At 41.7% G+C, this 144,179-nt stretch overlaps 1 protein-coding gene, 1 non-coding gene and 1 pseudogene across 2 annotated transcripts; 2 read left to right on the top strand and 1 right to left on the bottom strand.

The window, feature by feature from the left end:
* The first annotated feature begins 35,838 nt into the window (after positions 1 to 35,838).
* On the top strand, positions 35,839 to 114,580 carry NCEH1 (neutral cholesterol ester hydrolase 1). Its single transcript, XM_054482628.2, has 5 exons — positions 35,839 to 36,169; positions 97,344 to 97,572; positions 99,771 to 99,840; positions 109,134 to 109,305; positions 111,135 to 114,580. The coding sequence occupies exons 1-5, from the start codon at positions 36,032 to 36,034 to the stop codon at positions 111,750 to 111,752; spliced, it is 1,227 nt and encodes a 408-aa protein (XP_054338603.1). The 5' UTR covers positions 35,839 to 36,031; the 3' UTR covers positions 111,753 to 114,580.
* Positions 43,887 to 43,988, bottom strand: LOC129034377 (U6 spliceosomal RNA). The gene has a single exon (XR_008501867.1). It is a non-coding gene; the product is annotated as a U6 spliceosomal RNA (small nuclear RNA).
* Positions 114,581 to 140,860: 26,280 nt separating the features above from the next.
* Positions 140,861 to 141,439, top strand: LOC129033651 (high affinity copper uptake protein 1-like; annotated as a pseudogene).
* Positions 141,440 to 144,179: the final 2,740 nt, after the last annotated feature.

The following is a 144,179-nucleotide window of genomic DNA, read 5'->3' as shown; positions in this document are numbered from 1 at the left end:
AAAAATTAGCCGGGCGTGGTGGTGCGCACCTGTAGGCCCAGCTACTCCAGAGGCTGAGGCAGGAGAATCACTTGAACCCAGGAGGCGGAGCTTGCAGTGAGCTGAGATCAGGCCACTGCACTCCAGCCTGAGCAACAGAGTGAGACTCCATCTCAAAAAAAAAAAGGTAGCAATCCGGGAACACAACACAACTTCACTTGAAATAGAAGAATGAAATAGAAGAAAGACCAGTGAGAATACGGTTGAATTCAAACTCATAGGAAATGATAGTCTGAACTAAGATAGAAAAGACGGGTTGGAGAGATAAGGAATAGGAAAAATTACTGGGACTTTGATTAAATATAGAGGATGAGAGTGGAATCAAAATATGTAAAAATTACTACATCCATATAAATTTCTGATAAATAGCAGTATCATTAAATAAATAGAACAGTTTCCAAATTCAGAAGACTAGTTCTCTGTCTTTCTTCCTTTGATGAACCAGCCAATTAGATTCACAGTTCCTTGAATTTTTGAATCCCAAAACCTCAATTCAACACTTATTTTGATGGACAATATCCTAAATGTTTTACACTCAATTGCTTTAGCTCTGAAATGTTAACTTCAAACATTCCATTCTGATTACAAAATTTTCTTCCCATCTCAATCCCTTTCACACATGAATCAAGGATGTTTAGCCTTCAGTTCCCCCTAATGATAGCACCCCTTTCTAACCCATGGTCATTAATTCAGCTGCTGAAAGACCACCACTTTCACTGTCTTACTTCTCTTCCTGCCTCTCTGATGTTTTCTTCTCGGTTTCCTTTGCTTAGATATCATTGTTCCCCAAAGTATTATTCTCAGGCAACCCCCTTTCCCTAGGTGAACTCATTCATTCCCAGGGATTTAAGTTATATGCATATGCTTCCAAGTCTCACTTTCTTGCCAGACCTTGTTGAAACCCACTCTATAAAGCCAGTTGTTTACCAATTTTTTCTGCTTCTGTGACCCACAATCATGTCAAACTCTTCATGTGCTAAAGTGAATTCTTCTTTTCCCCAGCTCTCCATCCTTTATCTCCTCTGCCTCTTGTATTTCTCTCTTGATTAGTAGAATCCCCATTCACTCTGACTCCCAAGTTGGATCTCTCAAAGTCATCTTCCTGTTCCCGTCCTCCTCTCGGTCTGCACCACCACCCCCAACATCATTCTCCCAATTTGACCTGAAAAACATTTCTAGAATCTGAATCTTCCCTTTTCAGTCCACTGCCCAAGTTTAGGCCTTCATTATCTCTCATCCAAACTATGACAAGGACAGCCTTCTAGTTGGTCTTTTGGGAACTAATCACTCGCTCTACTTCCAGTCATCAGTCACAGAATTATCTTCATTTAGAAAACTAAATATGACTATGTATCCCCCTCCTTAAAAACAAAACTAAACTAAAAGACATGGTTTCTTCACTGCTCACAGAATAAAGTCCAGTATAAGATGGACTTCCCAAGATGACTGTAACCTAATTTTCTATCACCCTCATCCCTACCACATATGCACCCTGTGTTCAGCCATACTGAACTTTTCATCAGTCCAAAAACATTCCAGGCGACTTCATAAATCCCTACCTTTGAATATTCTTTTCCACCTGCCCTGCCTCCTTTTGTCTGCATGAAAATTCCTATTCATTCAGGACCCCACTCAAGCATCACCTCAATGAAGCCTTCTTTGACTACCCCATGGAGAGTAAACTGCTTCTTCTGTTTTGTATGAGCTTAATACTGTTTATACCTCAGTATGGCTCCTGTCACCTTGTATTATAAATATTGGTTAACATGGCTGTCTCCTCTATTAAAATGTGAGCTACTCAAGAATAGGGAAAAGAACCATATCCTTTCCACCTTTGTACCCTGGCACTTGTGCTCTCAAAAAATATCTATGGAGGCTGGGCACAGTGGCTCATCCTTGTAATCCCAGTACTTTGGGGGCTGAGGTGGGCGGATCATTTGAGCTCAGGAGTTTGAGACCAGCCTGCGGCAACATGGAGAAACCCCATCACTACCAAAACTACAAAAAATTAGCTGGGCATAGTGATGCACTTCTGTGGTCCCAGCTGCTCAGAGTGGGGGGATGGGGTGGGAAGATCTCTTGAGCCCAGGAGGCGGAGGTTGCAGTGAGTTGAGATCAAGCCACTACACTCTACCCTGCGCGGCAGAGCAAGACCCCATCTCAAAAAAAAAAAAAAAATTATGGAAAAGAGGAAAGAAGGGAAAATAACCAGATTTTTTAGTAGTTTGATTTCTGTCCATATCTTATTTCATGTCAGAGGCTGGCTGGGGTTTCTGCATCTTTTTTTTCCATCGGTAAATTAGCAGCCATGAATACTCCTTCTCTACTTGTTACTGTTGCTTTATCAATTGTTCATGATGTCAAAATAGGTCAGTAAGTTCATGTTGACTTATTACTGCCTATTTCTACTTATTAACTTTGTTACGGTTTTGTATATAAATTGGAATAAGTTACCTGCATACTAAATATGAGAACGTGCTTTCTAACCCTATGTGTTTCTCTCGCTCTCTTTTTTTTTTTTTTTTTTTTTGAGGTGAGATGGAGTTTGCTTTGTCACTCAAGCTAGAGGGCAGTAGCACCATTATAGCTCACTGCAGTCTTGAACTCTTGGGAACTCCCGGGCTTAAGCAATCCTCCCACCTCAGACTCCCGAGTAGCTGGGACTATAGGTGTGTGCCACCACACCCACCTAATTTTTTTTTTTTTTTTTTAATTTCAAGAGATGGTGTCTCGCTGTTTGGTCCACACTAGTCTCAAACTTCTGGGCTCAAGCAATCCTCCCATCTCAGCCTCCTGAGTCACTGGAATTACAAGGCATAAGCCATCACACCTGGCTAAACCTATGTTTCCTAAAAATATATGATAACTCTTTCCCCATGATTATGGGGTATCTTAGCCCATTTCATTGCTATAAAGGGATACCTAGCTGGCCATACTGGCATGTGCCTGTAATCTCAGCTACTCAGGAGGCTGAAGTGGGAGGATTACTTGAACCCAGGAGTTCAAGGCTGCAGTGAGCCATGATTGCACCACTGCACTCCAGCCTAGGTGACAGAGTGAGATCCCACTCTAAAACAATTTTTTTTTTTTTAAGATGGAGTCTTGCTCTGTCATCCAGGCTGGAGTGCAGTGGTGTGATTTTGACTCACTGCAACCTCCATTTGCCAGGTTTAAGTGATTCTCCTGTCTCAGCCTTCCTAGTAGCTAAGATTACAGGCACATGCCACCACTCCTAGCTAATGTTTGTATTTTTAGTAGAGACGGGGTTTCACCATGTTGCCCAGGCTGGTCTCGAACTCCTGACCTCAAGTGATCTCACCGCCTCAGCCTCCCAAGGTGCTGGGATTACAGGCGTGAGCCACCGTTCCCGGCCTCATGGCTCATGGTTCTGCAGGCTGTACACAGTGCCAGCCTCTGCTTCTAGTGAGGCCTTTGGAAGCCTCCACGCATGGTGGAAATGGAAGGGGAGCTGTTTTGTGCAGAGGCATCACATGGTGACAGAGGAGGCAAGAGTGAGAGGGTGGAGGTGCCAGAGGCCATACTCTTATTTTTAGGAACAGGTCTCACTCTGTTCAGACTGGAGTGCTAGTCATAGCTCACTGTAACCTCAAACTCCGGGCTCACCTGCCTCAGAGTCCTGAGTAGCTGGGACTACAGGCATGAGCCACCACACCTGGCTCAGACTCTTATAAACAACCAATTCTTGCAGGAACTAATAGAGCTAGAACTCATTCATTACTCCCAGAACAGCACCAAGCCATTCATGGGAGATCTCCCCCATAACTCAAACAGCTCCCATTAGTGCCACCTCTAACACTGGAGATTAATTCAACATGAGGTTTGGCGTGTCAAATATCCAAAGTATAACACGGGGTAATATTCAAGGAATGTGGCTTAAAATAATGCAAGCTAATGTTTCTCTCTTAAATCCCCATAGCTTAATTGCTGAAACCTGATTTCTTCCAAGTCAGTTTTCCAAGATTGCTTATGCAAATTGCCTGGAAGTAGCTACCAACACTGTTTACTTCTCTCTGTGCAAACATGAACTGAAGAGCTTCCCACTCCTAGTCTCTTGGCCTGAACGGCTCCCCACTACTTCTTCGTTTCCCTGGTTTTTTGTCTTAGCCACCCCCTTCTGCAGTGCAACTACCAGATAGAGACACTTTGACTCACACACTGTCGTTCCCAAGTGGGCCTCTTCTCCTTGGGCCACCATCACTTTGCAGAGATTTCACACCTTGGGGTCCCCGAACACTTCTCTACAATAGGCTTCCCCTGTCTGCTTGAGAGGCTCTATAGCTTTAGAATAGGGAGCCTGATTCCCTGGGTTTCAGACCTGGCTTTTCCATTTCCTAGCCATGTGACCTTAAGCAAGTTATTTTACATCCCTATGCCTCAGTTTGTTCTTCTGTAAAAGGATATGATAGTACTTATCTCAAAGTATTGTTATGAGAATTGAAGGAATATGGATAATTGAAACATTTTAGCACATAGTAGATATTCAATAGATGTTAGCTGTTAATATTACCATTATTTCCGCTACTATTATGGTTGCTGCTACTCTTACTACTATGTTCTCTCAGCTGACCTGTAATTGCCTGATGGAAATGGTGGCTCTCTACGCTGCCTTCCCACCCCTGACCACAGGAGCAATGGCACCTGTGCTGCTGTTCCTCTTTCCACACCCTACCCTATCCACAACACCTGCCCCCACCACACCAAGGCTGCCACAGGAAAGACCACCATTGAATTCTTTTTTTTTTTTTTTTTTTTTTGAGATGGAGTCTCACTCTATCACCCAGGCTGGAGTGCAGTGGCAAGATCTTGGCTCACTGCAACCTCTGCCTCCCAGGTTCAAGTGATTCTCCTGCCTCAGCCTCCTGAGTAGCTGGGACTACAGGCACCTGCCACCACGCCCGGCTAATTTTTTTTTTTTTTTTTTTGTATTTTTAGTAGAAACGGGATTTCACCATGTTGGCAAGGCTGGTTTCCAACAGCTGACCTTGTGATCTGCCCGCCTCGGCCTCCCATGCTGGGATAACGGGCGTGAGCCACCGCACCTGACCCACCATTGAATTCTTTTCTCATCAAGAGGCACAGTTCCTTCTTCTATACCAAATCTAATAGTCCTCTTTTTTTTTTTTTTTTTTTTTTCAATTCAGACATTCTTACTAAACCCTCTTCTCTTGTCAGGGAAACCTTGCTGCACCTAAGCTGTCTCCTCCTGTTTGGAAGATGTGGACTGCTTGCTGCGGCCCTTGGCCAGTCTTCTGTGCCCTTCCAACACAGATCCTAGCCAAGATTCCTTATGTTAAATGTTAGCCTCTCCTCCAGGTCCCTTCACTGGAAGTATTATAATTATTGAATTCATATGTCAAAGGGACAAAACCTGTTTAAAGCTTGTATAGGATATATACAATTAACTTGTCATTGTGATCACATTATAAATATATATATATCAACTATAGGCTGGGCGCGGTGGCTCACGCCTGTAATCCCAGCACTTTGGGAGGCCGAGGCGGGCGGGTCATGAGGTCAGGAGATCAAGACCATCCTGGCTAACACAGTGAAACCCCGTCTCTACTAAAAATACAAAAAAAAAATAGTCGGGCTTGGTGGCACGCGCCTGTAGTCCCAGCTACTCAGGAGGCTGAGGCAGGAGAATGGCGTGAACCTGGGAGGCGGAGCTTGCAGTGAGCTGAGATCGCGCCACTGCACTCCAGCCTGGGTGACAAAGCGAGACTCTGTCTCAAAAATATATATATATATATATATCAACTATAAAAAATATGTAATCTACAATACCTAAGATGCTGAATGAACATGTTTTAGCCACAAAATAGTAAAGGAATTGAAGTACTTAGTATATTGAAGAATATGACATATTTTCCCGCATGCAACACGATAATTTTTGATGTGGAGGATGGAACTTCCTGTGGAGGAGCAGCTTCCCCATCTGCATCTCCAGCTGGATTCACTGACACTCTGGACCATCCTTCGGGATCCCCATCTCACCCTTGTTCCTCTTCCAGTTTACTCTTTCCTCTGTATTCATATTTCCTTTCCTCTCTCCCCTCTCCCCTCCATATCCATCTTTCTTTTTTTCATCTATACTCCCTCAAGGAAGCAGAGAATGGCGAGTTTAGGAAAGTTAGTATTTGGTATGGTGTATCTACCCCCCCCCACCCACCTCGTTCACAAATGTGAACACTGCCACTACAATCATTCATCAAATCAGAGTAAAGCTTTCTCACACCCTTGTAGTTTGTTCTAGTCTACTAATGAGAACTGGTATATTTGAAAAATTATTAACTTTCTTACCAAGATGATCTAGGCAACAATTATTGTGGTGGGCTTTGTTTTTATTACCTAAAGTTACAACAAAATATAATTTATAGATTTTACTTCCAAATATGAAATGTTATATAATCAAGCAGTAACACTGTTTTATGGTAAATTTAAATCTTTCACCATAGGATTAAATGTTTTACTTTACCTAAATATTAACATTGTAATGTCACCTAGATCTCATGTAATTGTTTTTCTCCTTGTATATTGCCATCCCTACCCTGCAACACATTCATTAAGTACATAGCTGTACATAATGCCACACTAGGTACCACTACAAAGATTCAGTCCCCCCCAAGAATTTATTATTTAAGATTATTATTTCAAAAGTTTTAGTGAATAATCATGGAGTTCTGTCCTTTTTTGGAATTATTAACATTTTCCAATTAAAATGTCATATTTCCAAGTTGGTTATAATATGGCATCTTCTAACCTGTCATCTGTGCCTATAAAATAAACTTTAGAAATTATAATCACAGTGAGCCAGAAGAAGCTATTTTGCACACTTCAATAGTCCGTAAATTAGTATAGGAATTGTTGCTTTATTCATATGAACCATTAGGCTATAAATCACTTGACACAGATTTGCAAGACTCTACAAATTTAGCACTTAAAGTTTCATTTGGAAGAACAGAATTAGCTTTCTATGAAGGAGCAAGAGGTTTCCAAATATGACAAAGCTATTATTTCAAATTATGTAATTGAATTAGTAAAATTTCAGATATGGGAGGAAAAAAAATCTCAGCTCCTTAGCTTCATTCTTTATTTAACAGATGAATTTTACCAAGGCCAGCAACATAGAGGTTACACTCCTTTGCCAAGGTCGGGTAACTAGTTACTGACAAAACCAAGATCAAAAGTTTTATTTCCATTAGTCTAGTCTTCTTGTTATAGATATTTATATTTTACATAGTACATATAAAAGTACCGATATCTTTATTCATAATACATACATGTTTTGCCTTTGAAATAATTAAGATGCTTTCAGTTCTATAAGAACATTTTTGGTCTTATTCACCAATGTATCTCCATATCTCCAGCACTTAGCAACATGGCACATTCCTGACAGATAGTAGTCTCAAAATTTGTTCCAAGAATAGCATTGTAACTGATGTCCAAGAATTAATATTGCCTTCATCTGATCCATTTTCTAGCCTGCATTCAGAGTAACATTATGCAAGTCTAAACAGATTATGTCATCACCTCCTTAAAACACTTCAGTCCTACTAGGCCTGCATGGTCTGACCTCTATCTGCTTCTCCAGCGTCATCTTATACCATGTTTACTTCCTTTCTCTTAGGTCTAACTATACCTGCCTTCCTTCTAAGCAGTTTTTGCACTTGCTCTTCTTTCTACCTATCCTTCTAATCCCCATTCCTTTAACCTGGAGTAGGCAACTGCTACTGATCTTTTAGTGCATGCTCACTTCCAACTCCTTGAAAGGTCTTTTCTAACTACCCACCTTACCACAACCCTCACTCACACCCCCCAGCACCATGAGTATCTCTTTTGTGGTACTTGATGTAATTACTAGATTAATGTTTGTCTCTTTCACTATCTAAGCCACATGAAAGTAGGGACAATGTCTTTTTGTTAACTATGTTGTCCACAGTGCTGGACAGATATAAGGCACTCAGATATTGCTGAAATAATAAGGGAATGAATTAATATATAAATAATTTTATTCTCCTTATAATATCAGTGGTGCTTTTTCCAAAGATAATAAAGTTTCAATTATTTTTACTTTTATCTAATCCATTATTTATGACAAATTTTCCTGTTGTTTCTTACTAGGTATGATGGATGAAGTGGCATATTTCCAAATTAATAAATTTACATCTTTAATTGACATTTGAGTATATTATCTAAGAATGACATGATTTTTGTACCATAGCCAGCCCAGCTATGAGTGGAAGAGGGTTAATGCTAATGCTACTAAACTAATTCAATTAAGACTTGCCAGTGTTTATGAACATAGGCAATTATACATATCAAAAATTCCATTTTCTTACAACCTATGCTTTCATAAATTATACATAAGTCTACATCTGTAAATGGCCTTTTCCACACTATCAAGTAACTTTAAAACATGTGAGGTATCCCAAAGTGATAATGTCAGCCAGTTTAATTATGACAATAACTCCATCTTTGTAGAATAGTATTTTCTATGACAATAATTTGAATACCTTGATTTACTTAGCAATAAAATTGTTACAGTTCAAATGAATTGAAAAATGGAGTCGCTAATGCAATTGAAATAAAAATAGAACCTAGGCCATCAAAAAACGGTGGATATTTGACCTGGATTGTATGCCCATTTCAAAGTACATGAAAGCCAAATTGATAGAATTAAATGGAGAAATAGATAATTTCACAATCATACCTGGAGATTTTGAGACCTTTTTTCTTTTCTTTCTTTTTTTTGAGACGGAGTCTTGCTCTGTTGCCCAGGCTGGAGTGCAATGGCATGAGCTTGGCTCACTGCAACTTCTGCCTCCCAGGTTCCAGCGATTCTCCTCCCTCAGCCTCCCGAGTAGCTGGGATTACAGGCATGCACCACCAAACCTGGCTAATTTTTGTATTTTTAGTAGAGACAGGGTTTCACCATGTTGGCCAGGCTGGTCTCGAACTCCTGACCTCGTGATCTACCCACCTCAGCCTCCCAAAGTGCTAGGATTACAGGAGTGAGCTGCCACGCCCGGCAGACCTGTTTTTCATTACCTGATAGAAAAGCTAAATAAAAATCAGTAATGAGAAAGAGAACCTGAACAACCTATTAACCACCCACCTAGCAATTGCAGAATATGTATTTTTTTCAGGGACATATAGTATGTGTTTTAAGGGTAAACCATACTCTGGACCATGAAAGATGTCTCAAATTTTAAAAACTGAAATCATACAGAATATGTTCTCTAACCACATTGAAACTAAATTAGCAATGAATAATAGATATCTAAGAAACCTCCAAATATTGAGAAATTGAACAACCCATTTATAAAAGCCATGGGTAAAAGAAGAAATCCACTAGAAAACATTTCTAGGTGAATAATAAAAAATAAAACATTAAAATTGAGGGGTACAGCTAAAGCAGTACTTAGAGGAACATTTTTTAGCTTCAAATGTTTATATGAAAATTTAAAAAGAAAAAAATCTAGAATAAATAACCTAAGGTTCTACCTTAAGGAGATACGAAAACAATAGCAAAGAACCTAAAATAAATAACAGCAAGAAAAGGGCAGAAACGATTGGGACAGAAAAGAGACAAACAATGAGAAAATTAAGAAAACCAAAAGTTAGTCTTTGAAAAGATCAACAAAATTTATAATCCTGAAGTTAACTTGGTCAAGGAGCTCCGGCACGGTGACTCACACCTGTAGTACCAGGTCCTTGGGAGGCTGAGGTGGGAGAATTGCTCAAATCCAGGAGGTTGAAGCTACAGTGAGCCATGTTCATGCCACTGCACTCCATCCTGAGTGACAAAAGAGAGACCATGATTCTTAAAAAAAAAAAAAAAAAAAAAAAAAAATTGGTCAAGGAAAAAGAAGGAACAGGAACAGAAATGAATAACATTAGCTGAAAAGTGGGGTTATCACAACAGATTCTACAGAATTTTTTTTAAGAGACTAGGTCTCCCTCTGTTGCCCAGGCTAAAGTGTTACGGTGTACTTATAGCTCACTGTAGCCATGAACTCTGGGGCTCAAACAATCCTCCTGCCTCAGCCTCCTGAGTAGCTGGGACTACAGGGGCAACAATCTCTGTGTGTTTTTTTGTTTGTTTTTTGTTTTTTTTCGAGAATCTCCCTATGTTGCCCAGGCTGGAGTGCAGTGGCGTGATCTCAGCTCACTACAACCTCCGCCTCCCAGGCTCAAGTGATTCTCCTGCCTCAGCCTCCCAAGTAGCTGGGATTACATGTGCCCGCCACCATGCCCGGCTAATGTTTGTGTTTTTAGTAAAGACGGAGTTTCACTATGTTGGCCAGGTTGGTCTCAAACTCCTAACCTCAGGTGACACGCCCACCTCAGCCTCCCAGTGTGCTGGGATTAGAAGCGTGAGCCACCGCACCCAGCCTAATTGTTCTACTTTTGAAGAGATGGCGTCTCCTTTTTTTTTTTTTTTGAGACGCAGTCTCGCTCTGTCTCCCAGGCTAGAGTGCAGTGGCGCGATCTCGGCTCACTGCAAGCTCCGCCTCCCGGATTCAAGCGATTCTCCCTTCTCAGCCTCCCCAGTAGCTGGGACTACAGGCGCCCACCACCATGCCTGGCTAATTTTTTGTATTTTTAGTAGAGACAGGGTTTCACCGTGTTAGCCAGGATGGTGTTAGCCAGGATGGTCTGGATCTCCTGATCTCGTGATCTGCCCGCCTTGGCCTCCCGAAGTGCTGGTATTACAGGCGTGAGCCACTGCGCCGAGGGCATATGGCTTTCTTGCCCAGGCTAGTCTCAAATCCCTGGGCCCAATAGATCCTCTCACTGCAGCCTCTCAAAGTGCTGGGAATACAGGTGTGAGCCACTGTGCGCGGCCCAGATTCCACAGATATTAAAAAGATAATAATAGTGTTATGTCAACAAATTGGCAACTTAGATAAAGTGAACACTGTTTGAAAGATATACCCAAAAGTTTCACAAAAATAAACAGAAAAACCGAATAGCTCTATACCTGTTTTTAAAATGGAGTTAATTAACCTCACACACACAAAAAAACATATTTAATAGGGAACTCTATCAAATATTTAAGAAATATTTAACACTATCTTTATATGAACTAATTCAGAAAATAAAAGAGAAGCGACCGTTTGTTTTATGAGCTTTGTAATACCCCAGTACAAAATCCTGAGAAAAGAACACTACAGAGAAAGAGATAAACACCACACCAATATCCCTTTTGAAGGTAGATGAAACATAAAAGTTAACAAGGCTGGGCGGAGTGGCTCACGCCTGTAATCCCAGCACTTTCAGAGGCCAAGGCGGGTGGATCACCTGAGGTCGGGAGTTCGAGACCAGCCTGACCAACATGGAGAAAACCCCGTCTCTACTAAAAATACAAAATTAGCCAGGCATGGTGGCATATGCCTGTAATCCCAGCTACTCGGGAGGTTGAGGCAGGAGAATTGCTTGAACCCGGGAGGTGGAGGTTGCGGTGAGCTGAGATTGTGCCATTGCACTCCAGCGTGGGCAACAAGAGTGAAACTCCGTCTCAAAAATAAATAAATACATAAATAAAATAAAAATAAATAACTAAATAAAAAAGTTAACAAAATACTTGTGGATCAAATTCAGCAATATATAAAAAAGATCGTCCATTATGATCAAATAGGGTTTATTCCATTCAAAATATAATCAATGTAACACACTGTACTAACAGAGTAAGAAGAAAAAGACCTTGTGATCATTTCAATAGATGTATAAAAATGATGTAATAAAAATAAACACCCTATGGAGACTAAAAAGATCAGTTGCCTGGGGTTAGGACACAGGAAGGGAAGAATAGGCGGAACACAGAGGATTTTTAGGGCAGTGAAACTATTCTGCATGATACTGTAATGGTGCATGCCCTTATAAGTTTGTCCAAACCAATAGACTGTGTAATACCAACAATGAACCCTAATGTAAATTATGGATTTTAGGTAATAATCATGTGTCAATGTTGTATTTCATTGTAATAAATGTACCACTCTTGTAGGGGATGTTGATAATGGTGAACTTATGCACGTGGCGGGCAGGCATGAGGTATATGGGAAATCTCTGTACTTTCTGCCCAATATTGCTGTGAACCTGAAATTGCTCTAAAAAATCATCTATTTGACCGGGCACAGTGGCTCAAGCCTGTAATCCCAGCACTTTGGGAGGCCAAGGCAGGTGGATCATGAGGTCAGGAGAGTGAGACCATCCTGGCTAACACTGTGAAATCCCGTCTCTACTAAAACTACAAAAAATTAGCCGGGCATGGTGGCAGGCGCCTGTAGTCCCAGCTACTCAGGAGGCTCAAGCAGGAGAATGGCGTGAACCCGGGAGGCAGATGTTGCAGTGAGCCGAGATCGCGCCACTGCCCTCCAGCCTGGGCGACAGAGTGAGACTCCATCTCAAAAAAAAAAAAAAAAAAAAAATCATCTATTCAAAAACAAGTAAACATTCATGATAAAAATTCTCAACAAGCTAGAAATATAAGAGAATTTTCTCAATATGTCTTCTATGAAAAAACACTGCCAAGATCACATTTAATAGTAAAATATTTAATGAACAAGTCAAAAATGCCCATTATCATTACCTCCATTCAACATCTTATTGAAGGTCCTATTCATTGCAATAAAGAATGAAAAACAAAGAAAAGGCCTAAAGATCAGAAGGAAAGAAGGAAAACTGCTTTAATTTGCAGATGATCTAACCAATTCATAGAAAATTCTAAGGAATCTACAAAACTACCCATAGAAATATTTAATTGAGTTTAATAAGGTTGCAGAATGCAAAATTAATATACAAAAATCAATGATTTTTTAAATATAGCAATCATCAATTGAAAAATGAAATTAGGTAACAACTTCATTTATAATTCATCAAAAATTATAATATGGCCGGGCACTGTGGCTCATGCCTGTAATCCCAGCATTTTGGGAGGCCAAGGTGGGAATTGGGAGTATCACTTGAGCCCAGGAGTTCGAGACTAGCCTGGGCAACATGGTGAAATCTTGTCTCAACAACAACAACAACAACAAAAACAAACATTAGTGGGAGTGGTGGCTCACTCTTGTAATCCCAGCTACTAGAGAGGCTGAGGTGGGAGGATCACTTCAACCCAGGAAGTTGAGGCTTCAGTGAGCCGTGATCACACCACTGCACTCCAGCCTGAATGACAGAGCGAGACCCTATCTCAAAAATGAAAAACAAAACCATAATATACTTAGTAATTAATTTAACAAATGACATGCTAACCCTCTACACTGAAAACTAGAAAACATTACTGAGATAAATTAAAGACCTGAAAAATTGGAGAGATATACCATGTTCAAGGATTGTAAAGCTCAATATTGTTAAAATATCAAACACAAATTGGAAGATAGAATAAATCCCAATCAGGATCCCAACAGACTTTTTGTAGAAATTGACAAGATGACTTTAAAATTTGTTGAAAAGCAAAGGACCTAGAATAACCAAAGTAACCTTGAAATAGAATAAAGAGGACTTCCACTACCTGACTTCAAGGCTTAACATAAAGCTACACTAGTCAAGATAGTGTTGTACTAGCATAAGGATCAACAAATCGATAAATAAAACAAATAGAATGTCTGAAGAGTCCTACCCTTATACATCCTTCTGACTTCTTATAAAGGCACCGAAGCAATCCAGTGGGGAAAGGAGAGTCTTTTTGACAAATGGCATGGAAAGAAATAAATATTCACAAAGAATGAATCTCAACTCTTATCTCACACCATACATACAGATGACTTTGAGATAGATTATAGACCTAAACATGAAAGCTAAATTGTAAAGGTTTTGGAAGAAAAATAGGAAAATATCTCCATGACTTGAGTCTGGGCAAAGATTTCTTAGACAAGTCACAGAAAGCAATAACCATGAAAGAAAAAACTGATAAATTAGGCCTCATCATAATTTCAAACAAAGAAACCACTAAGAAAATAAATTATGCAGTCCACAGACTGTAAAAAAAAATTTACAAAACATATAGGTATGCACATGTTTTACATACACACATATATATCTTCAATATATATCTAGGAGATATAAATCTAGATACATAGTTATAGATATTTATGGGATATAGATCATATAGAAAATGATGTATATAGATATACATATATATCTCTGCCTAGATTTCTTATACCCCAATAACAAAAAGCTAACAATGGATAAAAGTTTTGAATAGATGCTTCGTGACAGAATATAAACTATGGCCAATAAGCACCTGAAAACATGTTCAAAGTCATTAGTCATCAGCAATATGCAAATTAACACTAAAATGAGATAGCACTATACACACTCTAGAATGGATAAAATTAAAGAGACTATTGTTTTTGATTTATAAAAATTAAAAAATATTTGGTGAGGATGTGGAAAAATCAGAACCTTCATACATTGTGGGCAGATAGAAAATGCTACAACCTCTTGGGGAACAGATCTGGCATACACCTGTCCTACAACCTTGACACTTACCCTAGAGAAACCAATATATGTATCTATGAAAAGACATATGAGAGTATTTACAGCAGTTTTAAAACTGCAAAAAACAAGCAAACAAGGTGTGATTTGCCAAGCACCAGAGGGGCACAGAAAGGCAGATAAATTCCATATTTTGGACAATAGGAGTGAGTTAGTGGAAACCTAAAATTATCATGATTCTAAAAGTTTTTAACCTTTACTCTAGAGAGAATGAACAAATGGGTACCTTATGAAATAATTCGTAGGGTTATGTGAGGATTGTATGAAATAGTGTTGATTAGAACAGTGCTTAGAACAGTGCCTGACGCCTAGAAAGCACTCAATAAATGCTCTTGCTATGATCACTTACTTGGCAAATATTTATTAGCTACTTCTAAGCCAGGCACTATATTAATCACTGGGGATAAAATGACAAAACAAACTGATGTAGCCTGATCTAGACAATTTAAATCCAATCATGCTCCTTTCTTTTCTGTACAACTGGAGTGCACAGGCAATACCATAGAGCATGATACCATTCATGACAGAGAGGCAATTCTGTGTTAATATGTATGACAAAGAAAATGTTCCCCTAATGCATACTAATATGAAGGTTGTGATGCTTGATATAGTCACAGATGTGATCAGGAAAAAAAAAACTAATGCTTTATCTCTCATTATTTTTACCTTCTCTTTCACACACAATTGAACTTATTTTTTGGAGGCTATTAAAATATTAATCTATTTTCTCCTTCATTAAGTGTAATTTCCTTTAATTTTTTATCAACATTTTGCATGCTTCCTTTCTTTTGAAGATCAAATGAAGCTGTTATGTATGAGTTAAGATGTTATCAATATTTTCAAATTACATTGTTTCATTTTTCCTAAAATCCTTTTTGTGGTTGTCATATTTTTTTTTATGAATGTGACTGATCAAGGAATTGGTATATATTAAATCACTGCTCCTCACCAGGTGCAGTGGGTCACACTGATAATCCCAGTACTTCAGGAGGCCAAGACAGGAGGATGGCTTAAAGCCAAGAGTTTGAGACCAGCTAGGCAACACAAGACCCTCTCCCTACAAAAAAAAAAACAAACAAAAACAAAAACAAAAAAATCACCACACTGAGAACACCAAAGTGAAATTAAAAGCCAAGAATGTGTTATCATACACCCAACTGTTAGTAGTAAATACCTCTGAACACCATTTATATATTGCTTCATTTTTTAAAATTGTGAACGTGGATTACTTTTATAATATAAAACTTGGAAAAGCAAAACAGCCCAAATCATGCCATTTTCTTTATTAAGCCTTTGACTTCCTCTTGGAGACCAGTGACATATGTCCAAGAACCTTTCCATGAATTTTGAAGGTCTTTTACTAACCCTTCCCCAAGCAGAATGAACAAATATATTTTAACGCTGTGAAAATAAGGAACATAAGTTGAAAGAACCATTTCCTTTAAAAAGTCTTGGAATACTTTAAGGTAGAGACCACAATGCTTATCTGAAATTTCAAAATAATACTAATCATCATCTACACATAAACTTTACAAATAATTGTGAAAATCTCAAAGAAAAAGCTTTGAGTGTACAGTTTATTAGTCTATTCCATTATCTCGTTAGGATTGTAATGAAAATACTATTTTATTAATACTATCTTAGGTCTCTAGAGAAAAATCAAATTTATATGTAATAAGATTATCACAGGGAAAATAATTTTATGTAAAACAGACTTTGAACTATCCTTGAACAAGCTCTGGCTTGATTTCTTGAGTGCACTTTAAAATTTCTCAAGACAGAAAAAATTACATATCACTGTGGCACAATTCCTCTTATTGAATCAGGAAAAGGTGACTTAGGCTTCGGCTTTGTTTCCTAGGCCATAGAAATGAAGGGCTAGGTTCCAGTTGGCCATCTTTGACTTAAGACACATTACTGGACTTTGCCTCCACCTGCTTCACCTGGTGATCTTTTTTATACTTCCTCTCATGGGGACAGGTACTGCCAGGTATGAGACATCCCATGGTGCTTGCCCTCCCTTCCTTCCTTCCTTCTTTCCTTCCTTCCTTCCTTTCTTTTTTTTGAGACTGAGTTTAACCCTTGTCACCTAGGCTGGAGTGCAACGTGTGATCTCGGCTCACTGCAACCTCTGCCTCCCAGGTTCAAATGATTCTCCTGCCTCAGCCTCCTGAGTAGCCTGGATTACAGGCGCCCACCACCATGCCCAGCTAATTATTGTATTTTTAGCAGAGACAGGGTTTCATCATGTTGGCCAGGCTGGTCTCCTGACCTCAGGCGATCCACCTGCCTTGGCCTCCCAAAGTCTGGGATTACAGGCATGAGCCACCGTGCCCAGCCAGCTCTCCCTTTCTCATAGGCCCTGAATAGCTCAGGCTGAGTCAAAGTGTGCAGGACTCCACCACATCTATAAAGGATGAAAATCTGCTCCACAATACTGGGTCCAATAAGACCTCATTTTCTGTAGTTTTCTAATGTTTACCTATATGGGCTACTCATCAGGATCAGTGGGAAATTTAACCCATCTCAGCTGATTTCTCAAGGAGTGAAGATAGTACAGGCAGGTCCCACCTTTTTTCTAGGATCATAAAAAATCTGTGGCATGATGTACAATCCAAAAAATTTAGGGGAAAGGACTCTGGTCTTCAGTCCATTTTGACGACCTCTGAAGTGTTGTAAGTGCTTGCACAAATTATTAGCAGGCAGCCACCTCTACTGCTTTCACTTGGAGCTCAAGTAAGAGTATCTTATTTCCCGAAACCATGACACTTGTTCAGTTCCCAAGCATCACCACGCTACCCTCACTGAGAATTTATTCCTTCTCCTGGAGTGCTGTGTGGGAGTGGATCAGGGATTCCCATCACTCTCACATCTGCCTTCAACATGTTTCAGGAAAAATACACTGGAAGTCAGATCAGAATCTATCTTCACCTCAGAATCTGTGTTCGCCCTCTCCTCCTTCTTCCCTCCAATGCTTCCAAAGCACAAAATGGTTTACTTCCTTGAGGGCAAACAAGGGAAATGGGGATGTTTATAGGGTCTTCAATATCCTGGAGCTTTTCAAAGAAAGGAACTCTCATTCCTAGATGTACTTTGGGTAATGATAATTCATTCCATTAAGTATCTAAACATGAGTTATTACGTGATACTAAAAACAAATTAAATGTAAACATTATTGATTAATGTAAACATTGAAGCACATAATAAAAGTTTCATAATTATTAAAATCACAAGTCTAATTGATTATCTTAAATATTATATACACATCTAACCAGCTAAAAAACACAAACATATGATTATAAAACTTATTGTATTTTTATACCTAAAGCAGTTAAAAAGTATTAATAACACAGATTTAAATTTGTGATGTTTTTATTTTTGCTTTTGAGACAGAGTCTCACTCTGTCACCCAGGCTGGAGTGCAGTGGCACATTCTTGGCTCACTTCAGCCTCCGCCTCCTGGGTTCAAGTGACTCTCCTGTCTCAGCCTCCTGAATAGCTGAAATTACAGGCACCCGCCACCACACCCAGCTAATTTTTGTATTTTTAGTGGAGACGGGGTTTCACCATGTCAGCCAGGCTGGTCTCAAACTCCTGATCTCAAGTGATCTGCCAACCTCAGCCTCCCAAAGTGCTGGGATTACAGGTGTGAGCCACTGTACCTGGCCTAAATTTGTGATTTTTGTTATTTCTACACTATTCTCATTATTTCTCTTTCAGTTTAGGATTGAGAACTATTAATCCTAATTAATATTTAGGATTAATATCTTAAATATTAGGATTACAGAAATATTAATTATATTAATTAATATATTCATATGATTACAGAAATATTAGTTACCTGTAGGGTTATAATTCTAAATGGAATAAACAGTAAATGTCAATGCAGATTAGCCAAGATTACAGATTCTGGATTGTCAGCATATTGGACTTGCTTGTACCTTTCAAATCTGAGCTGCTGACCTCCAGGCTGTATTGCCTTTTCTATGAATTTTTTTGTGGCATAGACTCTGATGTGGCACTTAGGCCCTTGGGCAGATCAAAACAGAATCAATAAGCACAGTGGGGATAAATGATGGAATGTTAGAGCTAGAGAATGCATTAAAATCAGTCTCTTCTCACTTCACCTTCTAAATGAAAAAAAGAAAAGGAAGAAGGCCAGGTGCCGTGGCTCACACCTGTAATCCCAGCACTTTGGGAGGTCCAGGCAAGCGGATCACGAGGTCAGGAAATCAAGACCATCCTGGCTAACATGGTGAAACCCATTCTCTACTAAAAATACAGAAAATTAGCCGGGCGTGGTGGCACATGCCTGTAGCCCCAGCTACTCGGAGGCTGAGGCAGGAGAATCACTTGAACCGTGGAGGCAGAGGTTGCAGTGAGCCAAGATTGTGCCATTGCACTCCAGCCTGGGCAACACAGTGAGACTCTATCTCAAAAAAAAAAAAAGAAAAGAAAAAAGAAAGAAAAGGAAGCAGACACTCATGACAAAGACTATCACAATGATCTTTGTAATAGTATAGGACTCATAAGCCTATGAACGTGAACAAGGGTGATGGCAATAAAAAAGAAGGTAGCTGGGCATGGTGGCTCATGCCTGTAATCTCAACACTTTGGGAAGCTGAGGCAGAAGGGTTGCTTGAGTTCAGGAGTTTGAAACCAGCCTGGGCAACATAGCAAGATCTTGTCTCTATTAAAATTTTTTTAAAGGCCAGGCACGGTGACTCATGCCTGTAATCCCAGCACTTTGGGAGGCTGTTGCGGGTGGATCACAAGGTCAGGAGATTGAGACCATCCTGGCTAACACGGTGAAACCCCGTCTCTACTAAAAATACAAAAACAAAACTAGCCGGGCGTGGTGGCGGGCACCTGTAGTCCCAGCTATTTCGGAGGCTGAGGCAGGAGAATGGCGTGAACCTGGGAGGCGGAGCTTGCAGTGAGCTGAGATCTTACCACTGCACTCCAGCCTGGGCGACAGAGCGAGACTCCGTCTAAAAAAAAAAAAAAAAGAAAAGAAATTAAAATACGGTTATAAAAAATTTTTAAAAAGAAAAAAGAAGGTATGTATGTGAGATGCAGGGTGAACAAAAATTGAAGACTTTCTGATGACTGATTAGATGCCAGAGAATAAGATAAAGTTTGGTTCTACAATTGTAACAGTTCTATAATCAGTAACATGGTATGAGGAGCTGATTTTATAACAAAGTATAGTATACTTACAGTAGAACTTGCCTTGTTTCTCAAGGCAGTAAGAGTAGTACAGCCACTGAATGGAGAGTAGGCTGCCCTTGAACAGAGCTGTCTTATATCCCCAACAGAACTGTTAACCAATTAGCTTTTCTTCATACTATGCAATAACTTTAAATATTTTAATAACAGTACCATTCAAAGTATGATCTATAGACCAGAACCAGTATGCAAATTGTTACCAGTTCACAAGTACAGAAATTGACAAGTATTTAGAAACCTTAATAGGAATTTAACATTGCTGTGGCATCCAAGGGCACAATCAGAGTAATTGCACATAAGTATCTGTCTGCAAGGATTTTAAAAATCCTAGTTGTTGTTGATTTCAGTACTATGCACAATAGCAAAGATATGGAATCACCCTAAATATTCAGGAATAAAGCTTTGGTAGCAGTATGTTTGGGTCCATAGTCCAGCTCTGCCACTGTCTAGCAGTGACTTTGGGCAAGTTTCTTCACCTCTCATACCTCCTCTCTTAGCCTGGGATAATAACATTACTTATCTCTCTTTTAGCTTGCCTGGCAAAGCACATGCTGATAAATAATAGCTATTATTATTAGCCCAACCCTACCATTTACATATGAGGAAACTGAGGTCCAGGAGGCCCAAGATCACATGATTGGTCCATAATTGAACTAGGACTAGATGCCAGTGATCTTTCCTGTTCCCTTAGCTGCCTTTCACAACCCTGTTTTGCAATTCTGTAAGTTCCTAGCAATGCCTCAACATTGTGTTTATTTTGTCTTCTTAGAAAATATGAACAAAAATATGCATCACGTTCCGTATATATTTTTATTTTGTGCATATGTAGCACTTTGTATTTTATGTTAGGGCTATGCATTCATTAATTATGGAAATACAATGATGTAGACCTGTAGATGAACAGAAAGGAGAAAGAACAAATGTATCTATGTTGTAATTCCTGTGTATCCAATGATGTGCCAGCACTGGCTAGCCTCTGCCTTGAGGAATCCACATATATTAAATGGGCTGGATTTACAAAACATTAAAAATCATCAGTGTGAATTTATACTGTGAATGGTTATCTCAGTTAGGGCTTTTGGTTACAAACAACAGAACCAAACAACTGTAGCAAGTTTTTATTTTATTTTTTTGAGATGGAGTCTGGCTCTGTTGCCCAGGCTGGAGTGTAACAGCAGGATCTCGGCTCACTGCAACCTCCACCTCCTGGGTTCAAGTGATTCTCTTGCCTCAGCCTCCCGAGTAGCTAGGATTACAGGCACATACTGCTATGCCTGGCTAATTTTTGTGTTTTTAGTAGAGATGGGGTTTTGCCATGTTGGCCAGGCTGGTCTCGAACTCTTGACCTCAGGTGATCCAACCTTCTCGGCCTCCCAAAGTGCTGGGATTACAGGCATTAGCCACCGTGCCTGGCAACTTTAGCAAGTTTTAACAAAAAAATCATAGGGACAATCATGCACTCCTTAAAGCCACCATGAGACTGTACACAGAGCCTCTGGGAACAGTGAACACAGACTGTACCACCAGGACCTTTTGCTTCTAATGCTGCTGAGAGTTTTGTACCTCTTGATCAGACTCTGCACCCTTGACAGACTCTGTGAAATCTTTTTTCACAGTGTTTTCCTTTGGGGTCAAATCTTACTTGAATTCTGCTAAGTCAAGATCCAGTGGTTCTGAGATGAGAGAGACTGGGAAGGTAAGATTTATAGCATCCCGCTTGCAGAGCTAGCATTTGCAGTATAGGAAGTTACCAACATTTAGAAAGAGTGTTCAAAAGATGAGAGGCCGCAGGTAGGCCAATGCCCACTATTATGTATATGCAAAAAATGTCTCATTCATATGTCCCAAACATTTTCACTGCAAGGCATATGCAGAGTAAGATGGTTCACCTATTAAACAATAAGCAATAAAATCAATATTTCTGGGGGAGTTAATAGTTTAAAATTTTTCCCTTTTATTCTCTTTTCCAGTTTATCCATTGCTTTTCTTCTAATTCTTTTTCTTCACTTGTCTTTTTCTCTAAAGTTATTTCTCTGAATATATTGTTCAGAAATCTGAATAAAGACAATTTTCATTAAATTTGAAGATATTTAATTCGTTCATTAAAATTGAGTGAATTTACCAATGCTTCGTAGTATTAATTTATTCAAAATATTATTTAAGCACCTACCATGTGCAGGCAATATTCTAGAAACCTATGGCATAGCAGTGAATAAAAAGGACAAGAGTCTCTGTCTCTCTGAAGGAGAGACGTGGAATTTTAAATTACCTCAAGACCTTACAAAAAATAATCAACAAAGTAGGATGATTTTTCAATAAGAGAAAAGCAAAAGTACAGTATATAATTCAATTTTCAACAACAAAGCTCTGTCAGAAGCATTCAAACCAGAGCAACTCCATCTTGAATAAGGACTGAGAAAAATAAGGCTGAGACCTATTGGGCTGCCTTCCCAGGAGGTTAGCCTTTCTTAGTCACAGAATGAGATAAGAGGGTAGCACAAAATATAGGTTGTTGGGGTGATCAGACCCAACACCAGGTCGTGGGGGTGACGAAGTCTGACAGAGTCAAAGGATTGAGAAAAAGACAGCTTGAGAAGTAAAGTGGGACCAGGGGGCCATCGCTATTGTGGAGGCTGCAAAGGCCCCAAGCTCTGGGAGCCCACACTATTTACTGGTAATCCAACAAAGAAACAGGTGGTGAGAATGTGGCGTTCAAAAGGGCAGCTGCATGATCTAGAGCTGTGATGGTTTAGCATTTATGAGGAACATGTTCTGGTACTTGAGATAATGGGAATAAAATCTATCTAGGAGCCTAGGAGGGCTAGAAGCAAAGAGCCAGCAAATCTAGACATATTCCAGAGGACATTATGTCAGACATGCAAGCCCTGCCTCAGCTTTCTTCCCAATACTCAGCTTTTTCCCAACATGTCCCCCTTCTCTTTTTTGTAAAAGAGAAGGTATCACTATTACTATCATTATTACTAGCATAAAAGGTGGCCTCTTTTAACTGAGCAAGGCAATTGTAGGCTGTGCAGCCCTTAATTACTGGTTGGTGATCCAGCTTCATTTTTCTTAGCCCTTTTTCAAACTGAAGTCACTCTGGTTTGAATGCTTCCCATATACCTCCCCTTTCCCTTTTACAAGAGGACCCTTAATCCTAGGGGTTGCAGAAGGATGAAGGCCCGTCTTCTGTAACTTCTTCATGCTGAATAGGGGTGATGATATTCCTGCCTAACTATTAGGGTCTCTTTATTCAGGGTAGAGAGGAGCTGAGTCAGAAAGCATTGGTCTGTTAAGCATTCTGACTCTGGTCAGTCCTCGTTCATCGCATTCAGATTCAACTGGCTCGTGGCTCGTACTGGGGGAACCCGGTCCGTGGTTGGGATCCATGGGTCCCTCCCACCTCCCATTCTATGATCGTACACATCTTGAGGGCATCCACATGGTTTGTTCATCTCCTGCAAAAACACAAGCATACCTTCACCCCCACATTAGTAAATCTACTGAAACAGAAGCAAAAACTTTTGTGGCTGTAGCCAAGAGGCCACTGATAATGAGAAACAGGCCCCTTCTAACAAAAGGCACATGGAAAGCAAATCGAGGCTTTTCAAACCTTCAATTCACACTGTACAGGTGGGTCCACTAGGTGCCACAGTTCATGATAGATCTTCAGATGTCTGGTGGGCACCCACAAAGTCACCTGAGTGTCACCTGAGAGACACAAGCAAATCCTCTTCCCATAAAATTATCTTTAGGCAGGGATCAGAGGAAGTAGATTCAGAGGAAGGAGAATTTTGGGGCCTAATGGCTTCCTGATGTTTGATAGGTGTTCCCTCAGAAGTTAGGAATTCCCTTTCTCTCCGTAATGCTATGTGGACATGGAGGACTAGGTAAGTATACTTGGAGTCTGTATATATATTTACCCTTTTTCCTTCTCCTAATTCTAGTGTATAATGGCCCCTGCTTTTGCTAGGATGTCTCTCCCTAACAAAGGAGTGGGGCTTTCAGGCAGAATTAGAAAGGTATGTGAAAAAAGTAAAGTTTCCCAGTCACAACTTAGTGGTTGGGAGAGGTATCTAGTGACTGCCTGTCCTAGGACCCCTCGGATAGTGACAGATCTGGAGGACAGTTGTCCAAGACAGGAGAGTAAGACTGAGAAGGCTGTGCCAGTGTCCAGGAGACAGTTAACCTCCTGGCCCTCAATGGTCAAGCATACCCGGGGCTCTGGCAGGGTGATGGCATGGGCTGGTGCTTGCCTTGGGCACCCGCAGTCCTGCTGCTGGATCATCTGGTTAGTGGCTTCTGACTCAGAGGACCTTTGTACCCTGGGGCAGTGGGACTTCCAGTGATTCCCTTGACATAAGGGGCATGGACAAGGGGGCGGCTTATTTCTATTCAGACAATCTTTTTTAAAGTGTCCTTGTACACCACACTGGAAGCAAGCCCTATTAGGCATTCGATTTGCCCAGCCTTTCCCTTTTCCAGAGCCTCCAAAGTCTGCTTGCCTGAGGGCCATGATTAAGTGGTGGCCCCCCTTTTTTTTTTTAATCCTGTTTGTCCTGTTCCACCTGCTCCTCCTGATCTCTGATATAAAAAACCGAGGTTGCCAAGTTCAATAGGGTTTCTAAGTTTTGCTCCAGGCCTAAGGTGGACTTTTGAAGTTTTTTCTAATGTCTGCAGCTGACTGAGTGATAAACTTATCCTTTAAGATTAGTTGGCCTTCAATAGAGTCATGTGACAGAGAGATATGTTTCCTCAACGCCTCCCTTAGTCTCTCCAGAAAGGCAGTAGGATTTTCTTCCTTTCCCTGTGTTATAGTGGACATCATTGAATAATTTATAGGCTTCTGCCTAGTTTTCCTTAGTCCTTCTAGCATGCAAGTTAGCAAATGTCTGTGGCACCAATCTCCATGTTCTGATTCTGTGTCCCAATGAGGGTCTACCCTGGGAACTGCCTGCTGGCCTGTGGGGAATTGTTCTTTCCTCTGTTGTCATCCTATCATTGACCTGACTGAGATATCAGAGATCGCCAAACTCTCAGGCTGCAGTTATGGTGGCACTTCTCTCATTTGGGGTTAGTGTCTGATCTAGCAGTAGCATTATATCTCTCCATGTCAGATCAAAGGATTGTCCTAACCCTTGTAAAACATCAATATAGCCATCAGGGTTATCTGAGAACTTACCTAGGTCTATTTCAATTTGTTTCAAATCTGAGAGGGAAAAAGGTACATATACTCTGACTGGGCCGAATTCTCCAGAATATATCTTAGGGGCGTTTTTGCCTTGTGGGGAACGTTTCCCATCTGAAAAAAGAAGATAGGGATGCCAGAACCCCTAGTCATTTTCCGATAAGCATTAGTCCTAAAGTGTCGTCTATGGTCCTAATGCTTATTCCTTTCCAGGGTACGTAACCACCCATGGACCTCTGTTTATTGGACTCGTTACGCTCACCAATGTAGCAGTCCTGCACCTGTTTTCCCGTCTTTCTTGACCACAAAGAAAGGGGTCCATGCTGCTGGATTCTAGTGGTCCTTTACCAGCGTGCCCAACATTGCCTTTGTGCTCCGGGCCGAGTTCTAGAGCTGGGCTGGGTTCCTGAGTATTTCATAACAACCCAGCTGCCGCTTCAAGATGCACTCCCTTAAACAACAATTCTTATGAAAATTTGTTTCAGACAGGGTGTAGGTAACCTTTTGTGTCAGGATTAAGATAGAGTTTTTTTATTCTGTAAGTACTTTAAGGCTTGGCTGAGTGCAAACAGCTCACACATTTGAGCAGTCCAACTATTAGGCAATTTTTCTAACTCTGTTTCTACAAGAGTCTCCCTATCAATTACTGAATACCTGCTGTGGTTTTATCCCCTCAATCACCCAGGAGGAGCCATCTATCCTGTCCTGAAGGGAGTTCCTCCTAGGTCTGGTCGGACCTTTGTATGGTAATTAAGATTTAAATCCCTCATTAGGAAACCTGCTGGGTTAAGGGAATTTTCAGTGGTTAATATTAAATCACCTTTTTTTTTTAACAGAATAGCCCCATACTTTAAAATTTTTGAGTTAGTAAGCTACCTTTTTGCTTTTTTTTCTTAGGATAGCTCTGAACTGGTGAGGTGTGCTCACAATGAGGTTTCCTCTAAAGGTTATTTTTCTACTTTCTTCTGTTAGCGAAGCAGCTGCCGCTACCGATGGAATGCATTTGGGCCATCCACAGGTTACTGGGTTAGGGATTTTTTGATAGGAAGGCTAGTGGTTCTCAGTGGTCTCAGTTCTTTCGGGCTACACCCTTGTTTACACTGACAACAAGGTAGTATTGGAGATTATAGAGTCACAGAGAAGACCCTCAACTATCAATTATAGGTTTTAAACTTACCCTGGCTTTTAAAGGAATAGTGTACACTGTTTTTTCTTTAACTACTTGTATATCGCTTTCTTTCTCCTTTGTAGATGGATTTTGGAAACACAGCAGAAGGACATTTGCTCATTGCCCCCATTTGCCACTATAGGAATATGCGCCACCCTTTAATTTACTGAATTCCCTTTCATCTTGATCTATTATGTTGTTGTAGACCCAGTTCCAGTTATTAAAGTACTGGGTTATCAGTTCTAAGGCCCTGGCCAAGGAGCCAAGGCTTGAAGATAGTATTGCAGTGGGGTAAGCTGGGTAGAAATTGGGGAGGAGAGCATCTTAAAAGGAAAGGTGGTCCAATTAGCTATATTCTGTTCTCCCTGCTGGATTATAGTTACGGGAAATTACCATGCTTCAAGGTCTCCCTCGGCTCTAGCCTTTTGAATAGAATTTTGTATAGCACCACCAATTGCTCCAGGTTTTAATGTTGCAACTACAGGAGCAGTAAGTTTCGTAGCTAATTCATCTTCTCACCCATTAAGGGGAGAGAGAGGAGGTGGCCTTTCACTTAATTCAGCAGAGGGAGCCGTTGGGCTAGTAAAACATACTTTTTTTCAGTTTCCCTTTCCTTTTTTTTTTTTTTTTTTTTGAGGCAGAGTCTTGCTCTGTCGCCCAGGCTGGAGTGCAGTGGCACAATCTCGGCTCACTTCAAGCTCCACTTCCCGGGTTCATGCCATCCTCCTGCCTCAGCCTCCCGAGTAGCTGGGACTACAGATGCCTGCCACCATGACCAGCTAATTTTTTGTATTTTTAGTAGAGACGGGGTTTCACCGTGTCAGCCAGGATGGTCTCGATCTCCTGACCTTGTGATCTGCCCACCTCGGCCTCTCAAAATGCTGGGATTACAGACATGAGCCACTGCGCCTGGCCTCTGAGTTTCTCTTTGTTTCCTTTAATTTCCTCCATTTCCTGTTCCTCACATTCAGAATCTGAAGTTAGTTTTTTACACTTGTCCTCCTCTTCCTCATCTGAATCTGCCTCATCATCTGTTTGAAATGGCTCAAGAGCTACTTTTATTAGTGCCCACATTGACCAAACCGAGACTGGAATTTTTGCTCCATCTTTATACACTTTTTAAAAAATCTCTGCCAGTTCTCTCCCATTCATCCAACTCCATAGTCCCTTGTTTCGGGAACCATGGGCAAAACTGCTTTACTCCACTAAAGAGTGATAACAAATTACTATCATTCCCCCTCTTCATAATCAATGCCTTAAGAAATTTAAATAAGCAGAATGTCTACTTTCACTTTGTCCCATTATTACCCTCATTCTTCCGAGCGCTCAACTTTCCCACCGAGCTTCTTTTAGACATCCTCGGGCGTCCTTTGATGCTGCGTCCTCTGCTTTCACACGCTTTAGCATTCCTTCACTGGGGTCTTTGTCACCTCACGTTGGGCGCCAGGAATGTTGGGGTGATCAGACCCAACACCAGGTCGTGGGGTCGACAAAGTCCGGTGGAGTCAAAGGATTGAGAAAAAGTTTGAGAAGTAAAGTGGGACCAGGGGGCCATCGAGATTGTGGAGGCTGTGAAGTCCCCAAGCTCTGTGAACCCATGCTATTTATTGGTAATCCAACCAAAAAAAAAACAGGTGGTGAGAATGTGGAGGTCAAAAGGGCAGGCACATGATCTACAGCTGTGACGGTTTAGCATTTATATGCAACATGTTCTGCTACTTGAGATAATGGGAATACAATCGATCTAGGAGACCAGGAGGGCTAGAAGCAAGGAGTCAGCAAGTCTAGACACATTCCAGAGGACATTATGTCAGACATGCAAGCCCTGCTTCAGCTGTCTTCCCAACACTCAGCTTTTTCCCAATAATAAGTCACAAAGACCTTGCTGATAAAACACGATGCAGTAAAGAAGCTGGCCAAAACCCACCAAAAACAAGGTGGCAAGGAAAGTGACCTCTGGTCATCTTCACTGCTCATTATATGCTAATTATAAGACATTAGCGTGCTAAAAGACACTCCCACCAGTGCCATGACAGTTTACAGATGCCATGGCAATGTCAAGAAGTTACCCTCTTTGGTCTAAAAGGAGGAGGAACCCTCAGTTCTAGGAATTGCCCACTGCCTTCCCAGAAAACTCATGAATGATCCACCCCTTGTTTAGCATATAATCAAGAAATAACTCTAAGTGTACTTGGTCAAGCAGCCCACGCCATTGCTCTGCCTATGGAGTAGCCATTCTTTTATTTCTTTGCTTTTCTTTTTTTTTTTTTGAGACAAAGTCTCGCTCTTGTCACCCAGGCTAGAGTACAATGGCACAATCTCAGCTGACTGCAACCTCTGCCTTCCGGGTTCAAGTGATTCTCCTGCCTCTGCCTCCCGAGTAGCTGGAATTACAGGTGTCTGCCACCATGCCTGGCTAATTTGTGTATTTTTAGTAGAGATGGGGTTTCACCATGTTGGGTAGGCTGGTCACAAACTCCTGACCTCAAGTGATCCGCCTATATGAGTGATGTCTTTCTAAGAGGAGAACAGATAGAAAGACCAACACACAGAGAAGACAGCCATGGGAAGACCGAGGCAGAGACTGGGGGCATTCACAAGCCCAGGAACACCAAGGATTGCCTGCAACCTCCGAAGCTAGGATGAGGCAAGGAAGAATCCTCCCTTAGAGCCCTCAGAGAGAGCATGTCCCTGTCAACACCTTGGCCCTGCCAACACCTAAAATCAAAGCCTTGATTTTAGCCTCCAGAACTTTAAGATAAATACCTGTCTGTTGTTTTAAGCCACCAAGTCTGTGGTACTTTGTTACAGCAGTCATAGGAAACTAAACTAATCACTGAGGGCAAGATACAGGAAACTGGGAGATGAGGCAACAGGAGTGGTCCCTGCAATGCGTGTTTATGGTGGTAGGAGGAGGCAATATGATGCTCCAGTTCAGGAAGCAACACTGTGGTTTTCCTGGAGTCGCCATGAGCCAACTCCAGGAAAAATTCAGCCTGGTCCAGGCTGGTCCAGGATGAATTTTTTATAAACTCATAAATCTTTGGGGTGATGATATAACAGGGTGGTTTCAAAAAAGAGACAGAATATTCCTTTTATTCTTTGAACACAACCCTAGATTTTCTCTGTTAAGTGAGTATAATACCGTTTTGGTTGGCAAGAAGTATGAGCTTTGAACCATAACCAGTAGAGGGCATTATGGAAAACAGGCAGACACATAAAGGAAGTCATTGACAAGCCATTTTTTGAAACATATCGTGTAGTGATTTAGACCTTAATTAAATGTTAACATTGCATTTAGACCAGAGAATGTTGCTGAATACAATGCTGAGTAAACTGAAAACAGTTTAAAGACCTTTATTACTTTGTATCAGTCTTTGTATTTTATACTTACATAGTTTGTATTAATGGCTTGATGCTTTGTTTCAGGGTTTGATATATCATGTGTCTCTGGTAATATACTTATATCATATACTTTGTATTATATAGTTTGTATAAGTGGTTTAACATGTTATGATGCTTGGGTTACCCATCTTGGCTGTTCCCAAGTACAGCCCTGACACCTCTTGTAAGGGTCCAACCTCTAAATCCAATGGCCTGCTAGACATCTCCATCAGTGTGTTTTACCTAGAGCACATCATATGACTGAACTTTTTTTTTTTTTTGGTTTTTGAAGTGGAGTCTTGCTCTGTCGCCAGGCTGGACAAACTCCACCTCACCAGTTCAAGCGATTCTCCTGCCTCAGCCTCCTGAACAGCTGAGATTACAGGCATGCACCACCACACCCAGCTAATTTTTGTATTTTTAGGAGACAGGGTTTCACCATGTTGGCCAGGCTGGTCTTGATCTCCTGACCTCGTGATCCACCTGCCTTGGCTTCCCAAAGTGCTGGGATTACAGGCGTTGAGCCACCGTGCCCGGCCTAAACTCATTATTTTATCCCCAGACCTGCTTTGCCTCCGATATTTCTTATGCCAGTTAATGACATTGCCCAAACCAGAAACTTTGAAGTCATTGCTGGCTCCATCCTCTCCCTCTCCCTTTCAAGAATCCAATTAGGAAATTCCACCAATTTAGCTTCTCAATGATTTCCCTGCGTTTCAGTATTCACCACTATTCCGTGCCTCTAGTTCAGACAGACCCCTCTCTGACCACTTCCTCTTGGCCTTTTGTCAACTTCTCCTTCTCCTAAACAGTAAATGCCAACACCCTCTGGCCTGCTTTTCTTCTGCCCAACCCCAGACCCTTCCCCAGCACACACACGTGCGCGCGCGCGCGCACACACACACACACACACACACACACACACACACACAGAGCTTCTGTCTCATTCATTGTCATGGCTTCAGTTACAGGATGAAGATTCACATTTACATCTCCTGCTTGTGTCTGGGAGCCTATGTACTGTCTCTACTTAAATGTTTTATAGATACCTCAAACCTAACTCTTCCAAACTGAATTTATCATTTCCCCTTAAATCTTTTACCCTTTACCATTCTTTATCTCTGAAAAGGCAACACCATTCTCCCATCTGCTTCAGCAAGTGACCTGGAAATTCATCTTGACTCCTTTATTCTCCCTTTACAAGTCATCTTGATTCTACCTCTCAGGTATCTTTTGACTCTTCGTTCTCATTTTCATCACCTGATACAAGTTTATGCTAATACCATCTCTATCTTGGACACCTTAAAAGCAACATCCTTGACCGGGCGCAGTGGCTCATGCCTGTAATCCTAGCACTTTGGGAGGCCGAGGTGGGTGGATTGCCTGAGCTCAGGAGTTTGAGACCAGCCTGGGCAACACAGTAAAATCCCATCTCTACTAAAATACAACAACGACAAATTTAGCCAGGCATGGCAGTGTGCACCTGTAGTCCTAGCTACTCGGGAGGCTGAGGCAGGAGAATTGCTTGAACCTGGGAGGCAGAGGTTGCAGTGAGCCGAGATCACGGCACTGCACTCCAATCTGGGCTACAGAGTGAGACTCCATCTCCAAAAAAAATACCAAAAGGCAAAACAAGAACAAACAAAAAAAGCAACATCCTCCCAACTACTTTCTCTGTTCTCTCCCCACAAACATACCCTCTACATCGCTACCAGAGTGATCTCATGCAAACCCTTCAATGTCTCTCCACTGCCTAAAGGATAATGTTCAAACTCTTCAGTGACATACACTTGTAGCAGGCCCTGCGTTGTGTGATCCCTAACTCTTCAGGTTATACTCTCATTACGCCACCTCCCTGCATCTGATGCTCCAGAAATGTTGAACTACGTGTAGTTCTCTGCTCCCATCACACTTCAGAACTCCCATATAATCTCTTCTTTCTGCTTGGGATGGTCTCACTTATTGTCTGCCTGTACGCACACTCCTTTTCAGCCTGCAGAACTTGCTCAGTCATCGCCATTTTTGAGTATTTCTTATTCCTCATTTTTCTGGAACAGAAGTAATTTTGACTTCTTCTGTGTTACATTTCTGAACTTTGTACACACTTGAAATGATCTACTTATCTGACTTTCTAACTAGAACACTTTTTCACAGGGAAAGGAACTATATTTTCATCATGACAGCATCTGCCACAGTGCCTTACAGATAGCAAAACTCAATAAATGTTGAACTAAAGTTCTGCTTGTCTTGGATGAAGAAAACCACTTCATAGGGTGTAATATATGGAATTTTGGGAAAATTATTTCAAGTGATAAAAATAAAGATTTTGTTAAGCCATGATATTGCTATGTCATATATTTAGATGTTAACAAAAATTAATCCAAGACAATTCCATAAAAACGGAAAAGTCAATTGCTGCACTTGAACTACACCTTATTGCCTTAGAAGCAGAGTATTTTGACTCTTTCTATCATCGTTCATAATTTATCAGTATGTCTTATGTCCCCTATCTCTAAAATATACCCAGAATCTGTCCCCTTGATTTCATTGCTAAACTAAACTGCAGCTCCGGGCCACCATCGTATCTCATCTGGACTACTGCAAAAGCCACCTGACAGGTCTTCTCCACATGGCAGCTGTAGTGCTCCTTTTTGTAGTGCTCCTTTTTAAATATATGAATAGATCAGATCATGTCACTTTCCTGTTACAAAACCTCCAATTGCTTCCCATTTTACCAGAATATTCAAACTCCTTAACACGGCCTACATGGTCCTGAATGACCTGCTCTTCTGCAGCCACACTATCTCTGTGGCTGAGCCTGTCCCACCCCCCTTTTCTACACTACTCCTGCCTCACTAGCTCTTAGTGTTCCTTGATGGGGTTAGCATCTTAGAGCCTCTGAGCCTATTCCCTCCACCTCCACAACCCTGCATGGCAGTCTTCTCCTGTCATGCAGATCTCAGCTCAAACGGCATCTCCTTAAAGAGGTCGCCTTTCCCACCCAATTTAAACCAGCTCCCAGACACCCTGTTCTGTTTTCTCTTCTTTTTTTTTTTTTTTTTCTGAGATGGAGTTTCACTCTTGTTGCCCAGGCTAGAGTGCAATGGTGGAATCTCGGCTCACTGCAACATCCACCTCCCCGGTTCAAGCAATTCTCCTGCCTCAGCCTCCTGAGTAGCTGGGATTAGAGTCACGTGCCACCATGCCCAGCTAATTTTTGTATTTTTCGTAGAGATGGGGTTTCCCCATGTTGGCCAGGCTGGTCTCGAACTCCCAACCTCAGGTGATCCGCCCACCTTAGCCTCCCAAAGTGCTAGTGCTGGGATTACAGGCATGAGCCGCCGTGCCTGGCTGTTTTCTCTTCATTTTTAACCACTTAGCAGCAGAGCTGAGTGGTAAAGCACATGAGCACTAGGCTCAGACTCTGGGCTCATATACCAGCTGGATGGCTTGGGCAAAGCACTTCATCTTTCAGTGCCTGTTTTTAGAGTAACAATAGTACCTACTTCGTAGAATCATTATGAAGCTAAATTAGTTAATATATTCAAAGTGCTTACCACAGAATTACCTCATAGCAAGGCAAATTAATGCATGTTGCTTATTAATTTTTGTTTCTTTATTGTTTGGCTCTTCCTTCTGTATCTTGCTTACATCCTCCCCTGAACCCGTCCCCCCAACCCTCCAAGCATGTAAAATCAAAGACCTCTCAGCTTGCCTGCCACAACTTCTTTATTTCCCAGTGTAGGCCAGGTATGTTTGTTGAATGAATGAAGTATTGAAAACAAGTGATGAAGGTGTTTATGTTTATCTTAAATTAGCCTCATTTTAAAAAACTCTCAGATCTACAGAGGCTCTCAGATTTCTGATCTGAGAATTACTGCAGTTTCTTTGTTCTTTCTCAGTTTCTCTTAGTGTACTGCTTAACAGAAGCCACACTTCACTAAGAGGCAGAAATAAATATTGCTACTATCACTTACAAAATAGAGGAATATGAATAAGCCATTTGGCTGCGCTAATCCTCAAGAGGCTCGTCTATAACACGCAGCGTGTTACCGCCGGTGGAAGAGGGAAGGCTGAGTTAGGTGTGGGGATTTTTGGATTTGTTTGCTTGTTTGTTTTTGGTTCAGTTTGGTTTTGTCATTAGCTCTAAGATCTATGTTTTTATGAACATATAGTCAAAATCTAGGAGAAAAATATTGTCGACAAGGTAAAACTTGGATTTATTTTGCAGATTTCCTGAAAGCACATAATGTAACTAAATCCAGTAGTCAGCTTGGTTTATATCTCCAGGATTATTTCTAATCACCCATAAAGATTAGCTTCTGGCTGGGCGTGGTAGTTCACACCTGTAATCCCAGCACTTTGGGAGGCTGAGGCAGGAGGATCACCTGAAGTCAGGAGTTCAAGACCAGCCTGGCCAACATGGTGAAACCCTGTCTCTACTAAAAATACAAAATTAGCCGAGCTTGGTGGCAGGCACCTGAAATCCCAGCTACTCGGGAGGCTGAGGCAGGAGAATGGCTTGAACCCGGGAGGCAGAGGTTGCAGTGAGCCAAGGTTGTGCCATTGCACTCCAGCCTGGGTGACAAGAGCAATACTCCATCTCAAAAAAAACAAAAAACAAAAAAAAAAAGCTTCTAATTTTCTACCCATATACTCACACACAAACATAAACATAAACATTCCTATCTGTTTAGAGTTATGAGCTTAACCAGTAACTTCAAAGACAGAGAGACAGAGATAGAGAGAGAGAGGCCAGGCACCGTGGCTCATGCCTGTAATCCCAGCACTCTGGGAGGCTGAGGCAGGCGGATCACAAGGTTAGGAGTTGGAGACCAGCCTGGCCAGCACAGTGAAACCCCATCTCTACTAAAAATACAAAAATTAGCCAGGTGTGGTGATGGGCAGCTGAATCTCACCTATTTGGGAGGCTGAGGCAAGAGAATTGCTTGAACCTGGGAGGTGGAGGTTGCAGTGAGCTGAGATCATGCCATTGCACTCCAGCCTGGGTGAAAAGAGCAAGACTCCATTTCAAAAAATACAAAAAACAAACGAACACCAAAAACAAACAAACAAAACAAAACAAAAAAAAAGAGAACTTGCTTGAAATACCATGAAAGTGTGCCCTTATCAGTTTTCCTTCAACTTTGAAGAGGAAGCCAACTGTTTCCTAAAAATCTCATTATCAGAACCAAATTTATGGTTATTTCACTTCTATTGATTCGATTAAATTAAAATTACTATCTTAAGATGCATAATTATATATACTAGGTGTTTTAAGACCGTCATCAATAAGTTTGGAGTTGTCATCCTACCACGTTCTTGAAACAGGTTTTCTAAATGTTTTCCTTCTGGATTTCTGGTTGAAATTTTGCTAGTGAAGTTTTCTCTCTCCCATTCAGTACTCACCCACCCCTCCTCACCCCCAATCATTAACAAGAAATCTGGGTTTAAATGTATTTCTGCTACCATTGACTCACTGAAAGAATTTTTCAGGTGATATCCACACGTTTCTCCAATAAAAAGTTATTATTTTTTCCCTTTGTAGTAATTTGTGGAGAGATCTTCCGATGAAGAACCAAAATTCTGTGTCAAATTTTTACCCTCTAGTTTTAGCATTCATTTATGATTTTCTATAGTTACTAGCTGGCATTCTATTGTAAGAAAAGCCTTTGTTCTTTCCTCATTTATTTATCTTAATATAGATTGCTGAGTTTTACTTTAATCAATGGGTTATAATCCATTATGATGATTTATATTGATGGTAAAATTATCCCAGATTTAGCCACTGGGAGACCCTTCAAGCTGGCAGCTGTGGACCTTTGACCAGTTCCTATCATTTTTTGAGCACTTCCGCATCTCTGGCACAACAGGCTCATCTTGTACTTTACAGCCCCAGCCCTGGTATCAGCCTTTTCTCCAGAGGTGATGACAAAAAGCCGTGGTTCCTCTTATTGGAGCATGGGATTTAGAAATCAAGACTTGGGAGGTAGATGTACTACTGGCCTTTCATTGCTTGAGCCAGAAGAATTTAATATCTTCTTTTGCCATATATCAGCTAGAACTTACAAACCACTCCAAGTCTGGCTCCAGAAAACAGAATTTTTATTTCCTTTCTCAGTACTCTGAGCCAGAGTGACCCACTTGCTTTGTCCAGAGACTTGTCACATTGAAACTATTTTCCGTTTGAGACCTTCCAGGAGGAAAGCCATCCTCACACGCATGCAGTACAAACCAGTGTCCTCCAGAGTCCGCTGTGCTACGGCCAGCGCAGCGACAGAGCCTTCCTAAAACCTGTAGTGACTGCCACACTTTGCAAGGACACCGTAGAGGGGGCACGTCCGCGCTCCAACTTCCTCCCGACGCAGCCTCTGATTGGCTCCTGGGCTTATAAGAAACGCGTGAATGAGCAGCTGCCGCGGGCAGAAACTTGCCGGAGGTCTCCGGGTGGCATCGCCCTTTTTCCTCTTTGCCAGCCCGCTGGCTAGCCGAGCCGGGGCAAGATGAGGTCGTCCTGTGTCCTGCTCACCGCCCTGGTGGCGCTGGCCGCCTATTACGTCTACATCCCGCTGCCTGGCTCCGTGTCCGACCCCTGGAAGCTGATGCTGCTGGACGCCACTTTCCGGGGTGCACAGCAAGTGGTGAGGTGCAGCCCAGCGCTGCTTCTCTCTTCCTTCTCTTACGCAATATTTGAAGGGGATACAAAATTCCTCTGCCGGGTTCCACGAAAACGCAGGTTTTTCCTAATGCATTGAGGCTGTCGCTTTTTAAGGTGGTCCAGTCGGGAATTTTCAGGGTATCGCATTCGCCTCCTTGCTAGCAGCGGGCTAGATCTGCATTTCCCCGTCTGCGTTTGTGACAGGGAAGAAGTGCTTGAATAGAATTTGACAACTGTTTAAACCTTCGTCTGTCCTAAATATCTTCCTCTTCCTTGGTTTGCAACGTCAAAAGGCAAATCCTTAAGCATTTTATAAACCACCCTTCTTCACACTGTCGTTCTGCCATAGGGACCGGCAGAGGATAAATATTTTTAGGAGAGCTCGGGAAAAGCAGGCTCTGGTTCCTGGGAATGCAGCCACCTTAGAAGCAGAAGCAGGCAAGGGCAGTCTCCCAATGTCCCCAGGCTGTGGAGCGCTCCGTTCCCGGAGACAGCAGGCAGGGCTCTCCATCCAAGCACTTGAGGAACCATAGGGATCTCTCGTTTCACCCGAGGCAGATCTCAGCTCAGCCCAAGAAAGAGGACTGGGAGGCTGGGCTGGCTGAAAGGAGGTGAGAAGGCGGCAGCCCTGGTTTGCATGATGCATGTTTTCTGCTTGCCCTGCAGCATTTATTTTATGTCCTTGGCGGTCAGATAACCTTTTTTCTGAGCGAGGTTACCTGCCTTAACCTGGGAGGGTAACATTTCTCTCCACTGTATCATGGGCGTGTGTTCATTCCTTCCATAGACAGGAAAATATAACTGTCTCTGGTTTATTCCACGGTAAGAGGCGTTATTTTTAGTGTCAGAGAATCTAAAATCTAAACTACAGTCTGCAGCCACGGCTGAGCCCTCTGATTGGACAGTATTTCTGAGCAGCCTGCTCTATCTAAACTCTAACCTTCTCCAAAACCAAGCCTCCTCCCTCCCCACAACCTTGGGCTTTAATCTCAGAATATTTTTATAAACTCCTTCTTTCAGAAATGACAACTAGAGAAAGAGAAAAAAAAATCATTTCAACCTGAGAAAGCTGATTTTAAAAAAATCATGATTTTCCCAGATGGTTTATGTTCCTGTTCCCTGTCCACTCATCATGTGTAGGATTACATAATCTGTGGGGCTTTATCCTATGAAAAGTCCCCTTACTAGGGTATTGTAGCACATTCCTAGCGTGGATTTGCTTTTCCCGAATTCAGCCACATTCTCACCTCCAAAGCTCCTTTTGTCTCTTAGGAAAGGTCTATGAAGCTATAGATCCCTGCCTCCCTTCCTTTCCTCCTGCTTCCTATAATGTTGACATGGTGAAAATGATCATCCCCTTCTTTAGCACTGGTGTCAAGAAAGTCAGTCTTCTTGTAGGAAGCCTTGCATTCCCTCTCCTCCCCCATGAAATTATGTAATTTGAAAGTAATACCCTTCAAAGATTGAGGAACAGTGATGTTTACCTGGTGTTTACCTGGGTAGGTTAATGGTCTTCTACAATAACTTAAACATAGGAAAACATAGGAAAACAGGAAAAAGATCAAACCGCTATGTTGGCTGCAGAGATTATTCTTAGTTTTCAGGTCACCAAAGAAGTCTTCTCCATCATAAGTAATCTCGGACAAGCTAGGTTTGGAGAAAAGCTTTTCTTTCCCAGCTAGGCTTGCCAGCCCATTAAGGACAAGGCTGTGTAGGGTCCTCCACAGAGTATACCCTCAGGTGGCGCTTGGGAATGATAGTGGGTGTAACCTGAAGTCAGCAATAGATGAGGTAACCAGTGTTCTCACCTGACACTGTGGCTCAGGAGTGGATTTGCAGAAAAATGGTTCTTATCACTTCTCCTCTAAATTGTGAAATATCAGAAAGATCATTATGATCAGATGGAAACATATTCTACCCAATAAAGCAATTTTCCAGTGTCACCTCAAATCTTACTTAGTTTTCCCTGTAAAATAGGGCAAATAACTACCTTGCAGGTTTGCTATAAGGTTTAGTAATGTATTTAAGTGCCTGGTACTTGTAGTGAGTCTTCTAGTTGTCCCCAAGGGTCCATTGTAGATTGTGGGAACATCTATAAGAATGCTCACCTTTTTTGAAGCAATAAAATAAATATAAACTGGAAGTAATTTATATAATTGAAACCTGGAGTGCTACTACTAAATTACTTGGGCGTCATGGCCTGGGGCGGTGGCTCATGCCTGTAATCCCAGCACTTTGGGAGGCCGAGGCGGGTGGATCACGAGGTCAGGGGTTCGAGACCAGCAGCCTGGCCAACATAGTGAAACCTCTCTCTACTAAAAATACAAAAAATTAGCCAGGGCTGGTGGCAGGTGCCTGTAGTCCTAGCTACTTGGGAGGCTGAAGCAGGAGAATCGCTTGAACCCGTGAGGCGGAGGTTGCGTTGAGTCGAGATCGTGCCACTGCACTCCAGCCTGGGCAACAAGAGTGAAACTCTGTCTCAAAAATAAATAAATAAATAAATAAATAAATAAATAAATAAATTGCATGGTGTCAACCTCATTACTCAGATAATTTTAGTTTGAGTTGACTGGCTCAACTACAAAAGCAATTGAAGCTGTTTGAGAGATTAAGCTCAGCCTAGTTCCTAAGACAGCATCAGCTGCCTACCATTAAGAAATGTGAATGTTAGTTTATTCTGTTGTCATTGGCAAATACTTCATGCTTTACTATTTTTTATGTCCTTTATCTTTTGCAGTGAGTCAGACTATTGAGATTAAGTTCATTGCGCTTTTTTTCCTTGGGGTTCCCCATATTCCCTAAGAAACAGCTACTTAGGATCTCTGTGACTCCTCTCAAACACAGATGCTATGTCAGAATCGCCTAAGAACTGTTCAAAACAAACCAAACCAAACCAAAACAAAACACTTGATGCCCAGGTTACACCACATACCAAACTTACTTAGAATCTCTGGGAGATGAACGTTCTTAGCAGTGTTTAAGAAAAGTTCCGGCCGGGCGCGGTGGCTCACGCCTGTAATCCCTGTACTTTAGGAGGCCGAGACGGGCAGATCACGAGGTCAGGAGATCGAGACCATCCTGGCTAATACCGTGAAACCCCGTCTCTACTAAAAATACAAAAAAATTAGCTGGGCGTGGTGGCGGGCACCTGTAGTCCCGGCTGCTCGGGAGGCTGAGGCAGGAGAATGGCGTGAACCTGGGAGGCGGAGCTTGCAGTGAGTCGAGATCGCGCCACTGCACTCCAGCCTGGGCAACAGTGCGAGACTCCATCTCAAAAAATAATAATAATAATAATAAAAATAAAAAACGAAAAGTTCCCCAGATGATCTTAATTGCAGCAAAACTTGAGAACCACTGCTCTGTAAGATAAAAGGCATTGCTGTTGTAGACAATATATTTTCCTTAAACTGCATGTTATATTGCATACGGGTTGCTGGAAATGAGCCCCTTTACATTAGCATGGATTAGTTTATCAGATTAGTTGATACTTTGGCCCTAAGGGGATAAAATACTAGCTAGGCAAATTTCAGTGTTATAGCAAAGCCATCATAAGACTTGAGCAGTGGAAAAGCACAAACAAAAGTAGGTCTGGGAAGGGCAGAGGTGTAATTTAGATGACCAGGCAGCAGGAGACTAGAGGAACAAAAGAAGAGAGTTTGGGGAAGTCCTGAAGGCTGATTTCCAAATGCTATGCAGACAAAGATTTTTTTTTTAAAATGGTAATCTCAGCGCGGGTTAAAATACTGAGAAGTGTACACTGCTGGAGAAAATGTATGTTAGAACCACGTTTTTGGAGAACAGTTTGGCAATATCCATCAGAAGCCTTAGAAGTGTGTTTATTTTTTGACCCCCTAATCCCTCTAGATGGAATTTATGGTAAGTAGTGATGGATATAGGCAAACCTCTAGCTATAAAGATGGAAACATTTTACAGGATTAAAAAACTTGTTCATCAGCACCATAAGACAAAGAAAAAAAACAAACTTGTTGAACTTGTCTAAAAGCACTGCCACTTATAATGAACGTGAAGGAAAATTCAGCAATCTTTTTTTCTTTTATTTGCAGCACCATTTAAACGAATGAAGGTCGGGCGTGGTGGCTCATGCCTGTAATCCTAGCACTGTGGGAGGTCGAGGTGGGCGGATTACCTGAGGTCAGGAGTTCAAGACCAGCCTGGCCAACATGGTGAAACCCCGTCTCTACTAAAAAATATAAAAAATTAGCCAGGTGCAGTGGCATGCGCCTGTAATTCCAGCTACTTGGGAGGCTGAGGCAGAAGAATCGCTTGAACCAGGGAGGTGGAGGTTGCAGTGAGCCAAGATGGTGCCACTGCACTCTAGCCTGGGCTACAGTGCATCTCAAAAAAAAAAAAAAAAAAAAAAAGGAAAAAGAAAAAAAGAAAAATGTAAGAACAGTAAAAGATTAAATAATGGTAAATTCATATTTGGGAATACTAGGCAGTTAAAAAAATTTAGGTTCTAAAATGTTTAATGACTTGCAAAAGATTTGTACTATGTGTTAAGAAGGAAAAGGCTACAAAATAGCGCATACACTATTTATATATCAAAACATGTATCTATGTTTATATAGAAAAAGCAGAAAGATACAATTTAAAGCATGATTTTTTCTTCTGGGCCATAAAGTTATATCTTCAGTTTTCGTATTGACATATTCTAGATTTTCTACAATGAACATGTAGTAATAAATTATTTTAAAGCTTTTTTTTATCCAGGCATGGTAGCTAATGCCTGTAACCCCAGCACTTTGGGAGGCTGTTTTGCCAAACCCCCATTAACCTCAGTAGTGAAGGCACCAGGTTGAAGAGGCTGAAGAAGATTCCCAGAGCCTGCAAACAAGACATGGGGTTTTTGTTTTTTTTTTTTGGTTGTTGTTGTTGAGATGGAGTCTCACTCTGTCACCCAGGCTGGAGTGCAGTGGCATGATCTCAGCTCACTGCAACTCCACTTCTGGTTTCAAGTGATTCTTGTGCCTCAGCCTCCTGAGTAGCTGGGATTACAGGTGCCCGCCACCATGCCTGGCTAATTGTTGTATTTTTTAGTAAGGACAGGGTTTCACTATGTTCGTCAGGCTGGTTTTGAACTCCTGACCTCAGGTGATCCACCAGCCTTGGCCTCTTAAAATGTTGGGATTACAGGCGTGAGCCACCATGCCCAGCCAAAAACAGGGTTTTATTAGGGGCTTGCATACAAGGGAAAGAGTCCAGTGATAGTGGGCTGGACAGAAGAACCACTTTATATATAGAAAAGGGGCATTGGCAGCAGGCTGGACAACATATTTGTCTTTCTACAGTCCAGTGGTGGCAGGCAGGGCAGGAAAATCACAACTGCCTGCAAACATGCAGTTTATATAGCATCGTCACTTGACGTCCTCCCCCTAATGACTTCCACCTGGCAACCTTCATTTAACCCAAAACTCAGGGCCTCAATCCCCTGTACATCCCATGTTACATGGTGGGGGGTTCTCACATGTTTATCATAGATAAAGAACAAATCACTGGGTTGGGCACTTGGGGACTCCTTAGCTCAGAACACACATTTAGGTGTGTCTGCCATACAGGGTCATTCTCAGAATGTGCTTAGGTTATTGCTGTCAGCTGAGTTTACAGAGGCTGAGGTGCAAGGATCACTTGAGGTCGGGAGTTCGAGAGCAGCCTGGGCAACATAGTGAAACTGTGCCACCCTCCCCGTCTCTACAAAAAATATCTTTCAAAACAAAAAATAACTTCCCCCCGCCCCGGGATAATTTTTCTATTTCTAAAGTGGTATTGATGTGTATAAGCATATCAATGTATATTTTAGTATTTGCTTTATGAGAAAAATCGAATTTTTTTTAAGAAGACTTTCTGGATCCCCTGATATAGCTATCATAGTGCCATGCTTTGTGCTCAGTTACCTAGACTTAACATGGATTGAAATCCTGTGTGAAGCTTTGGAGAGACACTAAAGTGACCTAGAAGAAACCACAGTCTAGTAGGATGGAGAAGTCATGTTAATATATAGCTATTAAAAAGCTAGAAGCTGATAGGTGTAGAACAGGTGTAGTTACAAAGTCTCATAGGAGGGAGAGTCTATGTATAGTTTAGAAGAGTGATAAACTCTTCTAAAGAGTGATCCTCCCGCTTTGGCTTCCCAAAGTGCTGAGATCACAGGCATGAGCCACCGTGCCTACCTGTAATTGAATTTTCAAGTGAAAAACCTGACTATATTGCCTGCCTAATCTAAGGTATGTCATATTATGAAATTTTAACAAGCTCTCTTTCAGTGTTTAATAAAATTAAAATCCTGGAAGTCGTCACTTATTAAATGAACACCAAGGCAAGGAGCTGGTCTGGCAAAACAGAAATGTGTAAGGCAGATACCTAAACTTGAGAAGCTTACAGTCCAGTGAGGGATGATAAACCAACAGCCAGTGGTAAGGTAGGCACTTGAATGATGGAAGGAAAATGTGATTAAAGGTAATAATGGTGTCCCAAGGGAGCTTGGAGCATGTCTTGTCTTGATTATTTTCTAACTTACTACTGCTTATACTATGAATGTTTTCAGTGACACAATGTAAAAGAAATGCTGAAATTGGTATTTATGCTGAGTGTTCCTCCTGTTTCTTATGGGTGACATTGCTTTTGGACTAGCTGATCAAGGATTTTTATCTTACCAAATGTCTCCAAACTTGTTGAGACTTAATGTCACCTCACCTGAATTCTCTGTGCATGATGTGCTTTTGGGCTGTGTGGGTGTGGTTTAAATGACAGCTCAGCTGGAAACTGTGCAGAACTTCAACGTGCTAACCTCTTTCATAACAGTTTTGAACTGGAATATTTACTACTGTCAGGTAAATTTAACTTTAAAACATCAGTAAATAATGATTGTCCAGAAATTGTGATGATGCGTATTTCTTCATGCACATTGGTAACTTTACTAACCACAATTTTTAGCTGATTTGCTAGGATTTTTCTTTAAACATATGGCAGCAAAAGGTTTTAAGAATAGTGTCAGGGGCATTATTTAATCAGTATTAGTTCTGACAGGTGAACAACCTGAGTTGGTCTCTGCAGATAGTACCTATGAAACATTAAGGTCAGATTGATTCAGCTACCAGGTGTGTAAGATAATGCCCAAGTTATAGTTTCCTTTTTATTTTTTCTGGTACTTCTACAAATATAGCCCTGAGCATAGAAATACCCTCATTATTTTAATGGGACATTCTATTTCTACCATGCAATTTGAGCTTGATCTGAGACATTTCTGTGAAGTGTGAAAGTATAGTTAATCATTCTTAAATGTTCTTTTTATGCACAATTGCTTCTTTTAAAATAGCATTTTAAAATAGCATATATTTACTTTTTTTTTTTTTTTTTTTTTTTTTGAGACAGAGTCTCGCTCTGTCACCCAGGCAGGAGTGCAATGATGCGATCTCGGCTCACTGCAACCTCCGCCTCCCAGGTTCAAGCATTTCTCCCACCTCAGCCTCCCGAGTAGCTGGGATTACTGGCCCCCGCCATCATGCCCGGCTAATTTTTTTTTTTTCTTTTTTCTTTTTTTTTTTTTTTAGGGATGGGGTTTCACCATGTTGGCCAGGCTGGTCTTGAACTCCTGACCTCAGGTGATCCACCCACCTTGGCCTTCTAAAGTGCTGGGATTACAGGGGTGAGCCACTGCGCCCAGCCATACTTACTTTTTTAAAGAAAATATGTAACACCGCAAATGTGTGTCATCCTTCTGCAGGGGCATACTAGTCCTCTCTGAACTGTTATGGTTTTAGTGTATGTGCTGCTGAAGTGAGCACCATATATTTACTTTTGCTGCCAAATGAAATTATGTGGGAACTGTCTACCACTTCTCTTTCATTTTATGTTTATATAGAATGAAGAAATGTAATTGAATTTATTTTTGTTTTTTACTTTTTATTTTTTTCTTAGAGACAAGGTCTTGCTCTGTCACCCAGGCAGAGATGCAGTGGTGTGATCACAGCTCACTGCAACCTTGAACTTCTGGGCTCAAGGGATCCTCCTGCCTCAGCCTTTTGAGTACCTGGGACTACAGGCGCATGCCACCATGCCTGGCTATTTTTTTCTTTTTTTCTTTTTTAGGAGAGACAAAGTCTTGCTATGTTGCCCAGGCTGGTCTCAAACTCTTGGGCTCAAGTGATCCTCTTGCTTTGGCTTCCCAAAGTGCTGGGGTCACAGGCATAAGCCACCGTGTCTACCTGTAATTGAATTTTCAAGTGAAAAATCTGACTATATTGCCTGCCTAATCTAAGGTGTGTCATATTGTGAAATTTTAACAAGCTCTCTTTCAGTGTTTAATAAAATTAAAACCCTGGAAGTCATCATGTATTAAATAAATATTAAGGAGCTGGTCTGGCAAAACAGAAATGTGTAAGGCAGATACCTAATCTTGAGAAGCTTACAGTCAAGTGAGGGATGATAAACCAACTGCCAGCGATAAGGTGGGCACTTGAGTGATGGAAGGAGAATTATGATAGAGGCATCTGTACATTGCTGCAAGAGCCTTGGAAAGAACATCTAAAGTGGACCTGGGCACTGGGGAAACGTATCTAATCTGAGATGTCAAGGTTGAGTGCCTACAGTAAAAATAACATCTAATGAGCATATAGTGAGCATTTACTCTGTGGCAGATACTGTGCTATGCGCTTTGTGTGCAATTAGTTTAGCCCATGGTAATACAATCAGGCAGGTGTTCTTTATGTGACAAAGCAGGAGACTGAAATGCAAAGAAAAGTGACTTGCTTAAGATGACACCGTTTATACGAGGTGGAGCCTGAATTCAATTCCAGCCTGTGTTACTCCTGAACTCAAGAGTTTAGATTTGTGCTAGATTTCCTTATAACAGAAACCAGAGAAGAGAAGAGAAGGGTGAAAGAGGCATTCCAGCCAGAAGCAGCAGTATGTGAAAGTTCTAGTGGGAGAGGATGGTATAGCTGAGGAACTACAAGTGGTTTAGACTGGCTGGAGCTTAAAGTTCAAATGTCAGAGAGGGAGGCAGAAGGGAAGCACCAGTCAGGTGAGGAAGAGCTCTGTGGACGAGAAAGGAGCAACTGAAAGTCTTCTAGCAGAGAAGTCACATGCTCAAAACTGTGTTTTAGAATAGTCCTTCTCAGTGGCAGTGTGGACAGTGGAATGTAAGAAAGCAAAAGTAGGCTGGGCGTGGTCGCTCACAACTGTAATCCCAGCACTTTGGGAGGCTGAGGCTCAGGTGGATCACAAGGTCACGAGTTTGAGACCAGCCTGGCCAGTATGGTGAAACCCCATCTCTACTAAAAATACAAAAAAAAAAAAACAAAACAAAACTAGCTGGGCGTGGTGGCATGTGTCTGTAGTCCCAGCTACTCAGGAGGCTGAGGCAGGAGAATCCCTTGAACCCGGGAGGCGGAGGTTGCAATCAGCCAAGATTGCGCCACTGCACTCCAGCCTGGGCAATAGAGGGAGACTCCTTTAAAAAAGAAAAAAAAAAAAGGCAAAAGACCATCTAGGAAGCACTAATCCAGGTGAGAGCATAAACTAATGAAGTGGGACTGATTTGGAAGAAAGCTGATCAGAGTTGCTGTTGGAGGGGAGAGTATGGAGCATCGGAGAGGAAGGAGTCAAAGATGACTCCTGGGACAGATTCTGGAATAGCTGGGTGAATGGGGACCATGACCCTGATTTGGGAGCAAAAGCAGATCTAAGGGTGAAGATACAGAGTTTGGGACCCTGTTTTGAAGTGTCAGTGGACTAGTCCAAAGACGGCTGATCATAAACAGCTACATATACAGATCCAGAGCTCAGGAGACAGAGCTGGGCTGGTGATATGGATTTGGGAGTGGTCGGCAAATGGATAGTGGCAGAAGTAGTTGAAATGAATGTGTTTGGAGTGACAGTAAGATCTGGAGGATTCCACCAAAGGTGCCCCTGAGGGACACCAGTGGCAAGTGGAAAAAGAGGCTATCCTTGAGAGAAAAGAGACCTTAAAGAACATAACTTTTTAGTATACCTCATATTTATAAAGTACTCTAGATTTTATGAAGGTTTTTACTAATATCACCGCATTTCATTTTTTTTCAATAAATAACTGGTTGCCATTGTTATTTCCATTTGTCAGCTAAGGGAACTTGAGGTTCAGAAAGGGTCAAGGACACCATTAAGATCGTATGATCAGGGCCAGGCACAGTGGCTCACACCTGTAATCCCAAGGCAGGAGGCCCCTTGAGGCCAGGAGTTCAAGACCAGCCTTGGCAACAAAGTAAGACTGTCTCTACAAAACATAATTAGCCAGATGTGGTGGCACATGATCTCAGCTACTGGGGAGACTGAGGATCTCTTGAGCCTAGGAGGTGAAGGCTGTATGATCACACCACTACACTCTAGCCTGGGTGACAGAGCAAGACCCTGTCTCTTAAAAATTTTTTTTAAATTTAAACATGTGATCAGTTATGCTGGCGAAATGGAACTGCAATAGAAATTCATGGGCTCTTAGTTTCATGCCCTCCCTGCTGGGCTATGCTGTGAGGACACTGATGATAACTTAGTCACTAGTGAATTTTTGGTCCTGATTTTTTTTTTTTTTTGAGCTCCCACAATTAATCTACATCAGTGCTTATTATTTTTTTGTGTCATAGAAACAAAATTACATTTGTGTAGTATACTGGGGATTCTGGAAGCAATTTTGGGGGAATCTGTATGAGCTTGAATAATAGAATTCACAAGATTTATAAAGAGTTACACAAATGGTTCTCAAATAGAATGCCAACTCTGATGCCAATTATTCAACTCTGTATAGTTATACAAAATGGCTTTAAGTTTTTACCTCTATAAAATATTTAAACATTGATAGCTAGTGCCCCACCTGTAATCCATTTGTAGAATACCTGTTGGGAAGCTCACCTTTCTCCAGTTTGTAGCTTTTAAAATGTATGTCTATTATCATTGTTATTAAACACAGATAGTCCCCAGGTTACATGTATTTAGGTAGCCATATAATTTATTGTCCAAACCAGGACATTTTTGAGAGTAGCAGGGACTGCTATTAATAATCATGCTAGGTCAACAGTGTTTTTTTCTTTGTTTTGAGACAGGGTCTCTGTGGCGCAGGCTGGAGTGCAGTGGTATGATCGTGGTTTACTGCAACCTCTGCCTCCCCAGGTTCGAGCAATCTTCCCACCTCAGCCTCCCAAGTAGCTGGGGCCACAGGCATGCACCACCATGCCCAGCTGATTTTTGTATTTTTTGTAGAGACAAGGTCTCCCTATATTGCCAGGGTGGGTCTTAAACTCCTGGGCTCAGGTGATTCTCTTGCCTCAGCCTCCCAAAGTGCTTGGATTACAGGTATGAGGCACCATGCCTAGCTCAGTACAATGGTTTTAAACCGGAATGATTCTCAGTCAAACCTGGACGGATGCTCAGGCTGCATTTATTTGACTTGCACACATTTGGCCTAATCAAGTCAAGGCTGTGAAATGATCCCTTGTTCCCAGTCCTGAGTGCTCCAATCTGACTGTTAATCCTCCAGTTACCACTCTTCCACCCCACCCACACTTCCTATCCCCTGTAGGATAAAAGTGCTAAGTTCCTTGGCTGGCACTTGGTGCTTGCTACAACCTGCACCATTTTGCTGACTGCAGCCTCACTGTGTCATGGATGACAGTTCAGCTCGTGAATCTGCTTACGCATCTCCTGTTGTCCCCTCTGTCCCAGATGCCCTCCCACCCTTTAACTTTGGCCAATATCCCACACATCGTTCAATACCAACTCAGAAATCATCTCTTTTGAGAACTTCCCCATCTCTTTCCCTCTCACTGCCCTTCCTCAGCCTTAATTTCTTTCTCAACACTCTGCTAGCGTTTTGTTTTTCTTTTATGGCCCTTAGATGTTGCTTAGGTTGCTACTTACATACAGGCTCCCCACCAAATCATAAATTTTCTGTCCTATCATAGACATAATTTTCCTGTTACTGCTTTAGGACTTTTGTTTTTGTTTGAAGACCATTCACAGTAGAGAGACTAAAGAGAAATTAGGAATTCATGGTTCTGCTTCCATTATCACTGTGTTACTGCATCTGTCTCAAGGGGCAGGCCCTGTGCTTCCACGTGCTTCTGACTCTGAATGTAGCCAAAAATGGTTTTGTGTTGTCCTTCACAACTGTGTTTTGCAAGCCTCGCTGTTTTCTGGGTTTCTGACTTCCTCATGTTTTAATAGATTTATGCTTGTTTTCAAATTTGTCATGAATTATGTGTCTGTTTCTGACTAAATGTTAATTATAGGCCATCTCCTTAAAAGAACACTGGTGATTTTCCACATTTGATAGTCATCTGCCTTTTCTTTTTCCCCTTGAATAGGATAGTTGATAAATACCCCAAGAGAGATTGAGAGACCCTTTTCTGAGCTGCCTGTCCCATAATGTTGTCCCTGCCCTGAGACTCAAACTATCTTTCTTTGAACACTTTGAAATCTACTTTTTAAAAAGTGGAAGATGTTTATCTCACTGTTTCTGGTATATGCATCATTTACAAGGTAAAGTCACTTTGTCCCAAGGTTTCAGTCACTTCCATTTCACTGTACACAGTTCTTCCTTGTTTGTGAGAGGCAAGGCCAGACAGCAATTATCTGGGCTTCCTTAACTTTCTTAGCAAAGCAAGTCAATTCTGCTTTTAGAGGCTGGGTGCAGTGGCTCACGCCTGTAATCCCAGCACTTTGGGAGGCTGAGGCAGGCATATCACCTGAGATCAGGAGTTTGAGACCAGCCTGGCCAACATGGTGAAACCCCATCTCTACTAAAAATACAAAAATTAGCCAGGCGTGGTGGCGGGTGCCTGTAATCCCAGCTACTTGGAAGGCTGAGGCAGGAGAATCGCTTGAACCCAGGAGGCAGAGCTTGCAGTGAGCCAAGATCACGCCACTGTACTCCAGCCTGGGTGACAAAGTGAGACTCCGTCTCAAAAAAAAAAAAAAAAAAAAAAAAAATCTGCTTTTAGAAAATGATCAGCTTTTAACAATAAGATTGCTGGCAGATATCTGCATAATAATGGATGCATTTGCAGAATTGCAAACACAACCACTTTATAAAATAGTGGTTAATGTTCTCATTTTGTAGGAAAGGAAATAGAGGCTCAACAAAGTTAAGTAACTTCTTCACAGACATGGGCCTGCTTAGTGAAGTTGGCTGTGAACGAGGTCTGCTGGACCCCATTGCCCTTTGAACTATATTCAACAGTCTCCTGTTATGGTTGTTCAATCTTCTGTCTTCCCCTTCTCCCTCCTCTCCCTCCACTCTCAGCTCTTTTGTGGCTAGTTGTATGATCCACATTAAGAATGCAACACACAGGGAAAAAGTGTATTATGTATTTACAAATTTTAGTCCTGGAGGATGCTAATACTGTTTAAAAAAAAAAAAAAAACTTGAGACAAAATAAGTTTGACAGTTTATTTGAGCCAAGAGAGCTGCACTCTGCAGGGTGAACAGCAGGAGTCTATAGACCAAACACCCAAGAGAGGTAGAGAAATTACTTGATTGGCTACAGCTAGGCATTTTGGCTTATTTGGGTATGATCCAGTGGCTAGAGGTTAGTTAGTGGTTTCTGATAGGTTAAGCTTAAGTTTTATTTTACTGTTTATGTTGAATTGGGTTTTGGCCTGCTTACCTGGGGGCTATAGTTACAGCGACAACCTCAGGCTAATGGTCTCAGTATTTGCTTTAAAGCTATATATTGGCCGGGTGCTGTGGCTCACGCCTGTAACGCTAGCACTTTGGGAGGCCAAGGCGGGTGGATTGCCTGAGCTCAGGAGTTCGAGACCAGCCTGGGCAACATGGCAAAACCCCGTCTATACTAAAAAAAAAAAATACAAAAAATTAGCTGGGCATGGTGGGGTGCACCTGTAGTCCCAGCTACTCAGGAGGCTGAGGCACGAGAATCACTTGAACCCAGGAGGCAGAGGTTGCAGTAAGCCAGGATCACACCATTGTACTCCAGCCTGGACGACAGAGTGAGACTCTTTGTCAAAAAAAGAAAAAAGATATATATTACCCATTGAATAGGGCTCTATGGTTAAATAAGCTAAGTTTAACAGAGTTAATCAGGATTCCTTTTTTAACTGTAAAATCTTTGAGAACTCTCTGCTAATATGTATTTTGAATCTTAAAGAGAGTGTACAATGAATCCCAAATTTAATTGACTATAGATCTCTTATTTCACAAAACACCTCATGAAATTGATGGTATATTTACCAAACATTGGGGAACATTTTCATAGTGTTTACAAGCATGAACTTTGGGATCGAGGAGACTTGTGTTCAAATCCTGGCTTTGAGCTATCCTAGCTGTGTGACCTTGAACAGAGAACATAACCTAAGGGTTTGTTTACTGATTTAGCAAGTGATTAAAATGCTCCATCTGGAAAGTTATGAAGATTGCACAATATGTGAATAAAGGTTTATTGTTCGTTGTCATCATCAAACATTAGTTAAATATGTAAAGCACTTGGAGCAGTACCTCGCACACGAGAAATATATTTAGTCCAAATCTGATTTTTGTCAATTGTCTACACTAAACTACAAAGGTAATTTTTTTTTCTTTTATCATCACCATTCTTGCCAATCTGCTATTGCTCTCAGGTTGGTGGATTTCTATACAGGTGTAGATCTTCTTAACATGGGCTGCTGTTGGTTATGGCTATTAGGTTTATATCCTGACTTTAGCACTTGTGACTAGTTAGGCAAGTTATTTAACATCTGTAAGTGTTAGTTTCTTATCTGTGAACATGAAGATAACGACAGTACTGCCTTCAAGGCTTATAAGGATTAAATGTAATTGTGTATATGAGTTTCTTAACCCAGTGCTTGGCATATAACAAGAACTCAAAACCTCTTCCTAAAGTTAAAGTTTTAGAGTCCATAGATTTAGTTTGCTGATGTTCTAACTGGATATATGAATCATCATTATCATAGCTAGCTCATTTTTCTTTCTCTTTTTCTTTTTTATTTATTTTTTTGAGACAGAGGCTCACTCTGTCACCCAGGCTGGAGTGCAGTAGCATGATCTCAGCTCATTGCAACCTCTGCCTCCTAGGTTCAAGCGATTCTCCTGCCTCAGCCTCCCAGGTAGCTGAGATTACAGGTGCATACCACCATGCTCAGCTAATTTTTGTATTTTTAGTAGAGACAGCATTTCGCCATTTTGGCCAGGCTGATCTCAAACTCCTGACCTCAAGTGATCCACCCACCTCGGCCTCCCAAAGTGCTGGGACTACAGACGTGAGCCACCGCGCCCAGCTGCTAGCTTGTTTTTCTAACCACGATTTGAATACATTAACCCAATATTTATACCAGCCTTGTTACATAAGTACTATTGTTGTTATATTATAAATGAGGAAATTGAGGAACAAAGAGGTTGATTTAAATATCTGCCCAAGTCACATACTCCGTAAGTGGCAGAGCCAAAATTCTACTCCAGGTAATCTGTCTGGAGGTAGTGCTCCAAAAGCTGGAGAAATCGTCTCTTAGTCACTGTCTTATATCAAGGAGCTCCACTGGGCTTTGCCAAGGTACCATTCATTTTACAATTTTATGTCAACTGTGAAGAGTTCCTTAGACTGTAGCTACCTTAGGCAAAGTTGTTGAAATGACATTTTGTTAAATTAAAGTGCTTTACTTGAATTCTAGTCCTAATGGCAGGTGACCTTGCCTCAATGTGAAGGTAGTGAAGAAGTACTTACAAGCAGGGTTGATATTTTCCTCAACAAAGGGCTTTAGATTTGCTCAAATGATTGACAACTCTGGGGCTTAGAGATCTGGCCTATGAGTATGGAAAAGATGACTTTGACTTCTGAAGTTATGAAACATAGGTGTCTTCAGTTGACTACCATAATTGAGGAAATATACCATGTCCTCTCTATCATGTTAGTTGAGCAATTATTATGTGCTAGTACTTGGATATAGCAATTCACAAAACGAACAGCACTTGGTCCTCTTGGAGCTAAAATCCAGTGCTAAAAACATAAGATGAATAAGTAAAGGAAATATAGGAAATAGGGAGAAATTTTTTGGCAGGTCAGTGATAATGGAAACCCTGGAAATACACGAAATCCCCTGAATGAAGAATAGTGTTAGACCTGCCAAGAAGAGGTGGAGCCTCGGAGGAAGCAGAAGTTGGGAAAACAAGAAAAACTGGGAAGAGGGCATCAGAGAAGCCCAGATGGAGTACTGCCAGCAGGGCGGGGCTGCTATGATGAACTGTGCTGAGAAGCCGAGGAACCTGAGGACTGCAATGGGCCTGTGAGGGCCCCACAAGTGCACTCCAGGCACCTGCGCCTTTCCATTCAATGTCTCAACCCGTAACCTGTCTGTTGGAGTGATGTCAAGGATGTCTTCCAAAACTGATGTTTTGACTTTGGCAATGTTGATATTGAGCTATCATTTCTGACAATAAATAGTCAAAATATACTTTACAGGTTGTGATTATAATTCAAGGTGGAGGTTACTGATGGAAATTACTGATGTACTAAATAGTAAAATACACACACATACACATACACACACACATATATAACTTTTTCCCCAAATAACTAACTAAATTAATGTCGGTTCATCAATGTGGAAACATATTTTACAATCTGGACTCTTCACAGGCTAAGTAGCCTTTTCTGTCTGTCTCAAAAAAAAAAAGGTTCTCATCAGATTAATAGTAAATTTAGTCCATTTTAGATTAAATCCTAGTAGTTCTATAGTTGTATAACATTTAAATACAGACTGGGCATTGTGGCTCATGCTTGGGGAGGATGAGGCAGGAAGTTTTGGGAGGATGAGGCAGGAAGTTTGCTCGAGCCCAGGAGTTTGAGACCATCCTGGCCAATGGGGCGAGACCAGTCTCTACAAAAAATTTTGAAAGTTGGCCGTGTGTGGTGGCACGTGCCTATAGTCCTAGCTACTCAGGAGGCTGAGGTGGGAGGATCACTTGAATCCAGAAGCTTGAGGCTGTGGTGTGCTATGATCATGCCACTGTACCAGCTGGGTGACAGTGAGACCCTGTCTCAAAAAAATAAAAAATTTAAAAATTAAATACACATACTATACTTTTGTTAAGGACAGTGGGTCAGTATTTTACAGGACTCTCCATGTGCCAACTTTGGTTTTTGGCAGCCACAGAGGTTTCTACTGACCAAAACCAGTAATGTGTCAGTCTCATTTCCTCACATAGCTGATCAAAATTGCACAATTCTGAATTGTTCAATTAAGTGAAGCTTAATACATGGATGAAAAGAAATATAGTATTATTGGTTATGTCTACAGAAGGAACCTCTTTGGTAGTGATGTTCAATTACTCTAAAAACATTAACATGGTTTCTATCTCTCTCAAAGCATATTTCGAGAGCAAATAATAGAATTTAAGTGCTTTAAAGAGTTGGACTTTCATTTGGGTATTGTGAGTGATTAAATGTCTTTATCTCATCCCCAACTCTAACCACCCCCTCCCATTTTTTTTTTTTCCCCCATATTCGGGCTTTAGAAGATTGGCAAGCAATCATGGGTAGCGTGATAAAATTTGACACACCTGTAATCCTTAAAGTTGCTGAAATACAGATTGGTCCTTGTTGCTTTGTGTGCACATGGTTTACTTTCAGGGTCTTTTTATAGATGTTGAAGTTATACTTAAACATATAGTCTTATATTTTGTTATAGCTCTTCCTCTTTCTGTTTATGGAGGAAAATGATGCATTATTCATTTTTTAAAGTGCCAGCATATTTTCAGCAGACATTTATTGGCTACCCAGAATGTGTCAGACACTGCAGAGTCCTGGAGCTTCTCATACTCTGAAAAACCAAGACGTGGACAATCCCAAACAAATATACTGAGGGCTTCAGTTTGTGGTACAAGTGGGTGCTATGGGAGCCAGGCTGGAGGAAGCCCCTGTAAGTCTGAGGAACTCAGAGGAACCCAGAGGAAGTGCTGGCTGAGCTGGGTCTGAATGGATAAGAAGCAGCACTCTTCAACAGGAAGAGCATTCCAGGAGTGAAAACAGCAGGTGCAAGAGTCTGAGGTGAAAGAGCATGGCACACACAGGAAGCTACTGCTCTGGAGTTTCTGAAAGTATCAAAGTTTGAAGGAAATCTTTACATGACTGAACCATAGTTGGGACTAGCCCGCCTTGTGTTGTTAGATCTATTACACTGCTTTAATTTTGGTCACTTTTAATAAGCCAATAATAGGGTGATGAAAGCACACAACCAAATCAAGAGTAAGTACTACTTGATGAAATAAACTTGAAACTACTTACTAAAAATATTCTAGGCCAGGCACGGTGGCTCACACCTGTAATCCTAGCACTATAGGAGGCCGAGGCTGGTGGGTCACTTGAGCCCAGGAGTTTGAGACCAGCCTGAGCAACACAGTGGGACCCCTATCTCTACAAAAAAATTAAAAAAAAAAATTAGCCAGGCATGGTGACATGCACCTGTGGTCCCAGCTACTTGCAAGGCTGAAGTGGGAGAATCACTTGAGCCCAGGAGATTGAGGCTACAGTGAGCCTGTGATCCTGCCACAGCCCTCTAGCTTGGGCGACAGAACCAGACCCTGTCTCAAAATAAAATTAAAGAGAGAAAGAAAAATAAAAATATTCTGTTACAAACCTTACAGTAGCATTTAACTCCTGGTGGCCAAATATATAATTTGATTGAAAACAATGAGGTTTTTCTTCTGTTTGGTTTTAGTAGCTTTTTGTCTTTAACAGAAACTTCTTTAAGTCTTTCTTGCTGTGTCCCTAATGTATTACTTCAGAAGGTCATTCTTTGTTTAAAGTTTGAAACAAACACTGCAGTTGTTGGCAGCTATGATGCCTTATTGGAGACAAAGGCTTCTTGAATGTTTGTCAAAAGGGGTGGGTCTATGCTTAGAGAACGTGACCTCTTGTTTTAACTACCCAGTCTGGTTTCCCTCTCACCTCCTCTCACTACACCCTGTTCTTTCTTTCTTTCTTTCTTTTTTTTTTTTTTTTTGAGACAGGGTCTTGCTTTGTTGCCCAGGCTGGAGTGCAGTGGCACGATCTCGGCTCGCTGCAAGCTCCGCCTCCCGGGTTCACACCATTCTTCTGCCTCAGCCTCCCTAGTAGATGGGACTACAGGTGCTGCCACCACGCCCAGCTAATTTTTTGTATTTTTAGTAGAGATGGAGTTTCACCATGTTAGCCAGGATGGTCTTGATCTCCTGACCTCATGATCCGCCTGCCTCGGCCTCCCAAAGTGCTGGGATTACAGGCGTGAGCCACCGCGCCCGGCCAACACCCTGTTCTTTTTTTACCCTCATTTGCCAGTTCTTCCTGTCACTGGATTTGTTTAATTACTCCTAAGTAGTTCCATCTCCACTGCCTGGCTGAAAGCTCTGGAGGGGAGGGGCTTGTCTGTGGACTTCCCCACTGTGTGCACACCTCCTAAAAGTACCTGGCACAAAGTAAACACTCACATATTTGCTGAGTGAGTGAATAGATTGATGAGTGACCAAAAGTCCCTGGACAGCTTCTACAGTAGAGAGGGTATTGGTGATAACACCCTGACAGGAAGTAGTCTCTGTGCATCCCATTTCTCAAATAAGGCAGCATCAGTGAAATTGACCAACAAAATATGCTTGCAGCCAGGTGCGATGGCTCACGCCTGTAATCCCAGCACTTTGGGAGGCTGAGGTGGGTGGATCACTGGAGGCCAGGAGTTTGAGACCACCCTGGCCAATATGGTAAACCCTGTCTCTACTAAAACTACAAAAATTAGGCGGGTGCTTGTAGTCCCAGCTACTCGGGAGGCTGAGGCAGGAGAATCGCCTGAACTGGGAGGCAGAGGTTGCGGTGAGCTGAGATCACGCTATTGCAGTCCAGCCTGGGCAACAAGAGCGAAGCTCCATCCCAAAAAAAAAAAAAAAAAGAAAAAAAAAGGTTACTCCAAGTCATTTCATGAGGTACATGTGAATATCGGTCTTATTGCTTTATAGTCTTTCTTGTTATGAACAAAATGAAATCCTCAGCTTTACTACAACTTATTACCTAGAAGAACTTTGGCTTTTCCAGAAATCAAATTCAGCTTCAGGCAAGGAGCATTTGTCCCCGCTAAGGGTAGTCAAGGAGTGAACCAAAGTCTCTGAAAACAGTTCTGCTGTTTAAAACAAAACAAAACTTTAGTCCGTGGTAGCCACATTAGATCGCATATGTGAATTTCCAACTCATTTGCAAAAGTGAAGACATTTATGTGTGCTGAAAGTTGCTTTGGTTTTTCAGTTTATGTGAGGATTGTCAGCTTCCACCCCTGCTTGGGTTGTAGAATCCTGCATGTCCAGAGCGTCTGTAAGTTACCACCAAGAGTTTAACCTGTCAGCCCCAAGGACAAGGGCCAACACCTTGTAGCATTGCTTGTGACCCTTAGCACAGTACTGGACACCTATCATAACACTCAGTTATAAATAGCCTACTTCCTGGTATTTGAGTGTAGATAGTGCTATCCTGGTGAAGGGTGAGGAGGACAACATTTAGGCCATTTGGACTTTCTTTCATATAAAGATATTAAAAATACATATCTTTATATATAAATATGATATAATCTCATTCATCTATTTTCCTTTAATCTTCTAACTTCAACCCAGTAATGATCTCAGAAAAATTAATCCTTCCATATCTTTTGCTATTTCCCCCAAGAGTGACCATAATTACCTCTGACAAGACTATACTCAAATCAAGGAAAATAAAATCTCTTTTGAAGGGAAAAGAAATCTTAAAAAGAAACAAGTGCATCAGCTCTGCAGTCCTTGAGAAGATCCAATAAATTCCTTTAGAGTCTCTGTAATCTTCTTTCTTTCTTTTTTTTTTTTTTTTTTTTTGAGGCGGAGTTTCACTCTTGTTGCCTAGGCTGGAGTGCAGTGACGCGATGTTGGCTCACTGCAACCTCCGCCTCCCAGATTCAAGCGATTCTTGTGCCTCAGCCTCCTGACTAGCCAGGATTACAGGCACCCACCACCACGCTAATTTTTGTGTTTTTAGGAGAGACGGGGTTTCACCATGTTGGTCAGGCAGGTCACGAACTCCTGACCTCAGGTGATCCACCCGCCTCAGCCTTCCAAAGTGCTGGTATTACAGGTGTGAGCCACTGTGCCCGGCCTCAATGTCCATTTTCATTGTTCTCTAATTAAACTGTTTCTATGCATTAACATAATTTAACATTTAAAATAAAACCGAACAATCAAATTTCTGATTTTATGCCGTGGTTCTGTTTGTTGTCCAGGTTAGGGGCTAGAACACTGTCAGTTATGCATATTATTGTTTGTATGAAAAGATGTGATCAAACTTTCAAACAGCCAGCTTGACGGCCAGAGACTGACCTGCACATGTTATTTTTGGCCCACATTGCATATTAAACATTTTATAACTCATTGCCAACACTGAAAGTTACAGGTATTTCATACAATCTGGGCTTTCTACTTCTCTTGAAAAATTGCCATCTGGCAACACTAGGCCAGCATCTTCGTGTCATATAATCGCCTGTGGCTGAGCAGCAGCTGCTTTCTGAGGGCCTTGTTTCTCTAGTTTACCACAAGACTCCCTACTTCCTGATATTACACCTGTTTTACTCATTTCCATTAGTTGCCCTGGTCCTTGAAGACATGAGTTTATGACCTATATTCTACAGAAAGCTCATTTAATGTTTCATGTAATAAATATTTATTGAATTACTTTCATTTTTACAAGTATTGCAAATGGTTCCTGTGCTTCAGAGATTCAGAATCTATTTGAGAAGATGAAAGATATTGTGCAGCAAGCAAAAATAATTCAGGAGCATAAGCCTAGAGATGTTAGGAGGCCGTCAGTACATCGGTGATTTTCAGACGGGCAGTACAAGGCTGTGAACTCCGAGGGGTGAAAACTGAGCCAGGATGGTATTGTGAAGGTTCAGGTTGAAGCTGTACCTTGAAGAATGGGTCAGAATAGTATGACCTGCGTGATACTATTCTGAGAGTGGCATGGGTAGTAGAGGAGAAGAAAAAAGAAACCATCAACAAAACCAAGTTGCATGTTTGGGAAGTAGGCCTATTTGGTTGGATTAAAGGAGTACAGGCTATCTCTCATCAGTGAAAGCTTCTGACACCCACCCTTGAATTCTCACCATTATTGTCCGTTAACTGCACAGTTGTTCAGGAGATGCCCAAACAGAAAAGCAGCAAGCAGTTTGCGTAACTTCCAGCCCACTTCTTTTTAGGCAAAGCATGTTTTCCACTTTCTTAAAACTCCTACATGTTAGTCCTTCCTAGCTCTCCCTCCCCCAAGAAAAAAATGGGGAAGAGACCTTGATTCCTGGCATATTAAGGCCTCTAGAATCAACTAGGAAAACCTGGTGTGAGAAAGACAATAGGAAAAGCGAGAAAAAGGGAAGTGGGTTATGAAGTTAGGAGAAAATGCAAAGGAAGCGTGGAAAGTTTAGCATGTACTACCACATTTCTGGAAAGGCCCAGCATCATCCACCACTTTCACATAAAACCTAGGATTCCCATGTGAAGAGCCTTCACCTCAAATCTCCTTCAGGATACTCTGGGCTTATTCCTCTAGTCCCTTGGAACCCCTTAGATCATTGGGATGGCTTTGCATGTCCACATCGCAGTATCGAGTATCACATAGAACTTATGTAAGCAAAATCAGTACAGTCCTATGTCCTATACAATTGGACGTAAGATCAAGCTGAAATAAGAGCAAGCATCCACCCTTCTGTCCCCCACAGAAATACATGCTATGTGAACACTAGTCACTACGTGAATGTATTTTACACCATGTGAACACTAGTCACTATGTGAATACACTATGTGTAGTACCAGGTGAAGTGTTGGATATTTGGTATGTGGAAGACCGGAAAGAACTGGATCCAGCAGAGGAGAAATACTTCAAGAGGATGCTCTGGGCTGGGACTCAGCTGGGTTGGAGCCCTGGCCCCAATATATAGAGCAGGACATTGGTTACTCATGTCAAGGATGGACTCAGTCTTCATCTGTAAAACAAGGGGGCGAGGCAAGGCCTTCCCAAAGCAGTCTCAAGGGATGTGAAGAGTTGTGAAAAGACTAAAGTTTAAGCAGAGTTAAGTAAATTTCTCTCCTCCTGCTGGGACTTGTCGGTGCGTTTCAAAAGCTGATGTGCATTGTGAATCTCTGAGAGAAGAATTGCTGGGCAGCAATTTCCCGAGCTGAGTGAATCACAGATCTCAGAACTCTTCAGCCTGCTCTCATTGCAAAGTTGTCTCGTCCATCTGCTGTTCTGTAGAATGTTTGGGAAAGGCTGCTCTGTAGTTTTCCTTCCAGCTCTGACATTCTAAAATTCTAAGTTGGTAAAAAGGCAACAAAAGCCTGGAAAGCCAGAGATGTCAAAGAGAGGTCAGAGATCTGGTTGTCGTACTTGTCTAACAAGGTTGCACGTGGTGAGGATTTAGAATGATGCTCTACTTCTAGGTCTAGGGGAACAGATGGAACAGAAGAATGGGAGAAAAAATCAAAACAAAATAAGTATAAAGTTAAGTCGATGAAGGGGAAGAGGAAAAAAAAAGGTTAGGTTGCAGAAGCATTGAGATAAACTGGAACTATTTTCAATCGAGATGTAATGAAAGAATCTTGAAGTAGAAACCTGCTGCCCTGATTCTTGTCTGAATGTGTCTGTAACTGGGTGACTCAGAGCTTGTCACCCATCTCTCTGGACATCAGTTTCCAAGAACACAGTCTGTATTTGTGGGCCCTTTGGGTTTTAAAATTATACGACTTCATTTGCATCCAGTTTAAGATTGAAGCCTTAGGGAAGGGATTTATTGAAGAAAGATGTATAAAGAAGTGAAGGCTGAGACCTAGACTGGAGAGAATTATTAGGTCAAGAGAAGCCCATTATGAGCCCAGTGAAGATGGGTCTCTTTTTGTTGTGGTTGTTGAGATAGAGTCTCACTCTGTTTCCCAGGCTGGAGTGCAGTGGTGTACTCACCGCAATCTCTGCCTCCCAGGCTCAAGCCATCCTCCCATCTCAGCCTCCCAAGTAGCTGGGACCACAGGCGTGTACCTACCACACCCGGCTAACTTTTTGTATTTTTAGTAGAGATGGGGTTTTACCATGTTGCCCAGGCTGGTCTCAAACTTCTCAGCTCTGGCAGTCCACCCGCCTTGGCCTCCCAAAGTGCTAGGATTAAGGTGTGAGCCACTACGCCTGGCCCAAAGATGGGTCTTTTTTTTGGGGATGGGGTGGGGGATGGATTCTTGCTGAGTCACCCAGGCACAATCTCGGCTCACTGCAACCTCACCTCCCAGGCTCTTGCAGTTCTCCTGTCTCAGCCTCCCAAGTAGCTGGGATTACAGGCACATACCACCATACCTGGCTAGTTTTTGCATTTTTAGTAGAGATGAAGTTTCACCATTTTGGCCAGGCTGGTCTCAAACTCCTGACGTCAAGTGATCTGCCTGCCTCTGCCTCCCAAAGTACTGGGATTACAGGGGTGAGCCATCACATCCAGCCCAAAAGATGGGTCTTTAATGATACTCTGCTAAACTGTGAATTCCAGCTACTAGGATTTCTCTACAGAATTGCACATAGACTAGATGGTGTCCTTTCGATTGGCTCCTTATGTCAGTGTGGCTTAATTTCACAACTAAACTCATCAGACATAGATAGAGTTATTAACTCTCCTGAGGAATTGATTGACTTGATTGTTTCATCCAGGTTTACGTTGTTTTTGTTTGTAATTATCCAGCGCCTGGATAATTGCACTTTAGTGAGCCATTTCCAATTTTTGTTTGCAGTCTTGTGCCATTTTCTAGGTTAGATTTTCTTCTTGGGTATTTGCTAAAGTAAAATTAGTTTTAGTAATCTCTTAACTATAAGACATACTAATGCATGTCTTAGTAAATAGTTTCAGATATTTGGGAAGCACCAGTGTATTTCTTTCTCAAGCACTATATATGTATATTTTTAAAAGTGATTATGGACATTCATTTATTCCATATTCATTGTTCCACAAGCGTATGTTGAACACACTGTATGCGAGGGGTTGTAAGTGTTAGGGTGAAGCAGTAAACAAATACATAGTTTTCCTCATGACCTGTGTGGATGGGTACCTAGCTTCAAAGAAAGAACAATTGCCCATATAAACAGTCACTCCCTCATTCATTTTTATTTAATAATCTTATTCATTAGAAGTTATAAAGGATGATAAAATGGTAACTTTCATCAAGGCTTTGCCAGAAAGAAAATATGTGTAGTCACTTTGTTAACTGAATTCATGGTATGAGAGGAAGAAAATGTTTGATAATATTAAGTAACACTACTGTGGTAAATAACCTTATGCTTATATTTCTTTACCAGATCGCTGGGTCACACGCAGTTCAAAACCTACAAAGAAGCTAAGAGTCTTTACATTAGATGTATTCTTCTTGAAAATTCTTAACTGCTGTATGCCAGTCTATCAAGCAGTTAAATTTGATTGTGCACACCTTTATTTATATTTTACCAAGTCTGATTGATCCTTAACTACTTTATTTTGTTTTTTGAGACAGGGTCTCGCCCTGTCATTCAGCCTGGAGGGCAGTGGCATGATCATGGCTCACTATAACTTCAACCTCCAGTCTCAAGCAATCCTCCCGTCTCAGCCTCCTGAGTAGCTGGGACTATGGGTGTGAGCCACTATGCCTGGATAATTTATTTTATTCTATTTTTTTGTAAAGACAGAGGTCTCACTATATTGCCGAGGCTTGTCTTGAACTCCTGGGCTCAAATGATTCTCCTGCCTCCGCTTCTTAAAGCACTGGGTTTACAGGCATAAGCCACCACACCTGGCCAACTATCTTATATTGAATATGTCTCACATAGCAAAATAATGAAAGCATAGCTAATGCAAGCAAACTTAAATCCTTTCTACTTCTTAGCTGGTGGCAGGGGCACACACTTGTTCTTCAAGTACATATTTTTCCCAAACGTTCGTTTCAGTGAAGAGTTCTGATAATTTTCACAGCAGTATTCTAAAAGCTACACGACAAAGCATTCACAAGGATCAAACTACATAACAACATGGGATGCACCTGCTTTAGAGAATTTGCTGCATTCTGTGTCTCCTCCAGAGCATTAATACTTCTCAAATGCTACGTACAATGATTTCACACTTACACATTTTGTTTGTTTTTCCTAAATAGACACTACTAAGAAAACACCTAAACATGAGATTATAAATAATAAATAGGAGTATTGAAGATAATATACGTTATACATCCTTCTTCACTAAAGCATTGTTCTGCGCTGAGGAGGCCTGTGCAAACCTACCCCCAAAGTCCACAGAAGCTGCGGGGCCAAAGAAAGAGGCTGACATATCCAGTTTCTCAGAAAGAACCATTTAATCATTTAATAGATACTTATGAACGGAAGCCATGTCTGTGTCTCAGGTGGTGGCAAGATGAGATGGTGGATCCCTGTACCATTACCCCCCAGACCCAGGACTTATACATAATAGGGAAAGAGTATTTGTGATTCAGAAGAGATGTGTAGGACAATTGAAGTACAGTCACTTTAAGGTTGTTTTGACCTAAGGGCAGGATTTACGGTAAATAGTAGATAAACTGGAAGTCTTAGAGGCCTTCCCAGGACTAGGGTTAATCATAAGTCAGCATGACAGATTAGCATCCAAGATGGAGTTGCTTTGGCCTCAACAAGCATGTTGTTTCCCTAAACTCGGAACCTTCTTCAGAACTTGAAGTGGCAGTTTTCCTGAGGTCATTAACAGTAGTGCCATGGTCTCCACCACAGGCTCTGTCTATTCCAGCACTCCCTGAAATGTAAAGCTGATGTCTGGGTTAGGAAAAATAGTGTTTTCCTTGGGTTCTGCTTTTTCTCTCCTAGGAAATTTCAGGGCTAAAGGAATTTGAGAGTTAAGCAGTGGGAATGTGTTTATCTGCTCACTTATGGGGCATAATTTTTCTTTGAAAAAGGAGTGTTGTTCGGTCTTTTTTTTTTGAGACAGTCTCATTCTGTCGCCCAGGCTGGAGCGCAGTGGTGTGATCTCACCTCACTACAACCTCTGCCTCCTGGGTGGGTTCAAGCAATTCTCCTGCCTCAGCATCCCGAGTAGCTGGGATTAAAGGCATCCGCCATCATGCCTGGCTAATTTTTTTTTTTTTTTGTATTTTTACTAGAGACAGAGTTTTACCATCTTGGCCAGGCTGGTTTCGAACTCCTGACCTCAAGTGATCCTCCCACCTCGGCCTCCCACAGTGTTGGGATTACAGGCGTGAGCCAACGCGCCCGGCTGAATGTGTTCAGTCTTGGTTTGGGTGTTCCATGTGTAGTGTAATGGTGTGATATATGGGTTTCAAAGTGACATTCTTCATATCTACTTGACATCCTTTAAAGGCCTCGATTTGCAATCCTCACAGAAGAGATCATGAAGTAATAGTTTCAAGTTAAATTCATTATTTTCACCTTTGGATACGTTTATTGTGTTCAAAATGAAAATTTGAATATTTGGAGCAAGACAGGATCTGATTGCCTCACTTTAGTGTAAGAACATCAGAATAGGTTTATATTGTATTTTAATTAAAAACCTGAGTCTTTTTAAAGCTTGCCAATATTTTTAAAAATATTTAGTTCTTTGTTTTCTTCATCATCTTTCTCTTCAGTTTCTCTCTCCTCTTATTTTTTGGTGTCATCAGACTCTCAGAGTGGGAAATTCTCACTGTGTCACTCCACTTCCACTTTTTCCTCCTCCCCTTCTCCCTGCCCCTCCTTCTCCCCCAGTACCTCTTGGTCCTCAGGGCCCTGAACCTCTGTGCTCCATGCATATAAGCCAAGTAAAGGCTTATAGGTGTCATACTTTTTTTTTTTTTTTCTAGAGGCTGAAATGTCTCATCACATTTGGCTTCAATCTCATGGGATTCTTCTACAGCTTTTTGAGGGCAAGGACTTGGCATTTCACCAAGCTAGGCAGGCTCTCAATAAAGTCCTTAGTCATTTTTAAGCATCAGTCATTCTTTGCGCAGCCTAGGGCACTCTGCTGTCTGACCACTCTGCTGTGCTGTCAGTCTCCACTCAGCGCACCGCTTAATCTGTGACTCCCTGTACAGCCACCTGGCTTGACTTTGCATGTCCTTTGTTTCCTGAGTCTACCATGTTAGAGAAGTGCAAGGGTGTAGAATGGCTGACGGGTAGGGGTGGGCCTGTGATGCCAGTGGCGGCCCCAAAACAGGTTGTCATGTGACACCAAAGCAGATGCCTCATGGGTCCCCTGAGATTTGGGGCAGGGCTCATGCTCATCCCCATCCATTTACCGCTGTCCACCATCCTGGATGGTGCCTGGATACTCAGATGACTCCAACCTGGTGTCTGTCCTCAGCAAGTTTACAGGAAAGTTCCACACAAATCAAACCTTCCACTCGACGTGGAGAGCATGAAGAGATCAGTTGTCTGTCAAGAAGTGAGTAGTAGGGGGAGGGGGGCTTCACAGAGGTGGTGTCTTGAAGTTTGAGGAGGAGTTCAGGGGAGGGACCATTCAAGCCTGAGAGGCCACCAGCCGTCATTCAGATGTTCTACCTAAGTTTCGTCATTACAAGTCATCCTCTTAGCAGTGTTGCCCCAAGATGCCTCACCCATTACCTTGGCAAAGAAAATCGGTAAGATCAAACACTGCCTAATGAGAGTCTATTTCACACCTTTAATTGACTAGGCCAATGTTTATCAACTCTAATGTGTAAAAGAATCACCTGGGGAAACTCCTGGATCTGCCCCAAAGGTTCTAACTCAGTACGCAGAGTTAGGGCACAATAATTTGCATTCAGATGCTGCTAGTCTTTGGACCATCCTTTGAGTAGCCCTGGACTGGACAACTTGATTGAGTAGTGATAATAATAGAGATAAGAAAAGAATTAGTTCTTAAAACCCAGGAGATTGGTTTGACCAGGTGTGTCATTCACGTAGCCTGCAAAAAACCTGGCCCTCCCCCCTTAGCCCTGTAATATGCAAAGGTGGGTCACCATGATGTTTGAACACATGGTGTTATCTGGAGGCAGCCATCACACTTGGCACAAGTGGTGACAAGGAGAAGATGGCAGGAATCACTATATTGAGTGAAGCCAGTTTCTAATGGCTGGCATTTGCATATCAAAGCTTGCTGGCCCGGCCCTTCAAGCCGCCTTTTCTGTTATAAAAGAGATGATTCAGGGGTTGTTTCTTATTATAGGAAAATTTCCACCGAGAACGTTTACCCTTACTATCTGGCTAAAATAATGTGTTAATAACCCCTGTATTATCTGTACCTGTTTAGGTGTCTGGTGGGCAACATTCAAATGTTTGCTGAATGAATTAGTGGGAGCTAAACGATGGGTGCACGGGACATACAGAATGGAATATTATAGACATTGGAGACTATAAAAGGTGGGGGGTGGGGGCTGTAAAAAGTAAAGTAGAAGTTCCTCTTCAAAGACTTTCCTCCCCGTCTAATTAGGAATAAATAGTAACTTCTCTTAAAAGCAAAATTTATTCAAAGACCTGTGCTAACATTCTTAAATATCTGCTAGCCGTAATCAAGAAATAAAGAATTAAAAAATATACTTCATGTTCTTAGCTCCCACAATTGAGCCTAAATATTTTCCCTGGCATGCTTATAGTGGTCCAAACAAGCATTAGGTCATAGCCTGTTCCTCTTTCTTATTTAAAGGTGTTTTTTACTTTTCTCAGCATTTCACAAGTTACTTCCTCCTTCCTCTGTTCTCCTCTGCCTTTGCCTCTTTTAAAAAGTTCTAAGTTGCTAGCCAATCAGGACAAATACAGAATGTGAGGTCCCGTTCCAGCCAATGGAAACAGGACACAGAAGTAGGGTGGACGCGTCAGGTTATAAATGATCCTGTCTTCTCCTTTGTTCGGTGTCCTCTCGTGGCAAAACTGCTGGAGAGTATACCCTTTCTGCAGGAAGTAAAAATGGTCTTGCTGAGTAAATTAAATTTATGTTCAAGTGCTATTTCTTTATGGCACCAGGGAACAAGCATTTCAAACAGGGGTGAGGGTTGAAAAATGACCTACCTGGTACAGTGTTCACTATGTGGATGATGGGTGCACAGACTTCACCACTACACAATATATGCATGTAGGAAGCCTGCAGTTGTACCCCTTTAAGGTATATTTAATATATATAACTTAGAAAAATTTTAAAATGTTTGAATGAGTAGGTAAAAAATAAATATGGACCCTTTTCATTGTGGCAGAGTATTTTATCTGTAAATTCTGCTTAGGAAGATCATTTTTGGAAGATCTCAATTGTTGTATAGATATTTTGATTTAGACTTAGTTTGTTAGGCATTAAACAAGTTTGTTGTAATTGTGGATCTTTTAATAGACTAAACGTTTGGAAGGAGTGACTCATTCCAATGTCTTGAATCCATTAAAAGAAGAAGCTGCTCCTGGTGTAGATTTAAACACTCCATTGTTTGTTTTTCCAGATTCTGTCCCAACAGCCAGTGACTTCCTTCTTGCCTCTGGAACTGGCAGGCCATCCTGTCTTGTAATGCCTCAGGCCAAGGAGGGACTGAGCTGCGTTAACTTGAAACTGCTGGCTGTGGAAATTGTCCTTATTATAAAGGTTTGGGCTTTTGTACTGATGCTAATTTTCTCAGACACTGTTTATGTAGGCAAAACTCCTGCTAACCAGCCCAGCGGATCAGCTGGCAGAGAGAATGTACTGCCAGTGGGGTGGAGTTTGGGATACATTTCATGACCTATTTCCCCTCCCTACCCTGATTTTAAACCTTTTCATCTTAAGTGCAGCAAAACCTGTGTAATAGGAGAGGTTTCTGTTTAAAATAATGACAGTGTTGAAAATAATCAGAGCTCTGATTGATAATATTCAGAGCAGTGGGTCAGGATCAGTCGAACTTTTGAGAGTTCTGGTGCTTGCTTTTTATTTTTATTTTTTGAGACAGAGTCTCGCTCTGTCACCCAGGCTGGAGTGCAGTGGTGTGATCCCAGCTCACTGCAGGCTCCGCCTCCCGGGTTCACGCCATTCTCCTGCCTCAGCCTCCCGAGTAGCTGGGACTACAGGTGCCCGCCACCACGCCCAGCTTATTTTTTGTATTTTTAGTAGAGACGGGGTTTCACCGTGTTAGCCAGGATGGTCTCGATCTCCTGACCTCGTGATCCGCCTGCCTCGGCCTCCCAAAGTGCTGGGATTACAGGCGTGAGACCCCCCGCCCCTCCCCCCCAACCACTTGCTTTGTCACTTAGGGCTTTATGATCCTGAGCAAAGCATTTAACTTCTCTAAGCCCCGAATGAGCATACAATGAGTATAATACCTGCTGTTCCTATCACAAGTCCTTGTGACATTCAGATAAGTGAAAATTCAAAAGGTCATAAACTGTAAAGGGCCATTCAAAAGAGTACATGGTTTATTATTATGTATTTTAAATAGTAGGCAATAACTTGTCATGATCACCATGTGAATGTGTACAAAAGGGTACTTAATTTATTATCATCTGAATCTGGCTCTTCAGATATCAGTAGATGTCTATAAAAATCATTCCCCTTGTAGCTTTTGTGTTTATGTGCCATTTAAGACACAATTTTTTCAAAGGTGATGTCTAATTTGCCACTTCCTGCACTTTGTAAAAAGCAGAAGATTAACCCAACTTCTGGAGTTGTCCTGTGACTTGTGAAGTCACAGGGCATGAGTGGACAAGCTCTGAATTGTCATATCAAAGAAGGGAATATGGGAGGTTTTGTTTGGAAGTTTAATTCTTTTGTGCTGCTTTTAGTCAGCTGCTACTTGGAACACTCAAATGAAAACAAATGCTGCTGTCCTGGCAATCAAGAGAGGCTTTTAGCAGCTTGGGTAGCCTCAGGAAGGGCATTTGTTTATGACCTTGTGTACATGAGGCACTGGAAAAAAATTTGGCCCCCAAGACCCAGACCTTTTCCGAAGGAGCTCACAATCTAGTTATTGTTGTGGCAGGTAACAGAGATGTGAGTACAAACTTAATTTTTTAAGTCTCATTTTTATGTGCCTGTGTGTATGGAAGGCAAAGGAGAGTAAGACAAGAATAGGACCAAGAGAGGTGTAAATGATATGGCTCCGATGACTGGAGGAACACCGGGGTCCTTGGTCTCGCGCCAGTTTAAATAAAATGACACAGACACGTGTGGAGTAGTTTTAAGGAGCGGAGAATTTATTAGGCAAGAAAGAAGCAAGGAAGAAGAAAACAGCTCCCCGGTACAGAGACAGAGGGAGGGGGGGATTCGAACGAAGAGAAACCCCGTGTGTGGCGGGAAAGTGGTTGCTTATATTGGGTTGCTGGAGAAGGTGGTGTCTGGTTTGCATAGGGCCCAGGGATTGGTTTGACCAGGTCTGTTATTTACATTGCCTGTGAAAAACCTGGCTCTCCCACCTTAGCTATTTAATATGCAAATGTGGATCGCCATGATGTTCTGAACACATGGTATTATCTGGATGTGGCCATGACACTTGGCACACATGGTGACAAGAAGAAGAAGGCAGGAGTTGCCATATTGGGTGGACCATTTCTAACGGGCGGCATTTGCATATCAAAGCTTCCTGGCCTGGCCCTTCAAGCCGTTTTTCTGTTAGAAAAGAAATGGTTCGGGGTTTGCTTTTATTAAAAGAAAAAGCCTTACCAAGAACTCCTTTTACCCACTCTATCTCCCTAAAAATTTTTTTTAAGTAACACCTGTATTATTTCGCCCCTCAAGAGAAGCAAACCTAACTGCTGTTAGGGGGTGTTGGAAGAGGATTCTTTGTGGCTACTTCCTGCTGAAAAGGGGCGTGCAGGGGAGCAGCAGTTGGGCCTTCTCGTGAGGTTGATCTAAGGATTCTTGGAAGAATGGCATGTCCATGTGTGGTTCTGCTCGCAGTACCATTTGGAGTTTGATTGCTTCTAGGCGAAAAGAGATAAGTTTTACAAGAAGGTTTAAAATATAGTGTTAGAATAAGAGCATTAAGATTACCACCGTTAGTGGGGGTCCTGTAGACCATAACTGACAGTAAGAGTTTGGTACCTATTAGTTACACCAATGGATTGCAATACTGGATTGCCTCCACTAGATGTCAGTGTACATTACCAGAAACGTTAACGTAAAAGTAACATTTTCCTTGAGAAAAGCATACATTTCTCCCGTGACTTGCCATTAGAGAATAACTTTAGGTTTAGGCCATTTTTATAACTTGCAGTATTATTGAAAGAAATACTTTATTGGATGTCTAAAGTAACTTTAGTGTTAATTTTGACAATTCCTTTCCTTTAATGATTAATTTTTTTCATGATTTTCACAGACCCTCTTACAACATAAACTTTTCTGACTCATTCTAAACATCCTTCCTTTAAAACACCAGTCATTTCCTTTTAGGACAAGTATTTACCATACAAAATCCTTTTTTTTTTAAATTGAAAACAATTTTTTTAAATTATACTTTAAGTTTTAGGGTACACGTGCACAATGTGCAGGTTTGTTACATAGGTATACATGTGCCATGTTGGTTTGCTGCACCCATCAACTCACAAAATCCTTTATTTATTTATTTATTTATTTTTGAGACAGGATCTTGCTCTGTCACCCAGGCTGGGGTGCAGTGGTGTGATCTCAGTTCACTGCAACCTCCACCTCCCAGGTTCAAGCAATTCTTCTGTCTCAGCCTCCCCTGAGTAGCTGGGATTACAGGCACCACACAGCTAGCTTTTATATTTTTGGTAGAGCTGGGGTTTCACCATGTTGGCCAGGCTGGTCTCGAACTCCTGATCTCAAGTGATCCGCCCGCCTCGGCCTCCCAAAGTGCCGGGATTATAGGCGTGAGCCATTGCACCCAGCCACAAAATCCTTTCTTATATAAAATGTATTTCTTTATAACCTTTTTTTCATAGCTTAGAGTGCATTATATTACCAACCTTTAGTAAAAAGTCCTGTTAAACTTAATGATAGTAAAACTTTTATGTTAGCTTTTTATCCGTAACTATTACTCCTGCTATAAGCAAAACAACCTTGACTAAATTTCTCCTGCAATTATTAATCCTGTTATAAGGATGATAATCAGGCAAAATATTACCGCAATTAGAATTTTACAACCAGAATTCCACATTGTGGGTCCCACAGTGTATAGTTCTATTGCAAATAGTAGCGTAACTGTAACAATTTCCACAAGAATGGCATAGTAAATAATTTTCGCTGAAAACTTTACTTGCCAAGATACAACATTTCCCTTTGGGGATTTACAAAGTTACAAATGCAATCCCATGTATAATTAAAATTTCCCTGCAAATATGCGTTACAAAGAAGTTCTACTATTTGGTAGCAAATTTTGACAGGAAAGAGTAGAAATGAAAAAAAGTATCTGTTGGGGTAAAGGTGGGACTGAGTAAGATGAGTAGCCCTCACTTTTTTTTTTTTTTTTTTGGAGACAGAGTCTCTCCCAGTCGCCCAGGCTGGAGTGCAGTGGCGCGATCTCGGCTCACTGCAACCTCCGCTTCCCGGGTTCAAGCGATTCTCCTGCCTCAGCCTCCTGAGTAGCTGGGATTACGGCATGTGCCACCACACCCGGCTAATTTTCTTTTGTATCTTTAATGGAGACAGGGTTTCACCATGTTGGCCATGCTGGTCTTGAACTCCTGACCTCGTGATCTGCGTGCCTGGTCCTCCCAAAGTGCTGGGATTACAGGCGTGAGCCAATGTGCCCAGCCCACTCACTTATCTTTTATAATTTTTAGCTTAAGATGTTCTACTAATACCATATTTCTTGAGTTAAATAAAGGTTTTATTTCCTGGGGTTGGGCTTCTGCTAGTTGTGTTAATTCTTGTGGGAAGTGAGCTTAGAGAGGTTACATGCTTAACCAATTTAGAGGTTTTCTGCCTGAAAACAAATCTCTGAACACATTGGTAAGTTTTATCCTTTCCCAAGTGAAAAGCTCAGTGAAGGATTTTAAGGACTTTCGTTGGCTGCAGGCTGGCAAATAGAGTTTGCCATCCTGACTGTAGCCGTCCTGAGGGCTGAAAAGTATGGGGTGAGAAGTGGTCTATTCTGTTTCTGCAGAGGAATACTGAGGTTTAATTTCTTTTAAAATGGAGCCCTCCTAGATTAGAAGGGCTCAAAGTGTGTTAGTGCCTTGAGGCTTCCTTGCCTTTGACTTGGCTGCCTGATCAGCTAATCTATTTCCTTCTGCTACCTTATCTGTTCCCTTTCAATGTTCCCTACAATACATCCCTGCTGTCTCTCATGAAAGAAAAACTGAGGATAACCTGCTAATTTCCCGGTGATATTTTATAGGAGATACATTAGTGTTAAGAAATGCCTTTCCTTTCAAATGGCAGCATGAGCATGGAAAATCAGGAAAGCATACTTGGAGTCAGTATAAATGTTAGCCACCTTTCCCTTGCTTAATTTAGGTGCTCTTGTAAGAGCTATTAGCTCAGCCAATTGAGTGCTTGTGTTTGGGGAGAGTGACTACTGCCTCTCCTGCTTTATGTACGTGTTGCTTCACTGGCCCTTTGCCGGCTAAGAGCTCCCCCTAGAGGACAGTGATCCTGCCACATTATGTGGGGTGTAAACAGTTAAATTATTTCCTAGGGTTAACTTGGAGGCTTTTCTGACTAGTAGAGCTGTTATGACAATGGCTTGGAAGCATGTGTAAATAGGTCCTCCTAACCACAACTAAGGTTGAGAAAAATATTGGATTAGAGTTTTTCCTGAAATGCCCCTTACAGTTGTGCTATACGAAGAGAGGAGGCCTGGGTTAGAGAGAAGAGACAGACTGGGTCTAGTGTTTAGAAGGAGGTCTGCTTCCTTTTCTTCAATTTCCAGTATCACCCGGGCCTCCTATGATATGATGGCAGTTTGAGCCGCTGGAGCTGAGGTTTGGGCCCCAGGACCCATCAGTCCTGAGGGACCATCTGTGACACTGGCCCTGAACCCAGTGACCTCCGTATCTGGGGACAGTTCTGTCTCCACTGGTTTTTGCCACAGGCTGGATAGGGTTGAGGTGGCTTCATCTTGCTGCCTGGGCATTCCTCTTTAAAATATCCTGGCCTGCCACACTGATAGCAACTAATGGATGCATCTTGGGGCTCCTGGACTTTGCCAGCCTGCAAAGCTGCTGCTAGAGCCTTTGTCCTTCCCCTGAGCTTGCTTTCTTTTGGGCCTCCTCCTGGTCCCTATTATAAAAGACCGAAGTGGCCCCCTTCAGGAGGTTCTCTAAGGTGCTATTTGGTCCCATAGCTTGCTTCTGTAGTTTTCTTCTAATATTGGGAGCTGCTTGTGTAATAAACCTGTCCTTCAGGATGAGCTGTCTCTCCACTGAATCAGGGGATAAAAGGAGGAGTGTTCTATGTGTGCCTCTGTCAGCCTTTCTATAAAGGCCACAGGATTCTCATCTGGCTTTTGGTCTATTATAGACAGTTTAGAGTAATTGAGAGGTTTGGCCCTGGTTTTCCGTAGGCCTTCTAAAACGCGTATTAAAAAGGGCTTCCTGGCCGGGTGCGGTGGCTCTCACCTGTAATGCCAGCACTTTGGGAGGCTAACGCAGGCAGATCACCTGAGGTCGGGCGTTTGAAACTAGCCTGTCCAACTTGGTGAAACGGTACTCAACATGTAGGCAATTATAATGCAGTGGTAAGTATTTGTAGATCTAATACTTGGTGAAACTTGGTACTCAGCACTGTAGGCAATTACAATGCAATGGTAAGTATTTGTATATCTAAACATAGAAAAGGTACAGCGAAATATGATATAAAAGATTAAAAAGTGCTACCCCTGTATAAGGCACTTACGATGGAGCTTACAGGAGTAGAATTTGCTCTGGGTGAATCAGTGAATGAGCAGTGAGCAAATGTGAAGGCCTAGGACATTACTATGCATTACTGTAGGCTTTATAAACACTGTACACTTAGTTACACTAAATTTGTTTTAAAAATTAAGTAATTGCACTATAATGTCACAATGACAACAATGCCACTAGGTTATAAGAGTTTTCCAGCTCCATCATAATCTATGGGACCACCCTCATATATGTGATCTGTTCTTGAGCAAAATGTCTATGGAACCACCCTCATATATGTGATCTGTTCTTGAGCAAAATGTCATCATGCGGCACTTGACTGTATATATATGTAACAAGTATGTGTTTGCCTGTGTGCATGTGTGTATGTATATGTACATGCTACATTTATATACACCTGATATGTGCATGTGTAAATATATATACACACGTAGCAGCTGTATATATAGGTAGCATATATATATGTGTATATATATCTATATATATATGTGTGTGTATGTGTGTGTGTGTGTACGTGTGTGTAGCAGGGGTTTTGTGCTAGAACCAAGAGCCTGGAACTGGCACAATGAAAATATTTTACCCGAAAGGTATGCTAAGTAAAAGTCCCAAGTTTCACACATTTTTGAGGATCAAAGTGAAGAACTCAAAAGTGAATTATTAGGTAATCATATATACTTCTTCCTAAACCCTCCATCTGATTCCGTGCTAAAATTTAATAGATACTAACTGATCTTTCCATCTCCATAAAATTCTTTGAGATAATGAAATCCTACGTTCTGGTTTCTGAAGGATGGTATTCTGCAAATGTAAAAGTTTCCCTTAACCTCCAAAAAATAATTGGTTTAATCCAGCTACCGCAAGTGTGAAATTGAGAAGCTGCTTGCTAAGATTGAATTTAATATTGTCATCTGAGAGCTGCTTCTCTGATCATGTTGCCACTGGACAAAGTAAGCCTTACTACAAAGGATAAAAGAATGCTTATTTCAATATCCAGTCATAGTTCATCATCAAACTCTGAGTAAAATGGAGAGAAAAAGACGTTTTATCTTATATGACTCTATGCATTTCTCTAGGAAGTCATTTATCTGGTTACTATCTAGGAGAGCAAAGATAATGGGAAAAATCTTCCATTATTCTCAACTATAATTTTAAATAGCAAATTTTAATAAAATAGGTTTTTGGTTATTTCTTTTAAAAGCCCTCAATATAAGAAAATGAAATATTAGAAACTTATTTTATAAAATATATTTGTGAACCATAAAACCCCATATAAAACGGAAATTATTATCACCATTAACTACTGATGCTTCTAATCTTATTCTCTAATGGTTAAAAAATGACTAGAATTTAGAGTTACTGCCAATATATGGGGGGGATTTTATAAAAATAGCTTTATTCATTTGCATGTTAAGCAAGAGTGTGATTACTGATGGCCATAAGAGTCCCTTGCTGCTTTAAGCTCTGCTCTACCGCTGACTCTACATGTGTAGCTTTGAGAGGTCCTTTAGCCCCTCCAGCTTTCCTCATAGGCAGGATGTGGCTATTGTACTTGATGATATCCTAAACATGCTTCTGATTCCAACATTCGATGGTTCTGTGATATTTCTACCTTATTACAAAAGACATTCACTTTAAAAGTATAAACACTGTAGTAACTTTTTTGTTTCATTGTTTTCAATAAAAGTGTAATGGAAGTAAACTGACAAGTTTAGGAGGCTTTCAGAGCATAAAGGAGAAAGGCTGGCAGCTCTTGAGAACCTCTTTGCTTTCAGCTGAGAGCAAGTAGAGAATGCTTCCTCTCTGGCCCTGAATGTCATAATATTATGTTCAGAATCATTGAAATGTCTGACAACACTGTTGATTAAAAATGAGAATCATTAGGCCATGTCCGCCATTATAGGATGAAGGGTAGTTTGAACAGTGTGAAAAAAACTATCCCAAAAGGATGATTTGTCTTAGACAATATTAACAAAATTTCAAATTATAATATGAATAGTAATTTTACAGTAATTCACTTTTCTTATTTTTCTATATTTAGCTTTATCTTAAAAGTTCCTGTTCATTGGCAATGCTTTGAAAAATGCTGGATTTAGAATTATGAAGGGACTATCAACTAATATTATGGATGATATTATTTAAAAACCATTCTGTATGCTACACAAGTCCTTTGAAAATGATATGAGCTGGACACAGTGGCTCACACCTGTAATCCCAGCCCTTTGGGAGGCCAAGGCAGGTGGGTCATCTGAGGTCAGGAGTTCAAGACTAGCCTGGCCAAGATGGCAAAACCCCATCTCTACTAAAAATACAAAAATTAGCTGGGTGTGGTGGCAGGTGCCTGTAATCCCAGCTACTCAGGAGGCTGAAGCAGGAGAATCACTTGAACCCAGGAGGCGGAGGTTGCAGTGAGCCAAGATCGTGCCACTGCCCTCCAGCCTAGGTGACTCCATCTCAAAAAAAATAAATAAATAACCACTAAAATGGCTATTCATCTTTCAAAATCTGTTAATACCTGGAAGTTCTGCATGACCTTTAGGAAAACTACATCCACAAAACGTTCCTTCTAGTTTCCTAATAAGTTTTAGAAGAAATATTACCATTCTGAGCTAAAATAGTTCTACTTCCTTAGGGCAAATTCCTACCATAACATGAAATAGGCAAATACAATTACTCTAAAAAAAGTTCAGCCATAGCATCTTAGAGTTTAAAGGAATAACCCTTAAGAGTTCACATAATTTTTTTCCACTGCTTCCTAGGCAGACCTCATTTAATGTAGCTGGCATGTTGCCCTGCCCACATGAACAGTGGACTTCTCCAAATACTTCTTTAGTTATTTTTCTCACAAAATGAGAAGTCGAATCAAAACGTTGGTGTTAATTCAGTGTCTCAAAGACATTAGACCCAAGGCCTCTGTCTTTTCCTCATGGTTGCTAATGAAGGCTGAAGCTATAGCCATAATGGTAATATTCCAGTTGGAGAGAGAAGAAACTACTCTTTTGTATACTAAAAATACAAAAATTGGCTGGGTGTGGTGGCATGCGCCTGTAGTCCCAGCTACTCGGGAGGCTAGTACAGGAGTCACTATGTTTTTAGCAAGCCCATTCACTTTTTGTAAAGCTCCATCATTACATTTTTCATTATACTGACCTAATACCTAGCTATATTTAGCTTGCTCACACTCTGCCTTCTGGAGGGAAAATATATATGTCTCTGCATTCTCTATATCTACCTAGTATCAATTAGAGTTTTATGTTTTCCTGCATGTAACAGAAAACACATTAACAGTGGACTTCTCCAGATACTTCTTTAAATATTTTTCTCACAAAATGAGAAGTCGAATGAAGCATTGGTGTCAATTCAGTGTCTCAAAGATATTAGACCCAAGTCCTCTGTCTTTTTCTCACAGTTGCTGATGAAGGCTGAAGCTATAGCCATCATGGTAATATTCCAGTTGGAGAGAGAAGAAACTACTCTTTTGTAAACTAAAAATACAAAAATTAGCCAGGTGTGGTGGCAGGCGCCTGTAGTCCCAGCTACTTGGGAGGCTGAGGCAGGAGAATCGCTTGAACCTGGGAGGCGGAGCTTGCAGTGAGCTGAGATTGCGCCATTGCACTCCAGCCTGGGCAACAGAGCGAGACTCTGTCTCAAAAAAAAAAAAAAAAAAAAAAAAGCTTCCTTTTCCATTTGTTTCCTGAGCTATTGGTGTTCCAGTTAGGGTTATTTACTGAAACTGCTTCCCTCCCTATTGGGAATGGTGTTTCTGCTGTTTTTTCACTTTCCCTACCTGCTTTCTTCCCTTTTGGTGTATTATAGGAGATATATTGCTCATCTCTGAAATTATCTGCTGCTTACAGAGCTACCTGCTCTTCAACTGCAGTGAGAGTCTGGTTTAGGAGCAGAATAACAGCCCTGCATGTGAGGTGAAATACCTGAGTTAAATTTTGGAAAGCTTTTATGTACCAATCAGGGTTGTTAGAAAATTGGCCTAAGTCATCTTTTATTTGCCTAAAGTTTTGTTATGAGACGGGAACTTGAAGGGGGCCCAAATAAGGGGGATCCTCAAATGGTTCCCTGGAAGTTGCTTCTTTAACTTTTGGGGAACTATTTTCCCTGGGACTGCCCAATATGATTGGTAAAAGAGCTGGGTTGATCTTACAACGCTTGGCAAAGGTTTAGTAAAAATGCCATGCCCTTGTATAAAATAAAATGAATTACTTTTCTCTTTAAAGTCCTTAGGTTAAGGAAGTGTTCCAGTGCTGTAGAGTGCACTCCAGAGGGGCGCAAGCTGAAGAAAATCTGTTACCCATCTAGAAAAAGAAGTGAGAATAAAAGCATCCTCTTATTCTCCTTCCTTTCCGTATGACCTAGGATGGAGGAAAAGACAGGGAGTGTTCGACTGTTTTCCCTCCCTGGGGAAAACACCTGGGTTCTGGCACCAAGTTAAATATGCCGCCCATGGTTGAAGACATGGTCCTCCAAGCCATGGAACCGGATGAACTAAGTGATGGGACTAACCATGCTTTACTGTGCAACCTTAGGTCATCCACCTTCTGTGATTTCCCTTTGACTTCCTAAACCTGTGTGATCTGCCTGGCTCCCCAAAAAACGTATCTCCAGAAGACTGTGTCGTCTTTGAGCAAGATTCCTTTAATGGAGGCAGTGTGCTAGATTGCCTGCTATTGTGGCCTGTGCTAAAGCATTTACCCCTAGAAAAATGGTTCTTATTAACTTCCGTACTTAAAATTCCCTTACTAATTAAGTAATGTCTTAATTGGAGACAGAGTAGGTGCCTTAAAAAACATAGGAACGGAATGGCTATTTTCCCTGCTGATGGGACAGTATTGAGACTAAAATTTGGCCGTGGAAGGCATCTTACTCCTAACTGTTGAAAACAGAGCTCTCCTGTTTACAGAGGTAGCCTAGAGCCTGATTTTTAGTGGTGTGAAAGGAGATTGCAGTGTACAGCAAAGGACCAGCAATGTGTCTTATGAAGAGGATTTCTATTTCCACTAGGTGGCGCTGTTGGCTTAGAAATACCATGGGCTCGCCAGAGGCTTACTAGCGGGTTATCTCACTGTTGGAGGTGGAAAAGGGGAGAACTCTGTTCCTAGAAGGTTGCAATGGCATTTTCCTGAGCTATATCCCAGGTCTACAGCATTTCCTGATCTTGCCTAACAGGATTACTTCCCTAGGCTGTAAAAATTCCCACACGTTCAACACACAGAGAGTAAGAGATCGCAGACAGAGAAACCAGGAAAGAAGGAAGGTTTTGCAACAGGATAGCCGGCAGACAGCCTTGAGAGTAAAGGACAGATTTGAGATTTGCTCCATACTCACCGCTCCGATGAATGAATTCCTGGCCAATGCACCAAAATGATATGGCTCCGATGACTGGAGGAACACCAGGGTCCTTGGTCTCGTGCCAGTTTAGATAAAATGACCCATATGGAGTGGTTTTTAAGGAGCAGAGAGTTTATTAGGCAAGAAGGAAGAAGGAAACAGCTCCCCCACATACAGAGACAGAGAGGGGGGAATTAGAACAAAGAGAAACTTGGTGTGTGGCAGAAAAGCGGTTGCTTATATTGGGATGCTGGAGGGGGCAATGTCTGGTTTGCATAGGGCCCAGGGGATTGGTTTGACCAGGTGTGTCATTTATGTAGCCTGCAAAACACCTGGTCCTCCCACCTTAGCCCTTTAATATGCAAATGCGGGTTGCCATGATGTTCTGAACATATGATGTTATTCGGAGGTGGCCATGACACATGGCACACACCGTGACAAGAAGAAGAAGGCAGGAGTTGCCATATTGGGTGGACAATTTCTAATAGCCGGCAGTTACATATCAAAGCTTGCCAGACTGGCCCTTCAAGTCATTTTTCTGTTAGAAAAGAAATGGCTTGGATTCCAAGAATAGGAGCAGCTCCAGTCTACAGCTCCCAGCATGAGTGACACAGAAGATGGGTGATTTCTGCATTTCCAACTGAGGCACTGGCTTCATCTCACTGGGACTTGTTGGACAGTGGGTGCAGCCCATGGAGTGTGAGCCGAAGCAGGGTGGGCCATCGCCTCACCTGGGAATCACAAGGGGTTGGGGAATTCCCTTTCCTAGCCAAAGGAAGCCATGACAGATGGTACCTGGAAAATCGGAACACTCCCACCCTAATACTGTGCTTTTCCAACGGTCTTAGCAAACGGCACACCAGGAGATTATATACTGCGCCTGGCTCAGTGGGTCCCACACCCACGGAGCCTTGCTCACTGCTAGCACAGCAGTCCAAGATCCAACTGCGAGGCAGCAGCGAGGCTGGGGGAGGGGCGTCCATCATTGCTGAGGCTCGATGAGGTAAACGAAGTGGCTGGGAAGCTCGAACTGGGTGGAGCCCACTGCAGCTCAATGAGGCCTGCCTGCCCCTGTAGACTCCACCTCTGGGGGCGGGGCATAGCTGAACAAAAGGCAGCAGAAACTTCTGCAGACTTAAATGTCCCTGTCTGACAGCTTTGAACAGAGTAGTGGTTCTCCCAGCACGGAGTTTGAGATCTGAGGACAGACAGACTGCCTCCTCAAGTGGGTCCTTGACCCCCTAGTAGCCTAACTGGGAGGCACCTCCCACTAGGGGCCGACTGACACTTCATACAGCCAGGTGCCCCTCTGAGACAAAGCTTCCAGAGGAAGGATCAGGCAGCAACATTTACTGTTCTGCAGTCTTTGCTGTTCTGCAGCATCTGCTGGTGATACCCAGGCAAACAAGGTCTGGAGTGGACCTCCAGCAAACTCCAACAGGCCTGCAGCTGAGGGTCCTGACTGTTAGGAGGAAAACTAACAAACAGGAATAGCATCAACATCAACAAAAAAGACATCCACACCAAAACCCCATCTGTAGGTCACCATCATCAAAGACCAAAGGTAGATAAAACCACAAAGATGGGGAGAAACCAGAGCAGAAAAGCTGAAAATTCTAAAAATCAGAGCGCCTCATCTACACCAAAGGATCGCAGCTCCTCGCCAGCAACGGAACAAAGCTGGATGGTGAATGACTTTGATGAGTTGACAGAAGTAGGCTTCAGAAAATCGGTAATGGCAAACTTCTCCGAGCTAAAGGAGGATGTTTGAACCCATCACAAAGAAGCTAAAAACCTTGAAAAAAGATTAGACAAATGGCTAACTATAATAAACAGCATAGAGGAGACCTTAAATGACCTGATGGAGCTGAAAACCATGGCACGAGAACTACGTGACACATGCACAATCTTCAGTAGCCGATTCGATCAAGTGGAAGAAGGGTATCAGTGATTGAAGATCAAATGAATGAAATGAAGCAAAAGAGAAGTTTAGAGAAAAAAGAGTAAAAAGAAACAAACAAAGCCTCCAAGAAATATGGGACTATGTGAAAAGACCAAATCTACATTTGATTGGTGTACCTGAAAGTGATGGGGAGAATGGAACCAAATTGAAAAACACTCTTCAGGATATTATCCAGGAGAACTTCCCCAACCTAGCAAGGCAGGCCAACATTCAGATTCAGGGAATACAGAGAACGCCACAAAGATAGTCCTCGAGAAGAGCAACTCCAAGACACGTAATTGTCAGATTCACCAAGGTTGAAATGAAGAAAAAAATGTTAAGGGCAGCCAGAGAGAAAGATCGGGTTACCCACAAAGGGAAGCCCATCAGACTAACAGCGGATCTCTCTGCAGAAACTCCACAAGCCAGAAGAGAGTGGCGGCCAATATTCAACATTCTTAAAGATAAGAATTTTCAACCCAGAATTTCATATCCAGCCAAACTAAGCTTCATAAGTGAAGGAGAAATAAAATCCTTTACAGACAAGCAAATGCTGAGAGATTTTTGTCACCAGTAGGCCTGCCTTACAAGAGGTCCTGAAGGAAGCACTAAACATGGAAAGGAACAACCAGTACCAGCCACTGCAAAAACATGCCAAATTGTAAAGACCATTGATGCTAGGAAGAAACTGCATCAACTAATGAGCAAAATAACCAGCTAATATCATAATGAAAGGATCAAATTCACACATAAGAATATTAACCTTAAATGTAAATGGGCTAAATGCTCCAATTAAAAGACACAGACTGGCAAATCGGATAAAGAGTCAAGACCCATCATGTGCTGTATTCAGGAGACCCATCTCACATGCAGAGACACACATAAGCTCAAAATAAAGGGATGGAGGAAGATCTACCAAGCAAATGGAAAACAAAAAAAAGCAGGGGTTACAATCCTAGTCTCTGATAAAACAGACTTTAAACCAACAAAGATGAAAAGAGACAAAGAAGGCCATTTCATAATGGTAAAGCGATCAATTCAGCAAGAAATGCTAACTATCCTAAGTATATATGCACCCAATACAGGAGCACCCAGATTCATAAAGCAAGTCCTTAGAGAACTACAAAGAGACCGAGACTCCCAAACAATAATAACGGGAGACTTTAACAGCTTACTGTCAACATTAGACAGATCAACGAGACAGAAAGTTAATAAAAATATCCAGGACTTGAATTCAGCTCTAAACCAAGCAGACCTAATAGACATCTACAGAACTCTCCATCCCAAATCAACAGAATATACATTCTTCTCAGGACCACATCGCACTCATTCCAAAATTGACCACATGGTTGGAAGTAAAGCACTCCTCAGCAAATGTAAAAGAACAGAAATTATAACAAACTGTCTCTCAGACCACAGTGCAATCAAATTAGAACTCAGAATTAAGAAACTCACTCAAAACTGCTCAACTGCATGGAAACGGAACAACCTGCTCCTGAATGACTGCTGGGTAAATAAGGAAATGAAGGCAGAAATAAAGATGTTCTTTGAAACCAACGAGAACAAAGACACAACATACCAGAATCTCTGGGACACATTTAAAGCAGTATGTAGAAGTAAATTTATAGCACTAAATGCCCACAAGAGAAAGCAGGAAAGATCTAAAATTGACACCCTAACATCACAATTAAAAGAACCAGAGAAGCAAGAGCAAACACATTCAGAAGCTAGCAGAAGGCCAGAAATAACTAAGATCAGAGCAGAACTGAAGGAGATAGAGACACAAAAAACCCTTTAAGAAATCAATGTCCAGGAGCTGGTTTTTTGAAAGGATCAACAAAATTGATAGACCGCTAGCAAGACTGATAAAGAAGAAAAGAGAGAAGAATCAAATAGATGCAATAAAAAATGATAAAGGGTATATCACCACCGATCCCACAGAAATACAACCTACCATCAGAGAATACTACAAACACCTCTACGCAAATAAACTAGAAAATCTAGAAGAAATGGATAAAATCCTGGACACATACACCCTCCCAATACTAAACCAGGAAGAAGTTGAATCCCTGAATAGACCAATAACAGGTTCTGAAATTGAGGCAATAATTAATAGCCTACCAACCAAAAAAATTCCAGGGCCAGACAGATTGACAGCCGAATTCTACCAGAGGTACAAAGAGGAGCTGGTACCATTCCTTCTGAAACTATTCCAATCAGTAGAAAAAGAGGGAATCCTCCCTAACTCATTTTATGAGGCCAGCATCATCCTGATACCAACATCTGGCAGATACACAACAAAAAAAGACAGTTTTAGGCCAATATCCCTGATGAACATCAGTACAAAAATCCTCAATAAAATACTGGCAAACCGAATCCAGCAGCACATCAAAAAGCTTATCCACCACGATCAAGTTGGCTTCATCCCTGGGATGCAAGGTTGGTCCAACATATGAAAATCAATAAACGTAATCCATCATATAAACAGAACCAAAGACAAAAACCACATGATTATCTCAATAGATGCAGAAAAGCCCTTTGACAAAATTAAACAGCCCTTCATGCTAAAAACTCTTAATAAACTAGGTATTGGTGGGACATAACTCAAAATAATAAGAGCTATTTATGATAAACCCACAGCCAATACCATACTGAATAGGCAAAAACTGGAAGCATTCCCTTTAAAAACTGGCACAAGACAGGGATGCCCTCTCTCACCACTCCTATTCAACATAGTGTTGGAAGTTCTGGCCAGGGCAGTCAGGCAGGAGAAAGAAATACAGGGTATTCAATTAGGAAAAGAGGAAGTCAAATTGTCCCTGTTTGCATATGACATGATTGTATATTTAGAAAACCCCATCATCTCAGCCCAAAATTTCCTTAAGCTGATAAGCAACTTCAGCAGAGTCTCAGGATACAAAAATCAATGTGCAAAAATCACAAGCATTCCTGTACAGCAATAACAGACAAACAGTCAAATCATGAGTGAACTCCCATTCACAATTGCTTCAAAGAGAATAAAATACCTAGGAATCCAACCTACAAGGGATGTGAAGGACCTCTTCAAGGAGAACTACAAACCACAGCTCAACGAAATAAAAGAGGACACAAACAAATGGAAGAACATTCCATGCTCATGGATAGGAAGAATCAATATTGTGAAAATGGCCATACTGCCCAAGGTAATTTATAAATTCAATGCCATCCCCATCAAGCTACCAATGACTCTTCACGGAATTGGAAGAAAATACTTTAAAGTTCATATGGAGCCAAAAAAGAGCCCGCATTGCCAAGACAATCCTAAGCCAAAAGAACAAAGCTGGAGGCATCATGCTACCTGGCTTCAAACTATACTACAAGGCTACAGTAACCAAAACAGCATGGTACTGGTACCAAAACAGAGATATAGGCCAATGGAACAGAACAGAGCCTTCAGAAATAATACCACACATCTATAACTATCTGATCTTTGACAAACCTGACAAAAACAAGAAATGAGGAAAGGATTCCCTATTTAATAAATGGTGCTGGGAAAACTGGCTAGCCATATGTAGAAAGCTGAAACTGGATCCCTTCCTTACACCTTATACAAAAATTAATTCAAGATGTATTAAAGACTTAAATGTGAGACCTAAAACCATAAAAACCCTAGAAGAAAACCTAGGCAATACCATTCAGGGACATAGGCATGGGCAAGGACTTCATGACTAAAACACCAAAAGCAATAGCAGCAAAAGCCAAAACAGACAAATGGGATCTAATTAAACTAAAGAGCTTCTGCACAACAAAAGAAACTACCATCAGAGTAAACAGGCAGCCTACAGAATGGGAGAAAATTTTTACAATCTTCCCATCTGACAAAGGGCTAATATCCAGAATTTACAAAGAACTTAAACAAATTTACAAGAAAAAATCAATCCCATCAAAAAGTGGGTGAAGGATATCAACAGACACTTCTCACAATAAGACATTTATGCAGCCAACAGACACATGTAAAAATGCTCATCATCACTGGCCATCAGAGAAACGCAAATCAAAACCACAATGAGATACCATCTCACACCAGTTAGAATGGCAATCATTAAAAAGTCAGGAAACAACAGGTGCTGGAGAGGATGTGGAGAAATAGGAATGCTTTTACACTGTGGGTGGAAGTGTAAACTAGTTCAACCATGTGGAAGTCAGTGTGGCGATTCCTCAGGGATCTAGAACCAGAAATACCATTTGACCCAGCAATCCCATTACTGCGTATATACCCAAAGGATTATAAATCATGCTACTATAAAGACACATGCACACGTATGTTTATTGTGGCACTATTCACAATAGCAAAGACTTGGAACCAACCCAAATGTCCATCAATGATAGACTGGATTAAGAAAATGTGGCACATATACACCATGGAATACTGTGCCTCCATAAAAAATGATGAGTTCGTGTCCTTTGTAGGGACATGGATGAAGCTGGAAACCATCATTCTGAGCAAACTGTCGCAAGGACAGAAAACCGAACACTGCATGTTCTCACTCATAGGTGGGAATTGAACAATGAGCACACTTGGACCCAGGGTGGGGAACATCACACACTGGGGCCTGTCGTGGGGTGGTGGGAGGGGGGAGGGATAGCATTAGGAGAAATACCTAATGTAAATGACGAGTTAATGGGTGCAGCACACCAACATAGCACATGTATACATATGTAACAAACTTGCACGTTGTGCACATGTACCCTAGAACTTAAAGTATAAAAAAAAAAAAAAAAGAAATGGTTCAGGGGTTGCTTTTATTAAAAGAAAAAGCCTTACCAAGAACTCCTCTCTATCTGCCTAAAAATTATTTTTTAATAACTCCTGTATTATTACCAGGGAAGGATCAAGAGAGTGATGTGCTGTTGAGGAAGAGCTGAAGGAAAGGGGAATGATGGGGGTGGCTGCTTGATCCAGAGTGGTCAAACATAGAGCTATGCTGCCATAGTCACTGAGCCCAGGAAAGTTACAAATCCTTTCTGGGCCTTAGTTTCCCTTTGGGTAAATATGTGAAGCCATATGTTAATTTCAGATGTAAAATCTTATAGTTTTATGATGTAGGTTTGAGAATAAATGTACTCATGTGCCGGGTCTGGCCCACAGACCCTGGCTGAGCAACAGATGAAAAAATGTATGCAGACACAGGTTTTTTGCCTGGCTGCACAGCTAGAGGACCGGGCCACTCACAGACACCAAGGAGGGTGCTATAAAGAGTCAGCAGCCACAGCCCTGACAAGCTGGTGCTACAGGCATTTATTTAGTACAGATTTAATGACAAAGGCTTTGAGTCAACACATCTGGTGGGTAATTAACATGGTTGCCCCCCTGGAGAGAGCAGTCCTGTGCACAGATGGTTAAAGGCCAGGTTCCGAGGCCTAAGTAAACTAACTTAACTAGATCAATTCCTTTATACTTGCTTGTTATCTGCGTTTTGCTCTCAGGCTCCCGATAAAAGAATTTGGCTGCCTTCAGCCAAATTATCTTTCAAAGCTTTTGCAAAACCTCCCAGCCTTCCAAGAAGTTTTTTGTCTTTCTCTATAACTTCTATAATTTTTCCCACCACCCTGACCAAACTCCTACACTCATGAATGGCAATAGAGGGTGATGGTTGAGGGTTTTGGAGCCAGAATGCTTGGGTTCAAATCCATTTCACCATTTACTGCCTGAGTGACCTTGGGTGATTCACTGACCCCCTGTGGTCTGAGATTCCTTGACAATGAGAACAGTGACTGGCAGAGAGCAAATGTCAGCACACATAAGCTACTGCCCTTGACATATCCTGTAGACTATAGGAGGATTTTGGAGCTAAGCCAGTATTTTGGCAGTATGGAAACTACTTGTTTTCTGTGTTGATAGTGAAAGAAAAAATGTTTTGGAATTGGAAAGGAACAACGTTATCCTTTTTGCCCTTCCTGAGACTGAACTGCAGCCCTAGAGGTTTTCTGGAAGGAAAAAAACAAACCAAATGTTTTAGGGTGACAGGGTTAGAGTGTTGAATCCCTCTGTGAGCTCTTTTATTTCTCTGAGCTAGATTTTGTTATGGAGTGGCAGTAAGGTTCTCCTCAGGTTTGCTTTGTAGCTTGTCATAAAATTCCTGGATATTTGAGGAAACAGTTGGAAATTTTAAAATTGTGCAATCTGATGAGAGAACCCTACTATTGCATACTTATTTTGTGCTTTACAGGTTGGCTTAATAATTCCGTCCAGTACTTTGCCATGTGTAGAGGGTGCCACTGTGCTCCACATAGAACCCTTTAGGTCCATGCATGCCCTCATGTGGGACAAAAGGTTTCCTCTACAAAAATAATGCTGAGTAAAAGAAATAAGGGAAGAGGGACAAATAGGAAAAATCCCTAGCCAGATGGAGATCCACCGAAGGCCTGGAACCTGAGCAAGTCTACGCCCTGATTTGTAGCACTTGCTGATTTCTGTGATGTAAATACTCCCACTCTGGCCAATTTCAAGCCACTGACTTAATGTCAACTTGTTACCAGAAAGAGGCCCCAATCTAGACTCCAAGAGAGGGTTCTTGCATTCTCACGCAAGAAAGAATCCGGGGCAAGCCTGTAAAGTGAAAGCAAGTTTGTTAGGAAAGTGAAGAAATAAAGAATGGCTGCTCAGGGGCAGAGCAGCCCCAGGGGCTGCTGGCTGCCCATTTTTATGGTTATTTCTTATGCACTAAACAAGGGTAGATTATTCATGCCTCCCCTTTTAGATTATACAGGGTAACTTCCTGACGTTGCCATGGCATTTGTAAACTGTCATGGTGCTGCTGGGAGTGTAGCAGTGAGGACCACCAGAGGTCACTCTCGTTGCCATCTTGGTTTTGGTGGGTTTTAGCCGGCTTCTTTACTGCAACCTGTTTTATCAGCAAGGTCTCTATGACCTGTATTTCCTGCTGACCTCCTATCTCATCCTGTGACTTAGAATGCCTTAACTGTCTGGAATGCAGCCTAGTAGGTCTCAGCCTCATTTTACCCAGCCCTTATTCAAGACAGAGATGCTGTGGTTCACATACCTCTGACAAACTGACTTGCAAAATTCCTGTAAATTTATCAGTTGGTTTGTGAGACCCAGCAAGAGCTGGTTTCAGCATACCAGTGAAGGGCACTGCCAAAGAGAATAGCAGGTTAAAAAAATGAAAAATGTTAGGCAAGTTATGCTTGACTGCAAGGGGTAGGGTGGTGAGAAATGAGGTTCGAATGTAGAGTGGTACCAGACTGGAATGCCAACTTTAGATTTTTCTTTTTTTCCTGTAAGAAACAGGAAGTCAGCAGAAGTTTTTAAGTAGGCAGGTAATGTGATCAGCCTTTCAGGGTAGAAACTCTGACAGCAGTATGCAACAAGTTACAGAGAAAGACTGTTATCTAGAATTCAAGTTAGCAGGCAAGTGCAGAAAATAATGAGCATCTTAGCCAAGGCAGCAATGACAGCGGGGGGTGGAGCTAGGGGTAGAACTAGGTCAGAAAACGTTGGCAGGTGGAGTTACTAGGGTTTGATGAGGTGATTGGAAATCATGTGAGATAAGAAGCTGAGGACAATATTAAGGTTTCTAGCTTAGAAGTTAGACTTATGGTCAGATAATTGAGAATTTATGTCGTTAATTGCTCGGGGTGGAGAAGGGAGAGTAGGCCATATTAATTTTGAGGAGCTTGTAGGCTAGATCCTGGAGATGGTTGGAAATATGTATGGAAGCTTGAGAAAGATAGATCAGGGACTAGAAATCAGTATATGAATACAGGTCATAGCCTTTGAATTTAGTAGGCTGCTGGCAAATACTTCCTATTTGCCATGATAGTACATTGGCTTGCTCAAGGAAAGAAGGCATTGTGAAGTTGAATGAAATAAAAAATGGAACTTTTGAGAACATCATCATTTAAAGGGCCAGTGGTCATGAGAGGAAGAACCAATCAATAAAAGACCAAAAAAAAAAAAAATTGGGGGGAGTGAGGGATGAATTGTTAGTGTGGCAAGAAAAACAAGAAACTGGAGAAGTTAAGAGGGAAGAAAGTTTCAAGAAAGCACAAGTTGTCAAATGTCTGCAGTGAGGCCAGGTAGGTCATTGGCATCGGCATTGGCATTGGCATTGGGGTCAGGGGGTCATTGGTGAGCCTAATAAGGATAGTTTCATCAGACAGGTGGGGCTGAAGCCAGATTGCAATGGGTTACCTTCAAAGAAGGCAGTCTTTGAAAAGTCAGTTTTTTTTTTTCTTTTTTTTTTTGCCAGAGTCTCACTCTGTTGCCAGGCTGGAGTGCAGTGGTGCAATCTCAGCTCACTACAATCTCTGCCTCCCAGGTTCAAGCAATTTTCCTGCCTCAGCCTCCCAAGTAGCTGGGATTACAGGTGTGCATCACCACGCCAGGCTAATTTTTTCATTTTTTAGTACAGACAGGGTTTCACCATGTTGGCCAGGATGATCTCGATTTCCTGACCTCATGATGCACCCGCCTCGGCTTCCCAAAGTGCTGGGATTACAGGCCTGAGCCACCACGCCTGGCCAAAAAGTCACATCTTCTTTAGGACAAAGACAGAACTGACATCCACAGAAATCAAATTCTATTTAGAGATACATCTTCTCACTTTGCCTCCTTGCCCCCTATAAATTACCTGTTACGAATTCTCCCTTCCATCTGCTTTCCAGATCCTATGCCCTCCTTCCTCTAGGATCTCAATTCACTTAATTCTTTTTACCTCTGTAACTTTGTCTTTCTCTCTTGACAAGCTGTTTCCCAAGAAGCATGCTCAAGTCTCTCCCAACTGTTCTAGTGCCTTCTTTATCTCTACAAACAGTGAACGTAATCTGTCTGCATTTACTCTCTCTGTTTCTTCAACTCCTGCTCACTTTGCAACCCATTACAATATGGTTTTCAGCCCCATATCTTGGATGAAACTGTCCTTAATAGGTTCACCAGTGAACCCATAGCCAACACCAATGACCTACTTGGACTTTCTGCAGACATTTGACAACCTGCCTTCTTGAAATCTCTTCCCCCTTAATATCTCCAGTTTCTTGTTTCTGTTGCCACACTAATGATTTGCCCCTTTTCTCTCTTTTTCTCACTCCCTCTCTTTTTTTTTGTCTTTTATTGATTGGTTTTTCCTGTCTTGCTCACCAGCTCTTTAAGTGATGATGTTTCCGAAGCTTCCATTTTTTTATGTTATTCAACTTTACCTGAGCAAATTAACTTTCCCTCTCTGGTGGAATTTACCATGTGGCCTAAATCCTCCTAGAAATGGTGCTCAGCCCTGTTCTTTGATCAGAGTTGGGTTGGAGTAGAGATCCAGCCCTCAGCAAGTGAAGGTATGTTTTTGACCTTGTATTCTAGTTGAGAATGAGAAAGGAGACTTTGATGCCTTGCAGGTTCTCTTTCTGTCCTTACTAGGTCAGGGTGGTGGGCAAAGGACTAAAGCGTGAACACTGCCCTGTGACCAGAAACATCTGTTTGCCTTTCCCCAACCTTCTCTCCTTCTCCAGCCTTCTGGTCATGTATCAAAGGGGAAGCAGGAGGCTGGGGAAGAACCAATAGCATACTGATACTCCATACACATAAATAACTTAGCATCTGGTCAAGTTTCAACATGAACCAACTACCTGGGTACAGAGCCAGTGCACCACCAGATTTTACTGTCCGGTTCCACTGAGGCATAATGAGTACCCTTATTCCCCTTCCATCTCCTTAGGCAGAATTCTTCCCCTAGATCCTGGAATGGTTATGGAGGCAAGTTTTAAGACCTCTAGAACTGTTCTAGATTACTTCAGCTAGCCAAGACAGGGTAATTTGCAGCCCATAGGGCCCTTAACGCAATTCTGTGTGTTCCTGGATTTCCCAGCTACTTCTAAAGAGGTTTCAAGAAACTTTGTTATTTTCAGGTTACTTGAGTGAATCTGAATCTTTACTTCATTAAAACTCAATTCACCTCAGCTGGTACTGTGTCCGGGCAATCTCTTTTCTCCCCTAGGCTTGTCTTTTCTCTCCTCCTAGGCTTGGTTCCATACCTCTACTTTAAGGTCCATCTCTTAATTGAACATTAAACATTAATATTTTAATTAAATTCTCATATTTTCATGCAGATAAATAAATGTTCCATGAGATTATAGATTTTTTTCTTATAATAGGCACAATTAGAGCGAAATATAAAGAGAATTAAAAAGCTGATGGACTGAATGAAGTGACTGTAGTGGAAAAATTGGAAGTCACTGACATAAAATACAAACCTTCGAATGTGAAGAACGAATCAGGTAGTGAGTTAGAATCGATGCTTTAACATTGGGAGATATACCTAATGCTAGATGACGAGTTGGTGGGTGCAGCGCACCAGCATGGCACATGTGTACATATGTAACTTACCTGCACGTTGCGCACATGTACCATAGAGCCTAAAGTATAATAAGAATAAGAATAAGAATAAAAAAAAGAAAAATTAAGTTGTATATATTTAAAAACAAATAAATCACATTAGGAAAAAAAAAAAAAAAAAAAGAATCAATGCTTTAAGTATTGATGTTGCTGGTTCATGTTGAAACTTGACCAGATGCGAAGTCATTGATGTGTATGGGGTATCAGTGTGCTGCTGGTTCTTCCCCAGCTGCCTCCTTCCCCTTCAATATGACCATACAAATAAGCTTTTTAAAGATCACTGTTGTATATCTTTTTTAACCTGCAACAATTTCAGGACTTGATAATCCATGTGGTACTAATAACAAATGTGCATGACAGGAAAAATGATAGTCTCAGCTTCCCTAGAAACATTGGAATATCTGTCACTGGGCTCACTTTTTTACGCAGTGATCTTCTGGAGCAGAGGTGTAATATCAGTGATAACTGCCTCATAAAGGGCTTCTTATGTGACAGGCACTGTTCTAGGTGCCTTAGTTTCCAGTCTTCACAACAGTCTTTTGAGGTCATGTGTATAATTACTTGCATTTTATGGATGGGAGATTGAGGTACAGAGAGATTTGGTCATTTGCCCAGGGGCCCAGTGCTGGTAAGTGAGGGAGCTGGGATTTTAGCCCAGGTGCTCAGGCTCTGGATTCTATGCTGCAGACTTCTGTGCTGCGCATGCCTCCTTTAGATTGAACCTGTTATTGCCATGCTCCTCTTGCCTCCATTTTGCTTGTATACCTTACCTACCCATAGGTGTTTGAGTTAAAACACTTTCCAGGCCGGGCGCGGTGGCTCACGCCTGTAATGCCAGCACTTTGGGAGGCCAAGGCGGGAGGATCATGAAGTCAGGAGATCGAGACTGTCCTAGCCAGCACAGTGAAACCTTGTCTCTACTAAAAATATAAAAATTAGCTGGGTGTGGTGGTGTGTGCCTGTAATCCCACCTACTCGGGAGACTGAGGCAGGATAATCGCTTGAACCAGGGAGTTGGAGGTTGCAGTGAGCCAAGATTGTGCCATTGCACTACAGCCTGGTGAGAGAGGGAGACTCCGTCTCAAAAAAAAAAAAAAAAAAACAAAAACAGAACAACAACAACAAAAACAAACCACTTTCCAATACTTGCACCTTAGTTCCAGCCCTTTTCCTTGTTAGCCATATCTATGATGGGACATTGTCTAAGATGTAATTGAGGGCTAGACACCTTACTGGATTTCATCCCCAGACAGAGGTAATTCCTTTCTTCTCTGAGCTTGTGCAACCCTTTATCTAGGACTTTCTTACCACTTACTGCTTAGCTAACTAACATCAGCTATTCATTTGTAAGCCTTGGTTCTCCTCTATTACGCTAAGTTTCAGATGATTCTCTTTCTCCCCTACAAAGTTCTCTGCCCATAGGGTATACTTCATAATTTATATGTTGACTTAATCAACAGAGACCAACCCCATATATAAACATAACTAATTTATATATTCATAAGCAGAGCACAATTTCTGCTTGGTTTCCTTTGATTCTTGTTTGTCCTTTGATCTTCAGCCATCAGACCTGGATAGGGAGCCAGTGCCCCACTGGATTTCTTTGTCTGGTTCCACTGAGCCGTAATGAGTACCCTTTATCCCCTTCCATTCATTAGGCAGAATTCTTCCCCTAGATCCTGGAATGGTTATGTAGGCAAGTTTTAAGACCTCTGGCACTGCCCTAGCTTACTTCAGTGAAGACGGAGTAATTTACAGCCCATTAGGCCCTTAAAACTTGGCTTGCTTCTGTGTTCTCCTGGAGTTTCCCAGCTCCTTCTAAAGAGGTTTCAGGAGGGTTGGCACAGTAGCTAACACCTGTAATCCCAACACTTTGGGAGGCCAAGACAGGTGGATCACTTCAGGTCAGGAGTTCAAGACCAGCCTGGGCAACATAGTGAAACCCTGTATCTACTAAAAAAAAACACACAAAAATTAGCCAGGTGTGGTGGTGGGTGCCTGTAATCCCAGCTATCTGGGAGGCTAAGGCAGGAGAATCGCTTCAACCAGGGAGGCAAAGGTTGTAGTGAGCCAAGGTCATGCCACTGCTTTCCAGCATGGGCAATAGAGTGAGGCTCTGTCTAAAAAAAAGAAATAGAGGTTTCAGGAAACTTTGTTACTTCCAGAATGTTACGTGTGTGACTCTGAATCTGATTTCATAAGCTCAAGGAAATATAACTTGATCTATATTTTAAATCTTCATCCTTTAGGTAGGAAACTTATTCCCAGTGAGTTTAGGAATTCCCACTCATCACTATTTGCTTTTAGGTGTTGGAGGATCTTATACAGTGCTGAGGCATTGTGGTTTGGGGAAGCCATCTGGGTATCACTCATCCTCAGCCCACATCACTGTTCCACCTGATCCTTGGTGTTTGATCCTTACAGTTTGTCCTGAGATATCCTTTGTTCTTATCTGTAAGATAGTAGATCTTTCAAATCCATTAGCACTCATTTCTATTCCTGTTGGACTCTTGGGTACATATAATGGGCTGTGGAGAAAAGATAGATTGTCTTAGGTCCATCTGCAAGACATTCATGCAGACCCTGCTACATTTATGCTTTCACTGGGCATGCAGAATCATTCTGTTTTTCCCTCACCAGCTGGAGCCTGGGGCTCTAAGGCCATTTGAGGCATTACCTTTCTAGACATACCCTGCATCTACTCTTCCCTAAGGTCTTGCCTCTTTCCAGGGTTCTGTCTGGGTATGAGGCACAGGTCAGCTGCTTCAGATTCCACAGACCTATCTGGGAGTTTTTGCACCCCAGGGTTCTTTTTTCATTGGCTCCCAGATATTTATCCATACAGCCCTCATTTCCTCTGCAACATTTTCTCTTCCCCTCTTCTACCATCTAGCCTGGGAAATCACTTTCTATTCTAGGAGACTTCTTATTCATCATGTAATCTTCTAAATCAATGCCTATTTTTTAAAAGATTCTCGGCCGGGCGCGGTGGCTCGTGCCTGTAATCCCAGCATTTTGGGAGGCCGAGGCAGGTGGATCACTTGAGGCCAGGAGTTCGAAACCAGCCTGGCCAACGTGGCAAAACCCTGTCTCTACTAAAAATACAAAATGTAGCCGGGAGTGGTGGTGCATGCCTGTAATCCCAGCTACTTGGGAGGCTAAGGCACGAGAATAGCTTGAATCTGGGAGGCGGAGGTTTCAGTGAGCCGAGATCATGCCACTGCATTCCAGCCTGGGTAACAGAGTGAGACTCTAACTCAAAAAAAAAAGATTCTCCAAAAGATACAGGCTTTTAAAAATCCAAAGGAAGGAACGCACTCCTGTTTCTTTGCTTTTTTTTCTCATAGCCCTTCAAAGAAGTAACAACTATAGAAAGGTGTGGCTACTGAATTTATTTTCTGGGCAGTATGGTAGGAGGGGAGTAATGTGAAGAACTAAGGGAAAGATATTTGAGGAAAAAAAAAGGTAATATCACGAGTTTATCATTGATATCACATAGACATGCAAATGTTATCGCATACTGGATAGGGCTCAGAGCAGCTTCCATGGCCCACACTGATTTACACCAGCGTTTCTAGGGCAATTCTGTAAGTCCTGCAGCCCCTCAAGGTTTTAGAAATCCAGCTTCTGTACTGGCTCCTTAATGTCAAAGCTTCTCTTCTCTTCTCTTCTCTCTGTAAGCAAGATAATAGTACCTACCTCACAGAATAGTAGCCAGAATTCAGCAACCTACCCTAGCACTCACTGTAGGCACTCAGGCAGTGATAGCTATTATTTATAATAGTAACAAGAAAAGTAATTAACAGGTTACTGTTCATATCAATTTTCAAGTTTTCAAACAGTCTTGATATTGGCTGTAGTATAACTCTAATTTATCAATACAATTGTAAACATTAGCACAGTTTTTCTTGTAGCAGTTTTCTAAATTCTTTTTCTACTCATCTACCTACCCTTTCATATTCCTGTCTTTTACCCTGCGTAAACAAATTGTCCCCCTTTTTTTTTTTTTTGAGGCAGTCTCACTCTGTCATCCAGGCTGGAGTGCAGTGGCACAATCTCGGCTCACTGCAACATCTGCCTCCTGGGTTCAAGTGATTCTCTTACCTCAGCCTCCCCAGTGGCTGGGATTACAGGCATGTGCTACCATGCCTAGCTACTTTTTTTTTTTTTTTTGAGATGGAGTCTCACTCTGTCACTTAGGCTGGAGTGCAGTGGCACAATCTCGGCTCACTGCAAGCTCCACCTCCTGGGTTCATGCCATTCTCCTGCCTCAGCCTCCCGAGTAGCTGGGACTACAGGCACCCGCCACCACGCCTGGCTAATTTTTTTTTTTTTTGTATTTTTAGTAGAGACAGGGTTTCACCATGTTAGCCAGGATGGTCTCGATCTCCTGACCTCATGATCTGCCCATCTCGGCCTCCCAAAGTGCTGGGATTACAGGCGTGAGCCACCACACCCGGCCCCAGCTAATTTTTATATTTTTAGTAGAGATGGGGTCTCACCATGTTGGCCAGGCTGGTCTCAAGCTCCCGACCTCAGGTGATCTGCCTGCCTTGGCCTCCCAAAGAGCTGAGATTATAGGCATGAGCCACTGCACCCAGCCAAATTGTCCCTTTTCTAATCAGCACTTCTACCCCCACACCACTGTGTTGCTATTGTAAACAATGCAGATGGTTGTTCAAGTATTCTGTGAATGCAAGCGAAACATAAGCTAACGTGGAGAGATGTTTCTGGAAAGGTATGAACAAATTGAGTCAAACCCGCATGTACTCAGAGCATGCGTTACATAAAGGAAACTCAAGGTGGGTTCTCTTATAAAATGTACAGTCTTTTCATATCTGTCATATAAAGACAATTCACTTGTTTTACAGCTTCATATAGTTAAAGAAACTCATATAATTTGTCTCAAGTGTTTAAGAAAGTCTTCATTTAATTAAAAAGAAAAGTACAGCTCATAATATAACAGAGCCAGGTCCACCATTTCTTTGTTCATATTTCATTGTTTCGTGCCGGTCAAACTACTTGTCCTGTGACAAGTGGAATGGAGCTTGCATGTTCCCTATTAATTGATAATGGTGTTAACAAGGGTTTATTATATCTACTCTAGAAATTTTGGAAATACAGTGATTCTTAGCTATTCCCTGGCAGATATCAATATTCTGTAAATTAGACTAACATTTTACCACAAAACTCGAATGGTAATTGCCTTCTTCCAATTTACCGAAGAACTTAAGTTGATAGTTAGAATCGTCTGTGCAGTACATGTGTGAACACATGTGCATGTACACATGCATAAATTAGTATCAAAGACATGAACAGTTTTAACTTGTTCAGTAAATTGGGCAGTCGATGTCAGGGCACATGTAGAAGTTGAATTTTCTTAATATTCATTTGCTCTGCTGCTGCTTATACTTGCCAGCAAATAATATTAAAGGAATTCCTAAAATAGCTGTTCATTGTTTGATTAATTGCCTCTTGTTCTTGTTTTTCATTAACACTTGCTAATGCTGTTCTAATATAGTGCTTTCTAACTCTTTTCATGATAGGACATATATATATGTGTGTATATATATATGTATGTATATATAAAATTATACACACACAGTTACAATGTTTATATGAGACACTGGGGTAAAGGGCTCAGGAATTTGCCCAGAGGCTGAGGCGATGAGCACACACAGACCCTCTTCAAGGTGTACCGTCGTGCCCTGTGCACAGCCTGAGAAGCTTAAGGTGCCACATTGCAGACATCATATAGTCCTGATTTCTGTTAGCAACATTGTTTCCTTGATCTTATGATCATTAATCACCAGTGTTCTGTTTCATAGTCTACAAAAGAGCACTATTACTCTCCAGCTGTTCCCCTTCCTGATGAACTTGCGAAAGTGGAGAGAAGGAAATAAACTCAGAAGTGTCTGCTTGGTGGGTAAATTAGGTCTCTTTGCTATCTTCCTTCTGCATCCAAATAACTTTCTGCGACCACTTAATGCAGAGCTTGATACCCTGAGGGTTCAGAAGGGAAGAGACCATCAGGCAGTATGGTCTTTGCCTCATTTCTAAAAAGCTTCTGGTTATGTCTGAGCTGATCTGCTTCTAAATGCCAGGGCCTCTGTTGACCATGTTTCTTTTTTCTAACACACTCCTTTCAAAAGGACAAGACACATTTAAAGATACAATTAAATATATTGAAGTTACAAAGCAGTTTAAAGAAATTAAACAGTGAGACACACTCAAATATATGTTACAAAGGAATTTAAAGAAATTAAAGTAAATAGAAAATTTCCCTCTTTTATTTGCATTGAAATAAAGTATTATTTCTTTACTCCTAGTATGTTATTGGAACTGTGATATACTTATTTAGAAAAAAAAGGTACTGAATCCTGGAATTCAAACCTAATCTTAGGTTTGAGTCCCAGAACTACCACTTATCCAGTGAAATGAACAAGCATAGTTATTTTCTAAGCCTTCTCAATAAAATGGAACTGATGATACCTGAGATCTCATGTATGAAAATATTTTGTCAACTCCAAAAGCAAAAGGTAAATACAATTGGTTTTTGTATTAAAAGGGCTCAATGAGCCCTCCAGTCCAGTGGCAGTTGCTTGTAGGAATTCAGACACTCAGTTGTGAGGGCAGCTCTGGTGATGCCAAGTTGATTTGCGCCCTCCCTCTTTATTTCCTCCCTCGCCTGCAGAGTAACCTGATCCACTACCTGGGACTGAGCCATCACCTGCTGGCACTGAATTTTATCATTGTTTCTTTCGGCAAAAAAAGCGCGTGGTCTTCTGCCCAAGTGAAGGTGACCGACACGGACTTTGATGGTGTGGAAGTCAGAGTGTTTGAAGGACCTCCGAAGCCCGAAGAGCCACTGAAACGCAGCGTCGTTTATATCCACGGAGGAGGCTGGGCCTTGGCAAGTGCAAGTACGTCCTGGTCACCTTCAGATGGTTTGTTGTTGTGGTTGGCCTTGGGGGAGATGTGTAATTGAGTTTGGCTTTCTTAGTGGGAAAGAAGGGGACCATTTATCTTGGTTCCCCGGGATGGTCCCAGTTACCCCTGTTGTCCCAGCAAAATTATTACTAGTGCCCCCTTTTCACTCTCAAAAGGGTCCTGGTTTGGGTGATAAATTAAATGGTTATCCTATGTAAAGGTTTTTTGCTCGTTGGTTTGTTTATTAATTCAGGTAGACTGTTGTAAAAATATTTCCTATGATCTAAATCACAGACTAACTTATTGTGCAGTGCTGATACAGCTTTCTGCACCAAAACAAGGTGAAGTTTCACCAGGCACGCATATGGAGAATTATCTGTGCCTCTCTTGCCAACTTGTGTTTTGAAGATATATGTCTATGAAATAGACCAGGTATTCCTTAATACACATGTTAACATTTTATCTGCTTATGAAAGCAAAGGTTAAAATATAAAATATATGCAACCATTCAAAGGAAACAATCTTGCAAAGTTCAAGAATATTTTCTTTAGATTTGGATGATTTTCATGAGTAGAACACATTCAAAATGGAAGGCAGCCAAACAGAGCTGCCCAGAAGAGAGACTCCCAAGGCGGAATTCGGGGTCTCGTCTCTGCTAATAAGTGATCATGGAGCTACTTCCTCATCTTCAGTCCAGAGCTTTTGGCATCCCCTTAATTTAAAAGCAGTGGCCACTTGTTTTGTTTATTTTATCATTATGTGATTTTTTTTAAAGCAACAAAGGTCAGAAGGTTTGACTTTTTCTAGTAATCTTATTCAATTCCATATCCGTTGTTTATTCTTTTATTCAGTGATTTTTTTTCACATTTTCAATAGCCGTTCATGAGTATGTAGGTTTGCCCGAGACCAAGGGGTTTGCTGGGCTGCAGATCTTTCAGTGCAAAAGCTCAAACAGTTGTGGGCAAGTCTGGACCATTGGTCAGTCTAAGGTGTGCTCGGGTGTAGAGATACAAAAATGAATAAGAAGGAGTTTCTGCCTTAAAAGAGATTGAGTCTGTAGCATTGGACGCTTGCCAGGAAAAACATTGTACTGGAGGACAGGAAGTACGGATGCCAGGAATGGGATGGATTACAAAAGTCAACCTGGCCTTTTCTGCATAATTTTGACTGATCACTTCTGCCCGAGGAAGAACTTGAGCAGGTGGAGGTAACAGGTGTCTATGTAATTCTTAAGCTTCTGATTCTAAGACTGCCTTGGAAACCCTATAAATAAGAAAATATTTGGCTCTCAGTTGGCACAATATAGATCTTAATTTACTGAGAGCAACTAAGGATTAAATTCTTACATATTAAATTGGTTCTGTTACTGCAGACTTTGGATCCTCTAAGAAATGCTAAGACTTCCTAAAATTCTAGTTTTTTATGTGTTCATTTAAAAAGAATACCATATTCTTCAAATTGATCACTTTACTGAACTGCAGCAAATGAAGTGTTAAAAGAGCAAAAATTTTTAAATTAAGTTATTATTTTTAGGCATAAGATCTCACTCTGTCACCCAGGCCAGAGTACAGTGGCACTATCACAGATCATTGTAACCTCAAACTCCTGGGCTCAAGTGATCCCCCTTCCTCAGCCTCCCAAGCAGCTGGGACTGCAGGCGTGCACCACTATGCCTGGCTAATTAAAAAAAAAATGTTTTATAGAGGCAGCATCTGGCTATGTTGCTCAGGCTGGTCTCAAACTTCTGACCTCAAGTGATCTCCTTCCTTAGCCTCCTGAAGTGCTGAGATTACAGGCATGAGCCACCACTCCCAGCCTAAAATTGCATGATTCTAAGGAAGAGACTGCTTATTTGCTGTGATTTTTTTTTCAGAAAGATATATATATTTGAAGAGCTATAAAATCAGGATTAATTTGGTGTATTTCATATAGTCCATTATGAAATAAATATTTAGATAGTAATATATTCAAAACTAAACTATGCATTTCCTGTTATATAGTAGTTGCATGTTATTAGAAATCAGATTTAATTTTTCATATGTACATGTAACTCTATTATTTGTTCACATTTGCTTTTTATTAGTTTTTAGTATTAGCTCCAAGCCTAAAAACAATTCACACTTAGCAGAATTTACGAGTGGACAGTATTAAATGACCTGTTTGTAATGACTGTTCCCTTTGTGTCTTTTAGAAATCAGGTATTATGATGAGCTGTGTACAGCAATGGCTGAGGAATTGAATGCTGTCATTGTTTCCATTGAGTAAGTAATTAATGCTAGTCATAGAAAATTTTTCTTATAAAGGAATTCTAGATAACAGTCTAGTTACTTTGTTTTACAAGTGATAAAGTAAAAAATAAAGGTCTTGAGTTGGCAAAGAGATATGCCCAAAGTCACACTCAGCATAATCAGAAAAATGATTTCTGATGTAACAAAATTTATTGAACTAGCTTTATAACACTTCAAATTACCTATTCACCATTAGTTTTGAAAACTGAAAAAAGGATTAACTAAAAACCTAGAGAAGTATGCAATCAGTTACCTGCAACATATAAGTTTAATACTCACTTTTTAAATCTAAAAAGTAGTAAGGATTTTAAGAGAATCTCTTCTACAGCCAAGAGTTGAAAAAGTTGCTCTCTTAGAGTCAGGTTCTATGACTTGTACCTTGGGAACAGAAATATGTGTTCAACAAATTTTAATGGTGTGGTTAGTAGTAATAGTAGTAATATTAATATTTTGAGTTGTCTCTATCAGTTCTGTGTAAGCCACTTTTCTGGGCAACTAAGAAGAATGTGAATAATAATTATAATAATTGTGATGATAATAATAATACAACACAAAAATCACGCCACCTTTTTTGTGCCAGGCATTGTGTGAATGCTTTTGCACACGTGTCTCTTCTTCTTTAGGTCTTTTTTAGATACCATCCTCTCAGCCAAGCCTTTTTTTGACAAGCCTTTGTGAAATTGCAACCCATGTTCCTCTGTTTCATTTCTCTCCAAAGCTATCATCAATATCTGACAAACCACATATTTGACTTATTATATGTTTATTGTAATTAGTGGAAATAGACAATATGAATTTTATAAAGGCAAACATTTCAGGATTGTTGTTTATTTTGTTTGTTGCTGAATCATTAGTGCCTGGAAACATCCCTGGCATATGGTGAGCATTCAGTAAATATTTATGGAATGAATGAATGAAGCACCTTAATTCTCATATAAAAATCCAAGATATTTTGATATCTTTTTCATAAGTGAGGAAATTGAGACCCAAGAAGCTAAGTAATGTGCATAAGGCCAGATAGCTAGCTCATCGCATAGATGGGGTAGGGGAATAAGTCAGATAGTTCCCAAAGTCTCTGGACCTTTTTGATCCAGTTTCAAGCCACTATCGAAGGGAGCTTATAATGCTGACTGGCAGGGCCATAACGCCAACCACTTTTTCTTGCCCCAGGCTCATTCAGTTCTCTTCTTCCCTCTGCCTCTCTGTCAGCTATCCTGTTCATGGTGCACCACCTCCTTGCTCCTCCTCCAGATTTAAGTGGATCTTTTCTTCTGCAGTCTCTTGGAAGGGGCTGCTCAGAGTCACTGAGGCAGTTCTGACCCTGTTGACAGAAGCCCTAGAGTCACCCAAAAGCCCTAGAGTCACCCAAAAGCCCTAGAGTCACCCAAAAGCCCTAGAGTCACCCAAAAGCCCTAGAGTCACCCAAAAGCCCTAGAGTCACCCAAAAGCCCTAGAGTCCAGACAGCTGGAGCCAAATCTGCTGAGGAAGCAGCCACCACACCTGGACCTTTCTGGACTCTCAGCGAGGCCTCCCAGATTACTCAAGGTTGTCAGTGCAGTTTGGTAATACAGGAACCTTCAGGGAAATGATTTGGGCAGCTGGCCTGAGCAGCTGGCCAGAGGAAAGCACAGGGGATGTTTAAGGAGACAAGGCCCTACAGCTTGGTGTTGAGGAACAAGCTTCAGGGGCCATTCAGCTGGTTTCTTGTGTAGCCCCAGCTCCTTGCAGGCCTGAGAAAAGGAGGGAAGCTGGGCTTGCTTCAGTTGGCACCGTGTGGATTTTCCATTCACCACAGGGCCTACCCTCCAGGCTTCAATATCACTATTTGGCCACATGCCCTAAACTGTTCCTCCATTCCCTTCTCCCCTTATCAGCATCGGTCTCAAGTAAAATGAGCATTGCCAGGCTTATCATAAGACACAGGAGAATAAGACATATTTAAGAAGATTTTTCTGAAAAGGGCTAAAATTTAGAAGGGACTGCTTTGATTTAAACTTTGCATTGTTCCTCATCTATACAACATGGTGTCCAGACGGGAGGCATGAGCATATGGCAGTGAAGTTCCATCACTCATGACTGTGTGACCTCAAGCAGGTCATTTAAACTCATGTGCAAAATGGGGTTGAGAACCCTTCCTGTATGTTTAGAATGTGAGCTACTGGGAAAAGAGCGAGGTATGGTGCTGCACCTTACTTGGGAGGCTGAGGTACAAGGATTACTTGAGCCCAGGAGTTTGAGTCCAGCATAGGCAACATAGGGAGACCCTATTTTTTAAAAAAACAAAGCAAAGGCTGGGAGCGGTGGCTCATGCCTGTATCCCAGCACTCTGGGAGGCTGAGGCAGGTGGATCACCTGAGGTCGGGAGTTCGAGACCAACCTGATCAACAACATGGAGAAACCTCGTCTCTACTAAAAATACAAAATTAGCCTGGCGTGGTGGCGCATGCCTGTAATCCCAGCTACTCGGGAGGCTGAGGTAGGAGAATCACTTGAACCCGGGAGGTGGAGTTTGCAGTGAGCCGAGATTGCACCATTGTACTCCCGCCTGGGCAACAAAAGCGAAACTCCATCTCAAAAAACAAACAAACAAACAAACAAAGCAAAAACAAAAGAATGTGAACTCCTGGGAACAGAAATCACGTCTTCCTTCCTTTGCATCTCCAGAACCCAGTGCAAGGCTTGGAGTGTGCATGCTAGGTAAATGCATGCTGAGTTGGGATAATGACTGCAGAGAGTTGTCACAAGAATCATTTTGGACAATTGATATAAAGGAGTTCAGATATTCAAAAGCACTAGCTGAGTCTGGAGGATTATTGCACTATCTAGCCTCTAGAATGAAAAGGACAACTTACACATTTATTTATCAGCATGTTTGGAACTCACAGTACTTTTTTTTTTTTTTTTTGTACAAATAGCAAGATAGTAATCCTTGTTAGGATTCAGGCTAACCCAAGAGCACTTTATAACCTATGCTCTAGTTGAGGTACAGCCAACATTATATGATCATGATGTTCCTCTTGGAAACGATGTTCAGGCCAGGTGTAGTGGCTCACACGTGTAATCCCAGCACGTTGGGAGGCTGAGGCAGGTGGATCACTTGAGTCCAGGAGTTCAATACCAGCCTGGGCAATGTGGCAAAACCCTGTCTTACAAAAAAGTTAAAAAACAATTAGCCAGGCATGGTGGTGCATGCCTGTAGTTCCAGCTACTCGAGAGGCTGAGTTGGAAAGACTGCTTGAGCATGGGAGATCAAGGCTGCAGTGAGCTGAGATTGCGCCACTGCACTCCAGCCTGGGTGACAGAGGGAGACCCTGTCTCAAAACAAAAAAAAAAAAAAAAAAAGAAAGGAAAAAAAAAGCAGTTCAGAGCGGGATCTCAGTGGCTCGCTTCTTTCTTCTTTCTTTTATTCCATAAATATTTACTGGATTCCTGTTTTGTGCCAGTTACCGTGTTAAATGCTGGTGACATAACAATGTAGGAATAACTTAATTCCCGCCCTCATAGAGTTTATGATCTAGAAGAGAATGACCTTGAATAAGTAATGTTAAAAGTGTGATAAGTGATGGGAAGTAGAAGGGCAAGTAGTAACAGAGGCATCTAACAGGCAAGATCTTACCTCATTTAAAGGGTCAGAAAAGGTGTCTTAAAGAAAGTGATGTTTGGATGAAATCCCTAAGAATGAGCAGAACGTCATTAGAAAAAGTGGATTGGTCATGGAAGACCAAAGTGGTGTAATCAGAGGGCTTGGGAGGGGAGGGATGAGGCAGAGAGCAGAGAGGGAATGAAATGTGAGAGAAGACAGATGGAGGGATGACTGAGGAAAACAGAAGTAAGTGTGGATGATTCCAAGAGTCTTTAGGAGGATGGTGGATCCTTGGTTCTTCTGGAGCTCCACCTTCTAGAAGAGAGGCTGTCTGGAGCCAGCAGCTCCTTGCCTTGAGGCCCTCTAGAGTGGGTAGTGGCGTCATGGCTTTGCTATTCTTTCATGTGGATTGTGGCATTGGAGAAGGTTCTTATCTGAGGAAGCTGGTGGGCAGGTGCTCCAGTAGCCTTGGTAATGGAATCACCTCTTATGAGCACCAGGAGTTGGGACTCCATGATTCATGTCATTCATGCTGGCTCAAGGGTCTGGGGACAGACCAAATGACCAATAGGTGAAGTCCTTGAGTTACAAAAACTACGTAAAAGCCATGCTTACTACTCAGTAGCTTCTACAACGCTATGCTATTTTTACATATTAATTGCACAATAAGTATTTGTTAAATACATTACAATGTTTATCTTATATCTAAGATATGCAGATGTATCCTCATTTATATAATCTAGAAAGGTCTTATTTTATATTCACAGATTTCAGTGCAGTTTAACTATAATAGAGTACCTTTTTACCTCTAGTTTATTTTTTATTTATTTATTTATTTTTGAGACAGAGTCTCACTCTCTTGCCTAGGGTGGAGTGCAGTGGTGCGGTTTTGGAGAAACAGTCATCCATCCACTTTCCTTTCCCTCCAGCACAATTTTGTTATATGTTCTTTTAATGAAAAGGAAGCTTCTGGGTGGGATGCAGTGGCTCACACCCATAATTCCAGCACTTAGGGAGGCAGAGGTGAGAGGGTCGCTTGTGGCCAGGAATTTGAGGCTGCAGTGAGTTATGATGGTGTCGCTGCACTCAAGCCTGGGTGACAGAGCAAGACTGTCTCTTAAACGGGGCAAGGGGCCGGGCGCGGTGGCTCACGCCTGTAATCCCAGCACTTTGGGAGGCCGAGGCGGGTGGATCACGAGGTCAGGAGATCGAGACCATCCTGGCTAACACGGTGAAACCCCATCTCTACTAAAAATACAAAAAATTAGCCAGGTGTGGTGGCGGGCGCCTGTAGTTCCAGCTACTCTGGAGGCTGAGGCAGGAGAATGGCGTGAACCCGGGAGGCGGAGCTTCCAGTGCGGCCACTGCACTCCAGCCTGGGAGACGGAGCGAGACTCCGTCTCAAAATAAATAAATAAATAAAAAATAAAAAAAATAATAAAGGAGACAGAAGCTTCTTTTTTTTTTTTTTTTTTTTTTACCTTGTGATGCAACAGTAGAAAGGAAATCTGTTAGCGGAATAAATAGATTCTCCCTCTGGAGTTGTCTCACTCAGAGAGCACAATCTGGTTTTAATTATTGATTTGTTTTGGATATCCCCTATTAAAAATATCCCTAAGACAGTGGGGAATATTAACTCTTTTATGTTCCCAAAATGAATCTATCGAGATTTTCTTGGGTAATGGTGAAAAGTAAAAAAGCTGGAAAAGGAGTGAGGCTTATCCTCTCTCCTGCTGAATCTGATAGGAGTATAATTTTATTCCAGAATGCCACACATATCTTTCACCTAACTGGCACTACATGAAGAGAGCCTGGCGTGCTTTCCACAGCAGAAGGTTGTACACGTGGCTTCCAGGTTAGGTTATTTTGAGGAAGAATGTGCATTTCAACCCTCTTAGCACATTGGTGTCATTCGGGGCTTAGGGGCATAGGTTTGAAGTCAGTTGTGAGTTCAGATCCCAGTTCTGCCACTTCTAGCTGTTATAGACAAGTTACACATTTTCCTTGAGCCTTACATTCTCATCCTTAAACCCAGAAGTTTGCTTGAGATTTGAGCAACATACGCCTGTAGAACATTTGGCAATGTACCTCACCCAGCAGGAATATAGTCATTTTTATAGACTGTACACATTAATTTGATTAAACCTCATGCCTGAATTTACACCAAATTTTGTTCTTCTAGTGGGAAGTACATGCAGTGATAAAGATAGGTAATCCACTTGGCATTGCAGAGTCATCCTCTCCCTGAAGTGAGTTGGACAAATTGAGGAATATATATGCATCCATAATATTAATATGATATAACATCTTTGATATTTATGTATCAGGTGCTTTAAGATCTGCAGTTTTTAAATATTGAATGTCAGAACGCTCTTTCACTGGTCTGCAGGGTCATAGCTTTGAGCATCAGCAGCAGACAGCAGATATATTTGTGTATGCTTTATTTGGCTGTACCATCCATGAATTTCCTCCTGATTCTTGGCTTTCTGTGTCTAGATATTACAAAAATTTGATATACTTCTTAGGTGAATTTCAAGCTACTTTGAAAGTTCATCTTATACCAGATAACCTAATAAATATCTACTTTCAGGATATTCTTCAGTCTACAAAGTCTCCATTGTTTTTTTTTTGAGACAGAGCCTCACTCTGTCACCAGGCTGGAGTGCAGTGGCGCGATCTCGGCTCACTGCAACCTCCAACTCCGTGGTTCAAGCGATTCTCCTGCCTGAGCCTCCCGAGTAGCTGGGATTACAGGCACATGCCACCACACCCAGTGATTTTTGTATTTTTAGGAGAGATGGGGTTTCACCATGTTGGCCAGGATGGTCTGGATCTCCTGACCTTGTGATCTGCCCACCTTGGCCTCCCAAAGTGCTGGAATTACACCATGCCTGGTGCTGGTGAGCCACCGTGCCTGGCCAAAAGTGTCCATTTTTATTGAGTAAAACTGAAGAATGTTTCCAGCATGAAAACAGATGAGGGGAGGGGTTAGGCCATGGATCTTTATGGCACCAGGAACACTCTTGCATCATAACCTGTTTGTTTTTAAGCATGGTTTATCCTATTATATAAGCCAATTATTAATTGAGAAGATTGAGCAGTAGCATGTTTTTTTAGGTTACCAATTTCCTTTGATCAAAGTCTCTCAGACCTTTTCTGAAATAACATCTAAAAACTCAACTTATTTGACGTATGGATACTAGTGGATATGTTCTGACCATCTGGGCAACCAGGAAAACAGTTTATTGTGATATGTGGGATATTGCTGAAATGAAATAACCTTTGTTTTTACAACTTGAGTCATGAAGTACATTTGTTTTTATTGAAATTAAAAGTTCAGCTTGGTAATACTGAAGATTAAAAATTGAGACCCACCCCCCCACCCCAAGAACTAGGGGTAAATAGACTCATACGAAATGATGTCATCTAGTGGACAAAACTGCATAATTCTACTTTTTTGCTCAAATGGAATTATATAGATTATATAGCAGCAGCTTTCATACATAGTGAAAAATCAACTGGAAAAAAAAGCATTTTGCATGATTAATTGACCACCCCAGATGGAAAAATAAGAAATTAGAAAACTTATTTTATCTGCTATATGGCAAACACTAAGGGATTTTTTTTTTTTTTTTTTTTTTTTGACAGAGTCTCGTTCTGTCGCCCAGGCTGGAGTGCAGTGGCGTGATCTCAGCTCACTGCAAGCTCCACCTCCACTAAGGGAGTTTTTTTTTATTGCATTTAGTTTCAAAATGTGGTAATTCCGGAATGACCAGATCCACATTCACTACTTGTCAACATATTTCACAAACATTTGTCCATTTAATTTTATCTACAATGAATGTCAAGATGTTTAATTACCTAGCAGGATTTTATTTTATTTTGAGACAGGGTCTTGCTCTGTCACCCAGGCTGGAGTGCAGTGGCACCATCTAGGCTCACTGCAACCTCTGCCTCCTGGGTTCAAGTGATTCTCCTGCCTTAGCCTCCCGAGTAGTTGGGATTACAGGCGCCCACCACCATGCCTGGCTAATTTTTGTATTTTTAGTAGAGACGGGTTTTCGCCATGTTGGTCAGGCTGGTCTCGAACTCCTGATCTCAGGTGGTCCGCCCGCCTCTCCCTCCCAAAGTGCTGGGATTACAGGCCTAAGCCACCGCACCTGGCCCTTTTTTTGTGTTTTTAGTAGAGATGGGGTTTCACCATGTTGGCCAGGCTGGTCTTGAATTCCTGATCTCAAGTGATCCACCTGCCTCAGCCTCCCAAAGTGCTGGGATTACAGGTGTGAGCCACCGCTCTCAGCCCAACTAGCTGGATTTTAGACTGTGGAAAATAAATGTCTTTATTTAGAGTAGCTTAGAAAAAATTAGTTTATGAAAATAAGTATGCTAATTATAAGATGGAAATCAAAAGTCTTGAGTCTTCACTGACTGTTATTAATTTTTAATTAGGTAATTAGTTTTTATCCTACCTAATTTTGGTCTGTTTTTGAGTTTTTGCAAATCAAGTAACTTTTGTATGCCTTAGTTTCTTCATTTGCAAAATGAAGGTATGTTAATACTCAAAAAAGATTTATTGGATGGATGATTATGTGCCCCTCACATTGGCAGATACTGGAAACACAGTTATGAATAAAACACAGTTCCTGATATCAGAGAACACAATCTTTAGGAAAAACACAAATAATTTTCATATGAGCCAATATGAACAGTGAGTGACATACCCTGGCACATAGAAATATCAAGGAATGGTAGCCAGTTCAAGCCCAGAAGCAAGTGGAGATATGACCAAGGAAGGCGGCCTAGAGGAGGCCAAATCCTCCAGTTAAGGCTTAAAGGATGAGTGAGAATTAATAAGCAAAAGAGGGGAGTAGAGAGTGAGAGGGAACTCTAAACCAAGATTGCCAATGTAGATGTGTAAGATAACACTATGGGTGAGGCATTTGACAAAACCAGAGCTTTTTGGGAATCTTAAGGGGATATGAATTCTACTAGGTGTACAGAGTAGGATTCCAAAGGACTCTGATCTTGTGAAGTGGGGCCAGTTGGAGAAGCCCCAGAAGTATCCCCGAGGGCCTGCTCTAGGCCGTCTGGAAAACTTAGCTTCCCTTTTGTGGGTTAACAACCGGCGTTTTAGTTACAGTCTTTCAGGTAGTGAATGCATTTCTTGGGTTTAATGTCAGGCTAGTTTGGACCTCTCCAGTGAAGTACAATTTTATTATATGAAGTAAATGATGGACTCATTAAATGTGAGACCAATGAGGTGGTTAATGCTGCCTAGTCACCTCTTAACCCAGAGGCATTATGAATGGAATGCTGACTTCCAGAAATAAAATTCTAAAATCTATTACGGTGCTATCCATGTCTTTGTAATGAACACCGCCTTTTACTTTGAAGTTTTATTTTGGTTGTTCTTGGTGGTAAGTAGGTTTGATTTGGCGGCTGATAGTTTAAAGAAAAATAGTACTATTACTAATACAAAATCATCACATTTTAAACTAAGTATTTGATTTGCAAGAAAATGGTTTATTTTTATATTTTATTATTTTTCTTTTTCATACAATAATTCCATTGAATTAATTTCTTATCTATTTCCAGATTTAAAAGAACCAGGTTCCATCTAAACTTTAAATGTCCCCAAAAATTGGCGAAGGCCTTAAATGAATACAACTTTTGTTTTTACAGATACAGGCTAGTTCCAAAGGTTTATTTTCCTGAGCAAATTCATGATGTTGTACGTGCCACAAAGTATTTCCTGAAGCCAGAAGTCTTACAGAAGTATATGGTTGATCCAGGCAGAATTTGCATTTCTGGTGACAGTGCTGGTGGAAATCTGGCTGCTGCCCTTGGACAACAGGTAACACCACTGTCCTAAGGTTCTGGTGGGTTGAGGGTGCATGACAAGGTCCAGCAGACCAACATACCCTCCATTATGTGTGGCAAACGCATAGCTGGGTGGGCCGGTCACTAGATGGCCAAATTGTTCATGCGATTACACTTGTAGAGCTCTCAGAGATCTTGTTGAAGTAGGAAGATGGGTCATTGGAGGAAGTGTCACCTATGAGTCTTTGTAAAGTCCCTGATTACAGTCAGTGTTAGAGAAGGGCTGACATCCCTTGCTTCTCAGGGCTATGTATGGAACTCCAGTATCCCCTGCTCCTTTTTCATGTTTGACTTGCAAAGCGGAGTATTTTTGCTTAAATTCCAGTTCCTAAGATTGTTCCTTACAACTTTGAGCCAAATTAAAACCTTAAAATTTTTTTCCCCAACTTTTTTTTTTAAATGTAAAAGAAAAAAATTAAACAATTCAGCCATTTAAATATTATCTTACAAGTTACTATGAGCTTTACCTGGTTGAATTCTTTGAAAACTATATCTAGCTCTAATAGCACCCCAATTTTTTTGGCAAGTGGGAAAAAGCACATTTTCTTCCTGTTATGGATGAAGTAACTTAAGAAATCTTTGTCTTCTCACCTCCAAATTTCATTTGGTGTCCTCAAATACCATCTGTCATTCTGATTATGATGTACCTTGGCTTCTAACTCTTTTGCTGTAATTCGAGAACTTGATTTTCCGTTTGGCATTGGCAAGTTTTCCATCCAAATATGGTCAGAAGAGAGTCTTGGCTCAGTGGAGAGAACATTCTTGGCTTTGAAGCCAGACAGCACTGGGATCTAACCCAGGACCCACCGTTGAGTGCTGCGGGGCCCTGGATAAGTCCCTTAACCTCTCTGAGTCTCAGAAAAATGAGGACAGTGTCATCTGATTGCAGGGCTGTTGCAAGGACTTAGTGAGGTGAAGTGTATACAATTTTTGGCACATATTCAAAGTACTATTTACTGACCATTCTTGCTTTTGGAGAGCAGTCACATCTCACCTGGGAATGGGTTTCTAAAGTCCAAGTATGAAGCAGAAGTGTATGGCTAAAGTTACCTTGAAGAGCATTTAGTTGTCTATGAAGCTTCATGACTAGTTAGCTTTCTTTTAGATGTTACATGACAAATATATAATTTTGCACACTAGAATTACAAAATGGGGCAATGTTAACACTGTGGGGAGGCGTTGGGGGACTGAGATCTGTTGAGGTAGGGGACTCATTCACATTCCCATGACAACTTCACTCTGTGGCATATGCTCATTATGTAGAATGGAGGGTGCATTGCCACAACTATTTAAATTCTGTCTCACCAAGCGTGAAGATGCTCACCAGAAGGCATACCCTGAGGTCCTACTTAAACACTCAGGAGTCTCATAATCTGTTTATTGAGTTTTTTCTGCCCCTCTCTTCTGGAAGAGTAAGACTGATTTTTTTTTCTCCCTAGGAAGCCATGACCTTTTTTGGGGGTTTTGTAGGGAATAAAAAATTAAATAAGGTTCACACGTTATCCATTCATAATACCTAGGTGTCTTAACTGCCTAAAGATAGATACAAGTACAGGGTTCACTCAAAACTGAGTTGTAAACATCATACTTTTCTTAGTTAAATATCTAGCAGCTTGATAGGGTAGTGATGGTAATGATGGAGAATTATTTTTTAAACTATATTATTTATACAGTGCCTGATAGAAATGTAACACTTATACCATTGACAGATTCAGAGTAACACATTAAGCTACTCTACAGGGTATGGTTCCTATAAAAGAAGGCATGCAAAATGAAATAATGTATTTGCTTCCTTTTCTCTAGTTTACTCAAGATGCCAGCCTAAAAAATAAGCTCAAACTACAAGCTTTAATTTATCCGGTTCTTCAAGCTTTAGATTTTAACACACCATCTTATCAGCAGAATGTGAACACCCCAATCCTGCCCCGCTATGTCATGGTGAAGTATTGGGTGGACTACTTCAAAGGCAACTATGACTTTGTGCAGGCAATGATCGTTAACAATCACACTTCACTTGATGTGGAAGAGGCTGCTGCCCTCAGGGCCCGTCTAAACTGGACGTCCCTCTTGCCTGCATCCTTCACAAAGAACTACAAGCCTGTTGTACAGACCACAGGCAATGCCAGGATTGTCCAGGAACTTCCTCAGTTGCTGGATGCCCGCTCCGCCCCACTCATTGCAGACCAGGCAGTGCTGCAGCTCCTCCCAAAGACCTACATTCTGACGTGTGAGCATGACGTCCTCAGAGACGATGGGATCATGTATGCCAAGCGTTTGGAGACTGCTGGTGTGGAGGTGACCCTGGATCACTTTGAGGATGGCTTTCACGGATGTATGATTTTCACTAGCTGGCCCACCAACTTCTCAGTGGGAATCCGGACTAGGAATAGTTACATCAAGTGGCTAGATCAAAACCTGTAAAGGAGCAAAACTTCCAGAAGCCTCGAGCCCCTCTTGACCTCCTACACCTGCTTTGGAAAGACGTGCACTTTTTAGTTGACTAATTCTTCCTCCCATTCCCCTCTACTTGCGAGTTATGGAATCTCTATTCCATAACTGAAGTCTTTATGATAACCTAATTTTTAAAAATGAATTTGACTAACTTAAGTGCAAAACATCTAAATTTGGTTCCCAGAATGGGCCAATCTCTCTGTTCTTGTTATCTTAGCCAACTATACTCATACCTACAGCTAGAGAAAGCAGGACTAGGAACTGGAAATAACTCTGGGTCCTGCCTTCATTAGGATGTTCTTTTTAGAAGCAGTTCTTCTAGCTCTGGATGATAGAGCGACCTTTAATAAGTTAAAGAAACGAGGACTCCTCAATTCTGCTAGAGTTAACCTTGAGTTCAGAGCAGTATTAAATGCGTGCACTTTCAGGTCAGTACTGGGGACCAAGTACCCTCTGGTCTTTTGTGAATGGATGGTTTTGTTTCCTATGGGAATTTTGGCAAAGGTTTTCTAGAAAGAACAAGTTTCTCAAAGGACTTTCTTCCTCTAGAATGTTCATTTTATGAGATCGCTATCTGTAAGTCCAGTTGGATTACAGGGATACTTGAAAGTTACTTTCTACCACTATTATTAGAAAATACGAAGTCGCATGCACTGGATATCTATATATCATTAGGTTTTTGTTGTTTTTTGGTTATGCTGTCCCCGTTCTCCTTGGGGAGATCTTTGGGAGCAAACTTATTTAGATTTAGAGTAAACTTTTCATTATAGAGCAAGTAAAAACAGACAAATGAAACAACCTAGTGTTTCACATAAAAATACTTCTGACATAAAGTACCAAGAGCAGTGTGAATATATTTGGCATAGTCAAAAAAGAAAATACATTTAATATTAGTTCAAAATTGTGAAAAATACCTTTAGAAGGTCTAGTCTATTCTTGAAAACTCAGTTTTTTCACTTATATGGCTTTAAAATGGAGCTATTTTCCTACAATATAATGTATTGTTTATTTTTTAAAGTTATTTAATGTTAATACACATAGCTAGACTTAAAGTTTTTCAGAAAGATGTCCATAATAAATATTAAAAACGATGGTATTTTTAAAAAAATTGCCTGAGGGTTTTAAAACCTTCCCTACAGTTATAACCACGTGTAATTTTGTGGAAATGATATAATAAGCTATTAATACTACTATAACATAGGCATAAATATTTTCATGTTTATATGCATACACAAGTTAAAATAATTAGAAACTATGACTGCACCTAGTAAAGTCATCTAAGTTTATAGTCAGTAGCTTAGGCAAGACACGCACTGCTCATCTCCACTTTTTAGGGTCAGAGGAACACAAGCTCATGTTCTGAGTGAAGGGTGTACACTGGCACCTGGTGGTGCCTAGATCCCCCATTTCCTCCTTCCAGCCAGGTCTGGAAGTTTCAACAGCCCAAGCTTAACTTCATGTAAAGTCTTCACTGCCAGTGGGAACATCTTTGACACAACAAGACACTCCAATTCTGATTTGAGTTGAGGATCTCTGCCTGCCTTCCTGTCATCCTTCCTTCTTCCCCAATCCATGCTACTTTTAGGGGCTGCGGAGAGCAGCAGTAGAGCTGAGTAATGATACAGAGCACCATGGAGAGAAAGCAGAACCATTTCACTCCTGGGAAGACTGGGTATTTCTCACTTCCAGCAATGAAATAACAAATGAAAAGTTGCATACTTATTGATGTATTGTATGAGCCAGTAGCATTTTATGTACAAAACAGAAGTCAGTGCAACAGTATGTATGTGTGCCTGTGCGTGTATAAAAATAACCATTGAAGCTAACTTGCTAATGTACTTAGGCAAGCCACTTTCCATCTCTGGGCCTCGTCTTTCCTCCCTCTAAAATCAAAGAGCTGAATTATGTGATCCTTGAGGTCTCTTCCACTTATAATACCAACTGTCTTGTCAGACTGGCAAATTATATTGGCCTCTTCTTATGTGGTGGTTTTTTGGTAGGTCATAGTTCCTTATACACAGACACCTGCATCGTCGAAGGTCTTTTTTTCCTAAAAAAAAAATGGGATTTTAGTTCTTATTCTATGATAACTATCCTCCTCATATAATACTATTCTTTTTGACACCATTTGAAAGAACCAATATTTGGACCTTATTTTGAGGTTGTCTGTCTCAAAGAAAAAGAAAATAAAATGTATACGCAGGGTTCCTTCAATTGGCATTTTTCCCCAGAACTGTGAGCCAAAGCCTGTAGTAATTGCAGATAACAAATGATTCCGGATCTCTAAAAGGCTCTCTCAGATGAAAAGGGAGTAAAGGAAAAAAGAGGTCAACCACTGTTTCTGATAAAGTACTTGAGTTTCATTGTTCTTTTTGTTTGTATTATAAAAAATGTTTACACTCTGCAGATTGATTTTTTTTTTTTTTTAGTACTGTGGCTTTGTTTTCCTATTTTATGAAAAAAATGATAATCTTTTTGTAAAATTGTTGTCTGTGAAATATAAACATTAATATATAAAAAACCTTGAAGTGCTGTATAGTGAAGTATAAATTAATGTTTTATTGATTTGTGAAGAATTTAAGACTATTATATAATTATCTTGGTGGATCTATTTTATGCATGACCTTTTAACCTTTGACTTTGCTCATTTCCCACTACGAAGGGGAAGGTAGATTTTATGAATGATTTTAATAGCAAATATATTTTATAAAATGAAAATCCAGTGTGGAGGTAGCAAAGCATATATCTATTCTGAATCATGTTTGGAAATAAAATTGCTCCATCTGGGAATGTGCTTTCATTTCCCCGTCTCATTTTCTGTTTCCCATTTGAAAACAGTGTTCTCTTTCTGTATGCCAAATTGCTAGCCACAATTCTTTCCAAATCTTCTGCCCAGTGGAGTACTCCAGCTGTCTTTCCTTTAGAGAGGTGGTTCAGTGGCCTCCCTGATGGCATTTGTTTCATGTCTGGATACAGTATGTGTTGCCCTCCTTTGGACTGGGTAGAATATTCACAAAAGCCAGGCAGGCCCTGGGACTATTTTGGGAACTTCAATACACATGTTAGGAAAGGATGATCATAATGCCAAGAGTTTGAGCTGAATTGTTTCAGCCAAAGCATCACTATCACTGAAGGCAGGTTCTCACACTGACCCTGTCATTACAAATAAATCTAATAATTTCACACTTGAGTTTATTATGCTTAGTTTATGTCAACGCCAGAGGAATTTATAAAACTGTTTTTCAGAGTGAATTGTTTATATTCTAAATGATCCACATACAAGTGTGTAACTTTGGTTTTCCTATTTTGTTATAGTTACTTTCATGTCCCCTAACAAAACTTCTTGGTGTGTGGTTATATTTGGCTGGAGGGATCCCCAAACAGCTCCAACACATCTCCTTTGGGGCATTTAAATGTAAACTGTATGTGTGTTTTAATATTGCTTTTCTTGTTATTTTCATTCTCTCTTTATCCCCTATGTTTTTAATTTTTTTTATAACTCAGATTTTCTAATGGACCCCCCATTGAAACATCTAGAAGATACAGATATCAGTACCAGATGTCTCAAATCCAAAAGACTGGAAATGTAAATATGATTTCTAATAGGCACACATGGTAGCTCAGTGCTGTCCGTACATTTTGTGTCATCAGAGTGAGAGAGGCTGGTGACATCATTTGCACGTGTCTTCATTTGAAAGGCTCCTCTCCCAGATTTTCTCATGGCTGGCTCATTGTTGGCATCTTAGATTAAATGCCCCGCCTCAGAGAAGTCCAGCTCAGCCAGCCAGTCTGCCCAACCCTCCCAATCACCACTCCTGTCCCCATCCCCTGGCCTTCTCATCTGATTGCGACACTGATTGTTGCTGTTTTCCATCTCACTTCTGATGATCATGTCTGTATGTATGTGCTTGTTTGTTTTTCTCCCCGTGCTTATTTGTAAGCTCCACAAGGGCAGGAACTTTATCTTTCTTGGCCATTCCTGTTTTCTCAGCACTTAAAACAGGGCACACAGTAGACTTTGAAAAAACGATTTTGAAGCCTCCTTCCTGAGTGTGTTTCTTCACTGTAACTGCCATTTGCCATGTTCTTCTCTTTTTGTGGGGAGTGAGAGGGAGAGGGCATGGTCTGAGTCTCGCTCTGTCACCCAGGCTGGAGTGCAGTGGCATGATCTTGGCTCACTGAAACCTTCGCCTCCCAGATACAAGCAATTCTCCTGCCTCACGATCCTGAGTAGCTGGGATTACAGGCACACGCCACCATGCCTGGCTAATTTTTGTATTTATTAGAGATGGGGTTTCACTATGTTGGCCGGGCTAGTCTCGAACTCCTGACCTCAAGTGATCCACCTGCCTCAGCCTCCCAAAGTGCTGGGATTACAGGTGTGAGCCACTGCACCTGGCCTGAGTGGTTTTTTTAAAGTTGATTTTGAATAAGTCCTCACCAAGAAAAATTAAATTTATAAGAATTGGGGTATTATTGCCCCTCTTTTTTAAGAAGTTATGTCAAATATAATTAAGACTACCAAAAGTAAATATTTCCAAACAAAATTAAACAACTGAAAGGAAGCCCTGTTTTTAACTACCAAATTTTAAAGCAAAAAATGCTTTTGAGTGAAGTTCTTTTCGCTTTTTGCACAACTCATGTCTGTTCTAAATTTTTCTCAGCAGATAGTTTTTGCTATGTTGAATAAACCATTGTAAACTGCACTAAAAAAATGACCTATCTAACATATTCTATAAGTGTTCCACGGAATTTTTTTTTTCAAGAGATGGGTTCTCACCATGTAGCCCAGGTTGGTCTCAAACTCCTAGGCTCAAGTAATACTCCCACCTTAGCCTCTCAAAGTGCTGAGATTATAGGCGTTAGCCACTATGCCCAGCCCGAAGTCAATTTTAGAGTTTGAGAATTTTTTTTTTTTTTTTTTGAGACGGAGTCTGTCTCAAAGGCTGTGGCCCAGGCTGGAGTGCAGTGGCGCGATCACGGCTCACTGCAAGCTCCACCTCCCGGGTTCACGCCATTCTCCTGCCTCAGCCTCGAGTAGCTGGGACTACAGGTGCCCGCCACGACGACCGGCTAATTTTTTGTATTTTTAGTAGAGACGGGGTTTCACCATCTTAGCCAGGATGGTCTCGATCTCCTGACCTCGTGATCCGTCCGCCTCGGCCTCCCAAAGTGCTGGGATTACAGGCGTGAGCCACCGCGCCCGGCCTAGAGTTTGAGAAATTTTAACCAGACAAACCAATCTACCACTTTTTTTTTTTTTTAAATGAGATAGAGTCTCGCTGGGTTGCCCAGGCTGGAGTGCAGAGGCACGATCTCGGCTCACTGCAAGCTCCGCCTCCCAGGTTCATGCCATTCTCCTGCCTCAGCCTCCCGAGTAGCTGGGACTACAGGCGCCCGCCATGACGCCCGGCTAATTTTTTGTATTTTTAGTAGAGACGGGGTTTCACCGTGTTAGCCAGGAAGGTCTCGATCTCCTGACCTCGTGATCCACCTGCCTCAGTCTCCCAAAGTGTTGGGATTACAGGCGTGAGCCACCGCGCCCGGCCAACAGCAATTTACCACTTTTAAGATGTGGTTTTCTCTTTTTGTTTTCATTATTTTTTTAATAGAGAAAATGTTTTTCATTCCAGTTAAATTCATGAAATCAAGAAATAATACTTATTTTGCTTAGCCACAGGTTAACGTTATTTTAAGTATTGTACTTTAAGATAAATGGTTTACTAAGCTGAGTAACAACTCTCCTGCTTACGTCATTTCCACCAGTCTCACAGAATGAAGTTAACTTCCTTTTGGACAAAGCCAGTATTTCTATTTGTGTCCTTAATCCAATTCATTATTGTCTCACTCAAGGACTTGCTAAAGTACCTCCCTTCTCTCCTGTACTTTTAACTCTCTGTTTCTACTCACTCCTTCCTCTCAGCTCTACAAATACAGTCAAATTTGTCCTCTCAACAAAAAACTCCCCTTTGACTTTTATTTTCCTTCTGGCCCAAACGCTGAATTGTCCATAGTTTTAGAAGTTGACAAATATCAACATCACAAAATTCTACATCATGTGATTTCCATTAAAGAAAAATTTTTGTGTGTGTACACACACACCACATACACCTAAGGAGAGTTTAAAATTACACATGATGCAATAGGGTTTTGTTTATCTATTGCCAAGCAACAAATTATTACGCAACTTGCAATTTAAAACAGTCATTTGTTGTCTCAGAATTCTGGGTGGACTGAGCTTAGCTTGGCGGACCATCTGCTAAACTTGATGTTGCCTGTGACTACAAACTTCGGAGTCCCACTCAGCTAGAACCTCCATGATGGCTCACTACGAGGCTGGCAGTGGTGCTGGCTGTTGGTTGACTGCCTTGGATCTCCTTTACATGGCTTTCCCTTCCGAATTGTAATACTAAAAGCATGGCATCTGGATTCCAAGATAGAACATTCTCAATATGCAAAAGCGAAAAGCTTTGTGTCTTCTAAGGTCTAGATTTGGAAGTTATTCAACATCACTTCCACCATATTCAGTTGGTCAAAGCAAATTATAGGACCAGCCCAGATTTGAGGAGAGGGGAGACAGACACCACCACACAATGGAGGGTGTGATTAAGAGTTTATAGCCTTTTTTTTTTTTTTTTTTTGATACAGAGTCTCACTCTGTCACCCAGGCTGGAGTGCAGTGGCGCAATCTCAGCTCACTGCAACCTCTGCCTACTGGATTCAAGCAATTCTCCTGCCTCAGCCTCCCGAGTAGCTGGGACTACAGGCACGCACCACCACACCCAGCTAATTTTTGTATCTTTAGTAGAGGTGGGGTTTCACCATGTTGGCCAGGCTGGTCTTGAACTCCTGACATTGTGATCCACTCACCTCAGCCTCCCAAAGTGCTGGGATTACAGGCATGAGCCACTGCGTCCAGCCTATAGCCATCTTTAATGCACCACAATTCTTTCCAGAGGAGAATTCCATTTTGATTTGTCATTGATAAGAACAAAATTCTCTTTACATTTCTTATGTCTAATGATTGAGCGAATTTTTCACAGATTCACTCTGACCCCAAACATTTCTAACATTGTTTTTGCTCCACTCTGCTGAAATTTATTTTGCTTAGTGCCATTGAATAAGTTCATACTGCAATACATACGCCCTCCACTTCAGCAGAGTATAGAATGGGATATTCCTGGAAGCTGTTCCTCTCCTGGATAAGTCAGCAATAACTTAACTGAAGCAGCTGCAAATAACAAATATATCCTTCTAAACTCAAGCTAAATGTATCCCCAAAGCTCAATTTTTCCTTAGCGGATCCCCAAAATGCCTGTAGCCATTCCAAGCCATCTAACATGTGGAGAATCACAATGGAGAAGTTGTGGTGGGAAGAGTCAGTGATACTAACTGCAGTTAAAAAGTATTTTTACCTATGTGTGTTTTTAAAAAGCAACATCTTGTGTACCTATAAAAGGGGCCTATTCAGATAAAGGGCCCTAAATTCAAGTTTTATGGTAAATATGCGCATGCACAAGATTCAGATTCATACATTCACCCTCCTTCCAGATGTCTCTCCTGAGCCATCCTTAGGCCTACCAGGGCAGCAAGCCTCAATCTAAATGCATTACCTTCTTCCCTGCAGTACCATTGCATTATATGGTCCCTATGTCATTTGATTGTATCACCTTCTCTTGGGTCTCTAGTTACCCAAGCTAGAATTATAAGTTTTATTTATTTCCTCCAGTCCTTCAACTTTCAATCAGTCGCCAAGCCCAATCAGTTTTACTTCCTAAATATTTCCCAACACCATTCCCTTTTTTTTCCATCCCTGGACACACTGTTTTACTTGAGTCATCACTTCTTGCCCAAACAATTGCAATAACTCTCTAACTACTTTTCTTGTCTCCCTCAATTTCATGTTCCTCAAATGTATCCCCTCCACAGCTGCAAAAACGATGAATTAAAACTCACACCTGACAAGATACTTTTCAGCTTCAAGTCCTTTTGCCTACTGGCAAGTTTCAAGCCACTTAATGTTATATGCCCAGCTCTCCCTGGTGACCTTGCCCCTGCCCACCTCTTCAGCAGTAGTTCCTTACGTGTGGTCTGGGGACCCCTTGGGGGCCCACAAAATCAAAACTATTTTCATAATACTGTTATTTGCCTTTGTCACTTTTTCTTTCATGAGTGCACAGCAGAGTCCTCCAGCAGCTATAGACATGTGATGTTGCAACAGATCCAAGGCAGAAGCAGGTGTGAGAATCCAGCTGTCTCTAGTTAAGCTAGACATTAAAGAGATTTGTAGGCCCGGGTGTGGTGGCTCACGCCTGTAATCCCAGCACTTTGGGAGGCCGAGGCGGGTGGATCATCTGAAGTCAGGAGTACAAGACCAGCCTGGCCAACATGGTGAAACCTCGTCTCTACTAAAAATACAAAAATTAGCTGGGCGTGGTAGCGCGCACCTGTAGTCCCAGCTACTCGGGAGACTGAGACAGGAGAATCACTTGAACTCAGGAGGCGGAGGTTGCAGTGAGTCGAGATCACGCCACTGCACTCCAGCCTGGGGACAGAGCGAGACTCCGTCTCAAAAAAAAAAAAAAAAAAATTGTAAAAATATAATACAATGCCACATTTTTCACTAATTTGTATTTGAGAAATTCAGGCTTTCTTTCGTAAAATAGAGCTTAAGATAACATGTAATAAAATACATTAATAACTACATTTCAAATTTATTAGTTTTAGTCTCTTTCCCTTGCTCCCTCCCTCCCTTCCTTCCCTTTTTCCTTCCTTCTTTTTTTGTTTTTTTTTTCCTCAGGGTCTTCTTCTGTTACCCAGGCTGGAGCATGCAGTGCCACAATCTTGGCAAACAGCCTCGACCTCCCGGACTCAAGTGATCCTTCCACCTCAGCCTCCTAAGTAGCTGGGACTACAGGCGCATGCCACCATGCCCATCCAACAGTTTCTTAAAAGTAAATAAACATCGGCCGGGTGCGGTGGCTCACGTCTGTAATCCCAGCATTTTGGGAGGCCGAGGCGGGTAGATCACGAGGTCAGGAGATCGAGACCATCCTGGCTAAGATGGTGAAACCCCGTCTCTACTAAAAATACAAAAAACTAGCCGGGCGTGCTGGCGGGCGCCTGTAGTCCCAGCTACTCGGGAGGCTGAGGCAGGAGAATGGCGTGAACCTGGGAGGTGGAGCTTGCAGTGAGCCGAGATCGCGCCACTGCACTCCAGCCTGGGCGACAGAGACAGACTCCATTTCAAAAAAAAAAATAAAGTAAACATCAATAAATGAAGCCCTCATAAACAAAAGCTCTTCGTGCGGGAGGGGGAAGGGTCCTCAATAATGTTTAAGATTGTAAAGTCCTGAGACTGAAAAGTTTGAGAGCTGCTGCTCTATAGCATCCTCTCCTGGCCGTCCCTGCACATCGTGCTGTGGTATAGCCAGCCAACCCGGAACTTATTACCGCGGTTCTGCTCCTGTTCCGCACATGCGCCATGTTCTCTTACCTAACACCCTTCCTTCTCCTTAGAGTGCTTTTCACTGTTCTTGTATTTCTTTGCCAGCCTCCTCCAGGAGCCTTTCCTAACTCCTTTCTCAGGAGGATTTAGGGGTCGTTCCTCGGGTCTCACACTGCACTCCACACATGACATGCTAATTGTCTGCAGGTAGGTCTGACTCCCTCACAAGACTAGGACCCTTGATACGGGGGTCACGTCAGCCTCACCTCTGTGACCCCGATGCCTGACATGGTGCCTCTTATAAGCGCTCAATACATCTTTGATGAACAACTGACTGTATTATTCTTCTTCCTATTAACAACGCATAGTTTTCAGGATATGTAAAATAATGCCTGATACATTTGTATATATTCGCTTATTTATATTCCTGAGATAAAATATCTGGGGCTTTTTTTCCTGCATATGTTTTCTTTCTACTAATGTATTGAAAATCTTATTTGGTTAAAGAATGAAATCCCAAAGCCTATAATAGACGTTTAAAAATTTAAAGCCATTGCCAGTAGAGGGCGCCTTGAAAGTCAATGGCGTTCGCCATCCCATACACTGAGGTTTGCGTTTTGTGTTTCATCTGGATTCTTTTTCTTTTCTTTTCTTTTTTTTTACAAAAAAGAAAGAAAAGATTTATCAATAGCTTTCTTGTACTTTTTGTAAAAGGTCAATAAAAGTCATAGTTCATCACAGGATTAAGTTGGGTTGTTTTTTATAAAATAGAATTTATCATCGCAGGATTAATTAAGTTGGGTTTTTAAAATAAAATAGAATTTAAAATTCTCATAACTATCTGATTAAAAAAATGACCGAGTTCTCAAAACAAACAAAACAGGACTTGCATTAATCCTTTGTTGAAATATGACTCACCTCTCTGCTTGCCAAAGTGTGTTATTTTTTTTAACATGCTTTTATTCAAGGTAGATATTTGCCAATCCTTTGCAGAAAGGCTGACAGAACAGTGGTGTTCTGCATTTTTGAAGGACCATTTAGTGTAGCAGGAAATATACGACCTTTATCTTTTCGTTCTGTTTGCTGGCAAACCCCAGGCACCCAGCACTGCATTATAGAAAAACTGCCTTTGAAAACAACAAATAGGCAGGGAGGGGTGGCCTTCAAAAGCTGGGGCACAGGTTCCAGCAAACAACATCCAGCCATGATGTTTGTGGAACTGCCATATTTTTAAAAACAGATATAAAATGATTAAGAAGGAAAACCTCACCATTCATTTCATGTAGAAGAGAGGAAATAGCATGAACTAAAATTTGGGAAACTGTAATCCCAGTTCCATCTCTGCCAGTAAATATCTCGGTAAATTTAAGTTTTTATCGGTGTTTTGTGTTCCCCATCTTAAAAGTCATTTTATCTAAACCTCTTTCTTACTCCCCACAAATACTTGGAACAGCTTATAATTAAACAAAAAATATAATGAAATTGTGACACAGAAATAGTAGCTCTGCATTAGTGTGTTTTCACGTCGCTATAAAGAATACCTGAGACTGGGTAATTTATGAACAAAAGAGGATTAATTGACCCACAGTTCTGCATGGCTGGGGAGGACTCAGGAAACTGACAATCATGGCAGAAGGTGAAGAGGAAACAAGGCACATCCTACATGGTGGCAGGAGGGAGAGAAGAGCACGAAGGGGCAAGAGTCTCACACTTATCAAACAACTAAATCTTGTGAGAGAACTCCCTTACTATCATGAGAACAGCATGGGGGAAACCACCCCCATGATGAAATCACCTCCCACTAGGTCCCTCCGTCAACACCTGGGGATTACAATTTGGATTACAATTAAAAATGAGATTTGGGTGGGGACACAGAGCCAAGCCATATGAGGCTCATGGCCAAGGAAATGAACAAAAATATGCTAACTAGAAAAATCAGTTTATGTGGTTGAACTTCCAGTTTGGCCCTGAGGATCCTGGCAGTCAAGGCAAAAAGTAGAAAATTTAGTCAGTGACTCAGTCTTTATTTTAGACAGGAAGAAGTCTTCCAATTTCTCACAGTTGATCATCTTTACTATCACTAAATTCTAAAAGAAAATCCTGACATGTGACCTACTGAATAATGTCCTCAATTATTTTAAAGCAATACAGCAGGAACTTTCATGTAACTATTTATTTAATGAACCTCAATGAGAACTGTGGACGTGACTTTAAACATCAGTGTAACCATATATTGACTCAATAAAAGTAACAGTGTTTGTCCTACTACTTGTCTCTAGGGACTATTAAAAATAAAGCTGTAGAAGGGCAATTTAAAAAGGTTTGAGTTAAACCAAAATCAAATGTTAGATATTATCAAATATATCCCTGGATGTGTATTGATGATAAGATAATCTGCTTTCTGATTTTCTTTTACTGGGGCTAATGGAAAAAAAGAAAATGTTATAGGTGCATATGAAAATTATTAAAGATTGGCTGGGTGTGGTGGCTCACGCCTGTAATCTCAGCACTTTGGGAGGTCAAGGCGGGTGGGTCACCTGAGTTTGGGAGTTCAAGACCAGCCTGACCAACATGGAGAAACCCCGTTTCTACTAAAAATACAAAATTAGCCAGGCGTGGTGGTGCATGCCTGTAATCCCAGCTATGCAGGAGGCTGAGGCAGGAGAATCGCTTGAACCTGGGAGGCAGAGGTTGTGGTGAGCCGAGATCGCGCCATTGCACTCCACCCTGGGCAACAAGAGCAAAACTCCATGTCAAAAAAATTAAAAAAAAATCAAGAAAATTACTAAAGGTTATACAGAAAGTTGTTAATTCATTACCTCTGAGGACTGGGAACAGAGATCCTAAGGGAAGAAAAACTTTTTTCCCCCAGTTTGCTACCCTCTCAAACATTTGAATTTTTTATTAAAAAAATTTTTTTGGAGACAGTGTCTGGCTATGTTTCCCAGGCTGGAGCACAGTGACTATTCATCGGCATTGTGCACTACAGCTTCAAACCTGTGGCCTTGAGTGAACCTCCCACCTCAGCCTCCCCAGTAGCTGGCCAAGTGTGCACCTCTGCACCTGGCTTTGAATTTTTCATGATTATTTATTATTTCTTATATTAAAAAGGGAAAGAAAAGCTGGTTTACCCATAACTAATACTCTGTACAAAATCTACAAAAGGACTAAAAATATCCACTTTAGTTTTCTTTCAGTCATGATTTAGTGCATCACTTGGCAAGCTATCTCTTGCAAAAAACACTCACTCAAGATAGCTTAAGTAGAGTGAGGTTTATCATAGGGATACAACCAAAAATCTCCTGGACATCCAAGATCACAAAATAAAGGAAAGATTTCCCCTCAGAGAGCTTGATACAGAAAATTTAAGAACACAGGCTATTTCCTCTTTCTCTCCATGTATCAAAAATGTATAAAAACAAACCAATTATGGATGGGGTATGGCACCTATTACTGACTTAACATGTCTGTTTCTTAAGCCAGTGGTTTGTTGTTGTTGTTGTTTGCTTTTTGTCTTTTTGAAACAGGATATGGTTCTGTCATCCAAACTGGAGTGCAGTGGTGCAATCATGGCTCACTGCAGCCTCAACCTCCTGGACTCAAGCAATCCTCCCACCTCAGCCTCCCAAGTAGCTAGGACTACAGGCATGCACCACAAGTCCAGCTAATATTTAATTTATTTTGTGGAGACAAGGTCTCACCATGCTGCCCAGACTTAGTGTTTCTCAAAGGTTAATTGGAATATGAATTACTTGGGGACCTTGTAGATTGCAGATTCTAATTCAGTAGGTCTAGATGGCCAGAGAGTCTAATTTTCTAATAAACTCCCAGCGATTTCCCTAATGCTGCTGGTCAGCTGACCACACTTTGAGTAGCAAGGCCTTACCGCACTATTTTTTTTTTCTTTTTTTTTGAGAGGGAATCTGATTGGTTGCTAGCCAGCCAATAAATTGGTTGGGTGCAATCATCTGGGTCCTGCTCATATGCCCAATTAGTGGGAGCTATGGTTGGAAGTAGAGTCTCAGAATGAGAGACATGAGTCGGCAGGCAGCTCAAAAGAGATCAAACATTATACCCTTATCTGCATCCAAAGTTGCCACAAACGTGAGCCAGCTATGAACAACAGAAAACCCTCTCTCCCTGTTGCAAACCTGCAACAACTCTGAGGAAAGTGGGGGGCTGCCTTCAGACTGATTCCAGGTTGTTGAAGGTTTGGAATAGGGAGAGAGGGTTTTCTGTTGTAAGTAGTTGGATCTTCCCCCTAGGACCTCTGTTCCCAATCCTCAGCGGTAACCAGTTAACCCTCTAGGTGATGTGCATTCTAACTTCTGGCTTGTTGTAATCTATTCCAGGTGTCTCGAGCTGATGGAGTAAGCAGAGTGTATTAGTTTGTTTTCACACAGCTGATAAAGACGTACAGGAGACTAGGTAATTTATACAGAAAAAGAAGTTTAATGGACTCACAGTTCCACATGGCTGCGGAGGCCTCGCAATCATGACGGAAGGTGAAGGCATGTCTTACATGGTGGCAGAAAAGAGAGAATGATGACAGCCAAGTGAAAGGGGAAACCCCTTATAAAAATATCAGATCTCATGAAATTTATTCACTACCACTAGAACGGTATGGAGGAAACAACCCCCATGATTCAATGATCTCCCACGGGGTCCCTCCCAAAATGTGAGAATTATGGAAACTAGAATTCAAGATGAGATTTGGGTGGGGACACAGCCAAACAATATCACAGAGGTTCTCACATGTAAGATGCTGCCCCAGAGATTCTGATTCAGTGAGTCCAGTTTAGGGCCTGAGCACTGGGATTCTGAACAAGTTCCAAGGGTCATTCTGATGTATTGATATACCCCAGTTTGAGACCCACTGGAGTGAATTTTAAAAAAATATTGCTTTGCATTGGGGTGGAGGTTTAGGGGGTAGTGGATGGAGTTCCTCACATAAAAATGCGTATGTAATCATGTTACGTCAGTGGTTTTCAAATCCTCTGGAGGGCTTCTGAAAACACAGATTGTTAGCCCTACCCCAAAAGTTTCTGATTCAGTAGGTATGGGGTGGGACTCAATGATTTACATTTTAACAAGGACCCAAGTGATGTTGCTGACCTATGCTGCTGTATTGTGAGAGCCCCTGTGTTATGTGAAGCTGCTACTGATGATCACCTGCTTCATAAACAGAATTGGTGGAAATAATGTATGTAAACATTTATAAAATGGTTTAGAGCTATGAAAAATGTCACACAGTACTTGGTGAATTACTCAGAGAAATGAATAGAAAATGATTTCTATTATGGCTTTTTATATTTTTCTTTTTTTTTTTGCGGGGGGGACAGGGTCTCACTCTGTCGCACAGGCTGGAGTACAGTGGTGCCATCTCGGCTCACTGCAACCTCCACCTCCCGAGTTCAAGTGATTCTCCCACCTTAGCTTCCTGAGTAGCTAGGACTACAGGTGCATGTCACCACGCATGGCTAGTTTTTGTATTTTTTGGTAGAGAGGAGTTTCACCGTGTTAGCCAGGCTTCTCTCAAACTCCTGACCCCAAGTGATCCACCTGCATTGGCCTCCCAAAGTGCTGGGATTACAGGCATGACCCACCATGCCTGGCCTAATTTTTTAAGGATCTAAGATAGAAAGGCCCACCTCAGGTGCATTATATTCTCCCTGCACATGAGGTGCATAAGTCAAGTCCAGACGTGAAGGTGATGGCAAGCTCAAACGGGCCCATTTGAGGAGCATTTAATAAAGGGACTCTGTGCAGAGATGTGGGCACAGTTAAGGAAACCAACAAGAGGCAGTACAATGCTCTGTGACTAGTAGTAACAGGCAGCCTCATCGAGGGCTGGTAAGACAAAGAAGAGAATTATTCCCCACTCTAAGAGTGGGTAGCTATGTGAGGAAAGCCTGGAGGCAGCTGTATAAACCAACAGAGAAGGAGGCATGAAAACAGATTCTCCAAACTTCATTCTCTGATATAGTTTTGTTCTGTTTTGCCACCATATCTGTTTGAATTATAATCCCCAGTGTTGGAGGTAGGGTCTGGTGGAAGGTGAGTGGATCGTAGGTTTGGATTTCTCATGAATGATTTAGCACCATCCCCTTGATGCTATTCTCGTGATAGTGAGTGAGTTCTTGTGAGATCTGGTTGTTTAAAAATGTGTAGCACTGGCTGGGCACGGTGGCTCACGCCCGTAATCCCAGCACTTTGGGAGGCTGAGGCAGCCGGATCATCTGAGGTCAGAAGTTTGAGACCCACCTGGCCAACATGGTGAAACCTCATCTCTACCACAAATACAAAAATTAGCTGGGCATGCTGGTGGGTGCTTGTAATCTCAGCTACTAGGGAGGCTGAGGCAGGAGAATTGCTTGAACCCAGGAGACAGAGGTTGCAGTGAGCCGAGATCACACCACTGCACTCCAGCCTGGACAACAGAGCGTGACACTGTCTCAAAAAAAAAAAAAAAAAAGTGTGTAGCACCTCCCCCAACTTGCTCCTGCTCCAGCCATGTGACATGCTCTCTGCCCCTTGGCCTTCTGCCATGATTGTAAGTTTCCAGAGGCCTCCCTAGACACGAATGCCACTATGCTTTCTGTACTGCCTGCAGAACTGTGAGCCAATAAAACCCCTTTTCTTATAAATTACTCTGTCTCAAGTATTTCTTTATAGCAATGCAAGAATGGTATAATACATTCTCTTTCTGACTTCATTCTTCTGCCATTGCCTCCATGTTCTAAACAGAAACTAGGGTAGCTTGTTCGTGCAGGCCATATCGGTCAGACTCTGGGCCCACAGCAGAGCAGAGTACTGTGGGGTGCATCTGGAAGGGCAAATAGAAGACATCCAGCCTGCAGGGCCTGTAGACTGGACCCCACATCTAATGCTTTGCACCCTATGGTTCACCAGCACAGATAATGAGATGGTGCCAATTGTAATCCCAAAAAACACAATCCCAGATGGCAACATCCCGAATGTCAAAATCCCCAAATCCCTAATTTCTAACGGAATCCCTAAACCGTAGTGACAGATTTGAAATTAGGTGCGCTCAAGGCCTCTAAAAGTGAATTTCAAGGTGTCGCCAATAAAGTGTGCTTTTAGTGTTCAGCCCAATACATTTAGCAGAAAATTCAGATGAGTGGATTGACCACATGAGATGGCAATGACAAAAACATTGGTTTAAAATCACATTATTGGCCGGGCGTGGTGGCGTGCGCCTGTAATCCCAGCACTTTGGGAGGCCGAGGCGGGCAGATCACGAGGTCAGGAGATTGAGAACATCCTGGCTAACATGGTGAAACCCCGTCTCTACTAAAAATACAAAAAATTAGCTGGGCGTGGTGGCGGGCACCTGTAGTCCCAGCCACTCGGGAGGCTGAGGCGGGAGAATAGCGTGAACCTGGGAGGCGGAGCTTGCAGTGAGCCGAGATCATGCCACTGCACTCCAGCCTGGGTGATAAAGCAAGACTCTGTCTCAAAAAAAGAAAGAAAGAAAGAAAGAAAAACACATTATTTATCTGCATTGGCATTCCTTCCAGCTGATGAAACTCCAGTAGCTTTTAATGAATTAATGCCACATTTGCTTGAAGAAGCCAGCAAAGTTATGGACTGGTTCACAAATAATTCTGTGTACAGTAGGCTAAGAAAACACTTCTGCAATAGTGTTGCTGTTCAATCGCCAGTATTGTTTACAGCAAATTTGTGGTCTGTATATGAGTCCATGTGGAATGAATTGCTGTGCCTCTAAAACAACATAGAAGCATGTCACAGAAGATGGAAAATTTAATAGGGAATGCTCATATCAGTGCATATGAAATCATAAAAGAATTTCAAAAAGAGCAGCACCAGGTAGAAAATGAAAGTGAATGTATTCTCCAAAAGAGTCATGCCCTAAAAAAGAAGGCAGCTGTTCACCACAATATGCAAGACTTGCAAACATATGAAGGGACTCTACAAATATTATGGGAAATGCATCTTATGAAAACAACTACACATGGATTTCAATTTTTTTCCACCAAAATTAACTCATACTAACTTGTTATAATATGTCTAAACAGGATCTAGTTTGAGGCACTAAGAAGGAATAAGACATCAGTTTGAAAAGAGCCCCTATCAGAACAACATGAATTCTGCTAAAATTGAAGCAAGAACAAATATCAAATGTATGTTAATGTTTGGGTGGAAGAATTGTGAAATCACTGATATTTCATGGAAAGTTTATGGGGACAATGCCCCAAAGAAATTAGTAGTTTACAAATGGATAACTCATTTTAACAAGGGAGACGACAATGTTGAATATGAAGCCCGCTGCTGCAGACCGTCCACATCAGTTTGTAAAGAAAAAGTCTTGTTTGTGTCCCACTGGGAGCGGACTGACTATTTTAACAGCAGGAACAATAGCCGACACCATAGACATCTTGATTAGTTTAGTTTACACAAATGTGACTGAAAAATTAAAGTTGAGCAAACTTTCCATTCAATGGGTGCCAAAACCATTGTGATGGCAGCAGCGGGCCGTCCCAAGCGGCTGCTGCCATCAGCTGGCTGCAGTGAGGAGGCATGGGCAGTGGCCACAGGAGCAGCAGTGGTGGTGGTGGGACCCCTGGCTCTGCATCACCACTCTTGCCTGCCACCACTATGGGGAGGCTGCAGGGAGGAGGCAGACAATCCCTGGAGTCTCCCAGGAGCCCACTGCCCTAGGGGCCACCATGATGGGGCTGGCTGAGCTACCTGCCAGTGAGAGAACAGCATGCTTGGGCATGGCAGTGGCTCCCAGGAAGCCTCCGAGGAGTTGGCGCCCCCACTGCTGCCCCTCTCACCCATGCTGCTCACACTGAGGCCTGCTGCTGCTGCCAGGGCCAGGGATGCCCTGGTCCTCCCATAAGCTATGTAGTCCTTCCTGGAACCAGGGCACATCCACAGCAGTTCCGCCACACCCCCACCCCACCTCAAGCCAGGGTCAGCGCCTGCATCACAACCTGCCCCTCAGGCAGGACCGCCAGGGACCACAGTGCCCTGCAGCTGCCAAGTATATAAGTGCAGAGCAGGAGGCCAGAGCGAGTGGCCAGACAGGGACCCAGTGAGGACCTGGAGCCCTTGCCCCAGGCTGCAAGGAAGTGTGGCCAGGGCTGCACACTCCATGGAGCTGGTGGTAGCCAGAGACAAGTGGGAGCCCGCCCCTTCGGAATTGGTTGGGTGGAAGCTCTCTGGGTACAGCTGCAGCCGCCCTGCTGCCACTCTGGACCTGGGCATCTCTGTGCTCTTGGGGGCCCAGGAAGGTTCCCCTTATCCCTCACCCCTCCACCCCTTGAGGTTCAGAAGTGCCGGCTCCCACTGCCTGATTTCTCCCCACTGTCATCACCTGATCTGATCTCAGAGCAAGGATGACACCAAGACTGGGCACTGTCACAGCCTGGCTGGGTGTGCATATGCTTGGGGCGGCACTTACATGCCAGCTTCCTGCTGTCTCAGCCCCCTCCTGATGTTGTGCACTGACAAGCATGGGAGGGAGGGCCAGGTAGTGCTGAGGACAACCTGGTACTGGCCTACAGACACTCTTTGGCATGAACAGCCTGGGCACCATGAATAGTGGCAGGAAGCAGACAGGCTCTAGGGCAGAAGAGGGCCGGTCCCCAGTGAAGCCCCACCTTCAAGCCGGGGAGGGCTGGAAGGCTGGGACCACCACTGCCAGTCCCTCGGGCCAGAGGGGGACCTTGTGGTGCTTTACCTTGGGCCTGCCCATGGCCACCCATGGACAAATCAGCAAGTACTTCCTTCCCTCTGAGGCCCATAAAAAGCCCAGACTCAGCCAGACTCGGGGAGAGAACAGGGAGATGATAGAAGATGAGGGGACCTGCCTGCAGAGAGAAGCCACCCACTCTAGGACCTTCTCTTTGCTGAGAGCTGCAGAGATGACGGGCCTGCCTGTTTGCAGAGAGGAGCTATTCACTCTAGGGCCTCCTCTCTGCTGTAAGCTGAACACTCAATGGGATGACCTGCCTGCAAAGAGGAGCTCCCTACTCCAGGGTCTCCTCTCTGCTAGGAGCTGAACACTCGTCAGGACACCATGGCTGAGGAAAGGAGCTGCCCCATGCACATTTCCTCTGGGCTGTTCTATCCTCAATAAAGCTCCTCTTTGTCTTGCTCACCCTCCACTTGTCTGCATACCTCATTCTTCCTGGTTGCAGGACAAGAACTTGGGACCCACCAAATGGCGAGGCTAAAAGAGCTGTAACACAAGCGGGGCTGAAACATGCCCCACAAACAGGGCTGAGACATGACCCTTGCTCACCATGTTATGGGCAAAGAGAAGGAGAGAAAAGCTGCGGCCCTTCAGGGACCCCAGACCTGGGAGCATCCTGAGCCAGGACTATGACTCCCTCTTTGGGGCCCTGCAGTTCCTGGCATCTCCAAGCTACTGGGCACCACTCATTCCCCAGTACCAGCTGCCTGCCCTGTGGTAGCAACAGCATGTCTGACTGTGCAGTGGCCAGACCCCATGCTCACCCACATACCCCTCACCGTTCCACACCTGACTTGCAGTCTCCTTGGAGGGGTGAGGTCCAGGCTGGTAGCATGAGCTGAATGCAGCCTGCCAGGCCGAGTGGGTGGAACGAGCCCAGCAGGTCTGAGCAAAACCTGGGCAAAGGCGCCACCAGCCACAGATGTTTCTGGCCAGAAAAGCAACATCCGCATCAGCTGCAAACCAGAGCAGAGCTTTCAATGGAAATTTTAAAAAAGTGAGATCGAGATTCTCAAGTATTTCTTCAAAGCATTGTAACAGGAGATGAACTGTGGCTTTACCAGTGTGATCCTGAGGACAAAGCACAATCACAGCAATGGCTACCAAGAGGTGAAAGTGGTGCAGTGAAAGCACAAGCAGACTGGCCAAGGGCCAAGGTCGTGGCAATAGCCTTTGGGGTGTGCTAGGCATTCTGCTTGTTGACTTTCTGGAGGGCCAAAAAATGATAACATCTGAAAATGTTTTCAGAAAGTTAGCTAAAGCTTTAGTAGAAAAATATCCAGGAAAGTTTCAACAGAAAGTCCTTCTCCACCACAACAATACCCCTGCTTATTCAGAGGAATAACTCTCACTAAATAAGGGCAATTTTGTGAGAGTTTAAATGGGAAATAATTAGGCATCCACCTTAGAGTTCTGACTTGATTCCTTCTGACTTCTTTTATTTCCTAAGTTTAAAAAATCTGGCCGGGCGCGGTGGCTCATGCCTGTAATCCCAGCACTTTGGGAGGCTGAGGTGGGAGGATCATGAGGTCAGGAGATGGAGACCATACTGGGTAACATGGTGAAACCCCATCTCTAATAAAAAAATACAAAAAAATTAGCCGGGCATAGTGGCAGGTGCCTGTAGTCCCAGCTACTCAGGAGGCTGAGGCAGGAGAATGGTGTGAACCCAGGAGGCAGAGCTTGCAGTGAGCCGAGATTGTGCCACTGCATTCCAGCCTGGGCGATAGAGCGAGACTGTCTCAAAAAAAAAAAAAAAAAAAAAAAAAAATTCTGTAAAAGGCAGCCATTTTTCTTCAGTTAATAATGTAAAAATGGTGACAGGGACATGGTTAAATTCTCAGGACGCTCAGTTCTTTAGGGATGAACTAAATGGTGGGTATTATTGGTTACAAAAATGCCTTGACCTTAATGGAGCTTATATTGAGAAATAAAGTTTACATTTTTGTTTTTATCTTTAAGTTCCATTTTTCTACGAACTTTTGGAAGTCTCTTCATAGTTAATGATCTTAAACCCTCCTGGGTTTAAGCAATTCTCCTGCTTCTGCCTCTGGAGTAGCTGGGATTATAGGCATGCACCACCACAGCCAGCTAATGTTTGTGTGTGTGTGTGTGTGTGTGTGTGTGTGTGTGTATTTTTATATTTTTAGTAGAGACGGTTTCACCATGTTGGCCTGGCTGGTCTCAAACTCCTGACCTCGTGATCCACCCGCCTCAGCCTCCCAAAGTGCTGTGATTACAGGCATGAGCCATTGCTCCTGGCCCCATTAATTAATTTTTAAATGTGGAACCAGCCTTTCATACCTGGGATAAATCTCACCTGGCTGTAATATATAATTCTTTTTATACATTGTTGAATTCAATCTGCTAATATTTATTTACTTATTTATTTTTTAAACGGAGTTTTGCTCTTTTTGCCCAGGCTGGAGTGCAATGGCGTGATCTCAGCTCACTGCAACCTCCACCTTTCCATTTCATTCTATGAGGCCACCACCACCATAATACCAAAACTAGACAAAGGCATTAAAGAAAACTATAGACCAGTATTTCTCATGAACACACATGCAAAAATCCTTAGCAATCTGCTAATATTTTGCTATCAGTTATTGCTGATAACTTTCCTTGCCCTAAAGTCTGCTCTGTTTAAAATGATTATACCACTCCTACTTTCCTTTGATTATTGTTAGCATGGTATATCTTTCTGCATCCATTTACTTGTAATCTATATTACCTTTATATTTAAAGTGGGTTTCTTATAGACAAGATATAGCTGGGTCTTGTAGTTTGATCTTTCTTCTTCCGAGACTCTCATTACTCATATGTGATACCTTTTATAGTTGTCCCACGGTTCTTGGATATTCTATTCTCTTTTTTTCAGTGTTTGTTCTCTTTGCTTTTCAGGTTTGGAGGTTTGTATTGAGATGTCCTCAAACTCAGAGATTCTTTTCTCTGCTATGTCCAGTCTACTAATAAGCCCATCAAAGGCATTTTCTGTTACAGTGTTTTTGATATCTTATATTTCTTTTTGGTTCTTTCTTAGGATATCCATCTGTCTGCTTGCATTGCCCATCTGTTCTTGCATGCTTTGTACTTTATCCATTAGAGCTCTTAGCATATTAATCATAGTTGTTTTAAATTCCCTATCTGTTAATTCCAACATTCCTGCCATATCTGATTCTGGTTTTGATGCTTGCTCTGCCTGTTTAAACTCTTTATTTTGCTTTTTAGTATGTCACGTATTTTTTTCTAGATAGCTAGAAAACTAAGTACTGGGTGAAAGAGACTGCTGTAAACAAGACCTTAGTAGTGTGGTGGTAAGGTGTAAGCAGGGTAGGAAGCATTCTGTAGTCCTGTGATTGGGCTCTTTTAGTGAGTCTATGCCTCTAGATTGCGAACTTCATGCATACTTCTCAGTCCTCCTGACCTCACCTTTGGTGGAACAGGGTGGCCAGAGCAGGCTGGAGCTGGGAATTTTCTTTCTTCCAGGTCAGTTAGGCTCTGATAAAAGCCCAGCAGGTTTGGCTCTCGTTAAATTATTTATCTGGAGGAAAGACCTTGTTAAGAAGAACAAAACACTCTAGTGTATTTCAAAATGGTTCCTTTACCTTCCCTCTTCCTGCCAGAAGCACAAGGGGATTTTTCTCTAATATTCACTCTGCTGACCTGATAGATCTCTTGCAGGTAAGACAAACAAAAGTGTAGGCCCCCTTCCCCCAGCTGGGTCCCCCTGGAGTTTTTAATTCTCAAAGTTGTTGTATTAGTGTGTTCTCATGCTGCTAATAAACACATACCCAAGACTGGGCAATTTATAAAGAAAAATAAGTTTAATTGACACAGTTTCACATGGTTGGGGAGGCCTCAGAATCACAGCAGAAGTTGAAGGAGGAGAAAAGGCACGTCTTACATGGCGGCAGGCAAGAGAGTGTGTGCAGGGGAACTGCCCTTTATAAAACCATCAGATCTTGTGAGACTTATTCACTATCATGAGACCGGCACAGAAAAAAACCGTCCCCCATGATTCAATTATCTCCCACTGGGTCCCTCCCATGATATGTAGGGCTTATGGGAGCTACAATTCAAGATGAGATTGGGTGGGGACACAGCTGAACCGTATCAGTTCTTTAAATCGAACTTTCAGCAATTCGTCAATTACAGTTCAGATTTTTCCTACTCTGGCTTTGGTTCTGGTGGAGGTGGCTGCTTGCGAGCTTCTGTTTGCCTGCCATGTTGTGATTCTCTGTATTCACCTCTTGGTCACTCCAATTTTGGGGGCAGTGATTTTCCCTGTGACTTCACTTATCTTGTGGATCTAGGAGGAGCTGTTGATTTTTAAGTTTAGCTTTTTACTTGTTGTTAGGATAGAGTGGTGTCTTCCAACCTCCTTACATGCTGGGCTAGAAACTAGAAATCCTACCAAACATTTTTTACAGTTGTTATTATTTAATTTTCACTGTAACTTGGGAGGTAATTTTTATTGACCTGACTTTACAGAGAAGTAACTGAGACCCAGAAAGGCTACGTACCAACTAATTGGTAGAGATGGAACTGAAAGTCTCCAAATTGGCATCTTTATGCTAGGCATTGCTCTATAGCTGCCATCTTTGTTTAAAAGACAAATACAACTGAAAGGGTAAAATAGCCACTGATTCCAAAATATAAATCAGCTTTAACTGCAACAGGAATAAAGCATTTAGAGAGATCACAAAAAAGAAACAAGGTACATAATAAAAGTTGGCCTGGAAAGGAGGAAAATAGGATACAAATAGGAGATGAAGGTCACCAAAAGGCAATATTCACAGCTTCACAATTTCACTTGGGTCTGGCCCTGTTGCCTACATGGGCTCAGTGACTGCTACCCCCAAGATTCATTTCTAGGGTTGAGTCCATAGCCTGGTCAATTATAATCAAGCTTGGATTATTTGTTCCAGCTTTGCTGAGTGGGAGTTGGATACCAGTGTAATGTGATAAACGATGTTCTATTGGTCCTCGTGGTCAGGATTTGTTCTATTCACTGGGGCCATAATAAATGTGTGCCCCAAATAGCACATGAAGTTCTATGTAGCCAGATTAAAATGCCCTCTAAGTAGTCTCAATGCCATGTTTTTTTCAGTCTCCAAATTGGCATGACCTAATAGGGAAAGAGTGCTGTAAACAAGAGGGAACACTTTATTGTCCATCGAGAGAGACATGTCCTATTTCCTCCTTGGCTTAGCTTGCCAAGTTTGGTACAACAGAAACCCAGTGAAGATTCAGGAGGTCTCAAAATCAAAGCACATAATAAAGGAACATGGTGCATATAAAGTACTAATGTCAAAGTTTGGTTTAATTTTCAAGACTTTATTATTTAAAGTTATAGATACACTTCGAGGCTTTTGAAGGAAAACTGAATATACTTTAAAAATATTTCATTTAAGCTACTTTGACTCACCTTCCATTTACAAACTATTTTCTATGTTACCTAAAATACAAACAGCAAGATAATTATTTTTTGGAACAATGCTATCTAAATCCTGAGGGAAACAGTAACAATAACAGATTTAAAATATTGGATGCTTAGCTTATAGATACATATAAAATACATCACAAATATTTTCTCTAATGATCGGCAATATTTTGTGCTTTTTGAATCCAGAAATTGAAAGGTTAATCAGCTTATCCAAGATCACATATGTTTTAGTCTCAGTTCTTCAGAGAAAACAGATCGAATGGGGGGTGTGTATGCGTGTGTGTGTGATATTTATCTTAGTATAATACAAATATTTATTTTGAGGAATTGGCTCATATAATTATGGAGACCGAGAAGTCCCAAGATCTGCATTTTGCAAGCTGGAGGCCCAAGAGCGCCAATGGTAACAGTTCTAGTCTGAGTCTGAAGGTCCGAGAGTCAGAAGAGCTGATGGTGTAAGGTTTACTCTGAGTCTGAAGGCAGGAGAATACTGATGTCCCAGCAGTCAAGCGGGGAGTGTGAATTCTCTCTTACTCAGTCTTTTGTTCTCTCCAGGACTTCAACAGATTGGATGGGGCCCACTTACACTGGGAGGGCAATCTGCCTTAGTCTACGGATTCAAATTTTAATCTCATCTAAAAACATCCTCACAGACATACCCAAAATAATGCCTAAACAAATGTCTGGGCATCCCATGGCTCCATCAGGTTGACACATAAAATTAACTACCACAGCATAGCTGGAAAGCGGCTGAGATGGGGGATTTAAATACAGATCAGTTTAACTCTAAGGTCCATAGTTTTTCACCACATCACTCCACCCCAAAGGAGGTGAGTTTTCTGATCCCAAGCTCCAACTTTAAGAGCTACATTGATTGTTTTGGGATGTGGGGGAGATCCTGTTAAAAACTCTTTTCATCAAATATTCTGAGATCATCCATCTGTTAATTTAGTTTCATCTGGCTCATCTCCAAGCCTCTGAGACATTCATTGCTGGTAATGTTCTGGAAATTCCCATTGCACTTCCTTTTTGGCAAAGTTGACTTTCATTTACATTGGGGTTACTAAGAATTTCAGACAATAAAAAGTAGCTTATCATCCAAAAAAGCTAAGGCCTTCTAATTTTTTTTTTTCTTTTTTTTTGTGATGGAGTTTTTTTTTCTTTTTTTTGAGATGGGGTTTCACTCCTGTTGCCCAGGCTGGAGTGCAGTAGCATGATCTTGGCTCACTGCAACCTCTGACTCCTGGGTTCAAACGATTCTCTGCCTCAACCTCCCAAGTTGCTGGGATTACAGACATGTGCCACCACATTCGGCTAATTTTGTATTTTTAGTAGAGATGGGGTTTCACCATGTTGGCCAGGCTGGTCTCGAACTCCCAACCTCAGGTGATCCACCCACCTTGGCCTCCCAAAGAGCTGGGATTACAGATGTGAGCCACCATGCCCAGCCAGGCCTTCTAATTTTTTAAATTAAAATATTGTAAACATAAAATTTATTTTTCAAATTATTTATTTGTATTGTATATATTTGGCATATACAACATAATGCTTTGTTACACGTGTGCATAGTGAAATAATTGCTGTAAGTAAGCAAATTAACATATCCTTCACTTTTCATAGTTACTTTTTTGTCATAGGAGCATCTGATATCAACTCTCTTAGCAAATTTTCAATATACAATATAGTTAATAATATGATACTATTAGCTATAATCCTTCTACTATATACTAGATCTCTAGACTTACTAATATTAAATAAGTTTGTATCTTTTGACCTACATCTCACCATTTTCTCCCCTTCCCAAATTATTTTTCAAAAACACAGGTTCTTTGGTTCGAAAATCCAAATTTATTTTTATACCTTTAGTTTGCATATTCAAGAAGTTCAAGACTTCTTAATAGATAAGATATACTGCATAAACCACTTAGATCTATCTAAAACCACATAAAACTCATGTCTTAAGAAATGATGAAGAGCATTAAAACTGGAAATGCATATTTCTCCCAATTTCTAGAATCATATTTTGCATTAGATAATATTATATCATCCACTACGCCGTATGTAAGACAGCATTCTCAACCAGTCTGTCTAACCATACTGAGCAGTCTGTGAAACAAATCAGCTGAATATGATGTTGCCCTGCGCAGGAACACCCTGACCCACCAGGAAAAGATTGGCTGCATATCTGTCAACAATGGGCTCCAGCCCTCACTCTCTGATCTGTTTGGTATTCAGGAAATTCTCTCTGAGTGCCTCATCTCTGTGGTCTGTAGGAGTTAATGTGCCAGAAAAGGAAAGAAAATTCATTTTCAGTATATTAATGAGATCAGACCCAAGGACAACTGAACAAGACTCCCCCATTTTTTTTGAGATGGAGTCTTGCTCTGTCACCCAGCTGGAGTGAAGTGGAGAGATCTCGGCTCACTGCAACTTCCACCTTCCAGGTTCAAGCAATTCTTCTGCCTCAGCCTTCCGAGCAGCTAGGACTACAGGCGCGTGCCCCACCACGCCCAGCTAATTTTTGTATTTTTAATACAGACGGGGTTTTACCATATTGGCCAGGCTGGTCTCAAACTCCTGACCTCGTGATCCGCCTGTCTTGGCCTCCCAAAATGCTGGGATTACAGGCATGAGCCACTGCGCCTAGCCCAAGACTCCTATTTTTAAAACCTGAAAAAATTTTCATGAATGAAATGCAGATAGAATCTGTAAGTCACTTGCTATATTAAAATACTCAGGCAAAGGGAGGTATTTCTATACATTATGATGTGTGCCTCCAAGCTTGTTTCAGAAATAAATATTTTAAAATATGTACTTATTTGCCTGCTACATCATTAACTCATTCATTCATTCAATACATGTCCATTAGGCATCTCCCATTTTAAGTCATTTTTACGCTGGGTAGTTTAAGGGGTTTTAAGATAAATAGCAGAAGTGTTGAGAGAAGACAAACACCCAAATAACTGAAATGCAAAACAGAGCATTATAAGTGCTGAGTAAGAGGAAAAACAAAGAGTTATCAGGATTTAAAACAGGGTAAAATTAAACAGAGCACCAAATGAAGTAAATTAGGAAATATTTTATGAAGGATGAAGAAGGTGATTTTAGCCTTGAAGGATGGTAGGCACTTCTGGCAAAGCACCAATATAAGCATAAGTCTGTTGGTGGGAAAGTTCACTGTACAGCACAGCTTGGTTGATGGGAAGAGTGTGGGAGATTGGGATGGAATGATGGACCCAGCACAGATCAGAGGAGAAACCAGAGAGGCCATATTGGAATTAAAAGTTAAACTCAACTGGAAAGCAATTGCTTGTGCACAGTGTGGCCAGTGAGGTCTGCAAGTTGGAAGCCCTCTGCTTTACTCTGGCCTCCTCTGTGGCTTCTGGGGCTTCTTTCACCTCTCTGGGCCTCAATGTCCATACATGTAAAATGAAAATACCACTCTGCCGACTTCACGAATTTGTTATAAGGATTAGATAATGTAGATTATTACTGATTTTCAATGTTGGGTCGTAGAGGAGTTGGTTAGAGCTATGCTATTTAACTTTTCAGAGCTCAGAACATAAATAATTTTTAATGTAAAACAGCCTTCAAAATTCTCTTTAAATAATATTGCTAGACCCACAGAAACATAAATCAAAAACAAGTTAATCATATATCATGGCAATGATGATAAACTGCTTTTTTATTACCTTTTTAATATAGATGCTATTAAGATTCCAATTCAAAGGAAACTAAAAATTCGAGAGGGGAAGTAGTTTTCTACAGTCATGGGCTGGAAAGTCGCAGAGCTAAGTCTATAAACTCAGGCAGCCAGACTTAAGTTGAAATGCTTAACACAGACTAAACTGCTCTAAAATAAAGCAAGAATGCTACGATCTTGCATATGGTTTTAATAAAAGAAAAAATACATACTTTCGGTGACTATTATCCAAAGATTATTAATCCAAACAGATAATTTTTAATTCTTTTTTATTTAACAAAGTACACAAAAGAAAAATATTTAATACTAACATTATGAATCGGTGAATTGAAATTAAAATGGGATACTATTTTTAGTTAACATTTTAGCAGATGCCTTAAAACACTGTTCACGTATTTTTTTTCAGTTTATAAATTAAGACAGGTTCATCATAGAAAACTGAAAAAATATTGAACAGCATAAAGGCAATAAAACAACCCACAGTCCTATCATTAACATTTTATTAAATGTCTTTCCAATCTTTGTAAATATGCTACACTGTTAAGAATTACAAATGTTGGGGGCGGGAATCCTCGGCCTCGGTGGCGGTCGTGGACATGTGGAGCTGGGTAGAAGTGGAGGGGCCATTTGAGGAGTCGTGAGGGGTTGACAGGCTAAGATTCGGAGAGAGAGGCGCTAGTGGCTGGACTCGACCTGGGAAGAATCTTCTGCTGACTGTCAACTTTTCCTGGAAAAAATGGATCATTCCCATGATACAGGGATGAGCTATATGGACTCCAACAGTACCGTGCAACCTCCTCGCCATCACCCAACCACTTCAGCCTCACACTCCCGTGGTGGAGGAGAGAGCAACTTGATGATGATGATGCCTATGGTCTTCTACTTTGGCTTTAAGAACGTGGAACTACTGTTTTCCGGTTTGGTGATCAATACAGCTGGAGAAATGGCTGGAGCTTTTGTGGCAGTGTTTATACTAGCAGTGTTCTATGAAGGACTCAAGATAGCCCGAGAGAGCCTGCTGTGTAAGTCACAAGTCAGCATTTGCTACAATTCCATGCCTGTCCCAGGACCAAATGGAACCATCCTTATGTAAACACACAAAACTGTTGGGCAGCAGATGCTGAGCTTTCCTCACCTCCTGCAAACAGTGCTGCACATCATCCAGGTGGCCATAAGCTACTTCTTCATGCTCATCTTCATGACCTACAATGGGTACCTCTGCATTGCAGTAGCAGCAGGGGCCGGTACAGGATACTTCCTCTTCAGCTGGAAGAAGGCAGTGGTAGTGGACATCACAGAGTATTGCCATTGACGTCAAACTATGGCATGGCCTTATCGATTGCAGTGGGAAGCTGTTCAAGACTTGATTCCTGCTCCAATCACCCCTTCTTGCTCCTCTTTGTGCACGTACACACACACACACACACACCTGCTCAACAGAGGTTTAGTTTACAGTCTCTGAGTTAAAGTAGTAACCTCCCAAATTGTTTTTTCTAATAAGCTGAGATTCCCATTTCTCTTAAGGAGAAGCCACCCATGAGATGTCTTTTCCTTCTCCATCATCTTAGAGCCAAGTTATATGTTCTTATCTAATCCATGTAGCTTTCTGTTCATTGACTTAATCATCTGCTTCCTTTTTGGATGTTTAACAGATAGTAAGTAAATTTTTTTTGCCTAGGTCAGTGATGGAAAGGGGTTAACTTCAGCCAGGATTGATGGCAGCTGAGGGAAATTCTTGCCCAACTAAACCCAGAACTCAAACTTAACATTAGAACCATTAGAACATTAGAACATTAACATTAGAACATTAGAAAACAAGGTCAAAGGCCGGGCACAGTGGCCCACAGCTGTAATCCCAGCACTCTGGGAGGCCAAGGCAGGCTGGATCACCTGAGGGCAGGAGTTCAAGACTAGCCTGGCCAACATGGTGAAACCCCGTCTCTACTAAAAATACAAAAATTAGTTGGGCGTGGTGGCGGGTGCCTGTAATCCTAGCTACTTAGAAGGCTGAGGCAGAAGAATCACTTGAACCTAGGAGGCAGAATCACTTGAACCTAGGAGGCAGACGTTGCAGTGAGCCGAGATGGCGCCATTGCGCTCCAGCCTGGGCGACAAGAGTGAAACTCCGTCTCAAAAAAAAAAAAAAGAAAAGAAGGTCCAGCTTTTGGATTCAATGAGTGGGGAATACACTGTGCCTTTCTCTAGATGTGATGCATTATACCAAAATCTTTGTAGTGTGCAGAGGGGTGGTTTGAAACTAAATACAGGCTTACAGCTTGCAGAGTATGTATTCTTGGATGGCTGACTCATCAACTTGTATTCCCACTCAACACTTTGATTAGCATGAACTTGCCAATCAAAAAATGACAATCAATTTGAGAAAATAGAAATAGATATTTTTAAATAAAACCATTCTCAGTTTACTTTTTGTCCCAGCTGAAGTGAAGCAAAAGAGTTTGAATTATTTTTCCCATTATTGTTTTCCCATGTCTGCCTCTAAAACAGTGATTTTCAAGCTTTAGTGTGCATCAGAATCACAGGCTTGTTAAAACACTAATTGCTGGGTCTCAACCAAAAGCCCCCAAAGTGGCACTTCTGAGTTCCTGCTAATGTTACAAGGGACCACACTTTGAGAATCTCTGCTTTAAGCTAAGGAAATATTAGCTGGTAGGTTGGCTGTCTGGTATTGGGCATGGAAATTTGAATTGCTGATTGGTAGATGGTGTGTCTGGACTTAACTCACGTATAAATACTGCTGATCAATACCTAATCATTCCACATTTATTGAGCTCCACCTGTGTTTATGTGTACCCAAGCACACATCTGTGAAAGGCTATAGCCAAAGTATTTTTACTAGCCTGTATGAAATCACTAGCCTTTATTTTTAAAGGTCTATGGTTTCTTGGAAGTAGTTTGATTGTTGAGAGAGACCTTTGATCTGCAGTGTAAATCTACCAGTCATGGGCCAGAAGGGCAAAAGCAGAGCTTTCTCTTTGGAAAGACTCAGGGTGTGGTTTGCTGATGGCCAGATTTTCCTCAGGCTCCAACAACTGTGCTCATACCAAGCAGATCCTCATCCTCCATATAAGCATCTTTGTTATTAGTGGGGGTTTAATTACATTACAAGTGGCCAAAACCCCTGTTCTCAATGAAGAACCACATAGGATTTTTATTCTGTTCAGTCGTAGTCTACATTGCAGTCTTATTCCCGGTTCAAACTACCTCTTTAAATTGGTTCGTTTTGTGCTGATCTGTTAAATCCTGCCCTCCTTGGTGCTAGATCCAGTTGTGTCTCAGGGCAGAGGAAACAAAACACAGCTATCCTGTTGGCCTTTGTACTTTCTCCGTGTGTACTAGTTAAATATTGGAGAGCAAGGAATGTATACTTGTATGGCTTTGAACCAAGAGAGGGTTATGAGCCTACTGGATTGAGGTTAAAATCCAAGAACCAACATTTAGAGATTTGTGCTTTTCTCTCATTCCATCACCTTGCAATGATGATACTTAACATGAGCAGGGTGAATAACAGGTACTGACAAAGTCCAACACAAAGGTGTAATACAGCCTGTTGTCCCAAGCGAAGGAATCATAAAACCATGAGAAATAAATAGAAATCAATATTTAATAGTGACACTGGTGCGCTCTAGAAATCTCAGCATGAAATGCCATAGAATATCCTCCCAACAACAGAACCTTATCAGTAAGGCCGGCTAGACACAATGGCTCATGCCTGTAATCCCAACACTTTGGGAGGCCAAGGTGGGAGGATGGCTGGTGTCCAGAAGTTTGAGACCAGCTTGGGCAACATAGTGAGATCCCGAGATCCCATCTCTATAAAAAATCAAAAATTAGCTGGGCATGGTGATGCACACCTGTAGTCCTGGCTACTTGGGAGGCTGGGGCAGGAGGATTGCTTTAGCCCAGGAGGTCAAGGCTGCAGTGAGTCATGATTGTGCCACTGCACTCAGCCCGGGTAACAGAGCAAGACCCTGTCTCAGAAAAAAACAACAACAAAAAAAGAAAATTCAAGGCCAGTTAAGATAAAATGTTATGAA

Source organism: Pongo pygmaeus, chromosome 2 (assembly GCF_028885625.2).
Source record: "Pongo pygmaeus isolate AG05252 chromosome 2, NHGRI_mPonPyg2-v2.0_pri, whole genome shotgun sequence".
In the NCBI taxonomy this organism is placed as follows: Eukaryota; Metazoa; Chordata; class Mammalia; order Primates; family Hominidae; genus Pongo; species Pongo pygmaeus.
Note: the sequence above shows the minus strand (reverse complement) of the source record. Positions and strands in the feature narration are given on the sequence as shown.

Excerpts from the sequence above, each read along its gene's own strand:
- NCEH1 (XM_054482628.2), top strand. The coding sequence starts at position 36,032 with ATGAGGTCGTCCTGTGTCCTGCTCACCGCCCTGGTGGCGCTGGCCGCC. Across the intron at positions 36,170-97,343 it reads TCCGGGGTGCACAGCAAGTG|AGTAACCTGATCCACTACCT; the intron begins GTGAGGTGCAGC and ends CCTCGCCTGCAG. Across the intron at positions 99,841-109,133 it reads GCTGTCATTGTTTCCATTGA|ATACAGGCTAGTTCCAAAGG; the intron begins GTAAGTAATTAA and ends TTGTTTTTACAG.